The sequence below is a fragment of the Mytilus galloprovincialis genome, chromosome 11 (assembly GCF_965363235.1).
Source record: "Mytilus galloprovincialis chromosome 11, xbMytGall1.hap1.1, whole genome shotgun sequence".
Taxonomy (NCBI): Eukaryota; Metazoa; Mollusca; class Bivalvia; order Mytilida; family Mytilidae; genus Mytilus; species Mytilus galloprovincialis.
This window is the reverse complement of record NC_134848.1, coordinates 85,618,781-85,762,959: the sequence shown is the minus strand read 5'-3', so window position 1 is coordinate 85,762,959 and position 144,179 is coordinate 85,618,781. Positions and strand designations below refer to the sequence as shown.

The window sequence follows — 144,179 nt, the reverse complement described above, 5'->3', positions numbered from 1 at the left end:
TTTTTTACTTATATCTCGAATTTTCCATCTGCTATCACTTCTTTTGATTCTGCTTGTCCCATTTCTGCAAAAATGTGTGAAATATATCGAAATAAAAAAACGCACTGTGGTACTACACATTGTTTCCGTATATTAGAACGAGTTGTTCATTTTTGCACAAGAAATATAAATCAGAGAAACAACAGGTACGGTTTTCTCCTGTCGTTTTTAACTTAAACCTCGAATTTGACATACGTGGTCATTGGGTTACACACTGTGGTACTACACATTTTTGTCGGTATATTAGGATGGGTTGTTTATTTTTGCACCAAAGTTTAAAGGTATTTTTGTAGTATTGAAGTTCTCGCTGTGATATGTAAAGCAGGATCTGTTTCTACATCCGGAGCACCTTGAATCACCCCTAATTTTTTATGGAGTCCCTATTTGTGACATTTTGTTCACGCATCATTGTCCATACAATTGAAATTAATGCGACTGTCGTACAAGTTAGAGGTTTAGCGCTATAAAACCAGGTTTAATCCACCATTTTCTACATTTGAAAATGCCTGTACCAAGTCAGGAATTTGACAGTTGTTGTCCATTTGTTTGATGTGTTTTATTATTTGATTTTGCCACTTGATTAGGGACTTTCCGTTGTGAATTTTCCTCGGAGTTCAGTATTTTTGTGATTTTACTTTTTTCCACCATAAATATAAATTAAAGAAACAGCAGATACGGCTTTCTCCTCTCATTTTTTTTTACATAAACCTCGAATTTGACATACGTGGTCATTGGGTTACACACTGTGGTACTACACATTTGTGTCCGTATATTACGATGGGTTGTTCATTTCTGCACCAAAGTTTAAAGGTATTTTCCATTAGAACTATAAATTTAAGAAACAACAGATACGGCTTTCTCCTTTTTTTTACTTATATCTCGAATTTTCCATCTGCTATCACTTCTTTTGATTCTGCTTGTCCCATTTCTGCAAAAATGTGTGAAATATATCGAAATAAAAAAACGCACTGTGGTACTACACATTGTTTCCGTATATTAGAACGAGTTGTTCATTTTTGCACAAGAAATATAAATCAGAGAAACAACAGGTACGGTTTTCTCCTGTCGTTTTTAACTTAAACCTCGAATTTGACATACGTGGTCATTGGGTTACACACTGTGGTACTACACATTTTTGTCGGTATATTAGGATGGGTTGTTTATTTTTGCACCAAAGTTTAAAGGTATTTTTGTAGTATTGAAGTTCTCGCTGTGATATGTAAAGCAGGATCTGTTTCTACATCCGGAGCACCTTGAATCACCCCTAATTTTTTATGGAGTCCCTATTTGTGACATTTTGTTCACGCATCATTGTCCATACAATTGAAATTAATGCGACTGTCGTACAAGTTAGAGGTTTAGCGCTATAAAACCAGGTTTAATCCACCATTTTCTACATTTGAAAATGCCTGTACCAAGTCAGGAATTTGACAGTTGTTGTCCATTTGTTTGATGTGTTTTATTATTTGATTTTGCCACTTGATTAGGGACTTTCCGTTGTGAATTTTCCTCGGAGTTCAGTATTTTTGTGATTTTACTTTTTTCCACCATAAATATAAATTAAAGAAATAGCAGATACGGCTTTCTCCTCTCATTTTTTTTTACATAAACCTCGAATTTGACATACGTGGTCATTGGGTTACACACTGTGGTACTACACATTTGTGTCCGTATATTACGATGGGTTGTTCATTTCTGCACCAAAGTTTAAAGGTATTTTCCATTAGAACTATAAATTTAAGAAACAACAGATACGGCTTTCTCCTTTTTTTTACTTATATCTCGAATTTGACATACGTGGTCATTTCAATACCTGAATCTATTATAAACGAGACTACTTTAATTTCGAAATTATATATTTCCGCCACATTACCAGCAACATACCAACTTCAACTGCATATGTAACATACATTTCCCAATTCATTCGGTATTCAGTAGCTTGAGGATTCTACCTCAGGAATATATTACCTTAGCTGTATTTGGCAAAACTTTTAGGAATTTTTGGTCCTCAATGCTTTTCAACTTCGTACTCTATTTGGCCTTTTAAACATGTTTGATTCGAGCGTCACTGATGAATCTTTTGTAGACGACACGCGCGTCTGGCGTAAATATAAAATTTTAATCCTGGTATCATGATAGTTTATTTGCTACATAGACTTTATAAATAGTCACCAGTTTCTGATCAGAACATTGATGAACTAGGGTTATGTCAAAGAACGTCTCGTCCTTTCTCTAAACAAATCTTCGGCAGATACCAAACCCTTGTTGATATATATTCCGTATCGATTTAACAAATGATACATGATGCCCCGTTTCCGTTCTTAATTTCATGATGGTCCTGAATTTAAGATTTCGGTACTGACGTTGTTGATCATCTGAATTCAGTGCTATACTGTTCTTTTTGTTTGTCTTTGTATATTCGTAACCTTTACTGTTTATAGATATAAAAAGATAACTGACAATGCCATTGCAAAAATTAAATGTTTTAATCAGGGGACAACTTTGAAATCAATTATATATTACAAAACAATTGTCTTTACAATTAGTAACTAAAAGTAACTTTTATAATAATTTTCCTGCAGTGTTACATGTTTCAACGAGTTTTAATTCATGATACTAATAACCCAGATGTCCTTCTGTCAAAAGATAATTCATCTTCAAAAGTTAAAAGAATATATATATTTTGTAGTTTATTGAATTTATTGAAATAACAAAAATAATTAGTCACAAATAGTCACATCGAGTGCCAACTAATAGCTCTCTTTTCACTAAAATCCGAATATATGTTTATATATTGCTTAAATATTATGGAGATAATTGGCTTCTTCCGAACTACAACAATCATTAGTTTTTCGAAAAATTCAAAGTTTTGTTAACAGGAAATTTATAACTAGAGGCTCTAAAGAGCCTGTGTCGCTCACCTGTATTTACTGATGCTTTGGAAATCATGTAAAATTAGGTTAAAATCATAATTTATAGTATAAGATATCATTAGATACTATAATAATATCTAGGATAATAGCAAAAAACTGCAAAATTTCCATAAAATAACTAACTCAGGGGCAGCAACCCAACAACTGGTTGTCGATTTTGTCTGAAATTTCAGGGCAGTTATATCTAAATCTGATAAACATATTTGCCACCAGTCAGATTTGCTCTAAATGCTTCAGTTTCAGAGATATAAACCAAAAATTGCATTTTACCCTATGTACTATTTTTTCTGCCGACTTGGTTTACTTGCGTCAGGGTCATCGGACACATTTTTTAAACAAGAAACTCTTATGATGATTGTGGACAAGTTTGGTCACATTTTGTCTCATTAGTTTCAGAGGATAAGATTTTTGTAAAAGATTACAAAAATTTAAGAAAAATTGGTAAAATTGACTATAAAGGGCAATAACTCCTGAAGGGGTTAACTGACCATTTTGGTCGTTTGACTTATTTGTAGATCTTACTTTACTGAACATTATTGCTGTTTACACTTTATCTCTATCTATAATAATATTAAAGATAATAAACAAAAACGGCAAAATTTCCTTAAAATTACCAATTAAGGGGCAGCAACCCAACAACAGGTTGTCTGATTCATCTGAAAATTTCAGGGCAGATAGATCTTGACTTGATAAACAATTTTACCCCATGTCAGATTTGCTTTGGTTTCAGAGTTATTAGCCAAAATCTATATTTTACCCCTATGTTCTATTTTTAGCCATGGCGGCCATCTTGGTTGGCTGGCCGGGTCAACGGAAACATTTTTTTTGAACAACATACCCTAATGATGATTGTGGACAAATTTGGTTAAATTTGCATTAGTACTTTTCAGAGGAGAAGAGTTTTGTAAAAGATTACAAAACTTTACGAAAAATTGTTAAAAATTGACTATAAAGGGCAATAATTCCTAAAGGGGGCAATTGATCATTTTGATCATGTTGACTTATTTGTAGATCTTACTTTGATGAACATTATTGCTGTTCACAGTTTACCTCTTTCTATAATAATATTCAAGATAGTAACCGAAAACTGCAAAATTTCCTTAAAATTACCAATTTAGGGGCAGCAACCCAACAACGGGTTGACCGATTTGTCTGAAAATTTCAGGGCAGATAGATCGTAACCTGATAGACAACTTTACCCTGTCAGATTTGCTCTAAATGCTTTGGTTTCAGAGATATAAGCAAAAAATCTCTATTTTACCCCTATGTTCTATTTTTAGCCATGTCGGCCATCTTGGTTGGTTGACCGGGTCACCGGACACTTTTTTTAAACTAGATACCCCAATGATGATTGTGGACAAGACATTACGAATCCAAAGTACACCGGCAGTGTTGATCTTAGTTTTGACTAATATTCTGCGGTATTTTTTATGATATAGTTCAAATGTTTTATATGTACATATTTGGCATCATTTATTCATTTTTCATTCAGACGTCATCATTCTTCAACAACATCCCTAGTAGTTGGGTTTTTCATGCTTATTATAATCAATTTACATGTCTTTTACGTAATGTAGACAAAAGGTTAATAAATATTCATATGTCGAAATAAAACAATGGTAAAAACGAATTTTCAAAACGACGAAAAGAAAAATAATATTTTACGCATTATAGAACACAAATCTCAATGAGTGGAACATATTATATTTTTTGTAAGGCTTACCTTGTTTGCCACGAATACTGGGAAAAGTGCGTCGTTTGGTTAAAATCAATTTATGTAAGGTTCACAATATGTTATCTTCGAATCATTGATTACAGTATAAAGTAATTTTTGGTTCGCCGTCAACATGTTCAAATATTATCTGTTTGCCTGCACATGTTATTTAATTTGTCTTTTGCATAAAATGTTACAATTGTGTATACTTAGATTGAATTTTCAAAAAAATAATTACAAAACGTAAAACCTATATGATTTGCTCATTAAAGTCATAATTAAGAAACCTCAAAAAAAATAAAAAAAATAATGCATATGTGTTTTTTTATAACTCAATGGATAGTTTTCATTATAAAACTTATGTACATATACTTTTTTCTGATTTTTTTTTTGAATTTGTTCATATTTAGAAGAAGTTTACTTTATTTTCATTGCTTCCTTCCAGGAAGCAATTCCCCAACATATTTTCCGTATGCAAAGTGACCTCAGTGTGACCCATCTCGTAAAAATTCGGTGATCGCAATACGCATAGATGTCCTTAAAATAAACTATTATCTGATTGTGCATGTTAAACACGTGCTCAATATCCATGCTTTTTGTTGATTGTTGACAAACAGGTAACAATCGTTAAACTTCGGCTTCATAACACGAACTTTAATTACCTGCCATATTTTCACAACAACACTGATCGATTGAAAAACAAATTGACGATTATACGAAATGTATGCGAAAAAAAATGATAAAATCCTGCACAGAAGACTAAGTTTATGAAGTTTGTATGCATTGGTTCAAAAATTGGATTAACATTATTTTTTACCGGTCACTCGTTTATTATGACTTTAAGCTATGAAAAATTAATACAAATCTTTTTTAAATAAAAAAATTTAATCACATATTTAAAGTTTGCTTTCTGATATATACAGCAATCTCTTTCACTTATGTACGTACTCTTCATTTGTATATCTTCACACTGAACCCTTGGCAACCAACAATATATTAATCAATCTATCTATCTCCATGTGTTTAGATAGTTTATCAATGAAAATACCCTAGCATTTATTTCCGCTGTACATTTAATATCATTTCAACAAATATGTATATGTAGCATTTACTAGATTAAGTTATGAGGGTCGGTCGAGAACAAAAATTCCGTAACATTTTCTCTTGAACAATATTCAAACAGCAGCTGTACAATGTATTTGAAATGACATTCGATCTTGCGTAAACTATAATGATTTTATGTCGACGCAGATCAAGTTTCAAGTTTCAAGTTTTTATTAAATCAGGAAAATCAATACAAATTATAGTGATGTTTCCCCCTACATTAACACGATATTACATCAGATAAATAAATATATATTAAGTATGACAAAATATCAAATAAAGGTTAAATGAATAAAATTACAAAGATTCAAAGCATAATTGAATGTAATGGCATATATTTTTTGTATCCTCAATATTTTGTGAGTTAAGTAAACTAATAATGGTTTTCATAACTTTTGAGGCCCTTGCGAATTAATATTTAGTTTATTAAATAGTTGTTTTCTAAAATTGTTTTTTGGTTGTTTTTGTTGCAAAAAAAAGTAAATAAGGAAATGTTTGTCATCCTCTATTTGATTGCAGTTCAAGCATATTCTGTTTTCTCTCTTAATTTTTGGTCTGAAATATTAACCCTCAGATCATATATTTATCATTCTGGATCACCGTTATATTTCACTCCCGGTTTTGTACGGCATTCGTGTTGCTCAGTTTTGTGTGAAGTGTTTGAGACTGGAATGGGTCATGTCGTCCTTTTTCCTTTAGGTTAAGCGCTTTCTGTTTAAAGCGACTTATGAGAAAGATTTTTGTTGGGAATCGGAACCATTATTATTCATTCAAAATAAAAGAGTATTATCCAAGTCTTTTGTCGTGATGGTTCCTCTTTTCGTCAACAATATACATAACGTTTTGTCGGAATGATGATCGACCACCAATTCTTCGGAGCAAACGCAATAAATAAACTGTTGGGAAATTTCACTGAAGTTAGTTATCGGGTTCATTTGCTCAACTGGGATTTTAGGGCGACGAGTTTCATAATTATTTTATCATTGTGAAAATCATTTTGTCTTACGTAACTGAAGTCGGTAAATCATTGTTGAAGAATTGCTCATTATAAAGTTAAATTGGATCATAAATATGAAATAAAAACTTTATCTTTCGACAAAGTCTCGATATTCTGTATAGTTTTAAATTTTAATGATGAAGTTATAGGGCTTAAGTAGGTAATGGTCAACGCCTGAGGTTTACAAATGTATTAATACACCTCACAAGAGACTGCAGATACCAAAAGGACATTCGTTAACGTTGGAATGGTGTGCATAGAAGAAGGGGAAATACCATGCGTGAACGTTAAAACATTTTACTTTTTTCTCATTCTTGAAGATCGTATGTTTGCCTCTAATTACGGGAAAGAAAAAAAGACATTTGTAAACGTTTGATAGTGTTTAAAAAAAAGGGGACGATAGCAAAATTAATATTTTTAAAAAAGATTTAAATAGTGCGCCAAAAAAAGTGGGAGGAAGATCTAAACAAACAGAGAAATCAAAAACTATAAAACGAAAAATACCGATAACATCATACTTAAATAAATGTTATAAACAACAACGTCACCTACTCCACAAAAACATTTCGTGATTCCGATAATACAATTCTTAACTCGTGCGACTCATTTATGTAACATCTATCTACCGTCACATTATTGCGCTAATGAATGTAATGAAGTCAAAACCTGCGTCTAGCTAGAGTACCAAAATGGAAGCCTTATTTTTATTTTTTATTTTATGTAGATGTGGACGAAACAAAATGGAATTTTAAACCGAAAAAAGCGATGACAAAATGGCTATGTAATAGCAAAAATCGACAAAAAAACCGCACTAATACCATATATAAAACACAACATACAAAACAAAAGGCTGAGAAGTATGAACCTCACCAAAAACTAGGAGGGATTGTGGATGCTCAGGAAGGAAAGGCAGATCCTTCTGCACATGTTAAAAAATTCAATGCAGACACATTAATCTTAAAAATTAGTTTTTTCATCAACATAAAATGTCTAAAATGACAAAAGCATCATTAACAATTTAAATTTTAGATACCGAAGTGACTAGAATATTAATAAGAAGAAGTGTAAGAAAAGTAAAACGTGAAAAAGACAATCGCTAGTAGAAAAACACTACTGTACATATAGGTAAAATTATGACTGAGTAACGCAAAACCAACTAAAAGTTATACCCATGGGATATCTTATATGCTCCGGATGGTTAAGTAGATTCTGCAACAAATCTGGCACTTGTCATCCTTTTGGACATTACAACATACTTTCCCATTTAATCTCGATCAACGGATCAAACTAAAACTCCCATCTTTACCCTTTACGGTCGATCAACGGATCAAACTAGAACTATAAACTCTTCTCTTTATCCTCTATCTATAACACTAAACTCTCTCCTTTATTCTCAAAGAACGGATCAAACTAACACTTTCTACTATCTCTTTTATTTTCCATCAACAGATCTACCTAGAATTCTAAACTCTCCCCTGTATTGTCGCTCAACTGGACAAAATACAATTATAATCGCTTCTCTTTATTCTCGATCAAGGGATTGAACTATGACTTTTAAATATCCCCTTTATTCTCGATCAACGGATCAAACTAGAACAAACAACTTTCCCATCTTTTCTCGATCAACGGATCAAACTAGAACTTCAAACTCTCCCCTTTATTCTCAACCAACGGTTCAAACTAGAACTTCCGACTTTCCCGTCTATTCTCGATCATTGGATCAAACAACTTTCCCTTCTATTCCCGATCAACGGATCAGACCAGAACTTAAAACTCTCCCCTTTATTCTCGATCAACGGATCAAACTAGAACTTCCAACTCTCCTCTTTATTCTCGATCAACGGATCAAAATAGAACTTCCAACTTTCCCTTCTATTCTCGATTAACGGATCAAACTAAAACTTCCAACTTTACCTTCTATTCTCGACCAACGGATCCAACTAGAACTTAAAACTATCCCCTTTATTCTCGATCAACGGATCAAACTAGAACAAACATCTTTCCCTTCTATTTTCGATCAACAGATCAAACTAGAACAATTCCAACTTCCCCTTCTATTGTCGATCATTGGTTCAAACCAGAACCTCCAACTTTCCCTTTAATTCTCGATCAACGGATCGGACTATAACTTCAAACGCTGCCCTTTATTTTCAATCAACGGATCAAACTAGAACTTCTACCTTTCCCTTCTATTCTCGATCAACGGATCAAACTAGAACAATTCCAACTTTACCTTCTATTCTCGATCATTGGATCAAACATCTTTCCCTTCTATTCTCGATCAACTGATCAAACCAGAACTTCCAGCTCTCTCTTCTATTCTCGACCAACGGATTCAACTAGAACATCAAACTCTCCCCTGTATTCTTCATCAACGGATCAAAATAGAACTTCCAACTTTCCCTTCTATTCTCGATTAACGGATCAAACTAGAACAATTCCAACTTTCCCATCTATTGTCGATCATTAGATTAAACCAGAACTTCTAACTTTCCCTTTAATTCTCGATCAACGGATCGGACTATAACTTCTAACTCTGCCCTTTATTTGCAATCAACGAATCAAACTAGAACTTCTACCTTTCTCTTCTATTCTCGACCAAAGGATCAAACTAGAACAAACAACTTTCCCTTTTTCAAACAACGGATCAAACCTGAAGTTCTAACTCTTCCTTCTATTCTCGATTAATGGATCAAACAAGAACTTCCTACTCTATCCTTTATTTTTCATCAACAGATCAAACAAATTATATCAACCTTCTCTTTAATCTCGATCGGCGGATGAATCTAGAACTCTTATATCTCCCTTTTTTTATCCATCAGTAGATAAAGCATGTCATATAAGTACTCTTAAATCTCCCTTTTTTCTTGATTAACGGATTAAACTAGATCTGTTAACTATCTCTTTTATTATTGATGAACGATCAAATAAACAATCTCAACTGTCCCCTTTATTCCCGATCAACAGATAAACTTTGTTCTCGATCAAGACTCTTCATTGTTTGTTCTTTTATTCTCGATCAACGGATTAACAAAAATGTACGTAAAAACTAAAACTATGCATGTATGAAAGACTGTGGCTGTCAATTTCAGGTAACAAAATTTGGATCAATGTCGAAAATTAATTTTTTGTTTAGTTTTCTTCCCAGAAACACTCTTTGTATGAGGCTTCTCGTACTTCCTTGTAAATTCCGGCTGTGTCACCGACACCATGCTGAACTCTTGTGAACTTAGTATAGGGGCATTGTACGTATGGAACCATCGTGTCCAAATTTCTGACTTTTTCAGTGTTTCACTGTTCCCAACAACAATCAAACCGAACCTCGCTCTGGTTAAAAGTACATTAAGTCTACTTCTGTCGTTAGAAAACCCCAGTGTTCCTTGTTTGTTTGATCGAACGGTTGATACTACTATGACGTCATTTTCACAACCCTGGTAACCATCGACGGTATTCACTCTTACACCGCGAGTTTTCAATTTGTCCTTGATACATTTAACCTGCCCTTGGTAAAACGTCAATATAGTGATTTGCTTTATTGACAATGCCTCTATTCGTCCTTCATATGTTTTTGAAAACCCATCCACATCTTTGTCACTGACACGAAGTAATGTTTCTATGACGTTGTTTACAACTATTGCTTCGTCGTCGTTATTGTATGAAGACCCAATTGCTTTTTCGTAACCGGTTGAGTTAATGAAACATATCGGTTTCGTCCAATCTGGCCATTTAAAAACAAAATGAGGGAAACATTTAACTGACTCGTGTGACAATAACTGGTTGTCATAGAACTCACGAGACGGAAATTTTAGAAGTTCTGGATGCATTCTATACTGTGTATCTAGAGTAATACTCGGTACTCCATTACATCTGTTCAATCTGTGGAAAAGTGTATTAGACAAATATGATACATCCGGTAAGTCTCTAGATTCTTCAGTTATATAACCATGTGATTGTGTCACGAATGGCGAAAGCTGCATTGAATCTCCAATCATAACTAAATGTTTACATCCATGAACTATACTGCATAGAAGTGTCGTCTCCTTAGTAACGGAAGCTTCGTCGACAAGAACAATATCAAATCTGAGCTTCGCTAGCAGTCTGTCACCAACAGAAGCACAAGTTGCGAGTATGACAGTTGATTTTTCTAAAACTTCCAAATATAATTCTGTATAACGTTGTTCTTTTCCAGTTTTATCTTTGATTGTCATACTTCTTTCATCCGTTGTAGCTATTCTATTTACTTGTCCTTCTAATGAAATATCGTACAAATCTCGTGCTATTCCTTCTTGTGTTCCTACCCTCACGATGAATTCTTTATTTCGTAATGTTCGTGCTATATTATCAATAGCTAGGTTTGTTTCTGCTATAATGAGTAAGTGTTTGTACCTTTTGAGCCTGACCAGCTTCTCAATGATACTACAGGCAACTGTGGTTTTCCCCGTACCTGGAGGTCCCGTAATACAGCACACAGTTTCCTTAAGTGCGGTTTCTATGGCAAGTTTTTGTTTGTCGATGCACTCTGAGGACCATTCGACACTTCCTATATCCCTTTGATAAAGTAACGCATTGGAATATCTCAATGCAGGTGATATTTCATCCTTACAAACCAGTTCATTGTGAAGTGGTGATGTTTCAGGATGAAATCCAGGAAACGTTAAAAGCGAGAAGAGAGGTACATTCACATTCGTTTCAATGTCTTTCACCATAATTTGAAAAGCTTTAATAATACGCTGGTATGTAATAATATTAGAAATTACATCAATCTTCCACAATTGAAGTCGTTCAGCTTCGAGAGATTGTTGAACTGTATCTGGGAGTCTACCAAATATTTTCACCTCAACGAAAAATGGCGCCTGTGTAACTTTTATAACTTGTCCAATCAATGCGTACGATGTACATTTAAGATTTTTATCTGTATCACGATGTCTCAATAATGTTACAAACTGTCCTTCATAAATCTTTGGAATGTAACTGAGGGCATTTGATCGATATAATGTTACAACTTCGTCGTGTTCAGAACTTCCTTCTAGGTTGAAGCCCTTATGTTTGTCGAGTTTCAAGTTACACACACCTTCAGCGAGTCCGGTATCTCCTTCTAGGTTGTAGCCTTGGTGTTTGTCAAGTTTCAGGTTACTCACACCGCTAGGGTTCAAACTATTCAAAGGATTCTGTTCTAATAGTTTTTGTAATTTGTTTAAAGAGTGGATAAGTTCTAGACAGTGAAGTCTGCTGTTGTGTACGATATACCTCAGTTTCAGACTTTGATCGTTTGACAGTGTCGATGTCAAATTGTGATGTAAGGCGATTTTAGTTAATCCGTCTATAAACTGCAAAGCAATATCCATACCAACGTACCAAAAGAGTTGCCAGTGATTTAATATTTCAAGAAATCTCTGGACTGTTATTTCATTTTCCTCGATATATAAAAACTGTCCTGCCACACTTTGAAGATTCAGTCTACAAAGCAATTCAGCAATATAAAGTCTTTTCATCGTGTCTTTTGCAATTTGATTAATAGACGCAGAAAACTGAAGACTTTCATTAATTTTCATAGGTACATTTCGTCCAGTTGTCTTGTGAATGAAATTAATCAACAGTAAAACAAACAGATCAACAATAGTATTGGTAGTTTCCTGATCCTCGAAATTCATTTTGGAAAGAAGAAGATCGAAGTCATACATATTGCACCGATCTGCTGCCAGCTTAAGATGAACTAGGATCTCTTCTGTGGTAACGTGATCTTGAATACTTGTATTTGATTGGTCTAACAATGAATCCAGGTCAAAGTATTGTTCCTTATCATCAAGATCTTCTACATCTGTTTGCTCTTCATAGGGGAAGTCTCCGGATGCATCTATGACGTCATAATACGCTGGATCATCAGGATCATCATTTCGAACAAAAGCCTCAACTGTAGTCAGAAGAGTTTTATTTAGTAACGGATGCGGACGTTCGTTACTGTAAATATTCCGGTAAAATCGAGATAAGTCTACACTCAATGCGTTTCTATTCTCCTCACAACACATGCTTCCTCCAATTTTTCTAAGATCTGCCGCCTTGAGGAAAACAAATGTTTGGTTACGTTCTCTGTTGCGATATATCTGTAGCGTATCGTCAGTCAAATCCATGTAATAACCTTCACCAACTGTATACCTGTATTTATATCCAAAGTTCTTTGAAAAGAACACTACAGAAAGAGAACCAGGGGATATATATTGTTCCATTCCTTGCTGCGGCTTATACAGAAATTGTAAAACAATAACAATGTTATCGGGCAGCCCTAACATAACGCATGAATTGTCAAAACTGGTAATGGCTTTCACTAAATGGTGCCAGTTCAATTCGGAATTCTCTTTTTCGTAATAAAATGTCCATGGAGTTCTTGAGGAGTGCATGTTAAACCATTCTAAATCATCTTTTTTCAACAACTTAGACCTTCTCATAGAATTTTGAATTATATCCTTTGGTACCCCTAGATTTGATGCATATATCTTCTCTTCCAATGAGAACTGTGAAAAGTCAATGTATTGTACATACTTATTGACGAATGAATCACAAATGTCTCCGTCCGAATCATTCACATTTTCTGCTTGAATCCATGCAAAACGGAATTTGTCGAATTCTTTAATCTTAGACTGATGTTCGTCTAATATTTCCTCTACTAAATCATCAGGAAGATTTGGCAAATTATGTTTCAAGTTAGAACTCTCATCCTGGTTTTCGGTTGAATCAAGGTGTGACATGACGTCAGACACAAAACCATGTCTGAAGGCTTCCCTGAACTTTTCACTATTTGCCTCCATTGTTTGCCATATAAACTTCCGTTTCGATGAGTTATCATCTGGTGGTTGCAATGCTTTTGGGATCCCAATCGGCGCTCCCGTTTTTGCTGCATCAATCACTCTTGAAAACATCATCCCGAGCTGTGCACATTTGTTTGACACCATACCTTCTCTATCTGACCATGATCGGATATATTTTGCGACTTTATTAGTCATGATTTGTGCTTCATTTTGCTGAGAGAAGTATGCAATCGCTCTTTCTATTGTAACACGACCTTCTGGTTTTGACTGAGCTGCCGGATAATCGTACGGCTGGCGTATTACGGGAGGAATCAAATGTTCGTCCCAACAAACAAAAAACATGTCACCATCTAAATCTGATCCTGCCGTCTCATTTGGGTGGGGTCGTGCGCCTCGTATTGGAAAAACAATACAATCTACAAGATGACTTAATTTTGATAACTCCGGTTTATCCATGTCTGAAACTGCTTTTAATACACGGATGTCACCAAGGAGATAACAAGGTGACTTACAAACAACAACTTGGCCGCTTACGTTCTTTACATGACCGCTTGTAGTTGCAGTTACTCGAACATAGCATTCTCCATATTCAAGTATGCCATATGGGTCGCACACACCAAAAATGTATCTTGATTTCGGTACAACAATTTTAATTTTCTTTGACTTTTTACTGATGGAAAGCTGTGCTTGCAGTTTCTTAAGTTCTTTCATTTCTTCAGACGGGACCAAATTCATCTTCCCAAGGTCAATAACAATTCTTGCTAAGTCTGATTTCTTTTGCCACTGAAGAATGCAAATGGTAGCCTCTATATTAACAGTCATCCCCCGCAAACGTTCAAACTGTGCAGTCTGAAAATCTGTAAAAATCTCATCTGGAACACCAAGCCCAGACAAAAGGGCAATGTATTGCTGATTTAAATGTCCAAATGTGAATGGCTTTGAATACTCACAAATACCAAGCCGAGGATGTGCTGAAGTTTTGAATTTTATCATGGATGGCCTGATTTTTATACTGTGTCCCTTTATTTCTTTACACAGTGTCAAAACACCTTTATAACCTTGCAAGCGTATTTTGAATACAGACGGGGGTATTTCTAAATCCGTGTTATCTATTCGGTTTATTTCGTCGGTCACACTCTGTGCTATTTCCAAACCTATCGATCCACACCCATCAGTAAAGTTATATCGTTTACAATCACTTACAATGTCATCTTCGAGTATGATTTGATCGCTTTGAATCTCCATGCGTGTCATCATCACTTCCGAAAAAAGAAGCCCAAATCTCGCCATTCTTTTAGAAACGACATTTTGATCGAAGTCACCATTTTGTTGAATAATCGACGTCACTTCCTGTTGTGTTCCCTGCCACATAAAACATTTCCTTTGCTTAAGTCCTTCGCTACTGCAACCAAGAAATACATAATTTATACCGTTAACAGTAACCGTGCCCATAAGCATTTTCTTGACAATTTCAGTCCGAACGCTAACATTAAAATATAGCTGAACCATTTTTTCCCTTGCGTATGGATATCTTGTAATAAATCTGTTTGTACGTCCTTCTTGAATGATGACCCAGTCGTTTGTATACGTGTCTTCTTTAATGTTAATAGTTCGTATAGCAATTCTTTCGTCGTTCTTTCTTATTGGTTTAACAAACAGGAAGTTTGTTGTCACGTGATCACTGTCTTCGGTAGTTCTATGTCTGATAAGCTTCTTCTTGTCCTTCTTCCGAAAACGTGAAGTGTCAAGAGAGAAAATGTATTTTTTTACAGCATATTTAATAAGCTCAATCCTTGATTCATTAGTATTGGTCTTATTTAACGAGTTGTCTTCTTTGAACTGTTCATGTGCACTTGTTTCACAATAACCGAGTTTTAGATAAGGTATCGAGTACATTGTTATGATTGTGTGGTATTTCTCAGTCTGGTCATCTTGTTGACTTCCTGTTGCTTTCGGACGATTATTTCTTTGGATTTGATCTTGGTTGGTTCTTGCTCGGCCGATACTACGTATTTCTTGTTGGTAAGGTAACAGAAACACAAAAGAAGACTGACATTGTTGAACTAACTGACCCACTTTACTGCCTCTATCTAGGAGATTCTGAAAACTATCTCCATCAAGGGAGACTACCGCGTCAGCTAAGATATCAATGATCCCATACATTACTACATAATCTTTGGTATCGTTACCATGGCATTGTCGAAGCTTTAAAAGAAAACAGAAATCAAATGTTTTACAATAACCTTTTTGTATTATGCTCTACCAATAATACATAAATTAATTTATTTAACACATTAATATGCGAATAAAATACACATAAAAGTGTTTCTAAAAATACCTCCTCCCCTATATTACCATAAATAACTTTATAAACGTTAGTTGGGTCATTAAACTGTTGAATTTATAATTTTAAATACCATTATCATATACTTAGCATTGCTATGATAGCTTTTGCATATGTGTAATGAGCGGAAGTACACAAGCCATAATTTCCCACCCGGGCTGATAACCCATATCATGTGCATCTCGTGCACAAAACCCATAATAGTGTCTCTCGTGCACAAAACCCATAATAGTGCCTCTCGTGCAAGTTACTTCCGGTGCTTCCGGTATCGGTTGTTTACTTTTCCATTGTGACGTCAAAATTTACGGGAACTTTTATGGGGATAGTTTAGTACTTGCTAACAAATGCCATTGACAATTATGAATCATTTTATAGTACAACAAACATGGATTAGTAATGATCATAAAACTTTTCCAAATTTTCAATGTTTCAAAATGCCTCTATAGGAAATGTTACCATACATATATAAGGAGGTTGTGATGCTGTTGTTGGACAATTATAGTATATTTGATTCATAATTTATTTTCTTTATAAAGTTTTTGACTGTTTTAGTTATTGCATTTGTACATAAAACTATTGTCGGAAGTATATGATAAAGTGATTAATACATGGCCTTTTCCATATCAGCCTGGGTATCATCCCGAGACCCCCATATCAGCCTGAGACGGAGTCGAGGTGCTGATATGGGTCGAGGGATGATACCCAGGCTGATATGGAAAAGGCCATGTATTAATCTCTATTTATACCGGTATGTATGGAAGCTTTTTATTTTCAGACTATTGTTATGTTTTGTTTTGTTTTGTGCACTACTGTGTTTGTGGTGGTCGTTTGGGTTGTATGTCTGTTCATATTTGTTTTAACAAAAATGATGATTTTTTTTGTCGTGACTGCAACACTTATGTCGCTGAATGAGCTGACACATCAATAATGTCTTCATATTTTTGAAAACAGTAAATTTATTAAATAACTATATAATAGATAAACATTATACTAGTAGCACCGAAGTGGTGTGACTTACTACAGAATAAAAACGAATACATAAAACAACATCTGTGCCAATATTGAGGAAAAGATCAAGGTATGAAGCAATCCTTCTAGTATCAGTAGTATCATTCATTTCAAGTTCACTGGGGAAAAGGAAAGTTAAATATTTGCTGAAATATGAGTTATTCAATGATAGGACATCATCAATATATCGGAAAGTAAAATTAAAGAATTCGCCGCATAGTGGTTTTTCTTTATGTCCTTTAGAAGGTTCTGAATGAATTTTGCTAAATACGAGTACAAAAACAAATCCACCAGTATGGGTGCACACTTAGTACCCGTTTAAATACCGACTGTCGGTTGAAATATAAATCCTTCAAACTCAACAAATATATTGTTGATCAAAAAGTCCAGCATTTTGATAATATCATCTTCAGTATACATGGTATATTTTCTGGTAGATTCAGTGTGGTTCTTCACAAAATATGAATTATTGTTACCCAAAATAAGAAATTTGTATCTACGATTCTCATTTTTATAGAAAAGGCTCTATTTAATGCGAGAGTAACCAGGACAAACTTTCGAGATAAAAAAAAACGTTTTTGATTTTCAGTGTTTTAGTAATAAATGGACTTAAATTGGCAGTCATCAAATTAAGATACTCTTTAAAGTTTCAGTTTTAAGGCCATCATGAATTAACTTTATAAAACCTCTGTCCGTACATTGTTACAACAATTTTCTCTTAAACGCCCGACCACTACGCTTATATCCTACTTCTTAACATTAAGGGGAAAATATCAAAAGGATTCAGTGGCATTTACACCGATAAGTCCAGGTAAATTCGGCAACAACGCTTACCAAAAAAAGAAAAACGGCAAACGACAGACAACAATCATCAGTCAACAAAACACAAATATTGAGTAACACGAAATCCACTAAAACTATGGATGAACTTAGGTGATCACCACGGTTAACAGATCCTGCTCCACCAATGACATCTGTTGAGTTGTGAATGGCAAGTAAAAATTCGGAGACGATTAATAAGTGTCATAACCTACATATAAATACCTGTTGATGGTGTTGTTCAATGATGTTTTCCCAGTACTGAACGGTTTTGTCATGTCCTCCATTGCTTCTTTCCTGTCTGTTATGTACTTCCGGTATAAGATCTGGCTTCCTCTTCGTTGCTTTTTTGAAATCCTTCAATAAATGCGTCTTCTCTTCCTGGTTATCTCCACAGAAATAAACTAGCACCATGTTCTATAGAAAAAAAAATTAATACATTGTCAATAGACAATAGAATTATTTAAAACTGCTGTAACGTGTACACAGGGTAAGCGTGTCTATTTCTATCTAGAATGTGTTCGTTACCAGTTTGATACTGGATCCAAAATTGTTCTTTTTACAAAATATACAACAAACAATCTTTATTTATAAATTAACATCAAAGAACCAAAATATGTACAACTGCTCTTTGCAATCTTTAATAAACTAGCTATAAACAATTCTACTTTAATATAAATATACAACTGGTACAAATTTGTCCTAGGTCAGGAACAACTTGTCCTCCTGGTACAATAATGTACCCTACAAGTTTACACACTTGTCTCTGTTCTGTTGGTACAATTATGTACTTTACAAGGTGGTCACACAGACTCACACTTGTCCTACACGGTACAATACGGTTCAGCTAGTAAACGTACAAGTCTGTATTTATTACAGGCACCAACCTGTTCTTTATAACATTTAGTAATATTAACACAACATATAATATATAAGAGACAGCGATCTCGAATATCTACGTACCGTACTTCAGGTCTTCGTCTTCAAACGTATGACAATCGACCCTGAGCTAGGATTCTCTCCTGCTTATATACCCCGAAGGGAGCTGTACCATTCTTGATGGAGGGGTGTTCTGACAAAGTGTCTCATTACTCGTATTGACAGTTTCCTTTGGAACACCCCTTCACGTTTGACCTGACCCAAAGTTTACCCGCGAAACATCTTACTCTTTTCTATGTTTTATTAAAGTATATACACAATGCATGAAATAAGGCTTCTACCGAACTGTAACCAATGTAAACAATCTAGCCTTAGATACCAAATCATCACACTGCTATGAATACTTCCGGAAGAACATACGTACACAACTGTCCCAGGCTAGCATAGTTTGGAGGATGGGTGGGATCCCGCGGATATGCTTAACCCCGCCATATTCTGTATGTATGTGTCTGTCCTGGGATCCCGCTGATATGCTTAACCCCGCCATATTCTGTATGTATGTGTCTGTCCCGGGATCCCGCGGATATGCTTAACCCCGCCATAGTTTGTATGTATGTGTCTGTCCCAAGTCAATGTCCTGTTTTTCAGTGGTTGCTGTGTTACATATTTGTTTTTCGTTCATTTCTTTAACCTTTATTAGTCCGTTAGTTTTCTCGTTAAAGGAAACAAAAAAATACCTATTCATTTTCATTATAATATGTACAGTCACATTCTTGAGTCAGTTGAAAATGCAAAATTAATATCTGGGCATAACTATACCATCAAATAAACTCATCATAGATACCTGGACTAAATTTAATATATACGGCAGACGCGCGTTTCGTCTACAAAAGACCCATCAGTGACGCTCGAATCCAAAAAAGTTAAAAAGGCCAAATAAAGTACGAAGTTGAAGAGCATTGAGAACCAAAATTCATTTCAGTTAAAATGGAACAAACACAATCTGAACACACATCAAAAGCAAATAAGACCCTTGCATTCATCAGAAGAAATCTTAAAATAAACTTAGTAACCACCAAAGACCGAACATACCAAGCCCTTATTGGACCGAAACTAGAATACTGCTGCACTGTCTGAGACCCTTACACAACAGAGAACATTAACTCCATCCAAAAAGTCCAAAGACGTGCAGCGAGATACGTATACTCTAAATACTAATATAGTATTGAAAGTGTAACAAACATGCTTCACACACTTTACTGGCCAACATTCCAAGAAAGAAGACCCAAAAGCCGTTTTGATATGTTCCATAGAATTACAAACAACAACATTGCCATACCACATACTGACATACTATTTAAAAGCAAATCAAACACCAGGTCTAGCCACTAACACCAGGTCTAGCCACTAACAAACACCAGGTCTAGCCACTAACACCAGGTCTAGCCACTCAAACCAGGTCTAGCCACTAACACCCGGTCTAGCCACGAGCAAACATACCGACAAATCGATGCAGCAAAAAGTAAAATCACAAAAATACTGAACTCAGAGGAAAAATTCATGACAGAAATTCCTTAATCAAATAGCAAAATCAAAGGATAAAACACATTAAACGAATGGACGACAACTTTTCAGTTTTTAAATTAGAGTAATTAGTATGGACTCTGAACTCAATATCGAAAATCATATCAGTGAAAAGGTGAATATTAAAAAGGCAAATTTGCAATTCTGAGAAGGACATTCCAATATTCAGATACATATTTGTTAGTACCACTTTACACGACACTGTTAGGCATAGCTTTCCTTAGCCGTATATGGCACAACTTTTTGGAATTTTGGATCCTCAATGCTCTTCAACTTTGTAATTGTTTGGCTTTATAAATATTTTGATATGAGCGTCACTGATGAGTCTTATGTAGACGAAACGCGCGTACTAAATTATAATCCTGGTACCTTTGATAACTATTAGAACACATCTAGAGTTTACAAGCTCAGTATGGCATCCATCCACTGCTCTAAGAACAACTTGCCCTGTATAAACCACAAAATAAGAAAACTCTTCAAAAAGAAACAACGGCTATACCAACAAGCTAAGAAAACTAAAAAGTGGACAAACTACAGACAGTTCCAAAAAGAAGTAAAGCGGCAAGTCAGGAAAGCAGAATACTCGTACATCAATGATACTATCATCAAAGGCCTAGAAACAAACAATACAAAGCCATTCTGGAAGTACATCAAATCCAGGAAAACAGACAACATTGGTGTATCACCTTTAAAAGACAAGGGGAAATTAGTCAGCGACAGCAAAAAAGGCAGAAATTTTAATCCAACAGTTTAGATCCGTATTCACAATTGACAAAACAACATCAATTCCAAAAAACAACAAAATACATACTGGAAACAATACCCAATCTAATTATTACCACAAAAGGACTAGAAAAACTACTCAAAGATGTAAACCCATCGAAAGCATCTGGACCAGATGGTATACCAAACAAAATACTTAAAGAATGTGCTACAGAAATAGCACCAGGACTTACTGCCATCTTCCAAACATCAATAGACACTGGCATTCTACCCGAAGACTGTCTAAACGCAAACATCTCGCGTGTATTCAAAAAAGGAGACAAACACGCTGCAGAAAACTATAGACCAGTCTCATTAACATCGGTACCATGCAAACTATTTGAACATATCATATGCAAACACATCCTCAAACATCTTGATAAACACAGAGTCTTAACATCACTTAATCATGGATTACGATCTGTTACTCATGTGAAACACAATTATTAGTCACCTTACATGACTTTATGAAAGCATTTGACGCCGGGCTAAAAACTGACATCGCAATTCTGGACTTTTCAAAAGCCTTTGATACAGTACCACACAACAAATTATTATCAAAAATGGGAGAATACGGAATTCGAGGACAACTAAACAACTGGCTAAATATGTTTCTGACACAGAGAAAGATGAAAGTAGTAGTAGAGGGAAAACAGTCGGAAGAAGTCAAAGTGGACTCACATCGAACAGTTCTAGGACCATTACTGTTCTTATGTCATATAAATGACCTCCCGGAGACTGTCAAATCATCAGTACGGCTGTTCGTCGATTAAGAAAACCTAGCTAGCAGTCTAGAAGATTGGGAAAATAAATGGAGTATGCGATTTGACGCAAAGAAATGCTACATACTAAGCATAAAGAACAAAAGCTAGAGATTCTATACACTCAACGGCCACATACTCCAACAAGTTCAGAGCAACCCATACCTAGGAGTGCAGATATCAGAAGACCTGAAGTGGAGCACGCATATAACAAACGTTGCCAAAAAGGAAAACTCAACCCTAGGCTTCCTCAGAAGAAATTTACGATACTGCCCACAGGAATGTAAGAAAACTGCTTACATTTCCTTAGTAAGATCTACAATGGAATATGCAGCAACAGTATGGGACCCCTACAGTCTTGCAGACCCAAACAAGCTAGAACGAATACAAAGACAAGCAACACGCTTTATAACAGGCGATTACAGAACTAGAGAAGATGGCTGCATAACAAACATGCTTACAAAATTAGAGCTACAGAAACTACAATTGAGACGCACGAGCCAAAAGCTTATATTTGTGTACAAGGTGGTTGAGGGGCTGCATGGTGCCTGCTATTGATCCAGACGACTTCCTCAAATCAGCAAGACCAATCACAGCTAAAAAATTTGACAACTATCAAGCCACAAACATTGTTAAAAAACAAGTGAGGAACAATACCAGGTGTTTTGACATTCCTACTAGTAAAACACCGCAACATTCAAATACATTCTTTGTGTCCACAATAGTAAATTGGAACCATCTAGAAGACACTATTGTTCACAAGTGTAGAGAGCTTTAAATCTGCTCTCGCGAAACGTCAATAAATCGACGGCGCCTTCACTTCCATTGTATAAAAGCCAGAATTGGTAGCTAGCCTACGACGTATCCATACAGATACAGTTACAGATAGATCATGTCCATATAAAATTATATATATATATTGACATATGGCACCGCGGGGCAACGATAGAACTACAAGCATTAAAGAACGTAATGTACTCAGAAAGATAACCATATCAAAAACAGCTCCGAAATAGTACCTCTAGAAGGTCGACATCGCCTATATTAAAAGTATTGACGGATTTACGTCATAAAAGGTTCAGATTCAGTAAAAAGTAATTAAAATGATCAGCTTTCATATCAACATATTTCATTTTGAAGACATGTAATGTCACTTACTCTCGATCGAAATATGTTACAACATTGTCAGTGTAAATAAACCTTCTATCCATCCATCTTAGCACAACTTGGCAGTTTCTTTTCAAAATCGTGATTTTCTGAAATCAGGCTAAGTCGGTGAAAGTGAAAGTAGGATGTGTAACATGAAACAGAAAGTAGACCCCGTATTTTTCATTATGAACGAGACGAACTGAAGGACTGGTATCTCTGATTTGATGATAAATTAGTGGCAATAAATATTTTCTGTTCATATAATTTCAGATCTGTTTAGAAAAAAAAAAAAAAAAAATAGCACACAAATACAGATTCATATCCTTTCCGTCTTCGAATCGATGTTTACCTGTACATATTACAACTTCCGGTTTATCGGCGCTATGTTTTGATTTAGAAATGGACAGAAATGACATTGGATATGAAAAACAACGTATTCTGGTCAAATTTTGGTAAATGTTCATTCTAATAACGAAAAATTTTAAGTTCAAAGGAAAAACGCACATAAGGATTGCATTGTTGAATTTTAGATTAGATGTAAAAGTCCAAGTTAAAAAAATGTTCATGTCACAACATGTTTCCACAGTGAGTAGTGTCGTTTTTGGTACCTACAACAACTTAATTTGAGAATACTTCTATAAGACTATATCCTTTCTATTTTGTTTTGACAAATCCTTTCATTCCTGTGATGTGGGTCATTCTCTAAATGCACTGAATTATGCAGATGATACTGACATGGCTATTAATAAAATTTTAAAAATGTAGCATGATACAGCTCAGTACAAGCACAGGTTTCAAGGGATACCCGAAGCTCTACTGTGATAGTCAAGATAAGCATACTTATACACTGATATTGTTAAGATTTTAAACTTTGTGGTGCATGTCAAATAAGGACCTGTAGAAAAAGTCAAATCGGCACCTACATTTGTACCATGCCTACTTAAACATTTGTTATATCAGCATTTGTCAAATCAGCACCTATTTGAAGTCAATTTGGCATCAGATTAAAATTTGATTAAATTAAATAATTCTAAAATTTATGTATACAGTGGAGTCTCTGGTGTCCGCGTGGACATTTATAGCACATCAACAAAGTAACACAAATGAAATCGTTCTTGTTATTGTTTTAGCTTTCTGAACATGCTGAAGGGATAAAAAAAGAATAAAATTGTATATAATTGTATATTTATTGTTGTAGATATGGACAGTAGTGGGGAATCAGCAGATGCCTACATACCAGGTAATGTATATTTTTATGCCTCCGCCGTAGCTGAGGGGGCATTAAGTTTTATTCTTCTCTGCCTGTACATATGCATTAAGTCCATACATCCCCAAATTGTTTCCGTTCCCTTACTTCAGTTTTCCTTAAATAAATTTTATGAAACTTATACACAATGCTTATTATTGCAAAACAACTTCAAAATCTGTTAAAAAAGAAAAGGAAATACTGTAACGTTTCTGATTTTGGTTCTGTTGTTAGGGATTTTAGTTGTGATGTTATTTAAGTTATGACATCATATTCAATGAAAACAAAGAAACGATTTCATCGGGTAATGTTTTTTCATATCAAAGAATAATTAAAAATGAAATTGTTTTTTTGTCCTTCCTCATGTTCCTATATTTTACTAGAGTGATAATTACATGAATTATATATTTTACTCAAAGTCTCATAACAATGAGACCAGAAAGAGGTAGAAAATAAGAAAGTCTGAAAAAAAAGTTTTATGATTTTGAGTACAAAAGCAGAATAATTTTTTTTTACGGATTTTTTTTCTTCTAAAGTAACAGGAGACTTACAATATCATGAGTATGTTTTATTTTTTTTAGGTCTTTCTAAAAAAGGAAATCGCCGTCCTCGTATTCGATGTAAGAAGACATTAGAAATAAAACCAAAGATTCCTGTAAAGCAGCCTCAGGTTGAGACTTACACTCCAAGGATGAAACAGATGGTAATTTATTAAAATCCTTGAAGTAAACCACTGTTAATGCTTCAAATACTGTAGAAAAAAAAACATTATTTTTCAAAAAGTCTATTACAGAGCTTTATTACCATGATAACGTATGCAATTAAACAATCAAAAACAAAATTCATTTGTCCAGTTCAAAAACCCAAAACGCTGAAAGCAGAAGCAAATGGCATATCAGCATGATCAGTAATGTTCATCCTTGATTCTTCTACCAGTTATCTAGCTCATGATTTATCCTATTTTATAAAATGTTATCGTGTAATAACATGAGCAATTTGACGGGTGCCACATGTGGAGCAGGATCTGCTTACCCTTCGGAGCACCTGAGATCACCATCAGTTTTTTGTGGGATTTGTGTTTCTTATTCTTTAGTTTTCTATGTTATGTCATGTGTACTATTGTTTGTCTGTTTGTCTTTTTCATTTTTATCCATGGCGTTGTCAGTTTATTTTTCGATTTATGAGATTGACTGTCCCTCTGGTATCTTTTGTTTTGTAGTTTTTGAAATCATCTTTTGTTCTTTAAACACAACACCTTAAAATTAAAAGTGACAAAAATTTAAATGTACAGTAAAGCAACTATTTTCAGCTTGCAATTTATTTTATTGCCTTTTGTTAGTACAACAATTCATACAAAAATAACATGAATATAAATCTAGAATTAGTAAAAATACAGATCTTCCTTATATCAATACTTCAAGAATTTAACAAAATCTTATAAATTAATCACTGGGAAGTCAGCGAGAAATTTTGTAGCACAAAATCAAGTATCAGGGAAAATAAGTTTGTTCACACAAAACTGTTCAGCTGCATAGAGTTTATGTTAAAATATTATTACAAATAGAAATAACAAGATGTGGTATGATTGCCAATAATACAATTCTCTGTCCAAGTCACAATGAGTAAGTAAAAAATTAAATATTAAAGTATGGTCTTCAACACAGAATCTTGGTTTGCACTGAATACAGTGAATAGCAAGCAATAAAGGGCCTTTACACCATCAAACGGAAAAACCAAGGGTCTATTAATTATCTATATAAAAGTAAGAAACAAGAAACACTTCTGAACTAAATCAACAAGCTTCAACCACTGAACAACAGCTTCCTGACTAAGGACAGGTGAAAACAAATGCAGCTGTTTTGAATGTTTTAACAGGTGCCAACCTTCATCCTAACCTAAAATGTATGATTTTGTCTATTGTAGTCTTCCTGTAGTTCAGATGACACCTTGGAGAGTAGAATGAACAAGGAAAACAAAAGACAGACAAATAGAGTTTCTCTGAAAGATCTGTGTGCTGAAGATAAAAAGAGAGTTGCCAATCTGATTAAGGAGCTTGCAAGGTAATGTGAAGATAGAGTATTTCTGACAGAGGTGTACTGAAATAAAGAGATGGACCAAAGTAAATAATATGTTTTTCACACCCATACACCATTGTACACATGCAATTTAAACTTTTTTTATTTCCTTTTTTAAATTTTAGTTATTTTTTTGGAAAGATTAGATCTAAATCTTTACTTAGGCACCGGCCTCCATAACAACAGGACAGGTCAGCTACTGTTACTAAATGTATTCACACTGAAATATAGTTCCCTATGGTTATCATGTATGAGCACATAAAACACATATAAACTGAAAAAAAACTGGGTATATTATTGGAGCAGTTCATTCAAGAATGTATGTCATTAAGGTGTGTTGATGTGCAGGCTTTTTAAAAACATTTTGATAAGGTAACTGGGTATTGATTCAACTAGAAGTATGATTGACAACTGTCATTATCACTAAAGAATCAGAAACAAGGTGGACCTTTAATTACAATGCCCCACCTCCTAAACTGCCAATCAAATTGACCACATTACCTATCAACCTCAGTCTTACATAATTATACAGACCACTAAATATACATATAATTTTTAATACACAAGTATTTGACCTCATAATTGAATCCACAAATGTGTATATTAGATGTTTGATATTTATAAGGATGATAGATTTATTTATTGCCAATTACTTTTGATCTACATTACATATAATATCTGAAAGACAAATTATTAATGGATTAACAAGATCTTAAAAAAAAATGAAATATGAATATAAATATGAATAGATGAATAGATAAAAGGTATTCAAATAAGGCCTATAATTTACTTGATAAATTTCTAATAATCATCTGTAATTAATCAACAATTAAATTAGTACACTTTTTTTTACCAGGAATTGGCTTGAAACAGTTTAAAAATTTTAAAACTTTTAATTATAACAAACCATTGTTTATTAGTTTATTCCCATCAATCAGTATGTCTATTTTAGTCATTTGAATTTTTATTAGAAGTGAATATATATTTTTACAATCGAGAAAGAATCCACATTTCAATAAGATAAGTTTTTCAATTGGTTAACGTTGAAAAGGTACATTTTCAATGCCCTGTGTTGAAAAATACTTTAAAAAATGATCAAAAGGCACTCTAAAACTTTTAATCTTCAATGCCATATAACCTCTGTTTCAACTTACAAAATGCCCCAAAACAACTTTTTTCAATTTTTTTTGTTGACACTTGAAAGTTTTAAGATGTTGGTCCAGATTTATGTCTTACAAGGATAGTTGGTAACATTTACTAGAAAATTTTTTGCATTTTTTTGTTTTTTTGAAACATGTTCAGAACCTGCAACATAATTTCGATAAGATATAAACTGCAGTTTAAATAAAATTGTGCAAATTAAGAGACCCATATTATTTAATTTGAGCTTGTTTTATCCTCATACTGGAAAAGCAAGTTTCCTTCTAAAGACCTGCTTTAAATGCAATTTTCAGTACAAGTGCTTTATAAATGTTCATTTTTCCCCACCATACCTTAATATGAAATAATTCAAACTACTCTTCTAATCTTTCCATGAGTGATTTCCATCACTTTGATTGTTTCTCACCTTTATGAAGTGGAACAAGCGAGATTTAGGTTTGCTGTTTCTCTTGCAGGGACGTCAACACCTAATATCCACACGTGCCAACATCAATCTGAATTCTGATGGCAAAAAATCTTTTTGGAAGACTCCATAATTAACGGGTCTATTTTGACAACTATCGTCTTAAATGCTAAAATTATGCTGATTTCAATGACATTGTCTGAATGTATTATGCTAGTATCTAATAGAAATGAGAATGGAAATGGGGAATTAGTCAAAGAGACAACAATCGTACCAATGGGCAGAAAACAGCTGAATGCCACCAATCATGCCAATGGGTCTTCAATGTAGCAAGAAAATCCTGTACCATGAGGCATGCTTCAGCTGGCCCCTAAACAAAAAGTATTTCAGTAGTAATGAAGTCATACTAATCTCCGAAATATATACAAGAATCTAAAATTAAAAATCCTACAAGACGTGCAAATGCCAGAGGTGCAAAAATGTGGTGGGGTTATAAATTACCTAATGCATGCGCATTGTATTGTAAATGATAAAATTGAGAAAGGAAATGGGGAATGTGTCAAAGCGACAACAACCCAACCATAGAGCAGACAACAGATGAACATATTTATGGAACAAAAGTACAGTGTTACCTTCTTTAATCCGACACCTGAGTACTGTGAATTCATTATTATTCGTTGGATACCAATTTTCGTGGATTACGTGGGTAAAGGGGGACCACCAAATTAAATGTTCAACGAATGACAAATTTCCTTAGGCTTGTATCCAAACTTCGGCAAAACCACGAAATTAGATATCCACTAATATGTAAGTTGTCCTTAATCCATGAAAATAAGTGAATCCACCATATTCCAACATCCTGCTTTAACCGCCACATTTTCATGGTCCCAAAATAGGCCTATCCTTGCAGAAAAACCTGAGTATTCCTACACCCTGCTTAAGTCTACGTTTGAACACAATTTGTAAAATTTCTAAATTATGAGCCAAAATGGGGTCTTACTGGGCCTCTGCCATTGCATAATTCTTATATGCAGAGTAGTATTTTAAAAAATGGTCAGGAGTGGCATTGAAAATTCACAAAATTACCCTCCAAAATAAATTAGTATACGTAAGCTCCACAAGGTTTTGGTCATAACTTGTGTTTTTTGTTGTATTTAGGGTTGGAGATGAAAAAGAGAAATATCTTGGACAATTAAAAGAAGAGAGAGAAAACTTTGAGGTGCAGGTTTTAAACTTGGTTCAGCAACAGGAACAAGCACTGAAGGAACGGGAGGGTATGTATGTGTTAAGGGAACACCACATGATATGTAATTGTCATACTTTTGAAAATTGATCCCATTCTTTCCCTTATATATAACAAAATTTCAAATATTCAAGCAGTAAGACATTTAAGAACTAAGCTATCTTTTTATAATGCTTTAAAATATATCTGGAATGATAAAAAAATGTTTGAACATTTTTGATAGAAGGGTGATATGCTTAGCATGACAACACATGCAACTGCTTGTTGGTATTTATGTAAACATTTAAATGCATGGAGTCGAAAAATCAAAAACAAAGAATCAAGATGAAGTTAAATAAGGAACCGAAAAAACATTCTTTACAAAAAAATTATGTTTAACTTTTACAGAAGTACAAGAAAGATTATTTCAATGTCACGAACTGTTATCTAAATATCAGGAGCAGATCCTAGAAAAGGAAGAGAAACTGAATGAATCACTCAGGGAACAAGAGGTTAGTCACATGATTTAATCACATGACTTAATGAATCACTCAGGGAACAAGAGGTAAGTCACATGATTTAATCACATGACTTAATGAATCACTCATGGAACAAGAGGTTAGTCACATGATTTAATCACATGACTTAATGAATCACTCATGGAACAAGAGGTTAGTCACATGATTTAATCACATGACTTAATGAATCACTCAGGGAACAAGAGGTTAGTCACATGATTTAATGAATCACTCATGGAACAAGAAGTTAGTCACATGATTTAATCACATGACTTAATGAATCACTCATGGAACAAGAGGTTAGTCACATGATTTAATCACATGACTTAATGAATCACTCAGGGAACAAGAGGTTAGTCACATGATTTAATCACATGACTTAATGAATCACTCAGGGAACAAGAGGTTAGTCACATGATTTAAACACATGAATTAATAAAAGACTTGGTGAACAAGAGGTTAGTCACATGATTTAATCACATGACTTAATGAATCACTCAGGGAACAAGAGGTTAGTCCTATGATTTCATCTCATGACTTAATGAATCACTCAGGGAACAAGGGGTTAGTCACATGATTTAATCAAATGACTTAATGAATCACTCAGGGAACAAGAGGTTAGTCACATGATTTAATCACATGACTTAATGAATCACTCAGGGAACAAGGGGTTGGTCACATGATTTAATCACATGACTTAATGAATCACTCAGGGAACAAGAGGTTAGTCACATGATTTAATCACATGACTTTATGAATCACTTAGGGAACAAGAGGTTAGTCACATGATTTAATCACATGACTTAATGAATCACTCAGGGAACAAAAGATTAGTCCTATGATTTAATCACATGACTTAATAAATCACTTTATTATTTACATGTACAAATTATTTAGATGTTTCTTCAGGAGACATGACCTAATACATGATAGGGGTTTGATAAAGCCTTTGTAACCTCTTTAAGATATCATCACAGCTAACTAATATAACAAGCATGATTGTCATTCATTGTATTACACATGTTATTTACTTGTATCTACAACTAAGTATTTATAAATCATTTTATTTTACTTTAGCTCTCACCTGGTTTGACTCAGCATCCATTCCGACTCATAAAGAATGGTCAAAGTTCTCCATTCAGTCAGAGGTCATTGTCTCCTGCCTCCTACCAAGGGAGATCACCCAGGACTCAACCGATGGAGCGTAGATTCAGTCGGGAGGAAGTCAAAGCAAGGGTAGAAAGGCCAGTCACGTCCATGATAGATAAAGAAATAGCCATGCACAAATCTTATGAGGTCCCTAGTACTATCATAGGAGAACCAACCAATCATCGAAGAGAACCGTTAAAATCCACACTTCCCAGAAACTTCAGGGACCCTATTATGTCCAGTACGCACAAAAGCATGGAAATTCATCCATACATCACTGAATCACAAGATTTAATTCCCCTTATACCAGATACAAGTCCAAGGTCATCTAGAAGTCAAACACCAAGAAGTTCAAGGCTGGATGCACAACAGAAAAATAAGGTACAAAAAACTGCAAGGAAATAATAAAATGATAAAAGAGTTATGCCCTTGGAAACATTAAATTTGTTGAAATTGGCCTTGTTAGCTCTCTTACAGGAACAATTCTTGAAAGATTTTTTAAAAACTTATACTTTATCAGCAATATCTCAGACAATTTTTATAATGATGGACTATCAAATTTTTCTTAAAGAGTTATACCCCTTGGAAATTTATATAAAATGTGTCACCTTGGGGATATTGGAACTCTGTTCTGTTATTAATTTTAGAAAACAAACCCTTTTATAAGACACAGTGACCAACACTGAGGAAAATCATGCTTTAAATTCAGGAGAATATGTGACACTTTTGATTTTTTTTCATGAATTTCAATTCAGATCTATGTATAAAGATTCTTTTTTATTAGAGATATAGTACTGCCATTATTTTTTTTATATAAAGCAACATAAACACCTATCGTAGCAAATTTTGAGGTATTAAACCATTAAATTTATCAAATATTTCACTGACCTTATATCAAATACATTAAAAGTTAAATAACAGTTGAACAAAATTTAAAGTTGGATAGTTTTTGTTACTGAAAAGCTGTGTTGATGTTAACTTCCCATTTTTTTTCAGCGAAAATTTGTACTTTATTTTGCCTTTTTAACATTTTTTACTAGAGTTTCACTGATAAGTCTTTTGTAAACAAACATCTGGCTAACAAAATCTTAAGTCTGGTATTTAGGATGATTTTGTAATAAACATCTGGCGTACAAAATCTTAAGTCTGGTATTTAGGATGATTTTATGATAAACATCAGGGGTGGTGTTCTCGAAGCTATTCTAAGTCGTGTTCTCGAATCTCTCTTGACTTAGGATATATCACATTGTCTTAACTTTAGAACACCTAATTAGGTGTCTTAAGATCATCATGTCTTCATCCTAACATTGTGCATGCTTTTTTCTCATTTTTTTCCTTGAAGATGAACATGACATGAAACGCTTCATCGGTTATTTACCCCGTATAAAGAAATTATATGCATGATTTTAAAATTAAATTCTGTGTTTTACGATTAAACAATGACACTACAAATTAAATATTCTCATTTCAAATCAAATTGTTTTTGCAATCCTTTTTTATTTTCATTATAAATAAATTTGAAATCATACATTTTATTAAATACATGTAATTATAAAAAAAAATTATTAATTGGTTTCATCTTTAATAAATGTTTTATCAAAAAACTACTTTAACTATTTAAATTTTGCAAATAGGATATGTTTAGGAAGTCCTTACATAAGATGCGTCTGAGATAGCTTCGAGACACAACTTAAGGATGTACTTAGGTGAGGTTTTGGAATTTGTGACAAATGTTCGGACTCCTTGGTGTTTTTCCATACAATACAATGTAAAATATTTTCCCCCATAACACCCATTTATTTTTTCATATAAGACTAAATAGCTCATGAAAGGTCATTTACCCAAATTTTAGAAGATTCTTAATTTTCTTTCTTTTGTTTTGAGACCCAATAATACCAATGCAAATATAAGGTAAAAGTCCGAGTCAGCCTTTTCCCACCATATTTCAATTCTCAAATATATCGAAAAGGAGGTCCATGACCTATCAATATTTTTAACTTATGTTTGTCCTTAACGAATGCTCTACCAGATTATAGTATCAATTTTAATTTCTTGATTTATTAATTTTCACCTAAACTCACCTAAGTACATCCTTAAGAGTGTCCTAAGTTGATCCCTTAGTCAAACCTAAAATTGATCTTATCAATGATTTAGAAAGAATCTAAGGATACTTTCAAGAACACCATCCATGGCGTACAAAATCTTAAGTCTGATATTTAGGATGATTTTGTAATAAACATCTGATTTTGCTCCTAAAATATAATTTGTTTCTATAAGTAAAATGCATTGCTTTTAAATATTATAATTATTTTTTGTTTAATAGCCTCGATCAGTTGTTATGATTTCTGAAAATCATGGAGTACAGGTAATATTGTTGTCATGGCAATTTTTGTACTAGAATTTCATCAATGGTCTTATTTTGCAACATTCAGGAAAATTTCCTATTTAATCATAATCATTTAAATCCTTTACAAATGCCAAATACTGCAAATTTACTTTATAATTCAGTACTATTTCAGCCCAAGAAATCTTTAACTATGGTTGGCAATGAATTTTGGGGGAAATGTTTATGTTATTTGTGAATTGCTTGGTCCAAGAAATTCTCCATTTAGATTTTGGTCACAGTCCATTTTACTTTAATATCTATGTTTATAATCATTGAGTATGTATGAAATATCTGCCACTTGACATTAAGCAAAAGACAATCATTCATGTGCTCCCTTACAATTTTTTTGAGGAAATTTTAGCAAGGAAAATGAAGATTACATATTCTTTATTTCATTTAATTTTTAAAGTGGTTGGAATTTGTTTTTGTAAAGAGTAAAAAGTAAATAAGTAAGGTAAAAACAGTTATAGAAGCCATGACAATCTGCATGTTACAATGTATACACGTTATAGAAGCCATGAAAATCTGCATGTTACAATGTATACACAGTAGTTTTGGTGTTGGAGGCAGTAAATGAGAATGCTGTGAGGTTAAAGCTATACTTTAGGGATTATTTGGGACTTTTTCTTGACACCTTTTGTGTGGTTTAACTTTGTTTGCTTGAAGGTATTATATAGAAAAAAAGGAGATGTGGTATGATTGCCAATTTGCCAATGAGACATCTACGTGAACTATCTACCAAAGTTCAAATGAAGGTGATGTAAGCAATTATAGACATCCATAAAACCTTCAACAAAGAGAAAACCCATACCATGTGGTTGGCTTCAATAGACCCAGACATGAAAAATATAAAACTATTCAATTGAGAAAACTAATGGCCTAATAATGGACATGAGCCTATGAACACCACTGAACTACTGAGTCCTGACTTGTGACACACATAAAGAATGGAAGGGTTAAACATGTTTTAGTCAGTCTATAGTTATTATAAGAAAGTGTTTGTTCTAGAAACTATGTGTTGGCAGTAGATAGGAATTGAGTTATTTCATTTTTGACTGATGGCTGTTTTACACAATGCCAGGACATAACAGGTTATATCACATCAAACACTAATTTTAATGGATAAGCTGACCATCCATTGAAAAAAATACGAGAGAATCTAGTAAATTTACCTTGATTGGATAATGAATAAATTGTAGATTTTACTGCAAATTATTTTGTTAGGTAATAAATTTTCACTCATGAACAATAAATTTGTACTAATATTTTTCTTTCTGAAAACAAGTCACAACGGTGATTCTTATCGTTGATCATCTCAATGAGATTGATTTTCTCGCTTGAGTTGGTACGGCTAAAGTGAGAAAAGCAATCGAGTTGAGATGACCAATTATAATCTGTTTCATTGCTATTTTACCTATGACCATGTTGTTAATTTCATGCATCCTCAGTTTCATATCACTGAGAAAGACAATTATTAGTCGGCAAGATCAATGGAAAATTTTGTAAAACACTTAATAGCGATACTTTTGCATATTTGACAAAAAAACAAAGAAATAAATAAGATTTTGTTAATGAAAAGATAAAGTTTCCTTAATGACCAAGGTATTTATTATAACACTTGAAAACTGAAAAAAATACATTTGTAGGATTTTAAGACTGCAGTGTAAGTTGGGGAAGTTATATACATATAAATATAAACCACAATTCTGAACACCATGAATTTAATGTAGTTTATACACTGGGTATTCATCACATTGTTTTTGGCTGGTTGCAGATTGATTTGTAATTCACTTCCACATTGTTTAGATTGTTACATGATTCTTTTGATATGTTAGAGCAAAAATAGAACCTAGAAGGTAGATATACAAATGGAATTATTACAAAATATAAAAAAGAAGATGTGGTATAATTGCCAATGAGACAACAGTCTTTTAATTTAAAGATTTCTGCATGCTTCACTTCACAATGCTTCAGTCCACATGAATTTTTACTTTTTTCACCTGCTCATTGTCACGGGTAGACAACTCATGTCCATTTTAATTTAACATGAGATTCAATTAACCATGGAATACAATAATTTTTCTTATTTTTCCAAGTTATATATGTCATGTATATAGTATAATCTATTGACAATATTCACTTTTTAGGTTGGTTTCAAAGACAAGTTGGAATCGGATGAGAATTTACAGTATTCCCCCAATCTCCACCAGAGTCATATAGGGGACAGAGAGTACATGAAATACTACAAAAAACTCAAACCAGGTCAACGGAAACGGGAACTACTGAGTCAAAGAGAAAAACTCATGGAGGAACAAAACAGGTTACAGGACGTGCTCCGTGAACAGGAGAGACAATTACAAGACAGACAAAAACAGTTGATTGAAAAACGAAAAATGCAGCATGAGAGGATAAATTCATTGGAAGAAAAAATAGCACTAGGCCAACAGGAGGACGGCAGTGTGTTTAATGGAAGGGTAGATAAGTTAGACTTTGACAAGCCTCTGAGTGAAGTAGATGAGGATGATATACCCAATGAAGCAGCTGACATGGTAGAACAAGGTAAATGCATGATCAGGGCTACTTCCTGTATTACATCAGGAAGCAGCTGACATGGTAGAATAAGGTATAAGCATGATCAGGGCTTCTTCCTGTATAACATCAGGATAGTAAAAATATTAAGGATCACTGCACACAGTCAGGTCTTACGACTAAAAATTAGATTTATTTCTCAACCTGCCTGTCTGTACATCACTACTCCTATGAAATGATATAAAGATGTGGTTTGATTGACAATGAGACTGTTATCCAGAAGAGACCAAATGAAACAAAGCAGGGAACATATTTAATAAGAACAGGACAAAGGGTGGTTCCAACTATATGTCCCCATTCAAATGCATTGATCATCCAAAAAAGGGGAGGTTCCAACCCCTGGAACCCTCTCCCATGATCTGCCACTGAAGGATTTCATCTCCCGTTTTATACATTTAGATTGCTCATTATTTTTACATCTAAATTGATTTGTTTTAAAAAGGTTTAAGAAAAAAACTTGTGTTTAGGATTCTCATAATTGTTTTTTACAGACGAGAAGGCAATGAAGGGAGATAACTCTCTAGTAATTCTGATCAGCAACGGGAAAATTATCACAATCAATAAGTAACATTCTTAATATTTTGTATGTTTTCCAGGGAGAATTTCACGTCATTCCATCGCCACTTCACCCCTTCCTCATACCCTACCTCGTACCCCACCTACAGCAGAAAAAGGTACCAGTATATCTAGAATGGAATGTTCCGTCCAAGCTAACATTCCTATCACCCCTCCTAGAGTTGATATTGGAACCAGCATCAGTAGAATGGAATATCCTAACCTAGCAGATGACATCCTACACACCCCTTCTAGATATGATGTTGGTACCAGTATTTCTAGAGTGTTACAGCCCAGTAACTATGATGATCAGCTAACGCCTACTAAAAGGGATGTAAACAAATTTATAGATAAGATGACAGAAGTCACATCAAATCTGGCTGCCATGAGTCCAGGGTAGGCATTAAACATTTCAAATGTTTTCTTAAGGTGGTACCTAACACTTTCGCTAAAATTAATTTGACTCGTTTAATTTTCATAAAATTTTGACAAAGTATTTACTTTGATCCTTAAACAAAAATATAAAAAGAATCAAAAATTTTGAACCAACCGGTTTGTCAGAAAAATTACACTGGTTATATAGCAGTTTAATATACACCATTTTTGATCATTGAGAAGCTTAATATTCCCTTTACAACACAACGTAATTAAAACGTTTAGCTGATTTTACAGGGTTATCTCCCTGTAGTGTTAGGTACCACCTTAAACTGTCATGGATTTTGATTGAATAGAAAACCACTTTATGACCCCCTGATCTTGAGATCATAAAAATGAGGTATATAATTATCAGACACATTCATGTTTATCTTGTTCCAACTTTGGTTTCCTGAATGTTTTATGCAATACAATAATGGTGAAAATAATATTTCCCCTTTCTTGTTTGAAGTATTTTAAAATCATGTCATATGTTTACTAAGCTGTGATGGATTTTGACAGGAAAACCTCTTTATGACCACCTAGTCTTGTAGTCATAAAAATATTGAAGTATAATTATCATATTTCGACATATCAGGATCAACCAATCAAAATATTGACTAGTTTTATGTTTTTATGATAGAAAGCACTGTGCCCCTTTTAAAAAGATAATATGTACTATCCTTTCATTTATTTTAAGAAATGATCAGAAAAAGTTTGACATCTATCTCCGAAAATTACTATTTTACATCAGTTTTTTATATGCTTGTTGAATACAGAATGTATAACGATATACCAATATTCCTCCGTCTGTCCACACTTAGTATGATAACTCTAAGGAATAAATTGATGAACGGTTGAAATTGGCCCTAAAAAAATGATTTTTTTTTCTACTAAAAAAGATCAATACCACTAGTTAAACAACAGTATACAAAACATAACATAGAAAACTTAGAGACTGAGCAATTCAAACCAAAAACCAAGGGTGTTCTCATGTGCTTCAGAAAGGTAAGCAGATCCTGCTCCATATGTGGCACCCGTTATGTTACTTATATATGTATATGTTCAAACAGAGCTGTATAAAGTCTGATAAAGTTAGACTGTTGACCCTAGAATAAAATTTTCAGCAATCTATGATTTCAAGTTGTCTTTATCTTGGTCTAACTTTGTGAGTTCCTGAATGTGTTATTCAGTATAATAATTGGGTAAAGCAAGGTGTAACATGTCCCCTTTCTTGTTTGTAGTATTGTTAAATGATTTGGAATTTGTTTTACAGACAAGTCACAGATGAAATATAACATAATTGATGTGATTTTTCCCCATATTCTAACTTTACTTCATTAAACTCCAAAATATATATATATTTTTTACAGGTCTCCTGGTGTTAGTAGACAGGGTAATTTGCCCTTACCTGCCAATAGAGGACGAAGTAATTTATCCCCTGCTGTAAAATTTCCGGGGTAAGAGATTGTAGATCTTTAGATTTACTTGTTCATAGATTATGGGAAGCATGTTCATAGATTATTGGAGAAATGTTCATAGATTATGGGAAGCATGTTTTATCAAGGATACTTACATTTTGAATTTTTCTCAACATACAATAAATTTGAGAATAGAAATGGAGACTGTGTCAAAGAGACAACCCGACTCAAATACAGCCCAAAACCACCAATGGGATTCCATCACATCTATTAGAATTGGAAAAATTATCAAATTAATCAATAAACATTTTCAGTAGTCAATATTCCGTCCTTCCGAGAATTATTCAGTCATGTCAGTGGACCATTAAGAACACCATTTTCAAGAATATACATGTTCTGTTAAACATAAAAAATATGAAGATTTGGTATGATTTCTATTGAGACAACTTCCTGCAAGAGATAAAAATGACACAGAAATGAACAATGAACAAAGCCCATACTACTCAGCCAGCTACTATAGGCCTCCAAAATGGCTACTATAGGCCCCAAAATGACAAATGAAAAACGATTCAAAAGAGAAAACTAACGACCTGATTTATATACAAAATAATGAAAGAAAAAAAGATAAGATTTACTGCAACAAACTGTAACCATGTAATGCCACATTTTGCATGTTTTGTATCGTATATATATTTTATACAACATACTTATTTTTCAGGGACAAAACATTATCAGTAGTTGACATAGTTAACTCCCTTGATGAAGATCTGTCCAGTCCTCTCCTGTCTGGGAGCTACCACAGCCCTAACCTTAAATCTGTCAGCAAGGTAACCAGTCTAGAAGGAAGACTGAAAACCAGTCCTAGAATCCCTAGCTCATTAACTCGTAAATCTGTCCGTGACCAGAACTTGTATGACGATGAGAGCACTATAGAAGAGCAAGAAGAAAGTCATATCTTAGAGGATATTTTCTTCTTAAAATAATCTGACAAAGATATTCCATGATTAACTTTTGTCAAGAATTATATAGACTGTTATAATTCATCTTTACTAGAGTTTAAACCTTAAAAAATAGGATATTGCTTTACAATGTTCTACCTGCACATTATATGCAAAATTTTGAGACAAAAATTTTGAGACAAAATCTGTCCTGTCCTCATATTAAAATATAAATTTATTGTCTTCATATTAAAATATTTTTTGTCCTCATATTCATGGAGGAGAAAATATTATTCAATATAAGTTTGTTATGCTTCATTGATCATTTGGTGTCATCCCTAATTGAAAAAATGATTCTAAAGGCAAAAAACAATTGAATAAGGCCTAAACTTGGAATAAAACCTGTTACATCCCATTGAAATGACTAAAAATTTATTTTTAGAAATCAAACTATTCTTAACATTGGTATCACTATTCAGTCTGTTAAAATAGTTACATTTGGAACAGTAATCACTGTGTAGAGATTACATAAATCTATAGACATTATATGATATTCTGTAGTTGTTAGGAGGTGATGAAAAAACATACTGTAAATTCAGAAATTATTGCGATGTTTTTAGTATTGCAAAAAAGGTGTCAGATTATAATGGCCATAATTTAAACTTGCATTTGAAATTTTTATATGAATTAAACAGGATTTTTCTCAATATCACAAAAATCTGAAATCGCATTTTTATCCAAAATGACAATATCAAAATAATAGATACACCCGATAAATTCTGAATTTACATTAATCATTCATTATCTGTATTAAATAGTTCTATATATATACTTGTTGATTAAATATTGTTTAAATTTATTAGTGTTTTTTGATAAGCCAATTTTTTTATGACCCATCTAGGGGCATTATGATTTTCAGTCTGTCTGTCTGTTCGCCCATCCCATAAAAGTTTTGGTAAAGGTAGTTTTTGTCAAGCCTGCGACTTTTGTCACAGAAAGCTCGACATAGGGATAGTGATCTGGCCGCGGCGTTAGCTACCTTCTTAAAAGCTTTTATATTTTAGAAGGTGGAAGATCTGGATGCTCCATACTTTAAATATAGATGCCTCATGTTACAAAGTTTCCATCAGTCACATGTCTAATGTCCTTGACCTCATTTTCATGGTTCAGTGAAAAAAGTTGAGATTTTTTGTAATGTTTAATTCTCTCTTATTATAAGTAATAGGATAACTGTATTTGGTATGTGCGTACCTTGCAAGGTCTTCATTCCTGTCAGACAGTTTTTACTTGACCTCAACCTCATTTCATAGATCAATGAACAAGGTTAAGTTTTGTGGTCAACTATAAGCAATAGGTCTAGTATAGTATATTCAGTGTATGGAAGGACTTTAAGATGTACATGTCCAACTGGCAGGTGTCATCTGACCTTGACCTCATTTTCATGGTTCAGTGGTTATAGTTAAGTTTTTGTGTTTTGGTCTGTTTTTCTTATACTGTATGCAATAGGTCTACTATATTTGGTGTATTGAATATTTGTAAGTTGTTAAGGTGTACATGTATAGCTGGCAGTTGTCATCTAACCATGACCTCATTTTCATGGTTAAGTGGTCGAAGTTAAGGTAGCACAATACAAAGATTTGTTTACTTCCAATCACTAACCTTTGAAATGCTGTAACTTTCTTATGAATGCATAGAAAATAATAAAAGAGGTGTATATAGATAAAAATCTGTTAATCTTTTAAATGGATGCATTATTTTTATTATGCAATCATTATGTAATCAATTATTATGCAATTAGTGGCAAAATCTGGGTAAGTTCACTTGAATTAATTTAGCTCTATCATCTCTTTATCTATACGGAAAATTTTAACGAAATCTTAATCAACACATCATGGGCTTCAAAAGGGTGTTTCAGATTGTCTCTATTGTATTCCATTCTCTCATAAATCTCTAATTAGTGTAAACATCCTGACCACATAAAAGAAGTAAATGTTTAATTAGGTGTAAAATTTGTTCTATACATTCTATCTTAAATCTGAGACACCCTTTTGAAGATAATGGCCATATGCATAACATATAATAAAATCAATCCTATAGGGATACCTATGCAGAAGCTAATTTCATTTGAAAGTGGAAATTTGGTGAAAAATATTTTAGACACAGTTAACATTATAATTGGTTACATAATTGTTGCATAATACTAAAATTGCATCAGTTTGAAAGAGTAATCTGTTAGCTATCCAAAACTACCACTTTTATAAATTTTCAAGCATTATTAAGAAAGTTACAGCATTTTAAAACTTGGGAGTTAGAGTTATAAAATCTTTGTATTGTGCTACCTTAAGTTTTTGAGTTTTAGTCTTTTTAGCTCACCTGGCCCGAAGGGCTAAGTGAGCTTATGCCATCACTTGGCGTCCGTCGTCTGTCGTCGTCGTAAACTATATCAAAAATCTTCTCCTCTCAAACTACTAGGCCAAATACTTCCAAACTTTAACTGAAACAATCCATTGTTTGGTTGCTGCCACTTAATTGGTAATTTTAAGGAAATTTTGCAGTTTTTGGTCATTATCTTGAATACTATATTAGATAAAGATAAACTGTAAACAGCAAAAACGATCAGCAAAATACGATCTACAAATAAGTTGATATGACCAAAATTGTCAATTGACCCCTTTAGGTTTTATTGCCCTTTTGTTATATATTTAGATATATATGTTTTATATATGTGTAATTCAGTTTTATATGTTTTACGGAATTGTACAAGTGATGTCCGGAAACGCCTTTTTGTTTTACTCTCTCTTTTATTAAATGTCGTCAACGTAAGACGTGTTTTATTGCTTGAGCTAGTCCCAACCCAAAACCTATAATTACGACGAGGCGATATCGTTACATGGTGGAGTGACCCTAAAAAAGAATATATAGAGACGTTTTACTGAGTTTTAAAGAACATTTATGCAGTTTTCGACACATATTTAATTATTTTCTGAAAATGTGACGTCCGTGTATATCATACATGTAGACCCCACACACGAGGACGACACACGTGGTTTGTTCGGCAATGTGGTCAGGCAAGTAAAATTGAAAGATTCCTAGCCAGCACTGAACATTAGCAATGTAAATATATCTAATATTACTAATATAGCTGGTGAACCAGCCCAACACGCTATGTGGCTTCAAGAACATCAGCTTGGACCGAAAGCCAAGGCCAAATTAAAATCTCGACCTCCGCCAAAAATTTAAACATTTTTATTGTCATAACATCATCTTTATTTAATTAGCGTCCACATTTATATACTCGTTAGATTTATCTCATGAGTACATGCGCGAAACAACTCACGGTAAATATATAATATATATTCACAAGTAGACTATTTGTCTGTGAGAGTTCTCATGACTACATGCGCAATATAAATGTATATATTCACAAGTTACTATTTGTCTGTGAGATTTATCTCATGACAATTTAATTAAGTAGCTATGTACAACGTAACATTTATCGAAATTTGGAACATCGACTCGTGATATTCATAATTCGTCAAGGATCTGTGTGATATTTTTAGTGCCGTCTGTATTTTATTCTACCGCAAACTTACTTGTGAGATTTATCTCATAGTAAGATATCCGTTTACGGGATATCCGTAAATGAAGACCAAGAGGCAAAAGAGAAAGATTAATATGAACATTTATTGCATGTTCCCTATTGTATTTTGTATTTTTATGCATTGATGTGTTTATTATATATGATTCCGGCATCACTTACATTTTTGCTACTTAAATATGATTATTGAAATATCGTATTTTGTATTCATTATTGATAACATGAATAATATTGTTTGATTGATTAACATGTTTTTGTTTTGTATTGAAGCTTTTATTAGACTTTAAGGGCAGTTAGCCTGAATCACTTTTGAAAGGCAAATTCATTGACTTTAGAACATGTAGCTAGAAGATTTACTTGTTGTTTTTCACTCTCCGTTTTGAATTTAGAATTATGACTATCGTATTTGTATGTAATTTTATAAGTTCGAAAGTTGCAAGGATTAGTTAAAGACTTAATCGAGTTGTCAAAACTTTATAAAGGAAACTACACTTTATTTTATGAAATGAACATTGTTTTTTTCTGTAGTGCTGATTGTTAATGAAATAAGTTTAATAACCCCAAAACATGGAAATTGGAATAGTAAGGCATAGATAACCAAATGAGATTGTATGAATATCTGTCAATGACTTTTATTATGTTAATCACGAATAACCTGAGTAGTATTTCTGTGAGTAGTATGGTTCACGAGAAATTCAGAGTGCATGAGAGTTTTATGAGCTGTTGGTCGTGAATTGTATTTTTTGTGTGAGACTCTTTGAAAGTGTGCATATTTTATCACGTTTAGCATCTATCTACAAAATAAGAGTAAGGACTCTGGTGATTTCATAGTATTTTATATCATATGATATTTAACTGTCACGTTTATGACGAGGAAGATATTTTTATACATGTAGTACTCCGCAATGTGTTACAAGATGCTTATTCCACCAAGTTATCCATACCAGTTACTTGTTCGTAAAGATATATTTTGAAAGATAGAGAATTTTAAATATTTTGAAAGTTAGAAAGATAGTGTTGTAATATTGATCATGTATTTTTATTTGATTGTGAATCTGAATTCCATATATGCAAAAATTCATTGGGAATTTTCTTTCTGCCGGGGGATGTTATATATTTAGATATATATGTTTTATATATATGTAATTCAGTTTTATATGTTTTACGGAATTGTACAAGTGATGTCCGGAAACGCCTTTTTGTTTTACTCTCTCTTTTATTAAATGTCGTCAACGTAAGACGTGTTTTATTGCTTGAGCTAGTCCCAACCCAAAACCTATAATTACGACGAGGCGATATCGTTACACTTTATAGTCCATTTTTAACCATTTTTTGTTAATCTTAATTAACTTTTACAAAAATCTTCTCCTCTGAGACTACCAGGCCAAATACTTCCAAACTTAAACTGAATGTTCCTTAGGGTATCTTGTTTATAAATTGTATCTGAAGTTTTGATCTATCAACAAACATGGTCGCCATTGCTAAAAATAGAACATAGGGGTCAAATGCAGTTTTTGGCTTATATCTCAAAAACGAAAGCATTTAGAGCAAATCTGATAGGGATAAAAATGTTCATTAAGTCAAGATCTATCAGCCCTGAAATTTTCAGATGAATCAAACAAACCATTGTTGGGTTGCTGCCACTTAATTGGTAATTTTATGGAAATTTTGCAGTTTTTGGTCATTATCTTGAATATTATTATAGATAAAGATAAACTGTAAACAGCAAAAATGATCAGCAAAGTAAGATCTACAAATAAGTTAATATGACCAAAATTGTCAATTGATTCCTTAAGGCCCTTAAGGGGTTATTGTCCTTTAATGACAATTTTTCACAATTTGTTCATCATATTTGCTAACTTTAAAAAATCTTCTCCTCTAAAACTGCTCAACCAAATTCAACTAAACTTTAACTGAATGATCAGTAGGGTGTATAAAATAAAGTTTGTGTTTTATTTTCTATTTCGAAAAAAAACATTGCCGTCATGGCTAAAAATAGAACACAGGATAAAATGCAGTTTTTGGCTTATATCTCAAAAACTCCAGCATTTAGAGCAAATAAGACAAGATTAAGAAGTTAAGTATTTATTAGGTCAAGGTCATCCTGTCCTGAAATTTTCAGCCGAATTGGGTAACTGGTTTTTCAGGTATAATGCCCCTGAATTGATGATTTTAAAGAAATTTTGCAGTTTTTGGTTATTATCTTGAATATTATTATAGATACAGATAAACTGTTAATAGCAAAAATGTTAAGCAAAGTAAGATCTACAAGTAAGTCAATTTGACCAAAATTGTCAATTGACCCCTTAAGGAGTAATTGCCCTTTAAAGATTTTTTTCACAATTTGTTCATCATGTTGACTTACTTTAAAAAATCTAATCTCCTTTGAAACTGCTGTATCAATTTCAGCCAGACTTAGGCTAAATGAGTTTCAGAGTATCTAGTATAAATTTTATTTCCTTGTATGTCAAGAAACATAGCTCCTATGGCTAAAATAGAACATAGGAGAATTTTTTTTTTTTTTTCGCTTTTGAAGAAAATAGGACGATTTAAAGAACATTTAAATAAATTGAAAAGCCAAAACAATCATTGATGAGAGATTTAACCAAAAAAAATAAGGTGAGCGATTCAGGCTCTTGAGAGCCTCTTGTTTTGTAATACTATATGCAATAGGTCAACTATATTTGGTGTATGGAAGTATTTAATGATCTATATGTCAGTCGCACAGGTTGTAATTGACCTCGACCTCATTTTCACTGTTCAGTGGTCAATGTTTATATTTAGGACTTTCAACATAATATCAATGATCAGTAAAGAAGGTGAGACATTTCAGCGTGTGCACTCTTGTTAATGAAGTAGAAGTCCAATCAACTTTAAACTTAGTACACATGTTCCCTATGGTATGATCTTTCTGATTTTAATGCCAAATACGTATATTTTTGACCCAAATTTCATGGTCCTATGACTAGTGTGAGTTGGGCATCCATGTTCTATAAATACATTCTTGTTTTATTTTAAAACTTCAGCCCCAGCCAGGTAAAACTTAAGAAATAAAAGTCAACAGAAATAGGAAAAAAAGAATACTTTAATAGCTGGTTTTACTTTTTGTCCATGAAGTTGTGAATGGACTTGGGGTACTATTTCCGGGAGGAACATTAACAAGGTATCAGTCTGTGATTAGATCGATATTTAAGGTGGCTCGGACTATTTGACTGCGCATAATTTTACGCATAAATTACAAAAGTATTTGTCGTAAATTCGATATATTTAAAAAAAAAATATTTTGATTGATTAGAAATGTTAAATCATGTAGTTTTGTGACTAATAGAATATTTTCGTTATTATCGGTATTTTTTAAAGGGTCAAAATGACATTTCGCGTATTTTCACCATTTTCCCGCCAAAATTTGGGTTTTAAGGAAAATATTTTTTTCGCTATCAGTGACCTATGTTTTTTATTGGCTCATTCTTTGAAGCTATATTCCAGCTTTTCATATTACAGTTTTGGACCAATTGTCATAGAACGTTTTTTTGATATTCCGAAAAAGATATGTCAACACCTCTATTTCCCCTATCATTTCATTGAAAAATGGTACCTGTTTGAAAGAAAAATTTTGAGCTTTAATGGTCCGTGACCCCTATTTTTTCGACCAATTTGATTTATTTTCTTTCAAGAATAAAATAACCAAAAATACGACACTTCTGATAGAAACTTCGAATGCATCCGAGCCACCTTAAGAAGAACCTCTATAGTGGTAGATCAATAATATTTGGCATGCAGCTGTTTAAGCATTGATACATCTCTTTTCCATAGGGTTTATTTAATCAAGAATAATGGACCAATACTATAGAATGATGGGCCAAATGCTACAAGTTCATTGACAAAAAATACATGGGCACCAAACAAATATAGAACAAGAAAAAAATATTTAGTTCTTGTTTTTATGCTCTATTTATGGGCATTATGTTTTCTGGTCTGTGCGTCCTTCCGTCTGTTCGTCTGTCCGTTCGTCCCACTTCAGGTTAAAGTTTTTGGTCACGGTCGTTTTTGATGAATTTAAAGTCCAATCAATTTGAAACTTAGTAAACATGTTCCCTATGATATGATCTTTCTAATTTTAATGCCAAATTAGAGATTTTATCCCATTTTCATGGTCAATGAACATGGAAAATGATAGTGCAGATGGGGCATACGTGTACTTGGGACACATTCTTGTTTCTCAGTCTTTTGTAAAGATTAAGGTGCACATGTAGGACTCATTCTTCTTTAGAAACATATAAAAAGACCTTGCATCTAAGACGTTCTACCCCTGAAAAGAAAAGGTAAAAAAAGCACAGAAAAAACATTCAAATTTCCTGTATTCTCTATCATGTTTTAAAGATCGGAGTTATTTCCCTTTCACAGCTCAAATCTTTTTTGACAGTTCATGCTCATATGCATCATATTGAACATTAAAAATCATTTCTGCCATTTGAACAAATACATAAAAGCTGAGACTACTATAACACACATTTTGATTTATTTGTTATGAATAGATATGTTAAACTCCAAAAAGCAATTGTAAATTTTAGAATTATTTTTCCATTACAATGATTTTGTAGTACATAAATTTTGTTTTTAAAGGAAGACTACTTATCAAATAATAAATGTCAAATGTTAAGTGTTCAAACACATTCACTTTTATTTAGGGGGATAATTTCTCATGAATTGAGGTGCTTCTGTACTGGAGAAAGATTCTCAAAACAGTAGGATACAGAAAGAACGAAAACTGTTCTGTCTCTCCCCTTTATCATGTATTCTCATTTTTGACCGCGAAAGTTGACCTACAAATCAAAGCATTGATGTTTCAATTATCTACAGCAAACATAATATAGTAGGTTAAAATAAACAAATACCTATTTTTACTTTGTACTCGATTTTAGTGAAGGGTTTTAATAATGAATAAAGGATATGGTTCTAACGATCACGTCATTACTAGGTTTGAGATGTTTAGAATATTTCGTAATACTGATTTTTCCGGATTGAAAAAGAAACGTTCAATAGTGTGAAGGAGCGCTCAAGATACGATAATTACGAGAGAAACAGAAGGGAAATGTGTAAAAAAGTGTTTAAAGTCAATCTTTTCATTTGTGTGTCTCCTCGTCAATTTCAGAATGAAATTTTGGGGAGTTTTCCCAACTTGAACTATAAAAACAAAATGATTGACGTGAGAGGCTTGGAAGTCCGGCCAACCTTTGAGGGAATGGACGACTTGAAGCCGTCTTTCCCCCAAAAAAGAACTTTAATTGAAAATTATACAAGAATTACAAAGGCTTAAATTATACAAGAATTACAAAGGCTTAAGGTTCCTGACTTTGGAAACAACTGTCAACTTATTGTATTAGCTCATTGATAGAAAATTAATAACACATATTATTTAAGTGTAACAAAAAATTGACTCAACAAATTGAAATAATAAGATTAAGGTAAGCCTGTGTATAATTTACATTGCACTACACAAATTGAATTAGAATAAAAATGAGAATCAGGAAATAGAAGGCAAACAACGATCCTCCAGTCATTCATAAAAAATGTATATATATCATTGATATTTTTATGATAAGATCTAGGCTATGATACCAGGTGACTTACAAGATCTAATACAGATAGATATGATAAATATTGTGAAATGACACCTTGTAATTGATAACGAACATGATTGACAAGTGACGTTTTCTCAATCAAACCGGAAGTTAGACATGGTCAATCCCGTTCAACATTTAACGTTTATTTACACTCCACCGTATGTGTGTGTACATGACTAGTTACTTCGAAGATTATCAAATTCTTATTTCAGATTTAAGTTTCGATGTGTTCAATAAAAATGATAATTGTATATGATGGTTATTGAATTTAAGAACACTATTTTTTTTAAATAGACCATATGCATTGCATTATTTCTGGCTTTAAATGAAAATAAAATGAATCAAAATCTTGAGATAATTTCATTATTCCAAATGAACGATCTATAAGAAAAGAATAAATTAGTGAAATTCAAATTATCTTTATCTAACTGGTATTCGCAAGAACATGCATATTCGAGGTATTCTTTTACGTCTTTGTTTTTTTGACTTCTGTGCTCAAGTGACATGAATATCAATAATGTGGTCATTTTTTAAATTTTCCGTTTACAAAACTTTGAATTTTTGAAAAACTAAGGATTTTCTTATCCCAGGTATAGATTACCTTAGCAGTATTTGGCACAACTTTTTGGAATTATGGATCCTCAATGCTCTTCAACTTTATACTTGTTTGGCTTTATAAATATTTTGATTTGAGCGTCACTGATGAGTCTTATGTAGACGAAACGCGTGTCTGGCGTTCTAAATTATAATCCTGGTACTTTTAATAACTATTTTTACATTAAAAACATGTTAAAAAAAATGCTACATACTTGGGGTCAAATAGGGCATACTTCGGGTCAAATAGGGCAACCTTGTCGCAATAACTTGATAATATTTTAAGCAAAAATAAAATAGACACCTTGGATACAACTAATACACACTATTAGTATAAATTTAATATCGTAACTGTATATGTCTTATTTTTCACTGGTACGAATTTAGTTACGAAATTTTAACAAGTAATCAAAGATATTTAAATAGTTTTGTATCAGGAAAAAGAAATATGGATTATATAATAAAAACCTTATATCTTGGTACCATATTCATTTAATGGCGGACATCGTCTCATTTATGTTATGGATTTTGATATAATTAGGACATAATTTCCAGAGCTGACGAATTTGGAATTGGATATTTTTTTGTATTACAAAATGCATGTATGTGTAGAATCAAAAACCATAAATCATGCATCAATGAGTAAAAAGAACATATACTTCAAATAGGACAAGTTATCTTACCACAAGCCATAAAAGAAAGGAATGATTTTGTTATAAGAAAAATAGGTACGGATTATATATCCAAAATTGTATGTCAAAGCTTAATATTCCATTAGACCATCACCCATGGCCATTTAAGATTCAGCTGAGTTCTTGAGTTGAAGAATTTTTAACTGATTTTTTTCTTTATTATCATGTAAAAATAAAATACACGAATATTCTTATACGCTAAACAAAGTACACAAATCAATGAAACGAAAGGAAGAGACCATACCAGGACGTACTATTTAGTCACATGACACCAGGACGTAGAATCTAGTCACATGACGATAGCACATCCATCCATCAATATATTAACCCCCTCCGGGCTAAATACACATGTTGTGGTGTTAGTGTAATGATATTTATGTAATATTAACATCTCTTCTTAATGTTGAAAAAAAAGTGTTTTATTATTTTGTAATTTTCGTGAATTATTAGACTAAAATAGAATGTGATTACATTGGAGAACATAGTGAATAATTGTAATTGTTTGTGAACATTATTGTGAATTATTGTAATAGTTTGTGTATATTATTGTGACATTAATTTAATCATAATTCGACATACAACTATAAGTAAGTATATATAGATAGATATAAGTGACACGGTGACCCGCTAAAATTATTTTTTTTCAACTTTCATAATTTTGTTTATCATTATTATTATAATGCAATGTTGTTTAATGTTCGTGCATAGATGTTTGCAATGACAGTCGTTCGGAATTAATTTAAGGTTACAAACAAGTAGCATAATACAGAATATATAGGAAGTGGGAAGCAAATATAGGGAAAAACCCATGTTTTTTTTAAAAGAGGACGAAAAAGAAAGAACCTGAATAAACACTGATATTTTTTTACCAATCGGCATAGGGATTTAACTATGTGTTCTAAGTCGGATACTGATTTAACCCAATAATTTCATTTTAATTTTGGACATTTATTTAAACATTCTGCGGATGCTGGAACGCAGTTTAAAATGTTAAAATGCTCTCATAGGTTAAGCATCATTCCGTCGTCACTGTTTTTTAGTTCTCGACCCATGATATTCGTCAGTTTAGAAGATAAATCAGTTTGAACATAAAATGTACAACAGCCATAAAAATGTTACGAAACCAGACAACATTAATGTTCCTAAAACTAGATATGTATATGGTGAAACCTGCATACTGACATAAGATAATTTAATTAACCAATGAAGGTGCCAAAAATTTGAGCTAGACAATCAAATGAATTACAAAATTAAATACAGTAATGATAAGAACAAATAAGGTACAAAAAAACATGAATACACAGTATGCGAAAAAGAGCATGAAATACAAATACATTTAATATCTTCCTCGAATATAACATCTTTTAAGGATAGCTAGCTCAGCCTTAAAATGATTTAATGGGTGCAACGGGCCTGTCAACATGATTAACAGCCAGAGAACATGATTTGCTCAAAGAGGAACGAAAGATACCAAAGGGACAGTCAAACTCATAAATCTCAAACAAACTGACAACGCCATGACAGTGGACGTTTTAATATTTTACGAGGAGTATATTTTATTATTTAATTCTAAGGTTTCAGCTGTAGCGTGGATGGAGAATACCACTCTCTTTATGTTGTATTAATTTGGCGTCTCCATTCTGACGGCGTTCCACCAAAGCTATTATATATTACTGATTAAAGAGAGACGAAAGATACCAAAGGGACAGTCAAACTCATAAATCGCGTGAGATATTGCTCCACATGTGGCGCGCGGTAAATAGTCTAATTCGATAGTTCACATTCATAAAAGTGAGAGGATTGCATTTACGACGTAAGGAACATATCCGATATCATTTGTGAAAATGCATATAAAATATCAGCAACTCGATCTTTTCCCAAAAACATTAAGAGAAAAATTTATACACATTGCTATATAACTTACGGTCCAGACATTTTACTCGTCTTTTTATGAAAAGATCCACTTTATTGTATTGCAATGTCAGAAACCGATTTCCGTATAATTAATTTCCTTCTGTAATAACTTTCGTCAGGTGCTCACATACCATTGGTTTTGTTATACTAAATAATAAAACAATAAAAGTGGGCGTGATTACAAATTGTTTTATAGCAATACACATTGTAAACCAGGAAAAAAAATTGTAAATTTGCATAAGTTGAAAAGGATACAGATTTTTAACTAAGATTGAAAAGAAATAATAGAACTCTGGATTGATTGATAGGTTATGACGTCCAGTGGCTAATATTTCATGGATTATCACTGAACGATTTAATTCTGGAGGAAAGACCTTAAGGATGACTGTACTTAGGTGAAATGGAACAAATCAAGAATTTTAAATTGATACTTTTAATAAGAAGAGCATTAATTAAGGATAAAAATAAGCTAAAAATATTGATAGGTCATGTAGCTCCTTTTCGGGATATTTGATTTTTTAAATATGGCGGGAAAAAGCTGACTCGGACTTTTACCTTATAAATGCATTGGTATTATTTGGGTCTCAAATCAAAAGAAAGAAATCAAGAATCTGCTAAAAGTTTGTTAATTGACCTTTCATAAGCTATTAAATGTTATGTGAAAAAATAAATGGGTGTTATGGGGCAAGATATTTTACATTGTATCGTATGAAAAAACACCAAGGAGTTCGAACATGTGACACAAATTCCAAAACCTCACTTAAGTACATCCTTAAATAAATGAAAACTATTCGGCATCGATACTAACATGATTTATTTTGAAATAAGAAGATAAGATATGAGTCCTAATGAGACAACTCTCCATCCAAGCCACAACTTGTAAAATTTAACCATTATAGGTCAAGGTACGATCTTCAACACGGAGCCTTGGCTCACACCGAATAGTAAGCTATAAAAGTCCCCCAAAATTACTAGTGTAAAACATAAATTTCTAGACCTGCCAAATATCCTGATTTATTTGGAATATCCCCCTCCCCCCATGAGAGGTGTTGACCTGAATTTTGAAATTCTTTATTATATAAACTGAACTCTTCAATACAGATCTGTACATTCAAATGAGTTAAAAGGGTATTTCGGCACATATATACATCACATATATGGTCAAATATAATCATTCAAACAGTATAGTTGTTAATGTCTGTGTCATTTTTGTCTCTTGTGGACAGTTGTCTCATTGGCAATCATACCACATCTTCTTTTTATAGTTGTAGATTAAGAACACTTATACCAATAACAGAGCTAGAAGCATTAGGTGTTCTTGCACTTAAAACAGATGATCTTGGAGATTATGATAAGGGAGCTACCATTTGATTTTTATGGGGGGGAGGGGGGCTAGGATGAAATTTGAAAAAAATAGGCAGGACAGGAGTTTTGAGTAAAAAAAAAAGGCAGGATGAGACACTTGCAAAAAAAAACAAAGTCAGGACGACAATTTAGGTAAAAAAAAGTCAGGATAAACTAAAAAAAAGGCAGGACCGAACAGAGTGAAAAATAAAAAGGCAGGACAGAGATTACAGCTTAAAAAAAAATGCAGGACAAAATTTTTCATCCTAGCCCCCCCCCCCCCATAAAAATCAAATGGTAGCTCCCTAAGTTGGCAGGATCAGGATTTTTCTAAATAGACTCTGTCTATTCTTTTATGTACCTTTAGGTCTGTACATCTCACATTTATGCATCGTTGGCTTTCATGTTTTAGTGTTTGAGTGTTCCTGATGATGGTCACTCCAAAAAAAGCACGTCGGACGCAAGAATAAGAATAAGAATATTTTATTTCCAATTAAAGGGCCCTATACAGAGCTTTCATGACATCACATACAAATACGTAAGATTAGACATAAATTAGAGACATATAATAAGAAAACAACATTGTTTAATACTATTAAAAATACTATAAAAGGCCATGACAGAACCAGATAATACAATTTACATCTTTAAAATATACCATTTAAAATCATATACCACTCAAAATATGTATATTTGTGGCTAATTTGCATTTATTATTTTTGAACTTCTCCTTACCTCTAGATTTTTAGATAAATACTTTCCTAAACATTTATGTACACATTTAAATTTTCTTGTGTAAATAGCCATAAAAACTTTGAAAAATTGTCTAAAGATTGAAAATTATTACAATTTAGAGAAATTTCAGTAAAAAACTCATTTCTGTTATCAATATATAGTGGACATTCAGTTACAAAGTGTATCTCATCTTCAAATTTATTTAAAGTACAGAATAAACATTTTCTCAGTGTCCTATTCACATAAAGTTTGGCATATCTATTATTTATCGGTGTTATTTTCATTTACAATCAGCGTATAACATTTTCTAGGCATAGGTTTGTAGTTGACGAATACCACAGTAATAATATATAAAAGAGAATATCAAAAATGTGTAAAAGCAGTACGATCACAGAACAACAACAAAAATTTCTGCCCTTTGGTCGGGTTGTTGTCTCTTTGACACAGTCATCATTTCCAGCTCACAACAACCAACAACACACAATAACCGATAACACACCACCAACAACACACAACAACCGACAGCATACAACCAACAACACACAAAAATCGACAACACACAACCAACAACACACAACAACCAACAACACACAACAACCGACAATACACAACAACCAACAACACACAATCATCAACACACAATAACCGACAACATACAAACAACAACACACAATAACCGACAACACATGCTTAAGATAGACCTACATGGTTACAGACGCAGAAAGTGTTTTAGTTAAATAAGTTTTACGTGCGCATACCATGCACGATTTAGTATGAAACATAGTGGTATATGCATATAAGAAAATTTATATGAATAATCGTGAACAGGGGCGGATGCAGGAATTTTCGAAAGGGGGGGGGGGTGCTAACCCAGGGCACCCAGGGCAAAGGGGGGGGTGCAAAACATATGTCCCGATACAAATGCATTGATCGGCAAAAATAAAGGGGGGGGGGGTGCGCACCCCCGGAACCCCCCCCCTCTGGATCCGCCACTGGTGAATAGTACTTACGGAAATTTCCCCCCTTCATTTCATTTCAAATATTCATTAGTTTCAGTGGGAATACGAGTTAATGAAATAAAGAGGGGCAATAAAGGAGTCCGAGGTAGATTTAAGGGGCCCCCTTTTAGTAAAAAAAAAATATATAGGGAATCACTGAGAATCGCTTAGGAATGACTGGAGCGTGCCCCCTCTTATGCAGTCAGTGCCCCCCCCCCCCTTTTCTATGAAACTTTCTGGATCCATCACTCGGAGTCAAATATGAGTACTAATAATAAGTATAAACGGACATATAATCATATAATCATCGTCCTAGGTCAATGTATCGGGAATGACATTAAAAATCAAAATAAACATATTCCGCTTGAGGGCAATATTTCGTAAGTCAAGTTATAAACTACTTTATTATTTTACAATGTTATCCCGACTTCTGAACGATAAAACACGAATCATTATGATTAGTTTAAACATATTTATTTATAGTGGATTGGGAAACAAGTTTTTAATTTTGCAACTTATATTAATCCCTTTCCACTTTGCGGGTGCGAGTGCTGCCTTGTAGCGGCATTAGCCTACTCTTTTTCGAAATCTACAAGGGTGTTTTTAACGTGCAAGAGATATGACTCTCTCTTAACACGGGTCAGGCATTTATCGTCCCCTTCCGACGGACTATCATCGTTTCCTCAAGACCATACTCGCCAATGGTGTCAAGGGAGAGCCGAAAATCAGTCCCTGAAATTTTCATCTCGGAACGGGAATCGAACCAGGAACCTTTGTGTTAGTAGCCCAATGCACTAACCACTACACCACTATGATTAGAACACTATCACCAGGGGCAGATCCACCCATTTTAAAAGGGGGTCCCTCACCCAGGAGAAATAGAGGGATCCAACTGTATGTCCCCATTCAAATGCATTGATCGTCCAACCCACCCCACCACCAAACCTGGATCCGCCACTGAGCACATGAATACAAGAACAGTTACAGCAGTCCTAGATTTTGCTCATCTAACTTGTATCAACTATTATTTAACATACTAGTTAGTTTAAATATCAGAAGCTTTTCATATTTTCCCATTGTATTCTAAAACGAAATGACATGTTCATTTTAAAGGGTTCAGGCGCTATATTTTTTGCCAAGGCTCCATGTTGAAAGTCGTAGTTCAGGCGCGGATCCAGAGGGGGGGGGGTTCCGGGGGTTGGAACCCCCCTTTTTTTTGGACGATCAATGCATTTATTTGTATATATTTGTTTAGGGGCCAGCTGAAGGACGCCTCCGGGTGCGGGAATTTCTCGCTACATTGAAGACCTGTTGGTGACCCTCTGCTGTTGTTTTTTATTTGGGCGGGTTGTTGTCTCTTTGACACATTCCCCATTTTCATTCTCAATTTTATTTGAATGGGGACATGTAATTGGAACCCCCCCTTTTTGTCCTGGGTTAGGAACCCCCCCTTTTTAAAATGGCTGGATCCGCCCCTGTACTTTGACCTATATATAATGGTTTAGTTTTTCAAATTATGACTTGGATGGAGAGTTTTCTCAATTGAACTCATACTAAATCTTTTAATATCTAGTACGTTAAGATATAAGTAGCTTTTTGTATTTTCCAGTGGCGGATCCAGGGAAAGGGGGGGGGGGGGTCCGGGGGTTGGAACACCCCTTTTTTTTTTACGATCAATGCATTTGAATGGGAGCATGTAGTTGAAACCCCCCCTTTTTACTCCTGGTTGGTAACCCCCCTTTTAAAATGTTTTCCCCGTTTTCCCACAATATATGCTGTAGTCGAATCTAACAAAATGACATGTCCATTTTAAAGGGTTCCAACAGGACAGCCGTGATTGAAACATGGCGCAAACGGTCTCGCTCCGCAAACGGTGTCGCCCCGCAAACGGTGTCGCCACGCTACTAAAAAATGTAATAAAGGTAAATACCCCGTTAAATGGGAGGAAATGACAAAATTCACATAAATTTACCGATTATGTCTGTTTGTTTTGTTCACACATTGTTGTCAATTTAATGGAATATGATGCGACTGTCATACAAGTGAGAGGTTTAACTAGCTTTAAAACCAGGTGAAATCCACCATTTTCTTCATAAGAAAATGCCTGTAACGTGTGGAAAGTCAGGAATATGACAGTTATTATCTATTCGTTTAATGTGTTTGAGTTTTTGATTTTGCCATTTGATTGAGGACTTTCCTTTTTGAATTGTCCTCGGAGTTCAGTATTTTTGTGATTTTAATATTTTGTTTTTATCTCCAGCATAGCATGACAATGTATCTGGCAACCAGTTTTGTGGGATTACTCTATCTGGTATGCGGTGTACATGGATTAACTAAAGGAGGAGCCAACGTCTGTGAGAAAAATGTTGCGTAAGTACCTCAATGCAAAAATAGAATAACATTTTATATGATACTGCTATTACACATGTTACAGATGGAATTGTGTTGCCAGAAATGATGAACAGCTTTGAATGAAAACAGTCTGGTCAATTTAAATCAAATACAATTTTACATTCAAAGGCTCTCGTGTTAAGGTCAAGTTACATCTGGGCTATGTCAGCCTACTCACATAATTTCCTTAAATTGGCCTCCATTGAACTGTATCGGAGAATCGAAAGACTAATGCAGTGATCTTTTTTTCTGAAATAATATTGATATAATTCTTACAAAATAGGTGCTCATTTGCTTTTAGTGTACCATTTTTGTGCTGTGAAATTTATTGCATGTGTATTATGTGTTGTATTGTTATAAATGTTGTATTGTTAAAAATGTCTCATATGTCGGATAAAAGCTCATTAGAGCTTATGTTTGTCTATGTTTGTATACCTTGCCGACTCTAAATAAAACTTCTTTATTATTAATTTATTAAAGCACATAAAAGCGTAGACAAACGTTCTCTGATTTTCTCTCAATTTGTTTTTAAATTATTCATCAAACCAATTTTTACCATAGAATGCAATCAGTAATATTTTAGAAAATAAAGACAGATATTATTTTTTTCGATTTTTCAGATATTATTCAATGAGCCCAAGTTATATGCAAAATTATATCAAAACCTGTGACATAGCCAAATTACTATTCCTTGGTCTTACAGTACCGGAGATTTTCTTCCAATTTACAAGTAGAAAGCAACGATTTTAATGTCAACTTTTTATTATTTTTTTTTTATGAATTCTTCTCAATCTGATTTGTTATTTGATCTCTCTCTCTCTTTCTTTTTCTCTCTTAGGGGGTGTCGGTAGTTGGTCCATCAATATCCCACTTCCATACCCCAACTGTTAATTTACCCCAAGTCGAAAAGTTCCGGAAAATAGTCCGAATCCGATTATGTTTTTACATTTTTGGCGGGAAATCTGAATTGTTTCCCCTTTATAAAATAAAAAAAGTTTTGCCTAAGGTTTGTAGCACAGGACTAAACTCGACTACCACAAGACAGCTTCTCGGTTCTCCCTACTGTAAAAGTTAATTTTGGTACATTTATAAAATTTACAATTTCACTCATTATTTAATCTAGTCTATAAAATTCACAATCTTCAGTGACTTCACGTTTAAAACCACAAGTCATACAGCCATGGCTTGTAAAAAAATGTCTAGTGCTATGTTTGTGTCAATTTAGTGTATCTGCATTCTATCAAATTCATGCCTTTTATATTGAATAAATAAATAAATATATATTATTGAAATGATAAGATTTCGACGGCCGGCGTTTTTACAACTACAGCATGTATAAGTATTTGTATCATGTGTATAGTAAATCTTTTGTTTGTAGTCTCTAGCAGTAGCATGCAGTTCGGTTCTCTATCAATCACTTAAAGGCAAACATTCTCCTAGAGGCAATAGTTAACAACATGTGATAAAGATGTGTGTCATAAGAGCTGTATATAAGAGGGGGATAGGACCTTTATCAGGACTCAGGGATCGGGTGTTTTTAAGTTCAGGATTTCGGGATTGACCCTTTCGGGAACAGGGAATTCTTTATTCAAATTTCGGGACCTCAGGATTTGGTGTTTTAAGCCCGGGATTTCCATGCGTTTGTTTGTCCTGTTTCAGGTTAAAGTTTGTGGTCAAGGTAGTTTTTAATGAAGCTGAAGTCCAATCAACTTGAAACTTTGTACACTTGTTGCTTATGATATGATCTTTCTAATTTTAAAGCCAAATTTGACTTTTGACCCCAATTTCACGGTCCACTAAACATAGAAAATGAAAGTGGGAGTTACAGGTTAAAGTTTTTGGTCAAGGTAGATCAAGGTAGTTTTTGATAAAATTGAAGTCCAATCAGCATGATCAACCTGAAACTTAGTACATATATTCCCTATAGTATAATCTTTCTAATTTTAATGCCAAATTAGATTTTTATCCAATTTTACGGTCCATGGAACATGGAAAATGATAGTGCAAGTGGGGCATCAGTGTACTTTGGACACAATCTTGTTTAACATTTTTTTACAGTGAGTATTATCATTTAACAGTACTTAAAAATGGTCAAAAAAGCTTTAACAATGTTTAGTGTAGGGGATGAAAATAAGCAGTCAGGGGACTTACTTAAATGAGTGATTTTCTAAATCACTGATTCAAGTAATATTATTTCCATAAAGGTTGAAAGTAAAGAGTTGTCTTTCTTTAATAATCAACTATTTAAGTAGTACAAATTTATCACTAGAAGAAGTGATTTAATTTTATTGTAGTTTTAAATATAGAATACTAATGATCCAAGGACTAATTATGTTTCTAAAGCTATCAGAACCAACATCTGTGTTGTCTATGATGACCAGGTCATTTCAGGTGATGACCTTGTACTGAATCTAGGATAATGACATATAAATCACTTGTTTAAGTATCATACCTCAAATTCCTTCCAAAAAATCACTTCTTTAAGTATCATTATTCTAATAACCCCCACTAATTTCAACACCCCCGAACAGTGAAATTTTTATCGCGAACAGTAGAAGTTTGTTACATAATCTGAAAGATGAAACCTTGAATTTTACAGGAAAAATAATCCCACTGCTAGGAAAAATCTGTTGAGAAAGTATCAGTTCATTATGTAAAGCCATTGTTATAGCATTTTTTCAATTAAAATAGAATTTGCAGCTAAATGATAGCATCAAAGGCATAAACCTTGATACTTAAAAGAAGCAAAAAATTCATTTTTTTTCAATTTTACTAATGAAAAGATATTTTTCAAACCTATATGTTTAAAATTTTGGTAAAACTAAAAAATCACAATTTGTGACAAAACTTCGAATTTGCTACTCAAATAAATGATTTAAAAATCACTTATTTCAGTAAGTCCCCTGACTGATAAGGGTAGGACATGTAGGAAGGGGTACAGAAAACTCGAAGTCACATACTATTGTGTTCGGTCTGATACATTTTGTATTTGATTTTGGTTATAATTTTCATAATTTACCCATTTATTAAAATCCTCCACAATAAAATATGTCAACTAATTTCTTTTACAGAACAATAAAAACTTCATTGAAATATGTGGCTACACCATACGAGACTTGCCAGAGAACATGGTGTCTTAGTTTACTGGATTTATTTAGATGTGATAAATGCATGTAAGTACATAGCCACACCATATGTGTCAAGTAAGACAGAATATGGAAAGGGCTTTGCTCATTGTTGAAGGCTGCAATTTCTGTGTCATTTGGTCACTTGTGAAGAGTTGTCTCATTGGCAATTATACCACATATTCTTTTTTATCATGTTTATAACCCAATTTTATACCTTTCTTTGTTTGTTTTTATTCAACAACTCTGTACTGTAGTATAAAGTTTAAAAAGAAAAGAGCAACATAGTTCTGTTTTCCAAAAGGTTTGTTTAAGAAATTATTTTTTCATGCCATGGTCTATGCTCATTTTAACATGGGTAGGCAATATATTTCCAAAGCATATTAGAATTTAGATTTTTGAGCATGTGAAATAAAGCTCAGCAGTGAACTACAAAATCTTAGTTCTTCCATAACATGCTTTAAATATTTTATATGTATTGTATATTTTAGAACACGGTATAAAGCTGAACAGAAAACTGAAGAATCTAAGATTTACACCACAGAATATGTTTGTTGTTCAGGGTACATACTCAAAAGAGACAAATGCAGGCGTAAGTTTTAAATCATAACCACTTTTCTACCAATGTAATTCAGATAGAGTTATTCCCCTTTTTGTGTGGGAACATGCTAAAAAGAGACAAATGCAGACTTAATTAAGTTCTAAATCATAACAACTAATAAAGATAGTTTACCTAAGATGTAATTAAGATAAGAGTTATTTCCCCTTTGATTACTCTTTTGTGTACATACTTATAAATACCTTAACATAAGGGGAAAAAATTCTGATCAAGACAACTGCCTGTGCATCATCCCTACCTTCCATTGTTGAGCTAGTGGTTGAAAAAGTATGATGTTATATTGTCTATTTATTCTGCAAATTGACAAAGACTCTTGATAAAAAAGTAGAGGCCGGGATACAGGAGTTCCCCCCTTTCTGTAAAATGACCTCATTAAGATGCTCATAATGGATGAAAATGTTTTCGTTGAAGTACATCACTCTAAAGTGATTTATTGGCTACTAGTACTATACTATTCAATGTCTTCCTGTTTTTTCAGCTGTTTGCAGTAGTGGTTGTGACCATGGAGAGTGTGTGTCACCTAACGAGTGTAAATGTCACCCTGGCTGGAGGGGACATTCATGTTCTAGTAGTAAGTAACCATAGAAACATGGTGAATAGGTGTCACCTAACGAGTGTAAATGTCAACCTGGCTGGAGGGGACATTCATGTTCTAGTAGTAAGTAACCATAGTAACATGGAGAGTGTGTCACCTAACGAGTGTAAATGTCACCCTGGCTGGTGGGGACATTCATGTTCTAGTAGTAAGTAACCATAGTAACATGGTGAGTGTGTGTCACCTAATGAGTGTAAATGTCACCCTGGCTGGTGGGGACATTCATGTTCTAGTAGTAAGTAACCATAGTAACATGGAGAGTGTGTGTCACCTAACGAGTGTAAATGTCACCCTGGCTGGAGGGGACATTCATGTTCTAGTAGTAAGTAACCATAGTAACATGGTGAGTGTGTGTCATCTAACGAGTGTAAATGTCACCCTGGCTGGAGGGGAAATTCATGTTCTAGTAGTAAGTAACCGTAGTAACATGGAGAGTGTGTGTCACCTAACAAGTGTAAATGTCACCCTGGCTGGAGGGGAAATTCATGTTCTAGTAGTAAGTAACCATAGTATCAAGGAGAGTGTGTGTCACCTAACAAGTGTAAATGTCATCCTGGCTGGAGGGGACATTCATGTTCTAGTAGTAAGTAACCGTAGTAACATGGAGAGTGTGTGTCACCTAACAAGTGTAAATGTCACCCTGGCTGGAGGGGAAATTCATGTTCTAGTAGTAAGTAACCATAGTATCAAGGAGAGTGTGTGTCACCTAACAAGTGTAAATGTCACCCTGGCTGGAGGGGAAATTCATGTTCTAGTAGTAAGTAACCATAGTAACATGGTGAGTGTGTGTCACCTAACAAGTGTAAATGTCACCCTGGCTGGAGGGGACATTCATGTTCTAGTAGTAAGTAACCATAGTATCAAGGAGAGTGTGTGTCACCTAACAAGTGTAAATGTCACCCTGGCTGGAGGGGACATTCATGTTCTAGTAGTAAGTAACCATAGTATCAAGGAGAGTGTGTGTCACCTAACGAGTGTAAATGTCATCCTGGCTGGAGGGGACATTCATGTTCTAGTAGTAAGTAACCGTAGTAACATGGAGAGTGTGTGTCACCTAACGAGTGTAAATGTCAACCTGGCTGGAGGGGAAATTCATGTTCTAGTAGTAAGTAACCATAGTATCAAGGAGAGTGTGTGTCACCTAACGAGTGTAAATGTCATCCTGGCTGGAGGGGACATTCATGTTCTAGTAGTAAGTAACCATAGTATCAAGGAGAGTGTGTGTCACCTAACGAGTGTAAATGTCACCCTGGCTGGAGTGGACATTCATGTTCTAGTAGTAAGTAACCATAGTAACATGGAGAGTGTGTCACCTAACGAGTGTAAATGTCACCCTGGCTGGAGGGGAAATTCATGTTCTAGTAGTAAGTAACCATAGTATCAAGGAGAGTGTGTGTCACCTAACGAGTGTAAATGTCATCCTGGCTGGAGGGGACATTCATGTTCTAGTAGTAAGTAACCATAGTATCAAGGAGAGTGTGTGTCACCTAACGAGTGTAAATGTCATCCTGGCTGGAGGGGACATTCATGTTCTAGTAGTAAGTAACCGTAGTAACATGGAGAGTGTGTGTCACCTAACGAGTGTAAATGTCAACCTGGCTGGAGGGGACATTCATGTTCTAGTAGTAAGTAACCGTAGTAACATGGAGAGTGTGTGTCACCTAACGAGTGTAAATGTCAACCTGGCTGGAGGGGACATTCATGTTCTAGTAGTAAGTAACCGTAGTAACATGGAGAGTGTGTGTCACCTAACAAGTGTAAATGTCACCCTGGGGCCTAAATTAAAATATTGTTTGTTTGCCCTTTTCCGACCCTATGTTTTGAAACAGGGTAGGTAGGTAGGTAAAATATTTTATTTTTTTTCCCAAAAAAATAACTTGGCTCGGTATATTATTTGTCATGGGTAGGCAGGTAGGTATAATATTTTATTTTATAGATACAAACTCTGCATAATGTCATTTGTGTCCGTTTTGTTTTTGCAAATAAGTTTTCAGGGACTATCAGTTTTAAAAAAAATATCACGTAGAATGTGAAGCTAATTCATATGCACAGTACTATTTTGTTTTCAAAATATCAAAATATAGTGCTGTGCCGCATATCTTCAACGTTTATATGCCTGGAACTTTGAAGAGTTTGAACTTGCACTTATATTCTGTACTACGTACCTTGTATGTTTACTTAAGATTTTCTGTAAAAGATAACTTTGTACTGATTAGATCTATGTCCGGGCAGACATACATTACTGGTAGAAAAAGTCCCTAAGAGTGTTAAAAACATCGTGTGTCTTTGTTTCCAAATAAAATGCTACAAGACTTAAAACTCTGAAAATTGTCACGTATTTTACATCGCCTTTATAAATGATCTGAATGGACAACTTGGCGATTTTACTGCCAGATATTCTCCACTTTACAGGGTTTTGTCACTTCATATCAGATATAAATAATATAGCGGCATCGTTAACATTATCATCCTGATCTGCGGATCACAAAAGGCCATCCCTACATAGAATAAAACGTCCGTTTACAAATTAGTTTGTACACACGTTGATAATTTTGTATCAAACCAACTTATTTGTAAATGAGTAGCGTACGTGATTTCAGTAAGCATTCACATGCTGAACATCGATTTCAAACAAATGCTTTGAAACTTCAAATGCAAGTGTTAATGTCAAACGCTCAGGTGATACCAAACGGACTGGACCTTATACTTTAAAGATAAAACCCGAGAATTCCGGATAAAATTGTTTTGAGCGGGAAATACAAATATAAGATTTTTGGTAGGAACGAAAAAATAAATTAAAATAAAATCTTGCTGGAAAATACAAATAAAAGATTTTCAGGCGCAACGAATTTATAGGGTCGGTCGGTAAAGGGCAAACAATCAATATTTTAATTTAAGCCTGGCTGGAGGGGACATTCATGTTCTAGTAGTAAGTAACCATAGTAACATGGAGAGTGTGTCACCTAACGAGTGTAAATGTCACCCTGGCTGGTGGGGACATTCATGTTCTAGTAGTAAGTAACCATAGTAACATGGAGAGTGTGTGTCACCTAACGAGTGTAAATGTCACCCTGGCTGGCGGGGACATTCATGTTCTAGTAGTAAGTAACCATAGTAATGGATTTAAACTTTAATTGTTACAGATGGGTAAACTGACTGAGAGGGGGTAAGAGGGTCCTGATCCCGAAATCGGGGGGCCTAAAAGCACGAAATCCCAGGGTCCTGAATTTGAATAAATTTAAATCCTGAGTCCATAAATTTGGAAAAAGAATTCCCGGATCCCGAAAGGGTCAATCCCGAAATCCTGAGCTTGAAAACACCAGATCCCAGAGTCCTGATAAAGGGTCTATCCCCCTCCTTAATGTCTGGACAGGCAGTAAACAACGTCTGTTTTGTTTGATTGTGTAATATCAACTCAATAAAGTAATAAATTGAGAATGGAAATGGGGAATGTGTCAAAGAGACAACAAAAAGACCATAGAACAGACAACAGCAGAAGGTTACCAATAGGTCTTCTATGCAGCAAGTACATTACAACAGAACAATGTTAACAAAATATATAGTGACGTAAACTATGGATAAATGAAAACGGCGTTAAAAGTAGTGTTTAAGTTTGATGCTTAAGTTGAACTGTCTCTAAATTGCCAACATTAATAACATCTAGACCATTCTTCTTGAGTTATCAGTTTTGTATAAAAAAGAAGATGTGGTATGATTGCCAATGAGACAACTGTCCACAAGAGACCAAAATGACACAGACATTAACAACTATAGATCACCGTACGGCCTTCAACAATGAGCAAAGCCCATACCGCATAGTCAGCTATAAAAGGCCCCGATATGACAATGTAAAACAATTCAAACGAGAAAACTAACGGCCTATATGTATAAAAAATTACCGCAATAATAACATCTTCTTCTTGTTTTATCAGTTTTGACATGTTAACAATCTATTATTAGGTTGTAGTGATGATGAATGGGGAGGTAACTGTAAATTGAGATGTAATTGTAACGGACACGGATCATGTGACCCACAGACAGGACATTGTATATGTGCCGCAGGATGGACAGGAGAGAGATGTCAAACCCCCTGCATTGAAGGAACCTACGGACCAAACTGTCGTTTAATGTGTCATTGTCGCAATGGAGCTACATGTGATAGGACAAATGGAGCGTGCTATTGTTCAACAGGGTTTAAAGGGTCATTGTAAGTGTCATGTGACAAGACAAAAAAGCTAATTCTATTGAAAAATGGTTTGCATCCCTTTTTAAGGCCTTTCAGATTATGTCCCTTTCCAAAAAGAAAAATTTAGGATTTCTAAATTTTACATTTCTGTTCACTAAGGGAGGACATCAAAAGATCGATGTAGGATAACAAACTTAAATCAAATCGTTTTTTTGGGGGGGGGGGGTAAAATTCTGCAAGTTTTGTATATCTAAAATCGATTTTTACATATATCCCTATTGGTAAATCAATTTTTCCCAAATTAAGTTAAGATTCAGTGAAAAAACTTTGTGAATTAAGTTTTTTATCCTACATTGAACTTTTGATGTCGTCCCGAACTTTAGTTTGCCTCAACCAAACGTTATGAGACTTTTCCCTAATGCTAATTACCATAAAACATACACTACAAGTTCAAATTTTGATGACATCACTTTTACAGTTATATCTTGTTCTGTCCCTTTATAACTTTATATCAGTGTATACAAGCAGGAGCCTCTTCTGTGTCCTATTGACATATTCTCCATGTATTATTATTTATTTCAGTTGTGAAGTAAACTGTCCTGACGGTACTCATGGATCAAAATGTCAGTCAAAATGTTTATGTCAGAATGGTGCGACATGTGATTCAGCTGGGAAATGTAAATGTCCAAGAGGCTGGACTGTAAGTATTTACTATTATGAATATTCATAGCATGCAAAATAAAATTCAGAATGGAAATGTGGAATGTGTCAAGGAGACAACAACCCGACCATAGAACAGACAACAGCAGAAGGTCACTTATAGGTCTTCAATGCAGCGAGAAACTTCTGCACACCCAGAGGTGTCCTTCAGCTGGCACCTAAAGAAATATCTATACTAGTTCAGTGATAATGGATTATAAAACAATGAATTATGTATATACATATCCCTCTTGTACAAAATTATGAATATTCATGTCCTATCAACAATGAATTCTGAATTTCTATTTCCTTCTGAAAATTATGAAAATCTAATACATGAACAATGAATAATGACTATGCACATCTTCATGATCCTACTTTGTATGAATTGTGAATATTCATATCCTACACACAAATGAATTGTGAATATTCATATCCTACACACAAATGAATTGTGAATATTCATGTCCTACACACAATTGAATTGTGAATATTCATGTCCTACACACAAATGAATTATGAATATTCAAGTCCTACACACACATGAATTACAATTATTCATGTCCTACACACAAATGAATTATGAATATTCTTGTCCTTCACATAAACGATTTATTCATTGTCTACTTATTGAAAATTATGAATCTAGTCATATAATACAGACAATAATCATGTCAATACTTATATCAAAGGTGAAATGTAAGTATTGTCTGCTCTATGTCGGGTTGTTGTCGCTTTGACACATTCCCCATTTCCTTTCTCAATTTTACAATCATGAATATTCATGTTTTTACCTTCTATGAATATTAAATATATGTAGGTCTTTATATCAAAAGAAATTGAAGATGGATGGTCAGAATTCACCTCTATGGACACTTAATGATTAAAGAATAAAACAAACACATTGAGAACTTTATCAAACTAAGTAGATGTGTTATGATTACCAATGAGACAACTATTCACCAAAGTTTAAATAAAATGGATGTAAGCAATTATAGGCATCTGTTCATGAAAAATATGAAACAACACAATTGAGAATGCTAAGGACCAATTTATAACAACAATTTATGAAGAACAAATATGACTGACATGAACCAACAACAACCACTGATCAACCAACAGACTCCTCAGTTGTAAAAGGCTTAACTCATAAGATGGATACAAATAGAAATATATCTAACAAAACTAAAGTGTGGACTTGGAAGAATACATCCCAACATCAAAAGACCCTTAGTACAGATCTGAGATGTTAACAAGTTACTTTCAAAGTTTTTGAAATACTTTTCTCATAAAAGAGGTTAAAAAATACCTTTGAATATTTTTAGGGATCGATTTGTTCTGAGCCGTGCCCGGGAGGTATGTGGGGTGGAAACTGTAAGGCTCAGTGTAGATGTTACAATGGAGCAACATGTGACAGAATCACAGGACAGTGTACATGTGCTCCAGGATATAAAGGAGAAAGGTAAATATAACAGATAGAACTACTATAAGTGTACATGTGCTCCAGGATCATGGGGATATGAAGGTATATTTATATCTATGTAAAATAAATTCTGAGACGAGTGCCTGTGAATACATACATCCGTTTTTTACAGTTTATATAAGTTGTGAGAAAATACAAAACTGGTTGAAGGTTTGAAATGGGACACAAATTCAACCTACAAATGCTAGTCAGTGAATGAACCAAATACAACAGCTATAGCACCTATACAAAGAAAGAGAAACATAGGCTAAGATGGAAAAACATCTGGAATTGATATTGCCTAAATATTAAATATTGTGTTGATGAAAAACCCAATACATTAAGGAGCTTGGTGGTGAAAAACCCAATTTGATATTAATTTGAGGGGTGAATTGGAATTGATAATGCAATTAAAAAACTGTATCACCCAATTACAAAAGAAAATGGTGGGTAAAAACCCCAATTTGTGAATTCTTATCTGGAGCTCTGCATGTGTTCCGGGATATAAATGTGCTCCAGGATATAAAGGAGGAAGGTTAATATAACAGATAGAACAACTAGTAGTGTACATGTGCTCCGGGATATAAATGTGCTCCAGGATATAAAGGAGAAAGGTAAATATAACAGATAGAACTACTAGAAGTGTACATGTGCTCCCGGATATAAATGTGCTCCAGGATATAAAGGAGGAAGGTAAATATAACAGATAGAACAACTAGTAGTGTACATGTGCTCCGGGATATAAAGGAGAAAGGTTAATATAACAGATAGAACTACTAGAAGTGTACATGTGCTCCAGGATATAAATGTGCTCCAGGATATAAAGGAGAAAGGTAAATATAACAGATAGAACTACTAGAAGTGTACATGTGCTCCCGGATATAAATGTGCTCCAGGATATAAAGGAGAAAGGTAAATATAACAGATAGAACTACTAGAAGTGTACATGTGCTCCCGGATATAAATGTGCTCCAGGATATAAAGGAGGAAGGTAAATATAACAGATAGAACAACTAGTAGTGTACATGTGCTCCGGGATATAAAGGAGGAAGGTTAATATAACAGATAGAACTACTAGAAGTGTACATGTGCTCCAGGATATAAAGGAGAAAGGTAAATATAACAGATAGAACTACTAGAAGTGTACATGTGCTCCAGGATATAAAGGAGGAAGGTAAATACAACATATAAAACTACTAGAAGTGTACATGTGCTCCGGGATATAAAGAAGAAAGGTTAATATAACAGATAGAACTACTAGTAGTGTACATGTGCTCCCGGATATAAAGGAGAAAGGTAAATACAACAGATAAAACTACTAGAGTGTGTACATGTGCACCCGGATATAAAGGAGAAAGGTAAATATAACAGATAGAACTACTATAAGTGTACATGTGCTCCAGGATATAAAGGAGAAAGGTAAATATAACAGATAGAACTACTAGTAGTGTACATGTGCTCCAGGATATAAAGGAGAAAGGTAAATATAACAGATAGAACTACTAGAAGTGTACATGTACTCCCGGATATAAAGGAGAAAGGTTAATATAACAGATAGAACTACTAGTAGTGTACATGTGCTCCCGGATATAAAGGAGAAAGGTAAATATAACAGATAGAACAACTAGAAGTGTACATGTGCTCCAGGATATAAAGGAGAAAGGTAAATATAACAGATAGAACTACTAGAAGTGTACATGTGCTCCCGGATATAAATGTGCTCCAGGATATAAAGGAGAAAGGTAAATATAACAGATAGAACTACTAGAAGTGTACATGTGCTCCCGGATATAAATGTGCTCCAGGATATAAAGGAGGAAGGTAAATATAACAGATAGAACAACTAGAAGTGTACATGTGTTCCGGGATATAAAGGAGAAAGGTTAATATAACAGATAGAACTACTAGTAGTGTACATGTGCTCCGGGATATAAAGGAGGAAGGTAAATACAACATATAAAACTACTAGAAGTGTACATGTGCTCCGGGATATAAAGGAGGAAGGTTAATATAACAGATAGAACTACTAGAAGTGTACATGTGCTCCAGGATATAAAGGAGGAAGGTTAATATAACAGATAGAACTACTAGAAGTGTACATGTGCTCCAGGATATAAAGGAGGAAGGTAAATACAACATATAAAACTACTAGAAGTGTACATGTGCTCCGGGATATAAAGGAGGAAGGTTAATATAACAGATAGAACTACTAGAAGTGTACATGTGCTCCAGGATATAAAGGAGGAAGGTTAATATAACAGATAGAACTACTAGAAGTGTACATGTGCTCCCGGATATAAAGGAGAAAGGTAAATACAACATATAAAACTACTAGAAGTGTACATGTGCTCCGGGATATAAAGGAGGAAGGTTAATATAACAGATAGAACTACTAGAAGTGTACATGTGCTCCAGGATATAAAGGAGGAAGGTTAATATAACAGATAGAACTACTAGAAGTGTACATGTGCTCCAGGATATAAAGGAGGAAGGTTAATATAACAGATAGAACTACTAGTAGTGTACATGTGCTCCCGGATATAAAGGAGAAAGGTAAATATAACAGATAGAACTACTAGAAGTGTACATGTGCTCCAGGATATAAAGAAGAAAGGTTAATATAACAGATAGAACTACTAGAAGTGTACATGTGCTCCAGGATATAAAGGAGGAAGGTAAATACAACATATAAAACTACTAGAAGTGTACATGTGCTCCGGGATATAAATGTGCTCCAGGATATAAAGGAGGAAGGTAAATATAACAGATAGAACTACTAGTAGTGTACATGTGCTCCGGGATATAAATGTGCTCCAGGATATAAAGGAGGAAGGTTAATATAACAGATAAAACTACTAGAAGTGTACATGTGCTCCAGGATATAAAGGAGAAAGGTTAATATAACAGATAGAACTACTAGTAGTGTACATGTGCTCCGGGATATAAATGTGCTCCAGGATATAAAGGAGAAAGGTAAATATAACAGATAGAACTACTAGAAGTGTACATGTGCTCCCGGATATAAATGTGCTCCAGGATATAAAGGAGGAAGGTAAATATAACAGATAGAACAACTAGTAGTGTACATGTGCTCCGGGATATAAAGGAGAAAGGTAAATATAACAGATAGAACAACTAGAAGTGTACATGTGCTCCAGGATATAAAGGAGAAAGGTAAATATAACAGATAGAACTACTAGAAGTGTACATGTGCTCCCGGATATAAAGGAGGAAGGTTAATATAACAGATAGAACTACTAGTAGTGTACATGTGCTCCGGGATATAAAGGAGAAAGGTAAATACAACAGATAAAACTACTAGAAGTGTACATGTGCTCCGGGATATAAAGGAGGAAGGTTAATATAACAGATAGAACTACTAGAAGTGTACATGTGCTCCGGGATATAAAGGAGGAAGGTAAATATAACAGATAGAACTATTAGTAGTGTACATGTGCTCCGGGATATAAAGGAGGAAGGTAAATATAACAGATAGAACTACTAGAAGTGTACATGTGCTCCCGGATATAAAGGAGAAAGGTAAATACAACAGATAGAACTACTAGAAGTGTACATGTACTCCCGGATATAAAGGAGAAAGGTAAATACAACAGATAAAACTACTAGAAGTGTACATGTGCTCCCGGATATAAAGGAGAAAGGTAAGTATAACACTGTCAGATAAAACTACTAGAAGTGTACATGTACTCCCAGATATAAAGGAGAAAGGTAAATACAACAGATAGAACTACTAGAAGTGTACATGTGCTCCCGGATATAAAGGAGAAAGGTAAATACAACAGATAGAACTACTAGAAGTGTACATGTGCTCCCGGATATAAAGGAGAAAGGTAAATACAACAGATAGAACTACTAGAAGTGTACATGTGCTCCCGGATATAAAGGAGAAAGGTAAATACAACAGATAGAACTACTAGAAGTGTACATGTGCTCCTGGATATAAAGGAGAAAGGTAAATACAACAGATAAAACTACTAGAAGTGTACATGTGCTCCAGGATATAAAGGAGAAAGGTAAATACAACAGATAGAACTACTAGAAGTGTACATGTGCTCCAGGATATAAAGGAGAAAGGTAAATACAACAGATAGAACTACTAGAAGTGTACATGTGCTCCCTGATATAAAGGAGAAAGGTAAATACAACAGATAAAACTACTAGAAGTGTACATGTGCTCCCAGATATAAAGGAGAAAGGTAAATTATAACAGATAGAACTACTAGAAGTGTACATGTGCTCCCGGATATAAAGAAGAAAGGTAAATACAACAGATAGAACTACTAGAAGTGTACATGTGCTCCCGGATATAAAGGAGAAAGGTAAATACAACAGATAAAACTACTAGAAGTGTACATGTGCTCCCGGATATAAAGGAGAAAGGTAAATACAACAGATAAAACTACTAGAAGTGTACATGTGCTCCGGGATATAAAGGAGAAAGGTAAATATAACAGATAGAACTACTGGAAGTGTACATGTGCTCCCAGATTTAAAGGAGAAAGGTAAATACAACAGATAGAACTACTAGAAGTGTACATGTGCTCCGGGATATAAAGGAGAAAGGTAAATATAACAGATAGAACTACTGGAAGTGTACATGTGCTCCCAGATTTAAAGAAGAAAGGTAAATACAACAGATAGAACTACTAGAAGTGTACATGTGCTCCCAGATATAAAGGAGAAAGGTAAATTATAACAGATAGAACTACTAGAAGTGTACATGTGCTCCCGGATATAAAGGAGAAAGGTAAATATAACAGATAAAACTACTAGAAGTGTACATGTGCTCCCGGATATAAAGGAGAAAGGTAAATACAACAGATAAAACTACTAGAAGTGTACATGTGCTCCCGGATATAAAGGAGAAAGGTAAATACAACAGATAGAACTACTAGAAGTGTACATGTGCTCCCGGATATAAAGGAGAAAGGTAAATACAACAGATAAAACTGCTAGAAGTGTACATGTGCTCCCGGATATAAAGGAGAAAGGTAAATATATGACAGAGAAGTAGTACAGGCTTTATTCCTGATTTTGACTTTAAATATTCCAATTTCTTGGTGAAGTTTAAAAACAAATTAAATTGAAGAACTCTTAAAAAATGGTTTCTCCCTGAACCACACAAGTTGATTCCAAATGATTGAAAATAAATGAATTATAACTATGATTAATTCTATTCTAAATCAAATGGTGCCTGTTAGTTTCTAGACAAGAGGAAAATTCATTTAGTCGGTGTTATTAAAACAGGATTTTTCCTCACACAAATATATAGATCATTGTTACGAAAACATATTTCAAATTTCTGTTTATATTTTTTTCAGTTGTACTATTCAGTGCCCTGAAGGAACATTTGGACCATACTGTTCTCAGACGTGTTCCTGTAAAAATGGAGGAACATGTGAAGCAGTAAAAGGAACATGTATCTGTCCTGTGGGTTATACTGGGATAGACTGTACTGAAAGTAGTAAGTATCATGTGACTGTCATGTGGGTTATACTGAGACAGACTGTACTGAAAGTAGTAAGTATCATGTGACTGTTATGTGGGTTATACTGGGACAGACTGTACTGAAAGTAGTAAGTATCATGTGACTGTCATGTGATGGTCCTTTGGGTTATACTGGGACAGACTGTACTGAAAGTAGTAAGTATCATGTGACTGTTATGTGGGTTATACTGAGACAGACTGTACTGAAAGTAGTAAGTATCATGTGACTGTTATGTGGGTTATACTGGGACAGACTGTACTGAAAGTAGTAAGTATCATGTGACTGTCATGTGATGGTCCTTTGGGTTATACTGGGACAGACTGTACTGAAAGTAGTAAGTATCATGTGACTGTTATGTGGGTTATACTGGGACAGACTGTACTGAAAGTAGTAAGTATCATGTGACTGTTATGTGGGTTATACTGGGACAGACTGTACTGAAAGTAGTAAGTATCATGTGACTGTCATGTGATGGTCCTTTGGGTTATACTGGGACAGACTGTACTGAAAGTAGTAAGTATCATGTGACTGTTATGTGGGTTATACTGGGACAGACTGTACTGAAAGTAGTAAGTATCATGTGACTGTCATGTGATGGTCCTTTGGGTTATACTGGGACAGACTGTACTGAAAGTAGTAAGTATCATGTGACTGTTATGTGGGTTATACTGGGACAGACTGTACTGAAAGTAGTAAGTATCATGTGACTGCCATGTGGGTTATACTGGGACAGACTGAAGTGAAAGTAGTAAGTATCATGTGACAGCCATGTGAGGTATACTGGGACAGACTGTACTGAAAGTAGTAAGTATCATGTGACAGCCATGTGAGGTATACTGGGACAAAATGTACTGAAAGTAGTAAGTATCATGTGACTGTCATGTGGGTTATACTGGGACAGACTGTACTGAAAGTAGTAAGTATCATGTGACTGTCATGTGGGTTATACTGGGACAGACTGTACTGAAAGTAGTAAGTATCATGTGACTGTTCTGTGGGTTATACTAGGACAGACTGTACTGAAAGTAGTAAGTATCATGTGACTGTCATGTGACTGTTATTGGCAGATATATATACCCTCACTCTAAGATAGGGACTAATTGATATCACATCTGTTTGTATTTAAGGCTTCTTCATATATCAATTCTTTCAACTATTATTTTGTCACACTATACAGAAATGTTATCATACTATTGTTCTGTTTTCAGATTGTCCATCTTTTAAGTACGGAGAGAAGTGTCAAAAGGATTGTAAATGTAACAGAAAAACTACAGATCAGTAAGTAGTCTCCCTTTGTTATACACTTGTTTACAGGATGTGTTATGGTATCCTGCTGTCTGTCTGTCCGTCTATTTTCCACATGTCAGACAATAACTTAAAAATTATTCAAGCGTGATTGATGAGTCTTTTGTCGTCACGACTCGTGTCTGTTGTAAATATAAAATTTCAATCCTGGTGTCTATGATGAGTTATTTACCTGTTCTTTTATCAGTTGTTCGACCAAATCGTTGGATCTCTTCACGATTCTGTTTTAATGAATATCACAATCGACCTACAAATAGAAATAAGCTTGAAAATATTTATAGAACAAAGATTTTACTCCATTTTCATGGTCCGCTGAACATATAAAATTATAGTGAGGATAGGGCATATTCATGCATACTAGGGACACATTATTGTTACATCTACTATACCTAAATTTATTTTCTATATTTGATAAACTTGGTCAGGTAATTGTGATGTCATCCAGACATTATTATTTGTTTTATAGGTGTGACCCAGGGAATGGGAAGTGTAGTCAATGTTCCAGTGGATGGACTGGTCCCCTGTGTAATGAGACTTGCCCAGCTCCATACTATGGTGATGGATGTCAGAAGATCTGTTACTGTAAGAATGGCGGACTTTGTAATCATAAAACTGGAGTTTGTCAATGTCAAGCTGGTTACACAGGACAATAGTATGTTTAATAGACTTTCAGATAGATTTAGCCAATCATATAGTATGTATCATAGACTTTGAGATAGTTTTAGCCAATCATATAGTATGTATCATAGACTTTGAGATAGTTTTAGCCAATCATATAGTATGTATCATACACTTTCAGATAGTTTTAGCCAATCATATAGTATGTATCATAGACTTTGAGATAGTATTAGCCAATCATATAGTATGTATCATAGACTTTGAGATAGTATTAGCCAATCATATAGTATGTATCATAGACTTTGAGATAGTTTTAGCCAATCATATAGTATGTATCATACACTTTCAGATAGTTTTAGCCAATCATATAGTATGTATCATAAACTTTGAGATAGTATTAGCCAATCATATAGTATGTATCATAGACTTTGAGATAGTTGAGCCAATCATATAGTATGTATCATACAATTTGAGATAGTTTTAGCCAATCATATAATATGTAAATTACACTTTGAGATAGTTTTAGCCAATCATATAGTACTGTGAAAGTACTTTAATTCATGGGTATATATAACCCAAATAATTCAGTCGTTATATTCCGCTGATCTACGAAGGCTACATTAACGCCTGAACATCTTCCTCGATCAAGACCGTCAACTGGAAAATTCACACCGCTATGCAATACGGGAATTTTGATTTAAATTGGCAGCTAAGGAAGGAGGAGTTCCAAATGTTTATTGATGTTAATTAATTAATTATTATCAGATTTGTGTTAATTGAACACACGTGTCTGGCATGTCTGGTAAGACAATTACTAGACAGTTGCGCAGACTCATTATCCTGATCGCCGCCGATTGGCTCTCTCTCACAGAGAGCAGGCGACGCGGCCAATGATCATAAGGAGTTCAAGCCCTCGTGTGGGAGAAAATTGGACACAGAAAGGGTTTGAATTATTCGGGTTAGGTACATGGTACTGTGAAAGTACTTTAATTCGTGGGTATAAAAAACCACGAAAATCTGTACCCCACAAATAAAAAGTACTTTCACAGTATGTATCATAGACTTTCAGATAGTTTTAGCCAATTGTATGTAATTATACTGTGGAATCATTTATTTTCGTGGGTATCAATTTTTCCTATGGCCTCCAACAGTGAGAAAACCCCATACCAACTAGACGGCTTTAAAAGGCCCCATTGTGACTTGGATGGAGAATTGTTTCATTGTCACTCATTCTGTATCTTTCTATCTTCTTAAATCTCTAACAGAAATGAACCTAATTGTAGACTATTATTTAGGAGAGAACAATATTGTATTTTAAGCTCCGACAGCATGAATTGGGGATTTTATGGTCGCAAATTATTTTTTTGGCGACGCGTTAGCGGAGACAGTAAACAGGTATTTGCGACCATCAAATCCCAAATTGATGCCATCAGAGCTTAAAATACAATATTGTTATCTCCATTCTAATGAAACTGACAGAAAACAATGTTAAAACATGTATTTAAAATTTGTCATATGCCGTCTTGGGCTTGGGTGTGCTTCCATAACATCAATTCTCAATTGATGCCAGGTAAGAAGTGACGTTATCCAATCAAAATGAACGTTACCAACGTTGTTGCATTAAAATGTTTATTTTACAGTTGTGGAACTAAATGTACGAAGGGAAAGTTTGGTTTAGGATGTCAACAGACTTGTCTTTGTCAGAATAACGCTGAGTGTGTACCTGAGAATGGATTCTGTATTTGTTCACCAGGTGAGAGAGTGATAGTTTAACCAATCATGTAGTATGTATCATACAGTTTGTGATAGTTTAACCAATCATGTAGTATGTTTCATAGAGACTGATAGTTTAACCAATCATGTAGTATGTATCATACAGTTTGTGATAGTTTAACCAATCATGTAGTATGTATCATACAGTTTGTGATAGTTTAACCAATCATATAGTATGTATCATACAATTTGTGATAGTTTAACCAATCATGTAGTATATTTCATACAGTTTGTGATAGTTTAACAATCATGTAGTATGTTTCATAGAGTTTGTGATAGTTTAACCAATCATGTAGTATGTATCATACAGTTTGTGATAGTTTAACCAATCATGTAGTATGTATCATACAGTTTGTGATAGTTTAACCAATCATGTTGTATGTTATATACAGTGTGTGATAGTTTAACCAATCATGTAGTATGTATCATACAGTTTGTGATAGTTTAACCAATCATGTAATATGTATCATACAGTTTGTGATAGTTTAACCAATCATGTAGTATGTATCATACAGTTTGTGATAGTTTAACCAATCATGTAGTATGTTTCATACAATTTGTGATAGTTTAACCAATCATGTAGTATATTTCATACAGTTTGTGATAGTTTAACCAATCATGTAGTATGTTTCATACAGTTTGTGATAGTTTAACAATCATGTAGTATGTTTCATACAGTTTGTGATAGTTTAACCAATCATGTAGTATGTTTCATACAGTTTGTGATAGTTTAACAATCATGTAGTATGTTTCATACAGTTTGTGATAGTTTAACCAATCATGTAGTATGTTTCATACAGTTTGTGATAGTTTAACAATCATGTAGTATATTTCATACAGTTTGTGATAGTTTAACCAATCATGTAGTATGTTTCATACAGTTTGTGATAGTTTAACAATCATGTAGTATGTTTCATACAGTTTGTGATAGTTTAACCAATCATGTAGTATGTTTCATACAGTTTGTGATAGTTTAACCAATCATGTAGTATGTTTCATACAGTTTGTGATAGTTTAACCAATCATATAGTATGTATCATACAGTTTGTGATAGTTTAACCAATCATGTAGTATGTATCATACAATTTGTGATAGTTTAACCAATCATGTAGTATATTTCATACAGTTTGTGATAGTTTAACCAATCATGTAGTATGTATCATACAGTTTGTGATAGTTTAACCAATCATGTAGTATGTATCATACAGTTTGTGATAGTTTAACCAATCATGTAGTTTGTTTCATACAGTTTGTGATAGTTTAACAATCATGTAGTATGTTTCATACAGTTTGTGATAGTTTAACCAATCATGTAGTATGTATCATACAGTTTGTGATAGTTTAACCAATCATGTAGTATGTATCATACAGTTTGTGATAGTTTAACCAATCATGTAGTATGTTTCATACAGTTTGTGATAGTTTAACCAATCATGTAGTATGTATCATACAGTTTGTGATAGTTTAACCAATCATGTAGTATGTTTCATACAGTTTGTGATAGTTTAACCAATCATGTAGTATGTATCATACAGTTTGTGATAGTTTAACCAATCATGTAGTATGTATCATACAATTTGTGATAGTTTAACCAATCATGTAGTATGTATCATACAGTTTGTGATAGTTTAACCAATCATGTAGTATGTATCATACAGTTTGTGATAGTTTAACCAATCATGATGTATGTTATATACAGTGTGTGATAGTTTAACCAATCATGTAGTATGTATCATACAGTGTGTGATAGTTTAACCAATCATGTAGTATGTATCATACAGTTTGTGATAGTTTAACCAATCATGTAGTGTGTATCATACAGTTTGTGATAGTTTAACCAATCATGTAGTATGTATCATACAGTTTGTGATAGTTTAACCAATCATGTAATATGTTATATACAGTTTGTGATAGTTTAACCAATCATGTAGTATGTTTCATAGAGTTTGTGATAGTTTAACCAATCATGTAGTATGTTTCATACAGTTTGTGATAGTTTAACCAATCATGTAGTATGTATCATACAGTTTGTGATAGTTTAACCAATCATGTAGTATATTTCATACAGTTTGTGATAGTTTAACCAATCATGTAGTGTGTATCATACAGTTTGTGATAGTTTAACCAATCATGTAGTATGTATCATACAGTTTGTGATAGTTTAACCAATCATGTAGTATATTTCATACAGTTTGTGATAGTTTAACAATCATGTAGTATGTTTCATAGAGTTTGTGATAGTTTAACCAATCATGTAGTATGTATCATACAGTTTGTGATAGTTTAACCAATCATGTAGTATGTATCATACAGTTTGTGATAGTTTAACCAATCATGTAGTATGTATCATACAGTTTGTGATAGTTTAACCAATCATGTTGTATGTTATATACAGTGTGTGATAGTTTAACCAATCATGTAGTATGTATCATACAGTTTGTGATAGTTTAACCAATCATGTAGTATGTTTCATAGAGACTGATAGTTTAACCAATCATGTAGTATGTTTCATAGAGACTGATAGTTTAAGCAATCATGTAGTATGTATCATAGAGTGTGTGATAGTTTAACCAATCATGTAGTATGTATCATACAATTTGTGATAGTTTAACCAATCATGTAGTATGTTTCATAGAGAGTGATAATTTAACCAATCATGTAGTATGTTTCATAGAGACTGATAGTTTAACAATCATGTAGTATGTTTCATAGAGACTGATAGTTTAACCAATCATGTAGTATGTTTCATACAGTTTGTGATAGTTTAACCAATCATGTAGTATGTTTCATACAGTTTGTGATAGTTTAACCAATCATGTAGTATGTATCATACAGTTTGTGATAGTTTAACCAATCATGTAGTATGTATCATACAGTTTGTGATAGTTTAACCAATCATGTAGTATGTTTCATACAGTTTGTGATAGTTTAACCAATCATGTAGTATGTATCATACAGTTTGTGATAGTTTAACCAATCATGTAGTATGTATCATACAGTTTGTGATAGTTTAACCAATCATGTAGTATGTATCATACAGTTTGTGATAGTTTAACCAATCATGTAGTATGTATCATACAGTTTGTGATAGTTTAACCAATCATGTAGTATATTTCATACAGTTTGTGATAGTTTAACCAATCATGTAGTGTGTATCATACAGTTTGTGATAGTTTAACCAATCATGTAGTATGTATCATACAGTTTGTGATAGTTTAACCAATCATGTAGTATATTTCATACAGTTTGTGATAGTTTAACAATCATGTAGTATGTTTCATAGAGTTTGTGATAGTTTAACCAATCATGTAGTATGTATCATACAGTTTGTGATAGTTTAACCAATCATGTAGTATGTATCATACAGTTTGTGATAGTTTAACCAATCATGTAGTATGTATCATACAGTTTGTGATAGTTTAACCAATCATGTTGTATGTTATATACAGTGTGTGATAGTTTAACCAATCATGTAGTATGTATCATACAGTTTGTGATAGTTTAACCAATCATGTAGTATGTTTCATAGAGACTGATAGTTTAACCAATCATGTAGTATGTTTCATAGAGACTGATAGTTTAAGCAATCATGTAGTATGTATCATAGAGTGTGTGATAGTTTAACCAATCATGTAGTATGTATCATACAATTTGTGATAGTTTAACCAATCATGTAGTATGTTTCATAGAGAGTGATAATTTAACCAATCATGTAGTATGTTTCATAGAGACTGATAGTTTAACAATCATGTAGTATGTTTCATAGAGACTGATAGTTTAACCAATCATGTAGTATGTTTCATACAGTTTGTGATAGTTTAACCAATCATGTAGTATGTTTCATACAGTTTGTGATAGTTTAACCAATCATGTAGTATGTTTCATACAGTTTGTGATAGTTTAACCAATCATGTAGTATGTATCATACAGTTTGTGATAGTTTAACCAATCATGTAGTATGTATCATACAGTTTGTGATAGTTTAACCAATCATGTAGTATGTTTCATACAGTTTGTGATAGTTTAACCAATCATGTAGTATGTTTCATACAGTTTGTGATAGTTTAACCAATCATGTAGTATGTATCATACAGTTTGTGATAGTTTAACCAATCATGTAGTATGTATCATACAGTTTGTGATAGTTTAACCAATCATGTAGTATGTATCATACAGTTTGTGATAGTTTAACCAATCATGTAGTATGTTTCATAGAGACTGATAGTTTAACCAATCATGTAGTATGTTTCATACAGTTTGTGATAGTTTAACCAATCATGTAGTATGTTTCATAGAGACTGATAGTTTAACCAATCATGTAGTATGTTTCATACAGTTTGTGATAGTTTAACCAATCATGTAGTATGTATCATAGAGTGTGTGATAGTTTAACAATCATGTAGTATGTATCATACAGTTTGTGATAGTTTAACCAATCATGTAGTATGTATCATGCAGTTTGTGATAGTTTAACCAATCATGTAGTATATTTCATACAGTTTGTGATAGTTTAACCAATCATGTAGTATGTATCATACAGTTTGTGATAGTTTAACCAATCATGTAGTATGTATCATACAGTTTGTGATAGTTTAAACAATCATGTTGTATGTTATATACAGTGTGTGATAGTTTAACCAATCATGTAATATGTTATATACAGTTTGTGATAGTTTAACCAATCATGTAATATGTTATATACAGTTTGTGATAGTTTAACCAATCATGTAGTATGTATCATACAGTGTGTGATAGTTTAACCAATCATGTAATATGTTATATACAGTTTGTGATAGTTTAACCAATCATGTAGTATGTATCATACAGTTTGTGATAGTTTAACCAATCATGTAGTATGTATCATACACTTTGTGATAGTTTAACCAATCATGTAGTATGTATCATACAGTTTGTGATAGTTTAACCAATCATGTAGTATGTATCATACAGTTTGTGATAGTTTAACCAATCATGTAGTATGTATCATACAGTTTGTGATAGTTTAACCAATCATGTAGTATGTTTCATACAGTTTGTGATAGTTAACCAATCATGTAGTATGTTTCATACAGTTTGTGATAGTTTAACCAATCATGTAGTATGTTTCATACAGTTTGTGATAGTTTAACCAATCATGTAGTATGTTTCATACAGTTTGTGATAGTTTAACCAATCATGTAGTATGTTTCATACAGTTTGTGATAGTTTAACCAATCATGTAGTATGTTTCATACAGTTTGTGATAGTTTAACGTTTCATACAGTTTGTGATAGTTTAACCAATCATGTAGTATGTTTCATACACTTTGTGATAGTTAAACCAATCATGTAGTAGGTTTCATACACTTTGTGATAGTTTAACCAATCATGTAGTATGTTTCATACAGTTTGTGATAGTTTAACCAATCATGTAGTATGTTTCATACAGTTTGTGATAGTTTAACCAATCATGTAGTATGTTTCATAGAGTTTGTGATAGTTTTAGCTAATCATAAAGTGTGTATCATAGAGTTTATGGTGCACTTGCATGTGTGATACAGAGCGGAGCCAGTAAAATTAATATTTGTGATGGCCAAAACCTAATTTGACAGTGGCAACTCAAAAAATACAATATAATTCCTATTGTGGCAACTCATAAAATACAATATTATTCCTGTTGTGGCAACTCATAAAATACAATATTATTCCTGTTGTGGCAACTCATAAATTACAATATTATTTCCGTTGTGGCAACTCATAAAATACAATATTATTCCTGTTGTTGCAACTCATTAATTACAATATTATTCCTATTTTTATGCAATACTCTTACCAAGATCAAAATTATATATTTTTAATATGCCAACAATGTTACCAATGACCTTTAACCATGGAATATTGGCAATCATCCAAATGAAATTGGTACTACATGACTTGAAGCATTTGTACTTAACTAATTTATTACCAAAATATTTTTTCTGATATTTGTTTGATGAGGTCTTCCATTTAAGAACATAGAAATATTCAAGCATATCATTTCTCCAGCTTTTTTTGTCTCTGTGAATACAAGGCATCATACTACCTGTGATTCGAATGTGAAATTTAAGTTATGAAAGTTTGACATGTAAATAATACTGACCACTTGAATGTAAAAACAAAATTTATATTTTTAGGCTGGAAAGGATTGACCTGTGAATCCCAATGTCCAAAGGGTTTATATGGTAAAGATTGTCAGTCTAAATGTAAATGTCAAAATGGTGGATATTGTTACCCAGCAACAGGTCACTGCACATGTCCTCCTGGTTTCTATGGTGATTCCTGTGAAAAAAACTGCCCTGTAAGTATTTCTTTGACTGTGCTATCTCTTGTTGTTAGTCAAGGTCGTTAAACAATCCCTAGTAGTACTTTAACTATGTTTTCTAAAACATGATACAAAAACCTTGAAGAAAAACATACAAAATTAAGGCAAATAAACTCCCCTATTTAAAGACTGACAACAGTCTACACGTCTATACAAAATAAAGGAATAGAGGCCCTAACAAAAACATGGAGGGGTGATTCAGGTGCTCATGAAGGTGAACAGTAAGAAGTGGAGTTAGTAGGGTGATTTGGGACTCAAGAAGGTGAACAGTAAGAAGTGGAGTTAGAAGGGGGATTCAGGTGCTCTAGAAGGTGAACAGTAAGAAGTGGAGTTAGTAGGGGGATTCAGGTGCTCTAGAAGGTGAACAGTAAGAAGTGGAGTTAGTAGGGGGATTCAGGTGCTCTAGAAGGTGAACAGTAAGAAGTAGAGTTAGTAGGGGGATTCAGGTGCTCTAGAAGGTGAACAGTAAGAAGTGGAGTTAGTAGGGGGATTCAGGTGCTCTAGAAGGTGAACAGTAAGAAGTGGAGTTAGTAGGGGGATTCAGGTGCTCTAGAAGGTGAACAGTAAGAAGTGGAGTTAGTAGGGGGATTCAGGTGCTCTAGAAGGTGAACAGTAAGAAGTGGAGTTAGTAGGGGGATTCAGGTGCTCTAGAAGGTGAACAGTAAGAAGTGGAGTTAGTAGGGGGATTCAGGTGCTCTAGAAGGTGAACAGTAAGAAGTGGAGTTAGTAGGGGGATTCAGGTGCTCTAGAAGGTGAACAGTAAGAAGTGGAGTTAGTAGGGGGATTCAGGTGCTCTAGAAGGTGAACAGTAAGAAGTGGAGTTAGTAGGGGGATTCAGGTGCTCTAGAAGGTGAACAGTAAGAAGTGGAGTTAGTAGGGGGATTTGGGACTCAAGAAGGTGAACAGGAAGAAGTGGAGTTAGAAGGGGGATTCAGGTGCTCTAGAAGGTGAACAGTAAGAAGTGGAGTTAGTAGGGGGATTCAGGTGCTCTAGAAGGTGAACAGTAAGAAGTGTAGTTAGTAGGGGATTTGGGGCTCTATAAGGTGAACAGTAAGAGGTGGAGTTACTAGGGGGGATTTGGGGCTCTGGAAGGTTTTACATTTAGCATTTGTAGTAATTCCTGTTCAAAATCAATGAAAATTAACAAGTGTTCTCATTTTATGTAATTTTAATTATTGTATTTAACTTTTGTAGCAATGGATGTTTGGTTATAATTATTGTATTTAACCTTTGTAGCAATGGATGTTTGGTTTTAATTATTGTATTTAACCTTTTTAGCAATGGATGTTTGGTTTTAATTATTGTATTTAACCTTTTTAGCAATGGATGTTTGGTTATAATTATTGTATTTAACCTTTTTAGCAATGGATGTTTGGTTATAATTATTGTATTTAACCTTTTTAGCAATGGATGTTTGGTTATAATTATTGTATTTAACCTTTTTAGCAATGGATGTTTGGTTATAATTATTGTATTTAACCTTTTTAGCAATGGATGTTTAGTTATAATTATTGTATTTAACCTTTTTAGCAATGGATGTTTGGTTTTAATTATTGTATTTAACCTTTTTAGCAATGGATGTTTGGTTATAATTATTGTATTTAACCTTTTTAGCAATGGATGTTTGGTTATAATTATTGTATTTAACCTTTTTAGCAATGGATGTTTGGTTATAATTATTGTATTTAACCTTTTTAGCAATGGATGTTTGGTTATAATTATTGTATTTAACCTTTTTAGCAATGGATGTTTAGTTATAATTATTGTATTTAACCTTTTTAGCAATGGATGTTTGGTTTTAATTATTGTATTTAACCTTTTAAGCAATGGATGTTTGGTTATAATTATTGTATTTAACCTTTTTAGCAATGGATGTTTGGTTATGTTTGTGGACAGAAATGTTCCTGTGAGAAACAGAACTCTTTGTCATGTGAAGCAGGAACTGGACGATGTGTTTGTAAATCAGGGTGGCACGGTAGGTGGTAATGTTAGACAAACTAGATTATTGTCATGTGAGGCAGGAACTGGACGATGTGTTTGTAAATCTGGGTGGCACGGTAGGTGGTAATGATAGACAAACTTGATTATTGTCATGTGAGGCAGGAACTGGACGATGTGTTTGTAAATCAGGGTGGCACGGTAGGTGGTAATGTTAGACAAACTAGATTATTGTCATGTGAGGCAGGAACTGGACGATGTGTTTGTAAATCAGGGTGGCACGGTAGGTGGTAATGTTAGACAAACTAGATTATTGTCATGTGAGGCAGGAACTGGACGATGTGTTTGTAAATCAGGGTGGCACGGTAGGTGGTAATGATAGACAAACTTGATTATTGTCATGTGAGGCAGGAACTGGACGATGTGTTTGTAAATCAGGGTGGCATGGTAGGTGGTAATGTTAGACAAACTAGATTATTGTCATGTGAGGCAGGAACTGGACGATGTGTTTGTAAATCAGGGTGGCACGGTAGGTGGTAATGATAGACAAACTTGATTATTGTCATGTGAGGCAGGAACTGGACGATGTGTTTGTAAATCAGGGTGGCACGGTAGGTGGTAATGTTAGACAAACTAGATTATTGTCATGTGAAGCAGGCACTGGACGATGTGTTTGTAAATCTGGGTGGCACGGTAGGTGGTAATGATAGACAAACTTGATTATTGTCATGTGAGGCAGGAACTGGACGATGTGTTTGTAAATCAGGGTGGCACGGTAGGTGGTAATGTTAGACAAACTAGATTATTGTCATTTGAAGCAGGAACTGGACGATGTGTTTGTAAATCAGGGTGGCACGGTAGGTGGTAATGTTAGACAAACTAGATTATTGTCATGTGAAGCAGGAACTGGACGATGTGTTTGTAAATCAGGGTGGCACGGTAGGTGGTAATGATGGACACACTAGATTATTGTCATGTGAAGCAGGCACTGGACGATGTGTTTGTAAATCAGGGTGGCACGGTAGGTGGTAATGTTAGACAAACTAGATTATTGTCATGTGAGGCAGGAACTGGACGATGTGTTTGTAAATCAGGGTGGCACGGTAGGTGGTAATGATGGACACACTTGATTATTGTCATGTGAAGCAGGCACTGGACGATGTGTTTGTAAATCAGGGTGGCACGGTAGGTGGTAATGATGGACACACTTGATTATTGTCATGTGAAGCAGGCACTGGACGATGTGTTTGTAAATCAGGGTGGCACGGTAGGTGGTAATGATGGACACACTAGATTATTGTCATGTGAAGCAGGCACTGGACGATGTGTTTGTAAATCAGGGTGGCACGGTAGGTGGTAATGTTAGTCAAACTAGATTATTGTCATTTGAAGCAGGCACTGGACGATGTGTTTGTAAATCAGGGTGGCATGGTAGGTGGTAATGTTAGACAAACTAGATTATTGTCATGTGAAGCAGGCACTGGACGATGTGTTTGTAAATCAGGGTGGCACGGTAGGTGGTAATGTTAGACAAACTAGATTATTGTCATGTGAGGCAGGAACTGGACGATGTGTTTGTAAATCAGGGTGGCACGGTAGGTGGTAATGTTAGACAAACTAGATTATTGTCATGTGAAGCAGGAACTGGACGATGTGTTTGTAAATCAGGGTGGCACGGTAGGTGGTAATGTTAGACAAACTAGATTATTGTCATGTGAGGCAGGAACTGGACGATGTGTTTGTAAATCAGGGTGGCACGGTAGGTGGTAATGTTAGACAAACTAGATTATTGTCATGTGAAGCAGGAACTGGACGATGTGTTTGTAAATCAGGGTGGCACGGTAGGTGGTAATGTTAGACAAACTAGATTATTGTCATGTGAAGCAGGAACTGGACGATGTGTTTGTAAATCAGGGTGGCACGGTAGGTGGTAATGTTAGACAAACTAGATTATTGTCATGTGAAGCAGGAACTGGACGATGTGTTTGTAAATCAGGGTGGCACGGTAGGTGGTAATGTTAGACAAACTAGATTATTGTCATGTGAAGCAGGAACTGGACGATGTGTTTGTAAATCAGGGTGGCACGGTAGGTGGTAATGTTAGACAAACTAGATTATTGTCATGTGAAGCAGGAACTGGACGATGTGTTTGTAAATCAGGGTGGCACGGTAGGTGGTAATGTTAGACAAACTAGATTATTGTCATGTGAAGCAGGAACTGGACGATGTGTTTGTAAATCAGGGTGGCACGGTAGGTGGTAATGTTAGACACACTAGATTATTGTCATGTGAAGCAGGAACTGGACGATGTGTTTGTAAATCAGGGTGGCACGGTAGGTGGTATTGTTAGACACACTAGATTTTTGTCATGTGAGGCAGGAACTGGACGATGTGTTTGTAAATCAGGGTGGCACGGTAGGTGGTATTGTTAGACACACTAGATTATTGTCATGTGAAGCAGGAACTGGACGATGTGTTTGTAAATCAGGGTGGCACGGTAGGTGGTAATGTTAGACAAACTAGATTATTGTCATGTGAAGCAGGAACTGGACGATGTGTTTGTAAATCAGGGTGGCACGGTAGGTGGTAATGTTAGACAAACTAGATTATTGTCATGTGAAGCAGGAACTGGACGATGTGTTTGTAAATCAGGGTGGCACGGTAGGTGGTAATGATGGACACACTAGATTATTGTCATGTGAAGCAGGCACTGGACGATGTGTTTGTAAATCAGGGTGGCACGGTAGGTGGTAATGTTAGACAAACTAGATTATTGTCATGTGAAGCAGGAACTGGACGATGTGTTTGTAAATCAGGGTGGCACGGTAGGTGGTAATGATGGACACACTAGATTATTGTCATGTGAAGCAGGCACTGGACGATGTGTTTGTAAATCAGGGTGGCACGGTAGGTGGTAATGTTAGACAAACTAGATTATTGTCATGTGAAGCAGGAACTGGACGATGTGTTTGTAAATCAGGGTGGCACGGTAGGTGGTAATGATGGACACACTAGATTATTGTCATGTGAAGCAGGAACTGGACGATGTGTTTGTAAATCAGGGTGGCACGGTAGGTGGTAATGTTAGACAAACTTGATTATTGTCATGTGAAGCAGGAACTGGACGATGTGTTTGTAAATCAGGGTGGCACAGTAGGTGGTAATGTTAGACAAACTAGATTATTGTCATGTGAAGCAGGAACTGGACGATGTGTTTGTAAATCAGGGTGGCACGGTAGGTGGTAATGTTAGACAAACTAGATTATTGTCATGTGAAGCAGGAACTGGATGATGTGTTTGTAAATCAGGGTGGCACGGTAGGTGGTAATGTTAGACAAACTAGATTATTGTCATGTGAAGCAGGAACTGGACGATGTGTTTGTAAATCAGGGTGGCACGGTAGGTGGTAATGTTAGACAAACTAGATTATTGTCATGTGAAGCAGGAACTGGACGATGTGTTTGTAAATCAGGGTGGCACGGTAGGTGGTAATATTAGACAAACTTGATTATTGTCATGTGAAGCAGGAACTGGACGATGTGTTTGTAAATCAGGGTGGCACGGTAGGTGGTAATGATGGACACACTAGATTATTGTCATGTGAAGCAGGCACTGGACGATGTGTTTGTAAATCTGGGTGGCACGGTAGGTGGAAATGATAGACAAACTAGATTATTGTCATGTGAGGCAGGCACTGGACGATGTGTTTGTAAATCAGGGTGGCACGGTAGGTGGTAATGTTAGACAAACTAGATTATTGTCATGTGAAGCAGGCACTGGACGATGTGTTTGTAAATCAGGGTGGCACGGTAGGTGGTAATGTTAGACAAACTTGTTTATTGTCATGTGAAGCAGGAACTGGACGATGTGTTTGTAAATCAGGGTGGCACGGTAGGTGGTAATATTAGACAAACTTGATAAATGTCATGTGAAGCAGGAACTGGACGATGTGTTTGTAAATCAGGGTGGCACGGTAGGTGGTAATGTTAGACAAACTTGTTTATTGTCATGTGAAGCAGGAACTGGACGATGTGTTTGTAAATCAGGGTGGCACGGTAGGTGGTATTGTTAGACAAACTTGTTTATTGTCATGTGAAGCAGGAACTGGACGATGTGTTTGTAAATCAGGGTGGCACGGTAGGTGGTAATGTTAGACAAACTAGATTATTGTCATGTGAAGCAGGAACTGGACGATGTGTTTGTAAATCAGGGTGGCACGGTAGGTGGTAATGTTAGACAAACTTGTTTATTGTCATGTGAAGCAGGAACTGGACGATGTGTTTGTAAATCAGGGTGGCACGGTAGGTGGTATTGTTAGACAAACTTGTTTATTGTCATGTGAAGCAGGAACTGGACGATGTGTTTGTAAATCTGGGTGGCACGGTAGGTGGTAATGTTAGACAAACTAGATTATTGTCATGTGAAGCAGGAACTGGACGATGTGTTTGTAAATCAGGGTGGCACGGTAGGTGGTAATGTTAGACAAACTTGTTTATTGTCATGTGAAGCAGGAACTGGACGATGTGTTTGTAAATCAGGTTGGCATGGTAGGTGGTAATGTTAGACAAACTTGTTTATTGTCATGTGAAGCAGGAACTGGACGATGTGTTTGTAAATCAGGGTGGCACGGTAGGTGGTAATGTTAGACAAACTAGATTATTGTCATGTGAAGCAGGAACTGGACGATGTGTTTATAAATCAGGGTGGCACGGTAGGTGGTAATGTTAGACAAACTAGATTATTGTCATGTGAGGCAGGAACTGGACGATGTGTTTGTAAATCAGGGTGGCACGGTAGGTGGTAATGTTAGACAAACTTGATTATTGTCATGTGAAGCAGGAACTGGACGATGTGTTTGTAAATCAGGGTGGCACGGTAGGTGGTAATGTTAGACAAACTAGATTATTGTCATGTGAAGCAGGAACTGGACGATGTGTTTGTAAATCAGGGTGGCACGGTAGGTGGTAATGTTAGACAAACTAGATTATTGTCATGTGAAGCAGGAACTGGACGATGTGTTTGTAAATCAGGGTGGCACGGTAGGTGGTAATGTTAGACAAACTAGATTATTGTCATGTGAAGCAGGAACTGGACGATGTGTTTGTAAATCAGGGTGGCACGGTAGGTGGTAATGTTAGACAAACTAGATTATTGTCATGTGAAGCAGGAACTGGACGATGTGTTTGTAAATCAGGGTGGCACGGTAGGTGGTAATATTAGACAAACTTGATTATTGTCATGTGAAGCAGGAACTGGACGATGTGTTTGTAAATCAGGGTGGCACGGTAGGTGGTAATATTAGACAAACTTGATAAATGTCATGTGAAGCAGGAACTGGACGATGTGTTTGTAAATCAGGGTGGCACGGTAGGTGGTAATGTTAGACAAACTTGTTTATTGTCATGTGAAGCAGGAACTGGACTATGTGTTTGTAAATCAGGGTGGCACGGTAGGTGGTAATGTTAGACAAACTAGATTATTGTCATGTGAGGCAGGCACTGGACGATGTGTTTGTAAATCAGGGTGGCACGGTAGGTGGGAATGTTAGACAAACTAGATTATTTTCATGTGAGGCAGGAACTGGACGATGTGTTTGTAAATCAGGGTGGCACGGTAGGTGGTAATGTTAGACAAACTAGATTATTGTCATGTGAGGCAGGAACTGGACGATGTGTTTGTAAATCAGGGTGGCACGGTAGGTGGTATTGTTAGACAAACTTGTTTATTGTCATGTGAAGCAGGAACTGGACGATGTGTTTGTAAATCAGGGTGGCACGGTAGGTGGTAATGTTAGACAAACTAGATTATTGTCATGTGAGGCAGGCACTGGACGATGTGTTTGTAAATCAGGGTGGCACGGTAGGTGGGAATGTTAGACAAACTAGATTATTGTCATGTGAGGCAGGAACTGGACGATGTGTTTGTAAATCAGGGTGGCACGGTAGGTGGTAATGTTAGACAAACTAGATTATTGTCATGTGAGGCAGGCACTGGACGATGTGTTTGTAAATCAGGGTGGCACGGTAGGTGGTATTGTTAGACAAACTTGATTATTGTCATGTGAAGCAGGCACTGGACGATGTGTTTGTAAATCAGGGTGACATGGTAGGTGGTAATGATAGAATTAGATACCTTGGGGAGGAAACGACCTCAACCTATTCTCAAACTTTAAATGTGTATTAACCAAACCAAGCAGACTGACAATTAAAAATTGCGCTATAAAAAGTTGAAATACATCTGGTAAAAGGTAGACAATTTTTTGTCCAATCTGGTAAAGGGGAACAACTCCTTGTCCAATCTGGTAAAGGGGAGACAACTCCTTGTCCAATCTGGTAAAGGGGAGACAATTCCTTGTCCAATCTGGTAAAGGGGAGACAACTCCATGTCTAATCTGGTAAAAAGGTAGACAATTCTTTGTCCAATCTGGTAAAGGGGAACAACTCCTTGTCCAATCTGGTAAAGGGGAGACAACTCCTTGTCCAATCTGGTAAAGGGGAGACAACTCCTTGTCCAATCTGGTAAAAGGTAGACAATTATTTGTCCAATCTGGTAAAGGGGAACAACTCCTTGTCCAATCTGGTAAAGGGGAAAGAGCTCCTTGTCCAATCTGGTAAAGGGGAGACAACTCCTTGTCCAATCTGGTAAAAGGTAGACAATTCCTTGTTCAATCTGGTAAAGGGGAAATAACTTCTTGTCCATCTGGTGAAGGGGAAACACGTCCTTTTCCAATCTGGTAAAGGGGAAACAACTCCTTGTCCAATCTGGTAAAAGGGAAACAACTCCTTGTCCAATCTGGTAAAGGGGAAACAGTTCCTTGTCCAATCTGGTAAAAGGGAGACAACTCCTTGTCCATCTGGCAGAGCTCCAGATAAGCTGCGTATTTGCGTGATTACGCAATAAAAATAATTAAAAACCCAATGCAATTGCCCATTGCAGGGTTCAATAACCCAATTAATTCAAAGGAAAACCCAATTATATGCCAAAACTATGAGTTCTTAACGCTTTTACTCGCTATCGTTTGCGTTTTTTACCCTAAACTGATTACAGTCGTGGCGTAAATCTATTTTATAATATTTATAATTGGAAATGTCCTATCGTTCTAAAAATAGAGCCCTGCATCAAGTAGTTGAAATGGGTCCCTGTTGGCATTTTCCGTTGCTCAACAGGTACACATGAATATAAAAACATTTCGATCTTCTCGGCGTTTATCCAATTAGCGTGTGTCATGCTGTCATATTTTTTTCGAATTGCTCGGGACATAACATACAATGATTATAAACGAAAGTAAATGTCCGCATGTTTTCATCTTCTTTTTGATAGCTTAGGGAAAGTTATGATAATAACAAAACTCAGCTAGTGTTTTTATAAAGCATCCATCAAACGCATGTGCGTGTTTGCATACCTTAACGAGAACATTGCTAGAAAGATAAACACAGGGTTACGTCAAAAACAAAATCAGTTGGAAAAAGTGAAAGGTATATCTCAAATCTGGGAATCAGTGGCGGATCCAGAACTTTTCCTAAGGGGGGGGGGGGGCGCTGACTGACCTAAGAGGAAGCCCACTCCAGACATGCTTCAGTGATTCCCTATATAATCAACCAAATTTTTCCCACGGAAAGGGGGGGCGTGCCCCCCAGGGCCCCCTGGATCCGCCTATGCGGAAACTACTTATTATTTTTTTTTTAAGTAGGTCTGGCAAATAGGTGAAAGTACTAGCAAAACTTTCTTACAGCACCTAAATTTCACATACAAATCTAAACTAAACTGTAGGGTGATCATATAAGATCTAGAAAGGTAATTAATTACTGCCCAACTAGTGACACCAGCTGCAGTTTATATAAGTTGTAAAAAAATAAAAAACTGGAAGAACGTTTAAAACGGGACATTAATAAAATGTACAATTGCTCGTCAGTGAATAAACTAAATAAAACAGCTAGCACATATTTAAGATGGAAAAACATCTGAGGTTGATATAATGTGATTATAATATGTCTGAATATTCAATAGTGTGTTGATGAAAAAACCCAATACATAAAGGAGCTAAGTGGTTAAAAACCCAATTTGATATTTGCTTGAGGGGTGAACTGAAATTGATAATGCAATTAAAAATCTTTATCACCCAATTACGTAAAAATTGGTGGGTAAAAACCCCAATTTGTGAATTCTTATCTGGAGCTCTGATCTGGTGAAGGGAAACAACTCTTTGTCCAATCTGGTAAAGGGGAAACAACTCCTTGTACAATCTGGTAACAGGGAGACAACTTCTTGTTCAATCTGGTAAAGGGGAAACAACTCCTTGTCCAATCTGGTAAAGAGGAGACAACTCCTTGTCCAATCTGGTAAAGGGGAAATAACTCCTTGTCCAATCTGGTAAAGGGGAGACAACTCCTTGACAATGTGGTAAAGGGGAGACAACTCCTTGTCCAATCGTGTAAAGGGGAAATAACTCCTTGTCCAATGTGGTAAAGGGGAGACAACTACTTGTCCAATCTGATGACCTTTTGTTTTTTTTAAACCATATTGAAACAATTTGAAAAAATACTATTATATAATTTTCAGGCATATAACATTGGTTGGTGGAAAATCCTGTATGTGGTAAGCTTAAGACCCAAAGTTTGGAAACACAAAACATGAACGGGTATAAGAACTAAAACAGCCTAAAAATAAAAATATTAATATAAATATAACTGGTGGGATTTTAAACTTTTCTTTATTGTAATGTTAAGCAATCAACAATCAATTAATCTTAATCCGAAGTAAATGATTTTATGCAAATATTGATTAATTAATTGTAAGTTTTCTTATGTTGTAGGAGTCCATTGTGACAGTAAATGTCCACAGAGCAGATGGGGTGAAAGTTGTCAGAAGTTTTGTGATTGTGGAATAGATGGGTCATGTGACCCAGTGACTGGAAAATGTCATTGTCAACCTGGCTATACAGGATCTCATTGTTCTAAAGGTACATAGATTTTTAGCTCACCTGGACCAAAGAGCCAAATGACCTTTTCTTGGCGTCCATCGTCTGTCGTCTTCGTTAACTTTTACAAAAATCTTCTTCTCTGAAACAACTGGGTCAAATTCAACCAAACTTGGCCACAATCATTATTGGGGTATCTCATTTAAAAAATGTGTTCGGTGATCCAGCCAACCAACCAAGATGGCTGACACTGCTGAATATAGAACATAGGGGTAAAATCTAGATTTAAAACCAAAGCATTAAGAGCAAATCTGCCTGGGATAAATTTTTCTCATTTCAGATTTCGAAAATTAAAAAGTATTTTTCTTCAAATATTTTTTTTTGAGTGGATAAACATTTAACAGCATATTTTATTGCTCAAAAGCAAAAACAAATTTTAAGTTCATTAGACCACAATCATTCTGTGTCAACCTTTGCTGTGTCAACTATTTAGTCAGAATCCAAATTCAGAGCTGTATCAAGCTTGAATGTTGTGTCAATACTTGCCCTAACTGTTCAGGGTTTGACCTCTGCTGTCGTATAAAGCTGTACTCTGCATAGCATGCGGTTTTTGATAATAATTGAAGGATAAAGCTGATAAAGAGAATACAGAAGTTCACTATTTAATGTAGTAATTAAGTAGTTACAAACACAGCTTTACAGACAGAAACATCACTGTTTATCCTTTTGGAAGTAATATGTCTTCTGATTGGCTGACGTTATTTTGTTATCAGCCCATAGACATAATTAAGTCATGTGACCATGACGTCATCAATGATTTTTCATGGTTTACTATGGTTTAAAATGTAATTTAGAATTAAATGAAATAACATATTGTTCAATAAACATTGGATTTTTTTATTTAAGAAATGACTTATATTTTTTCTGTCTATTCGAAATAACATAAAAAAATGTGGTGCACACTGTTAAATAACCCGCTACACTCGTTATTCACTGTGCACCACATTTTTTATGTTATTTCGAATAGACAGAAAAAATATAAGTCATTTCTTAAATAAAAAAATCCAATGTTTATTGAACAATATGGTAAATGTTTTAATAGAAAAAAAAATGCAGTATGATTGCCAATGAGAAAACTCTCCACAAGAGACAAAAATGACACAGAAACTAACAACTATATTGCCTTCAACAATGAGCAAAGTCCATACTGCATAGTCAGCTATAAAAGGCCTCGAAATGACAATGTAAAAGAATTCAAACGAGAAAACTAACGGCCTTATATATGTGATTTTATTTTAGTTTGTCCGGCTGGAACCTTTGGTAACTTATGTTTATGTTATTTTATTTTAGTTTGTCCGGCTGGAACCTTTGGTAACTTATGTTTATGTTATTTTATTTTAGTTTGTCCGGCTGGAACCTTTGGTAACTTATGTTTATGTTATTTTATTTTAGTTTGTCCGGCAGTAACCTTTGGTAACTTATGTTTATGTTATTTTATTTTAGTTTGTCCGGCTGGAACCTTTGGTAACTTATGTGAACAAAAATGTACATGGTGTGATGAAGGACAATTCTGTGACCATATCACTGGTCAGTGTCTGGCCATTACCTGTCCACCTGGTTATACTGGACATACCTGTCAGAAGGGTAAGTGGTCACTTGTAAAATAACATTAAAAACAAGTAACAGACTCTATTTTAAAAGAGTAAAATCCATTTTATTCCTTTTTATAATCTTTTTCAATGTTTACTATAAATGAATGCAGATTTCATAAAACAAACACACATTTTTTACAACATTCCATGTTTTTATTCTTATAATTTATAAAATTTACATTTATTATTCCGGAAATTTCCCAAAATATATGAAAGTTTCAAAATATTGGTGATAAAAATGTATCTATGACAACTATTTATTCGGGAAATGTCCCGAAATCATTTTCAACATTAAATTTTATGACATATATATTGGCAAAGTGTTTGAACAAACAGATCTGAAACACATTTCGGGAAATATCCCGACAAAAATAAACTAATTACAAAATGTATAACACAGATGTCTTTAAATATTTTCGGGATTTATCCCGAAAAAATCAAATGTATATGCTAGGTCTCATGACTAATAATTTCTTTCAACATTTTGGGAAAAATCCCGAAATCATTTTCAACATTAAATTTTATGACATATATGTTGGCAAAGCGTTTGAACAAACAGATCTGAAACACATTTCGGGAAATATCCTGACAAAAATAAACTAATTACAAAATGCATAACACAGATGTCTTCAAATATTTTCGGGATTTATCCCGAAAAATCAAATGTATATGCTAGGTCTCATGACTAATAATTTCTTTCACATTTCTGGAAAAATCCCGAAATATAAATCTAATGTCAGGCACACACTTGGTGCATAGATTTTTTTTTACCCATTTCGGAAAAAATCCCAAAATAAAATCAACAAGCAAAAATTAAGCATTTTGATTTATTAAACATATTGAGAAAAATCCTGAAAAAAAAAATCTTTGGAGATTTTACAACACAGAATTTTAATACATAAGAAATTTTTTATGTAAACTTGTTTCTAACATTTATTGAAATATTCATAAAACATATGTCTCACTTAAAAAAATTTTTTTGGATATTATGTATAACCATACTTTTCATTACAGTTCAGAAAAAGCATTTTCTAAGAAATATAAAGGTTGCTCTCTATTGCATCACATTTGCAACATGCTAAATTTGACAAAGTGCATATAACAGGTTAAACATACAAAATAAAATTCCATTAGTCTGATTAGAATAACTTGTTTTAAAAATTATTTCTGAATTAAAAAGACTAAGATTGCATACATATGCAATTACTATGCTCTAGTTTATAACTAATAAGCTCATATATAGAACAACAATCATGACAATGTTTACTAAATAGTGGTTGCATTTAAGGAGCTAAAAGGCACCAACAAGATTTACAGGATGTATACCTATACAAATAAAATGATATTGCAATATTACATTTATACCATGTATACCAAAAGAACAGTTTGAAAGATATCAGGAAGTCTGCAGTCCTTTAAACTATGTTTGTCATTCTTTTTCTTTCATTTATCTTCAAATCTGTGTTTTTTAAGACTCGCACCAATTTGTCCTCCAAGATTTCTTTGTATCCTACAAAGAAAAGTTAATTCAAGTTCAATATTCTAAAGTCCTTCAGGCATATTAATATTCATGATTCCCCCCCCCCCCCCCCCCGACATATTTTGTTCTGTCTTATAATCATGATAATAAATGAATTTGTTATCACAGGTCCTTTCATAGCTTACTGTATGTCATTTGTTTTCTTCAATAATTGAAGCCTAAATACTCTGATGATGTTTAAATTTTGTTCTTATAATTATTATGGCAGTTGTTTCCTTAGCAATCATACTGCATCTTTTTTTTCTAATCTGGTGTTTTCATTTTTTGATATATATATGTGTGTGTGTTACTTTACCAATTTTTACCTACAAACAAATGGGGCATTAATCGGCTCTGACAACCAAACAATTAAAAAATTGATGTTTAACAAAAAATTAAATGGGGAATGTATCAATGGATCACAGATGATGCCCACGCTTGCATATCATATAAAGTTATAAAAGGACATAACTGAAGAACAGTAAAAGTGACTCTACCGAAAACACTTGATCTGATTTAGTGGTAATAGGTATTGTGTATAAGTTTCATAAAATTTAGTTTATGCAAACTTAATTTAGAGAAAGGAAACACAAATCCAGCAATTTTTCCATTTTCAAAGGGACATAAATCTAAAGAATTTAGTGACAACCTCAAAAGTCAAACTTGATCTGTATTTTGTGGTAATAAATATTGTGTACAATTATTCATACATGACATAGCATTTGGTTGTGGTAAGCTTATTAAAGTAAGTGAATGGAAATTAAAATTTCAGCAATCATTCAATTTGTGAAGGGGCATAATTCTAGAACGGTTAAAGTGACCCCCTTAAAATTCAAACTTGATCTGTATTTTGTGGTAACAAGCATTGTGTATAAGTTTAATTGCATTTAGTTGAGGCAAGTCAAAGTTAGAGAACGGAAACTATAAATATAAGCATATTTTTCATTTTTAAAGGGGCATAACTACAGAACAGTTAAGTGACACCACCCCTTTAATACATACTTGATCTGTATTTTGTGGTAATAAGCATTGCTGTGTATTGATTTCATAGCATTTAGTTCAGAGGCAAACTTATAAAAGTAAGAAAATGGAAACAAAATTCAGCACTTTTGTTTGTTTGTAAAGGGGCATTACTCTAGAACAGTTAAAGTACATGGTGCCACCAAATCATCCCATTATTGCACAAATGTAGTTATTTGTGAACATGGATGCTAATAAACAATTGGCCAGCTAATGAGTGATTGCAATACGTATATAATATATATATATAAATGCAACATTTAAATGTTATATAAAAAAGATGTGGTATAATTCATTATTGCCAATGAGACATTTACTCTCCACAAGAGCCCAAATGACACATAAATTAACAACTAACCCTGCTTTACTTATGATTGAAAATTTGCCGCTTTTTTTTTTTAATAATATCACATAAACTTGATCCATGAAAATGAAGGCACGGTCAGTTTAACCAGTCAAGCAAATACAGCTTACAATCATTTCATATACCAATATAGTGGCCTTATTGCTACATAAGTGTCTAAGAGACAGAGGATTTTATTTGTGAAACAGCACATTTTGTTAAAAATAACATATTTTTGCACAATTACAAACTTTCAAACTTACCGTTCACATCTTCCCATTATAATTTAGACTAAAAAAGACCTTGAACTTCACAGAGAACTCAAAATCAAAGACCTTTCTCTTCCTATTTGTCTAGGCTAACTGCATGTCCTACAGATATGCCAATCTGAAATAAGAACAGAATGTTATAAACCTTCGATCATGCTGAAAATGTTCAATGTGGATTCATTATTATTCATGGGATACCAATTTTCGTGGTTTTCATTGAAACAGCTGAATCACGAATTTAAATGTTAAACAAATTATAAATTTGCCATCGGGTTGTATACAGACTATGAAAAAACCAAACAAAACAAATACAAAATTTCTATAATCCACGATAATTGATACATGTGACCACAAAATTTAAATGAATCCACAGCATTATCCTTAGCATTTTTTTTTTTACACATGAACTACTTGAAGGCACATTTATTTAATTTAAAATTGTGATATGCACTAATGGATAGATAGATATTAGACTAATTTCTATGAAATTCTGTCTATGAAATCAGGACAGAGTTAGGATTTTCACCTAAATAGGCGGATATTGGATCAATTTCTATGAATTTATGTCTAGAAAAAGAACAAAGTTGAAAATAGATAAAATATATCATTCATTACGAATAATCAATCGAATTCTTAAGCAGAAAACTTCAAACAATATTCAGGAAATACTGGAATCTTATCAAAATAGATTCTACAATAGGTGAAAAATTCAATAAAAAACTATCAATAGGATTCAAAAGAAATAGAAACATTGGTGAATTAGTTAAACAGCTATAAAAGAATTTATGTGAACTAAAGAGTTCCTTCTAACATTTAACTGTGCAGAACTAATTAATGAAATTAATGTAAACAACACATGTAAACTGTTATTCTGATGAAGACACTTCTTTACTATGAAAAACTTAAATTAGCAGGGGCCCAATCGCCAATGGCCCCTATAATTGGTGTAAGCTACTTAAATTTCTGCTTTTCTATATTCGACCATTGGAAGAAAAATGAAATATAATACTTCCATCATGTCCATAAAAAAAAAATCAAAAATCAAAAAACCGAAGAAAAAAATATTTGGTAATATATTCTTTCAAGGGCAATAACAGCTTTGAAGGATCAATTGGCAATTTAAATAATACAAGTCCTATTCCCAGATCTTACTTTGCTGAACATATTTATCACTTAAAAAAAAATTAAAATTCCTTCTTTCCATTATTATCTGCAAAAAAACATAACTTTTGGTAAAATAATTTCTTAAGGACAAAAAATCCTATAAAGGATCAATTAGCTATTTTGGTCATAATGTAAGCTTATTCGCAGATCTTAAACTTAGCTGAACATAAATAAATGTCTCTACATCTATCATACTTCCTGCATGAAACTTGAAATTCTGCTAAAATTTTGTCTTTCAAGGGCAATAACTCATATAAGGATCCACACTACTATTTTGCTGTTTTAAATTTATCTTTATGATATCTATAATTGTTTTCAATATGACAATCATTGTTAACAAGAACATATATATATAACATGTATAAATTGTGGGAACTTGCTATTTCAGGAGCAATAACTTCAAATAGCCAAGGGTTTTCAAGATTGGTCTTAATTTTAAAGGCAGATTACTTTTGAAATGCTACGTTAAATATTAAAGTTATTGTTTTTTTTACCAAACTATGCAGTGTTTCTTAATTAAAGGATAAGATAACAAGAGGCTCTCAAGAGCCTGAATCGCTCATCTGTATTTCAGAGAAGATTTTTAAATGTTATATATAATTAGCAAACTTGATCAACAAATTGTGTAAAATTGACTTTAAAGGGCAATAACTCCTTAAGGGGCCAATTAACAAACCTGCATTTGACCAGTATGTTCTATTTTTAGCCATGGCGTCCATGTTTGTCAATGGATCAAAACTTCGGATACAATTTATAAACTAGATACCCTTAGGAACATTTAGTTAAAGTTTGAAGGTACATGTATTTGGCCTAGTAGTTTCAGAGGAGAAGATTTTTTAAATAGTTTACGACGACAGACGACATAGGACGCCAAGTGATGGCATAAGCTCACATCTGGCCCTTCGGGCCTCACTGAGCTAAAAATTACAAAATATATACTAGATACCCTATTAGGATCATTTAGCCAAAGTTTGGTTAAAATTAATTAATTACAGTAGTTTCAGAAGAGAAGATCTATGAAAAAGTGTACACCAGACATTAATGGATGATTCAACAATTAATGCCAAGGGATGGCAAAAGCTCACATGGCCTCTTAGGTCATGTGAGCTAAATAGAAAATAAAACTTTTGACAAGCAAACAAAACATCATAAGTCAGGGGCATTATTTAAACAAGTAACATTTAAAACTGCCTATATAAGTTATGTTGAAAACCAGGCTATTTTCAATACTACTTATATATTAGGTAACTTTTCTAAATATTATTTTTATAGGTGTCCAAAAATGCAGATTTTACTAGCTTTAACAAATTTTCACAGTCATCTGGTTATTTTCCCCATGAAATATAAATTTCTTCTGAAACACTAATTAACTTCTTGATGCACTTAATTATCACTTATCTTTCATATGGATACTAATCTGGGTAAATTTAGATTGGTCTCTTCAGGGACTATTAAATTATCATTTTCCTCCAAAATCTTGAAGGTAGGCTGGTATAAATAGAAAGTTAACATACTTGTGAATTAATTAAGATTTCAAGTTATTTATAAAGTTCTGCTAACCCAAATCAACTACATGTGTTTCTTAAATAAGTGTTATTACTAAAAAACTAGAGGCTCTCAAGAGCCTGTGTCGCTCACCTGTTACTGTATTTACTGATGTCGGCCATCTTGGTTGGTAGGTGGGGTCATTAAACACTTTTTTTTAAATAGATACCCTAGTAATGATTGTGGCCAAGTTTGGTTAAATTTGGCTCATAGTTTTAGAAAAGAAGATTTTTGTACAAGTTACAAAAATGACGAAAAGTTGTTCAATATTGACTATAAAGGGCAATAACTCCTTAAGGGGTCCTCTAACAATTTTGATCATGCATTGACTTATTTGTAGATCTTACTTTGCTGAACATTGTTGCTGTTTACAGTTTATCTCTATCTATAATAGTATTCAAGATAATAACAAAAACTGCAAAATTTCCTTAAAATTCCCAATTTTAGGGCAGCAACCCAACAACGGGTTGTCGGATTCATCTGAAAATTTGTGAGGAGATAGATCTGATTCTGATGGACATTTAAATCTTGAAAGATTTGCCCTAAATGTCTTAGTTTCAAACATATAAAGCAAAAACTGCATTTTACCACTATATTCTAATTTTAGCCATGTCGGCCATTTTGTTCGGTAGGCGGGGTCATCGGACACATTTTTTAAACTATATACCACAATGATAATTGTGGCAAAGTTTGGTTAAATTTGGCTAAGTAGTTTCAGAGAATAAGATTTTTGTACAAGTTACAAAAAATGACGAAAAGTTGTTAAAAATTGACTATAAAGGGCAATTACTCCTTAAGGGGTTGACTGACAATTTTGGTGATGTTGACTTATTTGTAGGTCTTACATTGCTGAACATTATTGATGTTTACAGTTTATTTCTATCTATAATAGTATCCAAGATAATAACCAAAAACTGCAAAATTTCCTTAAAATAACCAATTCAGGGGCAGCAACCCAGCAACAGGTTGTCCGATTCGTCTGAAAATTTCAGGGCAGATAGATCTTGACTTGATCAACAAATTTACCCCATGTCAGATTTGCTCTAAATGCTCTGGTTTCAAAGATATAAGCCAAAATATACATTTTACCCCTGTGTTCTATTTTTAGCCATGGCGGCCATCTTGGTTGAATGGCCAGGTCATCGGACACATTTTTTAAACTAGATACCCCAAGGATGATTGTGGCAAAGTTTGGTTAGATTTAGCACAGTCGTTTCAGAGGAGAAGATTTTTGTAAAAGTTTACAGACGACGGACGATGGACGACGGACGACGGACGCCAAGTGATGAGAAAAACTCACTTGACCTTTCAGGTCATGTGAGCTAAAAAAAAAATGTATAAAATAACTTATTCAAGTAATGTTTTTGTCATTATAAACCTTTATCTCCATACTCTCCAATCTAATAAATTCTTTATTGTATCATATAAAATTATATAAAAACTCATTCAAACTACATTTAATCTATGTTTCTATTCAAATTTAAAATAACTCTATTAACATGATTAAGTAATCTTATTATTTTCAAAAACAAAAATTACTTATACAGGGGCGAATCCAGGATTTTGGATTAGGGGGAGCGCAAACTTTTATATTCGCCGAGCGGAGCGAGGTGAAAATATTTTGAGGTAACATTATTGAAATATTCTTTTAAAGGGGTGGAATCTAGGTATTTTGGACTATTGTGAGATAAAATAAGCGAGAAATTAAAATTTCAAGAAGAAACCACCTAAATCCACTCTGACAACAATCTACAATCACTAGTGACTGACTGACAGATTGACGGAGAGAGGTGAAACAATATGTTTCTGTTCCGCGAAGAACCTTCGAGTTATGATGACAAGGTCTCCTACAAATTAGAACCAGATGCTCCGCAGGGCGCAGCTTTATACGACCGCAGAGGTTGAACCCTGAACGGTTGGGGCAAGTATGGACACAACATTCAAGCTGGATTCAGCTCTAAATTTGGATTGTGATTAAATAGTTGACACAGCATAGGTTTCTGACACAGAATGAATGTGGTCTAATGAACTTAAAATTTTTGTTTTGCCTTTGAGCAATTCACTATGCTGTTGAATATTAATCCTCTCAAAAAAATGTTTGAATAAATTTTCTTTTTATTTATGAAATCTGAAATGAAAAAAATTGACCCCCCAATTTTTTTTTCACATCCCCCTTTCCCTTATTTCAAAACTGATCTCAATTCAAATTTCTAATGAAGTTTGCAACAATAACTACTCATTTAAATACATCATAAAATATTAAAATGTAAAAAAAGTGCTTGTTATTACTGAATGGTAAAGATTGTTTTAATCTATCAGTTGGTAGTAAAAGTGAATATACATTGTATATTGTATAAAACAATGATTTAAGTTGATTCAACTACTATTCTGGACAAAGAAAGATAACTCCAATTGAAATCCAATTGGAATTTCTTGCTATTGCGCAATATTGTGCAATTAGATATTTCTTGCTATTGTGCAATACTGTGCAATTGAAAATATTTGCTATTGCACAATACTGTGCAATTGAAGATTTCTTGCTATTGCACAATACTGTGCAATTGAAGATTTCTTGCTATTGCTGAATACTGTGCAATTGATAATTTCTTGCTATTGCACAATACTTAATATAATAATTTTGGATCCTGATATGGACCAACTTGAAAACTGGGCCCATAATCAAAAATCTAAGTACATGTTTAGATTCAGCATATCAAAGAGGCCCAAGAATTTAATTTTTGTTAAAATCAAACTTAGTTTAATTTTGGACCCTTTGGACTTTAATGTAGACCAATTTTAAAACGTGACCAAAAATTAAGAATCTACATACACAGTTAGATTTGGCATATCAAAGAACCCCAATTATTCAATTTTTGATGAAATCAAACAAAGTTTAATTTTGGACCCCGATTTGGACCAACTTGAAAACTGGGCAAATAATAAAAAATCTAAGTACATTTTTAGATTCAGCAAATCAAAGAACCCCAAGGATTCAATTTTTGTTAAAATCAAACTTAAGTTTAATTTTGGACCCTTTGGACCTTAATGTAGACCAATTTGAAAACGGGACAAAAAATTAAGAATCTACATACACAGTTAGATTCGGCATATCAAAGAACCCCAATTATTCAATTTTTGATGAATTCAAACAAAGTTTAATTTTGGACCCTTTGGGCCCTTTATTCCTAAACTGTTGGGACCAAAACTCCCAAAATCAATACCAACCTTCCTTTTATGGTCATAAACCTTGTGTTTAAATTTTATAGATTTCTATTCACTTATACTAAAGTTATGGTGCGAAAACCAAGAAAAATGCTTATTTGGGTCCCTTTTTGGCCCCTAATTCCTAAACTGTTGGGACCTAAACTCCCAAAATCAATACCAACCTTCCTTTTGTGGTCATAAACATTGTGTTTAAATTTCATTGATTTCTATTTACTTAAACTAAAGTTATTGTGCGAAAACAAAGAATAATGCTTATTTGGGCCCTTTTTTGGCCCCTAATTCATAAACTGTTGGAACCAAAACTCCCAAAATCAATCCCAACCTTTCTTTTGTGGTGATAAACCTTGTGTCAAAATTTCATAGATTTCTATTAACTTAAACTAAAGTTATAGTGCGAAAACCAAGAAAATGCTTATTTGGGCCCTTTTTGGCCCCTAATTCCTAAAATGTTGGGACCAAAACTCCCAAAATCAATCCCAACCTTCCTTTTGTGGTCATAAACCTTGTGTTAAAATTTCATAGATTTCTATTCACTTTTACTAAAGTTAGAGTGCGAAAACTAAAAGTATTCGGACGACGACGACGACGACGACGCAGACGACGACGCCAACGTGATAGCAATATACGACGAAAATTTTTTCAAATTTTGCGGTCGTATAAAAATCTACAACAATCTCCTAACACCCCTAACTTATGCACTAAGAGATTCATATTGCATATATATTTGTTTATAACGCTGCAGCCCAAAAACAGAAGCTGAAGACAATTTTATTTTGATTCTTTGTTCCTATGCAAACCAATCTACAATCAAGACATGCACCAGCACTTGTTGTAAAATGATCTATAGAGCAATATCAGGTAATACATATCTCAACCAATCCTTGAAAGACATGGTGCTAGTAGTTGTGACAAAAAGAAATACAGAAACATAGCACAAATAAATAACCCTTGTATGCAGATCGTCAATGTGTCTATTTAAGCCAATTTTACATGGTTTCGATAATGTGAAATGAAACGGTTCACTTAAGAATGACTTTAACACTCCATAACACCAGCCCCAACAAACTTGGTTAAGACGATGGAAATGTGAAGAGTTGACAGATAGACGGGCGGACCGACGGAAGCAAAGTGAGACGACACAGATCACAACAGCTCACCTGACCAATAGTAGTATTAGATTTTGCAAACGAAGATTTCTACTTTCCGCCGTGATTTTTAATTGTCCTTTCCATACTATTTGTTTTTACTTGTTTTGATTTTCGGTGGTCGTGCCAGAATTAATATACATGTGTTTGCCACAAACCACTAAAATCAGAATGAGATGCATTTGCGAAGTTGTGTTTATTTTCTGGGGTTCCCATGGATGTAATACGGTACATAACTCGGCAAAATTTTCAGGTTGCAAGTAAGAAATATATAAAGACACAGAGATTCAAATTATAAACTAACCTTTCACTTGAAACAGTATTTCTATCTTTCATTAAGGACATTAAGAAAGCATCTCGTCTGGACTGTTTTCTTGACCGTGCCATAATGGAATTGTGAAAGGGAGTAAGGGCTAGGGATGTTTTAGAACTTCGATTATCAAAGAAATTGATTACAAAAACTCTGTTAAACTGACTGTTTTATATACTTTGAATGGTAAAAAAGATTGAATGGTCTCTTCTGATACTCAAACAAGTTGAAGAAAACCCATGCTTTACAAATTTTAGGGGGGGGGGGGGGGGGCGCACGCCCGCCACGCCCCCGCCTAAATCCGCCCCTGTTATATAAGTAACGTGAAAAAACCACTTGTTTAAGTAACGCCCCTGACTGTTTATAATTTTCCAATTTCAGGTTCTAAGTTTTGTATTTTATGTCATGGAATCATAGATATATGCATGTCTTTCTCAGTTTTTCTCTTGATTATCAAAGTTTTTAATTTTGTAAATTATTTGGCCTTTCATTTTTTTTTTTGGAGATCGAGTTACTTATGAATCTTTTGCAGACAAACTCCTGTCTGACCTTATCACAATTATCAGAGTATTTGTCATTTATGTTTATATGGCTTGATTTATTAAGGTCTAGATAGGGGTTCTGTATACATGTATCTTTATTCTTTAAGACATGTATATATATTAAATTGTTTTTCTTTGATCTCTATTTTTATATTTTTATATTTCATTTCAGCACCCTGTTAAATTTTCTAATATTTATTTAGTTTTAGTTTTCTTTCTTTTCCCTATTTTTTTTTAACCTTAATTCTGTACATTTTGCCTGATAATTCTCTAATTTGTAAACCCCATCTAAACTCTCATCCATGTCAAATATACTTTCAAGTGGTACATACTTGTACAAAATTCTTGAATTTTAAATTGTATAGGGAATTATAAAATTTTATCAAAAAGGGAATGCCCGGGCCCATTTGCCCCATCCCCCTTAATCCTCCTCAAAATAAAACTTTAAGGAGACCATACACAAAACAAAAAAAATATACAATTATCATAATTATAATTCGCATTATTATTGTATGAAATTATTACTTACAATAAAATTTTCAAAATTCTATTCCTGTATGTCATCATGGTCATTGTGAAATACAATACTAACATCCTTCTAATTATTTCACTTTTATTTACACTAATAGACCTATTCCCATTATACTTAATTAAGTCCATTGAATCAGTGACATTGAATGCGGTGAGAGTATATATACATGATATATATGTATAACATTTACTGGTGTTTTTATATTTAAGTACAATACACACAACATGTACAAGTAAATGTGGCCTGTTTTTATCCAAAGATCTAGGAAGACATAAAATGAATTTCTCTTTTATTTCATTGGTTACTATATGGATTCATATTGATGTCATGACCTCATTACTTGGACATCATAAAATGTGTAGAGCAAAATAAAATGTAGTTTGAAATTCATCAAGAATACACATCTTATAAATATCTTCAATTTATTACAATATTGTTTTTGTGGTGATTTTGTGAAGAACCATGCAGTGAAAGAAAACAGTTCAAAGAAGAAAATGGCAAGTTATTTTAAAAATTACACTTTGAAGTTTAGATACAGTAATATAATATAAAAAGATAATGTCAACAATTCTCTTAATCAAATATTTCTTTAAAAGTTCAACAACAGTGGGTTTGAAGTTTAACAGTAACACATCATTCTCTAATTGGAAGATTAGTTTATTGTAACTAACTGAGTTTACCCTCTTTAAATAAAGAATTTATAAATTAATGCATATTATGACTATATACAAATGTAAATTAATGTCTTGAAATAACTGGCTCAGGATAGTTTGAAGTGAATATTTTGACATATATATGTACATGTACAAATCTTAATTAAAAACTATGTTCAAACCTATGATTGCATTGGATTAAAACAGCAAATTATACGTGTGCATGTAAAACAAATTTCGTTGAAGAAGGGTCTAAATACAGCACAAACAACGTTTTCCAAAAGACCAAAAAAGTGAAAAAGTATATTTTAACAAAACGCATTTGACTAATAGGTCGTATATATATATACATTCCATGTTCATGCCTTATATATCGTACTGTATTACAACGTTAAATAAAAACTCAGGAGGAAAGGTAACAGGGAGACCCGGCCACCGAAAGCTTCATTTTTGTGAAGCCCAGATGGTCAAGTGATGTAGCCCGTCCGATAAAGTGCAGACGATTTGGTGTTACAATATCTCAGTAGCATGAGTTTGAATTTCTCTGAGAGCTAAAAAAAACAATTTGCGAAAGCAAATTAACAGATCTAACATTGTTGGGTTGATGTTTAGAAAAGTTTATATATATACATGTGCTTGATTTATATATATATATATATATATACATGTGCATGCATGATTTAAATTATATTGTGTATGTTTTTTTAATACATCGTGTTCTTTACTAAAAAAAAAATTGTATCGTACGTAACTATATTGCTGATCAATGAAGTCTGTTTAGTTTCTCTCTATCTTTATGATCTTTATAATTTAGCTCTTGCTTCAAGTTCACACACAAAAGAGTATTTTTCTGGTCATTTTTGCATTTCAAAGTTTCTCTCTATCTATTATTATAGTTTTCAAGATAAAAAGCAAAATTGGACGAAAAAAAATGACCTTTATTGCCCCTACTCCTTTGAATCTATTTCATATATTTTCCATGTACATATATTTGGACCAGTAGTTTCAGATTACAAAAATTTACGAAAAATTCTTTAAATAAAATATAACTCCTTCAGGGGTCAATTGACCATTTTGGTCATGTTGCCCTACTTGTAGATCTTACTTTGCTGAACCTTATTGCTGTTTATAATTTATCTCAATCCATAATAATATTCAAGGTAATCAATGTTATTTTAGTAAATCAGCTGATTATGTGCTTACCAGCTGCACATGGTCAATCAATTAAAAGCAATAAATTTCTTCAGTTTAAGTGACCACAAATAATTGCTCCCAATCAAGCATTAAATTTCTCTGACCCTAAAATGTTGTGGAACAGTATCATTATATTAATCACAGCTTTATTCTGTTAAGCTCCTGTACATTTAGCATGTCAGTTAATACACCAGATTGAATTATGCCGGCTGAAATTGAAGTTATCAGAATAAACATAATGTTGGAAGAAAATATTTTAGAATATTTAGGAACTTTTCTACAAAATCTCCACAGATCGATACATGACAAAAACTATAAAAAAAATCCCTTGAAAACACATAGAGAAAATATAATAAAAATGTATCAAAAACTAGTGCAAAGAATAAATAAGGTAGCTTTGTTACTCTAATAATAGTTGTTTCCAGATTATTAGGGTTGGTGATATGATGATATATTTCACTCATTTAATTTTCATAATATTAATATTATGAAAATTAAATGAGTGAAATATATGTTTGTATATGTCAATAACAGATTTTGATAAATGTTTGTCAAAAATTAACCCCTAGGGTCGAAATACATATAGGGGCCAGTTAGTCCTAACTAGACTGTATTGAGTATACTCATATATATATATTGGTCGGACCGTACACATATGGTCCCACCACACGAATATAGGTGTAGTTCAAATACTCATATGGTCTGGAATATATACAAGAGAGTTTGGATGGGGTTAAATGATTAAAGAATAATGCCCTTAAAAAATTAAGATTAGAGAATAAAGGGCAAAAAAAATGAAAATTAGAGAAAAAAGGGGTTAATTTTTTGAAGATTAGAGAAAAAAGGGGTGAAAATTAAATGTTTACAGAATAACAGACCCCCCATCCAGACCCTCATACAATATGAAGTTTTTGATATAGACTGAGGTTTTAGTATTAATAACATTATGCAACTACATGCAGACTATAATATGAAAAAATCAGGATGAAATTTGAAAAAGGCCAGGACAGGAGTTTGGAGAATTAAAAAAATGATTAAAATAGGGGATGAGACACTTTGCCAAAAGAAAGGCAGGATGACTATTAAGATCTATTTATATGTATGTAAAAAAGGGCAGGATAAACTAATGAACTAGATAGTTCACTAGTACACTCTTCTGGTAGGGTTGCTGTCTTTTTTACACATTCCCCATTTCCATTCTAAATTTTAATAAAAAAAAAGGCAGAGTGAAAAATACAACTTATAGAATGCAGGACAAAATTTTTCATCCTACCCCACTTTCCCACCCTTAAAAACCAAATGGTAGGTCCGTTATCTATACCTTTCACCTTGCAACCTGTGTTTTTATTTTACTTTCAACATGTTTTAACTTTTTAATTTGACGATCAGCGGTGGCGAATCTAGAAATTTTCATAAGAGGGGGCCCACTGTCTGCCTATTTAGGGGGGGGATTCCGTCACGCTTCAGTGATTCCATATAGCTATATAACCAACCAAATATTTTCTGAAAAAGGGGGGGGCCTGGGCACCCTGCCCCCCCCCCCCCTAAATCCGCCTCTGTTCAGTCTTACAAGACTCAGCTGCCTCGTGCAATGTATTCTGCTAATTTAAATTGATGTGCATCGTGATTTTCAAATGCTTATTTTGCGAGCTCAGTATTTTTCAAATAAAATTCAAACACTTAAATTGGCAGGGATCGTCAAGAAATACTTTTTTAAAAGCTGTAAACCAATTATATCATAAATGTGTATACTAAATCGGAAATATCAAGTACACAATGTAAAACATAAAGTTAATATATACAAGAAGCAGGGGCGGATCCAGCCATTTTGAAAAGGGGGGGGGGGGGGGGGTCCCAACACAGGACATAGGTGGGAGGATGTTCCAACTATATGTCCCCATTCAAATGCATTGATCGACAAAAAAAATGGGGGTTCCAACCCCTGGAATAGGATCCGCCAATCAGAGAAGACTGTGACTCAGTCAGAAAAAGGTTCACAACAAAGTATTTATTTTTTGTGCAACGTTCATGAAATAATGTCTTATTTCACATTGTTTACGTGCAAGCACCCCCCTTACCACCCACTGCACACTTGGTGACCAACCCTAGAATCCTAGTCCAAATAATTATGACGTCTTGAAAGGCTAAATAATTTTTTTTCTTCGACGCCTTACTAAGGCGTCAAAGAAAAACATTATGATAGCCTTTCAGTAAGACTTCAAAGAAAAAAAGTATAATAGCCTTTCACGACGTCATAATTATTTGGACTACCCTTATCTTATCCCATCCCATCCCATCCCCCCCCCCCCCCCACCAAAAAAAACAAAGAAAAGGACAAAATGAAACACCCAGTCCTTCTTTAAACGTAAATAATGCTCTCACACTTGTTTTAACTAAGTGTTTACCATATAGGACCATATATATTGAAATCACTTCAACAACAGGCTGCTGTCGTACCGACAATCAAAGCTCTGCATCTTCAAGTTCAAGGTCTTACCTGAACTGGTTCCCAGATTGCATAGCTACATTGGATAACAGACGTTCTTCTGTCTGGACTACTTTACCAGTTTGAAGGTGAGGATGTTTGTTCTATCCACAGACCTGTTACCCGTCATTTATTCTGTAAATTCCACCTTTTTCAGACGAACCACTTCGGTTTTGGGAATCCTCAGGTTACCTGACAGTGACAGGTATGGGGAAAATCTGAATTCATCATTCAGAATATTTTTTTGTCATTTGTTTGACCACAATAATGTCAACTGGTCAATGCTTATTAGATAGAGCAATTATTTATCTTACACAGTTTAAAAAAAAATTAAAATTCAGAAATAAAGTTATTCATTTATAAATCAATCTACCAAATACATGAAATATATAGACCCATTCAAGTGCACCTTTGGCTTTGGGTCCAGGGTGTTCTTGACTTTTGATTGTATTCAAATTAAAGTGCAGGACTCTTTGTAAACAACAAATGATTATGCTGGCATCAGCATATCATACTTGTATTAGTGACTTAATCACAATGAAAATCTGTAATAGATCAAACTAAGTAAAAGTCTATTTTTTTTTACATAAATCTAAGCTTTACTTGCATACAATCCCTATTTTCTATTCGTCCAGATCAGGCCATTCAAAAATGATTGTTGGTTTCCCCTATCCCTGCCTGGAATGAAGATGTTACAAAAAGGAAGAATTGTCATAGGACTAAATTTAAAGAAGACATTATCTGATTATTGTTTAATAAACTGAATGTGACTTTTTTCCTTTGTAATACTGGTTATTTCAAGCATTTCTGTTAAGTTTTGTCATAACCAGAGTTCAATAGTTTGAGAAAAATCTAGCATAATGAAAGACGACATCTACAGCGATTCGAGCAAAATTTCTTCGACAAATCCAAACCAAGCCACATCAAGATAAAATATAGTGTGGACCAATAAATGATCAAATATTTATCTTATCTGCCTACAAACAGTTGAATATGATACTTAAGATGATTTTAGGAAGATAAATACCACTTATGGACCTCATTGTCTCCTTTATAAGGTCTCTTTTGGTCAATTTATAGCTCTAATTTCCTTAAAATTTTAACTTTTCATGTCAATAAGTAAAAATAATGGGGTAACTTTCGCTCATTTATGATAGAAATGTTATCAGAAATGAGTAACTGAAGTATTTAAGCAGAATGAACAATCCATATAAGTTAACTGTCTCCAAGGAGGTTTCAATAAGTCCTTACGTCTAAATTAAATTTACGCAGCATTCCAGAGAGGGACATAAAAGGCTTCTCTTTTAAAGAATAATTTGTCGTTACAGCATTAAAAATAATTTCATTAACTTATAAACATATATTTATTTAAGTATTTCCTAGGAAAATGTTCTATCATAGCAGAATATAAGAAATAAGGAGAAAAAGCACCCCCCTCCAGCCCCCCCCCCCCCAAAAAAAAAAAAAAACAACAAACAAAAAACAAAATCAATTTCAAGTAAAATAATTCTCATAAAATGTGTTTTGGAGACTCAATCCACTCAGATGTTTCATTTTTTGTTATGCTGATATCTATAATACTTATTATAAAAATAACGAGGTCCAATTTGTCAGCCGGCATGGGATAAAAACGACAAATCAAAGAATTCAACTTTATATATAGCTAATATAGGACAATGGTGTTGATTAAAAGTTACACCACTCCAGACCCTTTTGTTTTCCACATAATTAATATTGTAAATAATTAACAAGTTCCAATACCAATACCAATAGTATATTCACCTTTTACCTATACCTTATCTGTACGTTCTGCATCTGACAGGCACACCACCAAACGGTGTATTAAGGATTTGCTATATATACAAGGGTCATAATCACAAGGTTGACAATACTAAATTCTATCACATTGTTTCCTATTGTAGTATTTTAATCAGTATGACTTTAAAAGATGATAATATGAATACTAAAAATCTAGACTTAAAATAAGGCGTATAGGTTCAGTTTACAATTTGTTAGCCGGCATGACGCTAAACAGCAAAACCAAGAATTCGACTTTATTTATAATTAATATTGGACAATGCTGTTGATAAAAATTACTCCATTCCAGGCTCTTTTGTTTTTCAAATAGTTAATATTACCAATAATTGATAAGTTCCAGGTCGACGGTTTCTAACAGAAAGATTTTGAAAGTAGAGAAAACTGTGCATCTTATAATCAGCATGACTTTATCAGATAACTAAATATCCAGGCTAAAATAAGGCTTACACATAGTTATATACTTTATTTTAGTCAGGGACCAGCGATTTCACGGGTGTGTTCTAGTCTTATGTAAAATTTAACACAAATGGACACAAAAGATACTACACTATATTTGACCTTCGTTCTAATAAAAATAATCAAATATAGATTTTGATCTCGACTTTCTGCATTTTCACCGATCTGCATATCATTTTTTTATTATTTCACATGCGTATTTGTCTTGTATTTGTGCCAATCGGCATTTCTTTTTTTATCTTTCACTTGCGTAGATTTTGTCTTTCATTTTCTCCAATTGTGTACATGTTAATTAGATAGGTGAAAGTTCTTTTTCAGCACCATTTATGAACATAATGTTTTCTGGTCTGTGCGTCCGTTCCTCCGTCTGTCCCGCTTTAGGTTGAAGTTTTTGGTCAAGGCAGTTTTTTATGAAATTGAAGTCCTATCAACTTAAAACTTAATACACAATGTTCCTTATGATATGATCCTTCTAATTTTATGTCACAATTTTCAAAAATTGAGTTTTCAGATAAACAATTATTCCTAGATGTTTTGACATACTGGCAACGTATGCATGGAACTAATGTTTGAATGATTCTCGTAAAATAATGTCGCATCTTGCAATGAAGTTAAAATTTATTTATACTGCTTATTTCACAAAATCTTATAGTAAAAATAAAATTATGACAAAGGGTCATTGTCGTTTGTCATTTGTTTCATTTCAAATTGTCTAAAGGAGAAATGACAAACATTTCCCCTGATCTCACTGAAGCTAATTACCTAATTTATGTATATCAACACTTTGGTTAGCTTGCTTTCTTTGTTTGTATATTTTGTCTAATTATTTTTTGATAATGTCCAATTGAATTTAAATATCATATATATACAGGTTTACATACCTATATATGAAGATGTCAATCTTAATTACAAAGCTTGAATAAACATTTAAACAAACAAAGCAAGGAGGCCAACCAAAGTTTTACCCTACATGCATTAGGAAATTAGCTGTAAGGCAAAACATAATAATGAAATTAATACTCAGCGAATGTGAAATAAAATCAAAATTGTCAGTGGTAAAAACTAAATAGTTATAAATTCAACTTAAGACAAAAAGAATTGCTCCAAGAATAATATCCAACATTAAATCTCTCCCTTTCATTTAGCTTCAACTATGACCAGAAAGATTGAAAACAAATTTTGATTTTTAATACCTGCAACAACCTTTGTTTAAATTTCCAAAATGAGCAATTTAGATTTATAATATTTTATCCTGTTGGAGAAATCTTACTTTGTAGTTTTCAACGGAAAATTATTTCTAAAATAATTTTTGAATTAAAAACTTTTTTGTATTTTATATTTACTGTCTCGTTTATTCAAAACACTTGAGATAGTAATAACAGGGATTGTATTTTATGATAGATTTATAACATTTTAGAATAAAAAACTTTAATTCATATATTATACTATAATTTGAATTTCCTTATATCTTAAACAGTCAGGGGACTAAATACTGAAATAAGTGATTTTTAAATCACTTATTTGAGTAGCAAATTTGAAGTTTTGTCACAAATTGTGATTTTGAAGTTTTACCAAAATTTTAAACTGTGACATAGGTTTAAATAATATCATTTCATTAATAAACTTGGAAAAAATGAACTTTTTGCTTCTTTCATGTAGCAAGGTTATGCCTTTGATGCTATCATTTATCTGCAAATTCTATTTTAGTTGAAAAAATGCTATAATATTGTCTTTACATAATGAACTGATACTTTCTTAACAGATTTTTCCCAGCAATGGGAGTATTTTTTCTGTGAAGTTAGGGGACAGTTGAAATTAGTGGGGGTTATTAAAATAATGATACTTAAATAAGTGATTTTTGGGAAGGAAATTGAGGTATGATACTTAAACAAGTGATCTTAATGTCATTATCCTAGATTCAGTACAAGGTCATCACCTGAAATGACCTGGTCATCCTAGACAAAACAGATGTTGGTTCTGATAATTTTAGAAACATGATTAGTCCCTGGATCATTAGTATTCTATATTTAAAGCTATAATAAAATTAAATCACTTCTTTTAGTGATTAATTTGTACTACTTAAATAGGTGATTATTAAAGAAAGACAACTCTTACTTCCAATCTTTATGGAAATAGTATTACTTTAATCAGTGATTTAGAAAATCACTCATTTAAGTAAGTCCCCTGACTGTTAAATATTCAGAAATAATGAATCACAAACTTGATGCAATAATTAAGTTTGTCTGAGTCAGGAAAAATAATGGTATAAAGATGTTCGTTCATGATTTTGTGTGTCCGTCTGTCAACAGTAGCGAATAAGTTCATTATGGCAGACTTCTAAAATTGACACGAAAAAAAAACACACTTCTAGTCTGATATAGTCAAATACTCTGTAAGTTAGCCAGTGCCATCTTTCATTTTTTGTATTTTCAATAATTATGCTAATGAGGGACAGAGGACAAAAACAGATTTTCATAACAAAAGTGGCGTGAAAGGTTATTTCAAACAATTTTTCGTTCCAACAGATGGTGTTTCTGAAGGTAAATATTATGCGGCAACAGCATCATAAGATCTGATACTGATACATGCATTTAATCTCTTGTATTACCGGATGATAAAGTACTAGGTGAATATAATTTGCTATTCTTGGAAATTTAAATGTGAGTTTCAAAAGTCCAATTTGCGATTTTTTTCAAATAGTGGGCCAGCAAGAAAAGTTTGTACTATGACGTCAGATGCAATGTTCTAAAGAAAGACAACTCTTTTCTTCAAAACAAACGAAAAAAAAAATACATGAAAATTACTCATAACTTTTTTGAAAGGTCAGTGACACACACTTTTTTTTGCTTTATTTTGAAGATTACATACACATGGCACTTTCCTTCTTGAAATTTTGTATGGATAAATCACTGGCAGAAATTTTTTAATACTGGAAACGTTTTTCATTTTTCATTTTTATTTTTGGCGGGGATGAAATAAATCATATTTTTAAAGATCAAAACAATACGAGTTTTAAATTTTTGAACCTGTTTTGATAGATACAAATCTACTGTTTAACGTGAAACAAGAACTATGCTTGTAGGTTTGATATAAAGGATTTTTTTGAGAGTTTAGATAACAAGCAAATATTATGTTAATATTCAGGAAACGCGAAACTGAGGTTGCTATAGTGACAAAAATAAGTCGGTGACCCGGCCCCAATTTGTTTCATCACATTTTGTTCCTCAAATCATGAAATACCTTCACACAAAATTTTAAGGAAAAATCACTGGTAGAAATGAATAGGTTGTTTGGTCTTTAAGTAACAATACCTAATTTGTTTACTATCAACCACCTTGACACTTTTTTACAGAAAATGTAAATATTTTAATTTGTCAGATGCTGTGAAAAAGTGTCCCTAAATTGGACATTCTTTTATGAAAAAGTACTATTAAATTCTGTCCTACAAGGTTGACATTCAATAAGAGGACTTTTTCACAGTGAAAGCTAAGTGTCCTTTAAAGGGAGATAATAAAAAAGTCACTTATCTTTAATTCTGCTAAGTTTTTTTTTACCTATTCTGCAGCAAGCAAATGAAAGATCTAGTCGATGAATCATGACTTATTGGGAGCTGTCAACAAGCACCAAATCTAAAGAAACTTCTGACACGAGCAAAATTCAGTACACAGAACAAAGGTGGCAGAAATACAAAAATGGGGGGATCCCAGATGTGGAACATGCTAAATGCTAGAAGTAAAACTCTGAAATCAGGCACAGCAATTAAACTGAAAAATATTATTTATTGTGCATCCTGTCCCACTTGTAATCAAAACTACATAGGTCAAACCATTTGATAGACGAAGAGTTCACAAACAGCTGTCTGGACAAAGGTCCCTTCAATTAGAAACTCTCCATGTTCTGAACACTTTGACCAATGTGGAAAGGGAAAATTTAAACTATATCCCTTTCAGGTCAGGTGAGCTTTTCTTATCACTTGGCGTCCATTGTCCATTGTCGTGCTGCCCCTGAATTGGAAATTTTAGCGAAATTTTGCCGTTTTTGGTTATTATCTTCAATATTATTATGGAAATAGATAAACTGTAAACAGCAATAATGTTCAGCATAGTAGGATCTACAAAAAAGTCAACATGACCAAAATGGTCAGTTGACCCCTTAATGAGTTATTGCCCTTTATAGTCAATTTTTGTCAATTTTTTTTTTACAAAAATCTTCTCTGAAACTACTAAGACAAATTTAACCAAACTTGTCCTCGATTATCATTAGGGTATCTAGTTTAAAAAATGTGTTAAATGATGCTATCCGGCGAACCAAGATGGCCAACATGGCAAAAAATTGTAACTAGGGTAAAATGCAGTTTTTTGCTAAAATCTCAGAAACCAAAGTATTTTAAGCAAATCTGACGCAGTTAAATTTGTTTCGTTAGGTCTAGGTCTATCTGCCCCGAAATTTCCGTAACAAACATGCAAAATGTTGTTGGGTTGCTGCCCCTGAATTGGTAATTTTAAGGAAATGTTGCAGCTTTTGGTTATTATCTTGAATATTATTATAAATAGAGATAAACTGTAAACAGCAATAATGTAGAGCTAAGTTAGACCTACAAATAAGTCAACATGATGAAAATGGTCAATCAACCCCCTTAAGGAGTTATTGCCCTTTATAGTCAATTTTTAACAATTTTCATAAATTTTGTAAATTTTACAAAATAGTTTAACTACTGGGATAGATTCATAGGTTCATTAGATAGAGATACTTGTAAGCACTAAGAATGTTCAGTAAAGTAAGATCTACAAACACATCACCAGCATCAAAACACAATTTTGTCATGAATCCATCACTCTGCTGTGTCCTTTGTTTATGATATGCACATAGACCAAGGTGAGCAACACAGGCTCTTTAGAGCCTCTAGTTTCAGATGTGGACCTAAGATAAAATTCCACTTGAAGCCAAGGAACGCTATTTTATTTAACTGTATAAGCCGACTTTTAATACTATAGGAAGTGAAATTCGGTCTGTGAATAAGATTCCGTAATATATACAAACTACCACATGGTAACATCACAAGTTGTTACTAGTAACGATAACAATTCTGTCTGATGAACTGCAAGGGATGCAGTGAAAGCGCTAACAGAAACAGTGTTCGATTTATAATGTGATTTTTTTTTGTGTTTTTTATTTTTATGTTCTATGAAAATTTCTTCATATATTGTTGGTCATCAAAAATGTGTGTCATTAATATTTACATGTACTTTGGACCTTTTGAATGTTCAAAACTGTTCTATTTTCTTAAAAGTAATCTGAAGCAATTTCTAGGCAAGCTTCGATCATCAGGGTAAAAAGCCTTGTGACCTAAATATTGATTAATCAGTTAAGCTAATTCTTTTTTTTTTCATTAATAAAAAAATTCTACAGATGATTAAGTATATATAACTTATATTTATTTCAAGCATTAACTATAAGAATGTTTATAAAATTTAAAAAAATCACAGAATCTTAATAAAAAAAAAATTTGCATTATTTGTTAAACATGTTAAAGGGACAGTATGGACTCAGTTCATCATTATGATTGGAGCACATGTCATGTGCATGCTGTGTATATTGTATAATAGAGTTATTATGTCTTGTCTATCTTAAGTTTGGTTAAACTGCCTACTGGGAAAACATTATCACATGTTTACATTCCCAATTACTACTATAAGTCAAATATGTGTGAAAAATTTCAATTTCATGGGTTTTAATCTCTGTTTTAATCCCCCAGGATGTGAAACATTAGAATTTGTGTATATAAATGAAGAGATATGAAAATTTTATCCTCAGTACTGTACGTCCCAGTTACTTAATTAAAGACAATAGAAATATTAAATTAGGGTAATAAATATCCCCCCCCCCAAAAAAAATGAACATTGAGAAGTTCTCACTCTGATACATATTTCAATGATCAATTTAATCATCTTTTATAAATTAGATGTGGACATGCATGGATAGTTTTAAAACTCTTTCTTAACTTGGAAAAAGCACACAACATTTCAGGGGGAGGATGCAGAGCCTTTATATATTTACTCTTCTCCTGGATACTGATTTGTGAACATGTAAAAATAAGGCAGCTAATGCACTCATGTAACCTAAACAGCGAAAATGACAAATGTATAATTTTATTTACTTTTTTCAATTTCTCATTGATGTGTTGTAAATTTTCTGTTAGAAACTCACAAGACTCTCTATCTAAACTAGTGTGACAGGAACACAAGACTGTTTTATCTTAATTTTGCATATTTTTTTTTCTAGGTGTACAACTGTGCAAGTATTGAACATCAGCTTGAAATGCAATGTGACCTAAAAGACAGTATAATAATGGACAGATGTAAGTAATGATAAAATAGTCAATGATATGGGAAATGTAGGAAATTGTAAGAAAAAGTTGACAGGCATATTGTTTTACACCTGTCCCTCCGTCGGTCAGTTAACTATATATATAGGTCAAAGTACAGCCTTCAGCAATGATCATACTGCATAGTCATATATAAAAAAGGCCCTGAAATTACAATTGTAAAATAATTCCAAACTAATGACCTTAATATTAATATACAAATAAAATAACTAAAAACAAATATGCAACACAGCAACAAACAACAACCACTGATTGTCCAGGTTCCTGACTTGGGACAGGCACAGAAGATAGCAGGATTAAACATGTTAGTGGGATCCAAGCCCTAATAAAATCATATTTTAGTTATTCTCCTCAAGAAAATCTAATATAATGTAATTAACATCAACCATTGTCAACACTTTTAAATGTTGTACTTAACTTTATATATAAAGAAGATGTGGTATGATTGTCAATGAGACAACTTTCCACAAGAGACCAAATGACACAGAAATTAAAAACTAAAGGTCACTGTACCCTCTTCAACAATGAGCAAAGCCCATACTGCATAGTCAGCTATAAAAGGCCCCAAAATGACATGTAAAACAAGAAAACTAACGGCCTAATTTATGTACAAAAAAATGAAGAAAAAAAATATGTAACACTTCAACAAATGACAACCACTGCATTACAGGCTCCTGACTTGGAACAGGCACATACATTACATTGTAGCTTAATATTTTAATTCGCATATTGGTATACAATCTATTGTATGTTTTTTTCTTTTTTTCTTTAAAAAGTTATATGCAAGTGGGGACATAATCTGTGTCCCATGGACCTAATCATGACATTTATTTATTCAGAGAATTTTGAAAGGAATAAATAATGAATAATTTTTCATAATTTTTTTTCATCTTTTAGAAAAGTCGTCTCCTGAAACAACTGAGACAAATCTACCTAAATTTGGCCACACTCATCATTAGGGTATGTATATATAGTTTTAAATGTGTTTGATGACCCTGCCAACCTACATGGCAGACATGGCTAAAAATAGAAAATAGGAGGAAAATGCAGTGTTTACTTATATCTCTGAAACTAAAGCAAAAGTATAACAGTTGCATTATTTCATGCATCAATTGTAAATGAGAATATCAGGTGAGCGATAAAGGCCCATTGGAGCCTCAACTTTCTATAGCCATTATTGTTATAGCTGGTCAGTGGTCATAAACCTATGAAAATAAGTCAATTATTTAACCTCAGAGCACTACCAACAGATTCTTATCCAGTGTATTTGATCATGTTGATGAATAAATTTTATTACAACTCGTTAACAGAGCAAGATATGGAAATTTATTTTTCTTCTGGTTTTATAATATTAAGAAAAAACAAAGGAAAATGATATTTTGATAAACATTAAACATGTTGTTGTCGTGGTTTTGTGCTCTCTTGAACCATCAGATTATTACTGTACTGCAATAAAAAAAAACATTAAAGAATATCAGGGATTTACGGGAACTTGAAGTAATTGAAAACTTGTTCAAATACCAAACTGCACTTTAACTTTACTTTGCATCAACCATTAAGTGTTGTGAAATGTTTACACAATGCTTGTTAACACCAAACACTGATCAAGTCACTTTCGTCATTCTCATATTATCATGAATATGTTACTTTTTTAATAGGAAAAAGGATATATATTAGAGATATATTTACAAGCAGGGACATCTGTGTCCCATGGACACATTCTTGTTTTATTTATTACATATTTTAGTGTATTAAAGTAATTATACTGCTTCCACCTTTCAATATTCTAACAAAGCTCTATCTCATTAATGGATAAATAAATGATACTAGTCAAGACCTCAACAGATAATTTTTTTTCAGGTTCTCTGGTCGTAAGAACCTGTTGGCCACACACATAAAGATTTTCATTGATCCTACTTTTAGCTAAATATCAGAAAAATTAAGAACAAAGGAAAATATGCTGAAACTGTACAGTCACCGGTCAGGATTATTTCAGAAGTGAAATTATAATACAATTTATTTTACTGGTTAATTCCTTTGATTTGTAATTTTAAACAACACACAGAGGCTTTGCATTATTGTTTTACAAGAGAGACACCAAAAGATGCGGTCAACATTTATCATTTTTATCAAAATACGCCCAGGACAAACCATGGATACACTTAACTTGAAATATGGTGCTTTCATACCAAAATTGCCTAGAAGTAAAAGAAATAAAGAACCATTCATGTCAGCAATCAGGGGATAAGATGAAAGAATGCAGAATAAGGTACTGTAATATTCAGTCTTAATAAGAGTCCTGCTTCTCTATATACATATGCTTTTTGTTATGCCTCGTCGTAGCGGAGGGGGCATTAAGTTTTATCCTTGTATGTTTGTACATAATATTAGATAAAGGAAGATGTGGTATGACTTCCAATGAGACAACTCTCCATCCAAGTCACAATTTGTAAAAGAAAAACAATTATAGGTCAAAGTACAGTCTTCAACACAGAGCCTTGGATCACACCAAGCAGTAAGCTATTATTAATTTAAGGACCCAAAAAATTACTATTGTGAAACCAGCTGTCAAACATGAAAACCAACGTTCTAATCTATATAAAAAAAAAGAGAAAAGACAAACACTTATAGTGCATGATTTTCTCACTGTGTTGAAGACCCATTGGTGGACCTCGGTTGTTGTCTGCACTTTGGTCAGGTTGTTGACATATTTCCCCCAATTCCATTCTCATTTTATGAAGAAGTTATTGAACTTTATTCTTGAAAAAGAGACAGGGGTATCATGTTCACATGGCGCATCTGTTTATTTGTTTTAGTTAACTATAAACTTAAGTTTGCTTAACCAAATGTACTGAAACTTAAACGCAATGCTTATTACCACAAAAATCAGATCAAGTACTCATTTGGGTACTGTGTGTCACTTTTACCATTCTTGATTTATGACCCTTTAAAATGTTATATGCAAGCAGGGGCATAATCTGTGTCCCATGGACCCATTCATCATTTATTTATTCAGAAAACTCTAAAAGGAATAAATAATCCATAATGTTCATACAGATAAAACATATTGTTTTAAGGATTTTAATCTGTTTATTAAGTCACATGCAAACTCAATATTGCTCCCCTTTTAAATCTCGATCAGTGTTTGTAAAAAGAAAAAAGTAACATAAAAGAATGCAGGTTGCCAGGAACATTCAAATTGGAGAAAGGGAAAAGAACACAACTCTACGCTAAAGAAGTTTTATTATAAATGTCAAATGGTTATAGTCTCAACCTATCAACATAATCAAAATTGTTGATTTCACAGTTAATATTTACTTTTAGCGTGTTCAGCAGAATAGAACGTTTTTGTTATATTTTATTAAATGTTAATTTACTTTGGTCTTATAGGCAGGAGTGAAAGGAAGAGAAAGCTAGGCATCAGTAAAGAAACAGATCAATTTATAATATGTAATAATTCCATCTGAATATAACAAACATTGCACATGCTATGAAGATTTATTCACATGTATACTATGATTTGTAGTTATATTTTATTGTATGTATTTGAAATATTAAAAGTACATGTATTTTACTTTAGAACAGTATTTTAATTTTTATATTTTGCTGTGGAGAATATCAAAAATAATTAAAGATAGTTTCTTCCATATTTTCTGTGACAAAAAAAAATGTGCAAATTACGAAAATTAAATGAGGCTACATTAGTGAATATTTTTGAGTTTGAGTTTTTTTTCATTCCTATTTTAAAATTTCATTGGCATTTGAAATAATGAGTTGAAACTAGTTTTTATCAATTATTTTGTTTTCAAGATGTACAACAGTAGAGAAGGTTAAGGTTTTGTGTACAATAGTTTACTATGATGTAATGGTCAAATAAACTTGAAACTTTGTACTTTCAAGTGTTCATTTAAGTCAGTGTTTTTTAAACAATTACAAATAAGTTACTGAACATTGAAATCTGATTGTGGAAGCAGAGTATAATGTGTTATGGACACATATATATATATATATCTCAATCACATAGAGCATCGCCCTCCTCACCAGCCTCTCAGTAATGGCATATTGACTTTGAAAATTTCCTTTGTTTACACTGAAATATTTGTGATAAGTCCACATTTAAGGAGAACCACTAAAAGTAGGTCAGGGATAATTTATATGCAGTTGAATATGCTTTTGGACAATGCATGTGCTTAGGGATTTTAATAATCCTGAACCCTAAATCATGGTTTTATAACTTACAATCTTTTGCAGTTTTCTGTTTATATGTTAAAGTTTATGCTTAGGCCAGTTTAATATCGACCACTTATAAATAGGATTTATAGGATGTATAGGCCCCCCTTTTTGTGGGACAAATTTGGTTGATATTATATTTAGGGAATTACTGAAGCATGACAAAAGGGATGCAGTATAGAGTAACCTTATTATTTCTAAGAAATTACTTTTTTTTTTAAAAGAAATGAAAAGTATGGTTATAAACATATTTTTTATGAATTAAAATTTGAACAAATGATGGAAACAAATTTTTGTAAAAACTTTTTTTAATTATTTTTTCTTGTAGATTTTATTTCGGGATTTTTCCTGAAATGGGTAAAAAAAATCTATGTAACAAAAAAATTAAGTGTGTGTCTGATATTAGATTTATATTTTCGGGATTTTTCCCGAAATGTGAAAAGAAATTATTAGTCATGAGGTCTAGCATATACATTTGAATTTTCGGGATAAATCCCGAAATATTTGAAGACATCTGTGTTATACATGTTGTACTTAGTTTATTTTTGTCGGGATATTTCCCGAAATGCGTTTCAGATCTGTTTGCAATTGTTAAAATGCTCTGCCAACATATATGTAATAAATAATAATGTTGAGAATGATTTCGGGACATTTCCCGAATAAATAGTTGTCATAGATACATTTTTACCACCAATATTTTGAAATTTCATATATTTTGGGAAATTTCCCGAACAATAAATGTAAATTTTATCAATTATAAGAATAAAAACATGGAATGTTGTAAAAAATGTGTGTTTCTTTATGAAATCGGCATTCATTTATAGTAAACATTGAAAAAGATTATAAAAAGGAATAAAATGGATTTTACTCTTTTAAAATAGAGTCTGTTATTAGTATAAATGAAAGGTGACTTCAATAAGACATCAACCCAATGACACACAAAAACTTTGGGTAATTTACTATCCTGGTCACATATAAAATAACATTAAAAAACATGAGGTGAATAAAAGGTGACTTCAATAAGACAGCAACCCAGTGACATACTGTAATTTGTATATTTTTCCTTTGATCTTACTGCCTGATATTTTCGAGTATCAACGTACTGGCTGTATCACTGAAAATATTAGGTAATACATTGCGTGACGTCATAACATTGTGTGACGTCATAATTACCAATAAACAGAATAATAGGTAGTTTCATTTTTGATATTGACCATATCATATGGAATATCTTAACTCGCCCTAACAGGCTCGTCTAGATACTGTAAATTCAGAAATTATTGCGTGCATTTATTATTGCGATTTTGTCATTTTAGACTTAAATGCGATTTTTATTTATACGATTTTGAGAAAAATCCTGTTAAATTCATATAAAATATTTCAAAATACGAGTTTAAATTATTGCGTTTACAACTCAGTCGCATTTTTCGCAATAATAAAAACCTCGCATTAATTTCTGAATTTACAGTATTCCACATGATATAGACGGTATTAAAAAGGAAACTACCTATTATTCTATATATCATGGTCACATATAAAATAACATTAAAAATAGGGGGTGAATAAAGGGTGACTTCAATAAGACATCAACCCAGTGACACACAAAAACTTTGGGTAATATACTTTCCTGAAAACTTCAGATTCATTCTTTGAGAAATGCATATTTCAACCTCTCAATATATTCTGGAAACGGGATTTATCGTTTCTAAGTGTCAATCTAAATAAATACAGGTTGAAATATTATTTTTATTATCTATCCTTTCATGGAGAATTGTCCTATACTGTTTATTTGTAAAGAAAATGATTACTTCCATTTTTGCTCATGAAATAGAACAAATGAAAGAAATCCAAATATCAAAATGCACTGTTCAACCTCTAAAGATAATCTGGAAATGTGATTAATCATTTCTAGGTGTGAATCTAATTAATTCCAGCTTGAAATATTATTTGTACAAAAGTTATATCTTGTGATTATTGAGATATGCTCTAATATCAATTCATCTTTTCAGAATCTAATGCATTCTAGGTAATAAATTAATAAGCGTACACCAAAACGTTGTGATTGGTTAAAAACATTTTAAACGATTGAAATTCAACCGATGACGTTACATTATTTAAATTTGGTGTACGAACAATGAGATTACCCATAGTCCTTTAGTTTCTGAAAAGGTGAATTGTAAAAGCTGTACCTCGCACTGTACCTTGTTGTTTGCAGGTAAAGACTTTAAACAATTTTTTTTATATTTATTTCTTTTGATTTGTACCTTTATTTTGTTGTAAGAGTACAATAGAATTTCCTAACTGCTCTCATATTCACTTTCAGTTTGAACTCAATGTACAATATAAGGGCTATTCCGAAACAATGTACGTGGGAGGGTAGGAATGGGCTTAAAAATATCCCTATAGCCATGAACCATTTTTTTTTTAGATAATTTTGCGTACTGAAAAAACCCATTCAATTATTAAAACTTCCCTTTCTAACCTCCTACAAACATTTAATTGGAATAGCTCTGATAGACTATACAAATGTCCTAACTACTTTCATTTTCTACTTTCAGTTTGTCCCAGAGGAACATCAGGAGTAGACTGTTTAGACAAATGTCCTAACTACTTTCATTTTCTACTTTCAGTTTGTCCCAAAGGAACATCAGGAGTAGATTGTTTAGACAAATCTAACTACTTTCATTTTCTACTTTCAGTTTGTCCTAAAGGAACATCGGGAGTAGATTGTTTAGACAAATCTAACTACTTTCATTTTCTACTTTAAGTTTGTCCCAAAAGAACATCAGGAGTAGACTGTTTAGACAAATGTCCTAACTACGTTCATTTTCTGCTTTCAGTTTGTCCCAAAGGAACATCGGGAGTAGACTGTTTAGACAAATGTCCTAAGTGTGACAATGGAGGGTTATGTGATTATAGATCAGGGACGTGTATCTGTTTACCTGGCTTTAGAGGAGATTTCTGTCAAGCTGGTAATTAATTATGCAGTTTCTATTTTATTTTTGAAAATGACAGATTGATATTTAAATGAAATTAACTGTATTATTTTCAATAAATAATGTTGATTTAGAAAACATGTTTAATACAACATTTAATTTATAAAGATACTTTAATATTACATGTTAACTTGTAAGCCGTACCTTGACCTATATGTTAACTTGTAAGCCGTACCTTGACCTATAATGGTTTACTTTTATAAATTGTTACTTGGATGGAAAGTATTGTCTCATTGGCACTCATACCACATCTTCCTATATCTATATAGACAGATTGGATGAAAATTGTCCATTACTTGACATAAGATTGGAAACAGTCTACCAGTCACATTACATAAAAATGACAACAATATGCCAGTCACATGACATAAAAGTGACAACAATCTACCAGTCACATTACATAAAAAGGACAACAATTTGCCAGTCAGATGACATAAAAGTTACAACAAAGTCACATGACATAAAAGTGACAACAATCTACCAGTCAGATGACATAAAAAGGACAACAATTTGCCAGTCAGATGACATAAAAGTTACAACAAAGTCACATGACATAAAAGTGACAACAATCTACCAGTCAGATGACATAAAAAGGACAACAATTTGCCAGTCAGATGACATAAAAGTTACAACAAAGTCACATGACATAAAAGTGACAACAATCTACCAGTCAGATGACATAAAAAGGACAACAATTTGCCAGTCAGATGACATAAAAGTTACAACAAAGTCACATGACATAAAAGTGACAACAATCTACCAGTCAGATGACATAAAAAGGACAACAATTTGCCAGTCAGATGACATAAAAGTTACAACAAAGTCACATGACATAAAAGTGACAACAATCTACCAGTCAGATGACATAAAAAGGACAACAATTTGCCAGTCAGATGACATAAAAGTTACAACAAAGTCACATGACATAAAAGTGACAACAATCTACCAGTCAGATGACATAAAAAGGACAACAATTTGCCAGTCACATGACATAAAAGTTACAACAAATTCACATGACATAAAAGTAACAACAATCTACCAGTCAGATGACATAAAAAGGACAACAATTTGCCAGTCACATGACATAAAAGTTACAACAAAGTCACATGACATAAAAGTGACAACAATCTACCAGTCAGATGACATAAAAAGGACAACAATTTGCCAGTCACATGACATAAAAGTTACAACAAAGTCACATGACATAAAAGTGACAACAATCTACCAGTCAGATGACATAAAAAGGACAACAATTTGCCAGTCACATGACAAAAAAGTTACAACAAAGTCACATGACATAAAAGTGACATCAATCTACCAGTCACATGACATAAAAGTGACAATAATCTACCAGTCACATGACATAAAAGTGACAACCATGTGGCAGTCACATGACATAAAAATGACAATAATCTACCAGTCACATGACATAAAAGTGACAACCATATGGCAGTCACATCACATAAACATGACAATAATCCAGTCACATGCATAAAAGTGACAACCGTATGCTAGTCACATGACATAAAGTGACAACCATATGTCAGTCACATGACATAAAAATGACAACCATATGCCAGTCACATGGCATAAAAGTGACAACCATTTGCCAGTCACATGACATAGGAATGACAATAATCTAGTCATATGCATAAAAGTCAATAACTAATCATTGATTGGGAAAAAATACTGTAAACCAACTTATTTTCACGGATACTTTATTTAGCGTTCAGCCCTTTCTAGCCCACTTCGTGGCGATTTATTTTCGCGATTTTCTAATCCAATGTATGTAGTAAGATAAGGAAATCATTTTTTGCGACAATTTATATTCGCGTTATTTATCTACTCGCAAAAGTCGCCAAATTAAATCGCTCGCGAAAATTAGTTGGTTTACAGTACTTAAATATTTTGAGAACCCAGGATGACATTGCCTCCCCCTTCAATAATCAGCTGAGTAGATAATAAACATTGTTAAAGTAAATTTAAACAAAACACTACTTATTAATTTTCAATCATTATTTTATCAAACAGAATGTCCAAAGTCCAAGTATGGTATAGGATGTAAAACCACATGTAACTGTGAGAACCAAGCATACTGTCGACCAAGTGATGGCTTCTGTAAATGTTTACCTGGCTACATGGGAGTCACATGTTCTCAAAGTAAGTCACATGATCTCAGAGTAAGTCACATGGTCTCAGAGTAAGTCACATGGTCTAAGAGTAAGTAAAATGATATCAGAGTGAATCACATGGTCTCAGAGTAAGTCACATGATCTTAGAGTAAGTCAAATGATCTCAGAGTAAATCACATGGTCTCAGAGTAAGTCACATGGTCTAAGAGTAAGTAAAATGATCTCAGAGTAAATCACATGGTCTCAGAGTAAGTCACATGGTCTAAGAGTAAGTCAAATGATCTCAGAGTAAATCACATGGTCTCAGAGTAAGTCACATGGTCTAAGAGTAAGTAAAATGATCTCAGAGTAAGTCACATGGTCTCAGAGTGAATCAACAGTCTCAGAGTAAGTCACATGGTCTTATAGTTAGTCACATGATTTCAGAGTAAGTCATATGGTCTTAGAGTAAACCAAATGATCTCAGAGTAAGTCACATGGTCTAAGAGTAAGTCACATGGTCTTAGAGTAAGTCACATGTTCTCAAAGTAAGTCACATGGTCTAAGAGTAAGTCATATGATCTCAGAGTAAGTCACATGGTCTCAGAGTAAGTCACATGGTCTTAGAGTAAGTCAAATGATCTCAGAGTAAGTCACATGTTGTCAGTGTAAGTCACATAATCTCAAAAGTAAGTCACATGGTGTCAGAGTAAGTCACATGGTCTTAGAGTAAGTCAAATGATCTCAGAGTAAGTCACATGTTGTCAGTGTAAGTCACATAATCTCAAATGTAAGTCACATGATCTCAGAGTAAGTCACATGGTCTTAGAGTAAGTCAAATGATCTCAGAGTATGTCACATGTTGTCAGGGTAAGTCACATAATCTCAAAAGTAAGTCACATGGTGTCAGAGTAAGTCACCTGGTCTCAGAGTAAGTCACATGATATCAGATGAAATCTATTATTATGTCCCTTGCCATTTTTACCCTTGTCTTTCTGTATGTTTGGGCTGTAGGTACAGCCCAAAATGGTTTCCATTCTCTAAATTAAGTTTTCTTCAACCAAATATCAAGAAACTTATGCAAAACCTTTTTATTTTAAAACTCAGATCAAGTTTGGAATTTTGATTGCATCACTTTTATTGTTCTAGAGTTATGTCCCTTTATTATGGTATATGTTCTTGAGTTATGTCCCTTTATTATGGTTTATGTTCTTGAGTTATATTCCTTTATTATGGTATATGTTCTTGAGTTATGTCCCTTTATAATGGTATATATGTTCTTGAGTTATGTCCCTTTATTATGGTATATGTTCTTGAGTTATGTCCCTTTATTATGGTATATGTTCTTGAGTTATGTCCCTTTATTATGGTATATGTTCTTGAGTTATGTTCCTTTATTATGGTATATGTTCTTGAGTTATGTCCCTTTATTATGATATATGTTCTTTAGTTATGTCTCTTTATTATGGTATATATGTTCTTGAGTTTATGAGATTGTGGGCATCATCTGTATCCCTGCTCTATTAAAAGTTTCATTCACTTTCATATTCACCGTTCTGTAGGGTAGTATAGAAATAATTGATGGAAGTCACATGACAAATTCAACTAAAAACCACATCCCTGAACTGACATTTAGATAGTTGTCTGTACAATTTGAATATAAATTTTTGTTTCTAGTGAAATTTGATTCACATTATGAAATATATTTAATGTTTTTTTTTGTTGTGTTTTCAGCCTGCACTACTGGGTATTACGGAGAAAACTGTGCTAAACAATGTCAGTGTACAGACAAACAGGAATGTAACCCGGTGTACGGGTGTATAGGTATGTAACCCTTATCTACAATGCTATGTTGATAAAGTGTAGAGACAAACAGGAATGTAACCCGGTGTACGGGTGTATAGGTATGTAACCCTTATCTACAATGCTATGTTGATAAAGTGTAGAGACAAACAGGAATGTAACCCGGTGTACGGGTGTATAGGTATGTAACCCTTATCTACAATGCTATGTTGATAAAGTGTAGAGACAAACAGGAATGTAACCCGGTGTACGGGTGTATAGGTATGTAACCCTTATCTACAATGCTATGTTGATAAAGTGTAGAAACAAACAGGAATGTAACCCGGTGTACGGGTGTATAGGTATGTAACCCTTATCTACAATGCTATGTTGATAAAGTGTAGAGACAAACAGGAATGTAACCCGGTGTACGGGTGTATAGGTATGTAACCCTTATCTACAATGCTATGTTGATAAAGTGTAGAGACAAACAGGAATGTAACCCGGTGTACGGGTGTATAGGGATGTAACCCTTATCTACAATGCTATGTTGATAAAGTGTAGAGACAAACAGGAATGTAACCTGGTGTACGGGTGTATAGGTATGTAACCCTTATCTACAATGCTATGTTGATAAAGTGTAGAGACAAACAGGAATGTAACCCGGTGTACGGGTGTATAGGTATGTAACCCTTATCTACAATGCTATGTTGATAAAGTGTAGAGACAAACAGGAATGTAATCCGGTGTATGGGTGTATAGGTATGTAACCCTTATCTACAATGCTATGTTGATAAAGTGTAGAGAGTAGAACTGTCATCTGAAGTACAGTGTAATGTGTGAAATCAGAGATACAGGGGACAAGAAAAAAATGTCAGATTAAGGAGGGTGTTGGAATACTCCAGGTTTTTCTGCAAGGAAAGACTTATTTTGGGACCATGAAAATGTGTCGATTAAAGCAGCTTGTTGGAAACTCAGGTGTCGCATTAGGCAGGTTACAAATGTATTAATGAAAATAATAAAATCTTTTCATACTTTTCCAAAAGTAATATGTATTGAGTATATTCAAAAATATAATAAAACAGATAAGTTACCAAGCTTGTTTTCAAGCTACAGATACTGAAAAAAATACAGAAAGCATTAAAAGGTGAATAGGAGGTAGTCTAAAATGATTATGAGAAGATAGTTCTTTTGAAATACTTTCAGAATATTGAAATGAAAAATTGGGGTTATAACATGTAATAGTAAATATTCCTGTAGATTCCTTTATTAATTTTACAATTATTTTCATATAAGTAAATATCATTCCTGCTTTTAAATTTTTTGACTTGATTGAAAATCTAATGGTATTGTGTTCTAGCCTATTTGACAATTCAAGATGGTGGAAGACCAACCTTAATACTGGGTAAAACAGTCTGATTTTTCAGGGTAGTACAACTGAAATGTATAAAAAAGATGTAAACATTTATGTCAATCAGACAGCAACCCAACTTCATATAATTAGACTTTTTCTTCTTTCAGGTCGAGATGCAGTAGGACATATCATTTCACCTTCTGAGACGGCCCCTCAAGAATCAGATCCAGCTGTTGCCATAGTGACAGTAATGATTGTGTTGTTTCTATTGGTCGTATTGTTTGTAGGAGTTTACATGTACAGGAGAATGAGCAGGTTGAAAAAAGAGAATGAAATCCTCAACTCTGTTCACTTCTCTAGTTCACAATCTGGTGAGTACTTATTTTAAAATTGATTGGTGTTTCAATGCCACTTTTAAGCGCCACTTTTGGGCTATTTTGTGGCAACCATTTTTTATTGGTGGAGGAAGCCGGAGAGTGTCCAGAGAAGGACACTGACCTTTTATAGAGAATCTGACAAACCTGGTCAATTAAGATTGGACTCTAGTGAACCTTGAACTCACATCCTCAGTGTTGACTGGCTATAGTGATGACAGTTGTGACTACTTAAATTACTCGGCTTCTTATGCCCCTACTTCATTTGACACACCAACATCACATGATCATTGAAAGAGAAGGATCAGGATTTCTACAAATCATAAAAGAGGCAATTTCAACCTTTTGATCTGGCGTGCTGTAAAAGATCTCCACCTCAACAGTTAGATTTTGAGTATTTGAATTACCAAGTCTTACAATAAAATATTAAAATGCTAGGTCTACTCACAAAAGGTTGAGTAGTTAATTAAGACTCGTAGGAAAAAAATGATTAACCAAACATGCTTACATTAACATTAGTATTCATTTGATAGATAGGTGTTTCATTGGCAATATTACCACCTCACCTCATATTTTTTAATTAAAATAAACATAAGGTTGACTGTGCTTAAAAAATTGTTCATTTTCTGGGATACCTATTTTTGTGGAGTAAGGAAAACTTGCATTTTCAAGAATATTTATTTCAGTGGATTAACTGAAGTCTGCTTATCAGCCTATTGAACATTTGTTATTCATTCAACATTTAATTTCATGGTTCACATGCATCAATGAAAGTTGGTATCCAATGAGTAATAATGAATCCACATATAATTCAAGATGGTGGAAGACCAACCTTAATACTGGGTAAAACAGTCTGATTTTTCAGGGTAGTACAACTGAAATGTATAAAAAAGATGTAAACATTTATGTCAATCAGACAGCAATATATGTTGAAAAGGAATATATAATACTCAGTATAAATGAAATACTTATAAATAAAATATTTAAACCTCAGTTCTCAGTCTCAGTAGATATGACATACTTATAGATAAAATATATAAACCTCAGTGTTCAGCCTCAGTAGATATGACATACTTATAAAATGTTCTCTTCGTTTGCAGAGATATCAGGAATAAATAATCCAAACTTCACAACATCAGCGTCAACAGACGGTTGCCATAACAACTGTACAGATAGACCCACTTCCTGTACGTCTGTTGCTGAAGGAGTTGACGATCGGTATACCACCATTAAAAATATCAATGCTGATTTTGGAAATCCAAACCTTTCTAATGGTAGGTTGAATAAATGTTAAAATGAGAATGGATGTATCATTTATCATTTATCATTTTACCACTAATACTCAAAATTTCAAAAACAATTACTGTTTGAAGACTTTCTATTAATTTAAATTTTTAATAATACTTTTTAATATCATGCTACTTGCTTGAGATGGGAAAATGCTAGAAACTCAGTAGGCATGTGGCGTTGCTAATAAAATTGATTTGAATTTTACAACGACGTCATAGGTAAAGTAAAAATAAACAGATTATTATTGGTCATCTCAACTTATTGCTTTTCTCCCTTTCGCCTTATCAATTCAAGCAAGAAATCAATCTCGTTGAAATGATCAACGATAATCTATAGATATTTGTTGATAGTAATTATATCTATATCTGCTTAAATAATAAATATATGTATGATTTTTGTTTATGATTAATAGTTGCCGTGGTTGCAGAAGACAATGGTTATGAAGAATTTGTTCCCAGTAAAAAAGATTTTCTGTTTAAAGAGAAGTTGAACGTAAACTTGAACAACTTGAGTCCCGATAAATCTGACACTGGACACGATTATGACAATGTCTCTGTTGGTATGTACGATGATAAATATTTTTAGTCAATAATTTGCTGATTCATAAATATCTAAGTAGCCCAGATCGCATACTTAGCGGCCCCTATATTTAAAAAAAAATAAATTTGGATGCATCCAAAGAGCTGTTTTTCATCAAGAACGCTTAAAGCCAAACATTTGAAATCCGTATTTGAAAGTTCCAAAACTATTCAAAGTCTTATGCATGTACATATACAGTGTAACCTGTCTATTCCATCACCTCTATATTCCATCATTCTGTCTTAACAGACACATTTTCATGGTTCCATATGTGTCTTTCCCTGCAGAAGTAACCTGACTATGTGGTCCCTTAGTTAGTTGAATAAGATAAGTTATATGGTTCGCTACTGACCCCCTACGGATCAAAAGAGGGTAAGTAAAATCCATAGGTGGTGAGGCTGGAGGCCGAATCCCCTATGAATTTTATTCACCCTCTATGGATCTGAAGGGGGTCAGTGTTAACCGTATAACAAATTTATCAGACGCTTGACTTTTTCTGCTGCGTTTTGTTGAAAAATAAACAATAAAACACAACAACATTAATAGATGACGTCACCATTAATGCGTCATGAACCCCCTGTGAAACTTACTAATGCCCTACAGTCTCATAGGGGGTCACCACGTGACAGCGTTTAACCAATCACAACGTGATAATTTATCTGTGGTCTGATAACACAGGTTACACTGTATATGTGCATTTTATTAAATTTCTGTGCGACCCAGCTTACATTTTGACAATTTATATGTTTTTCTCACCAGATTCCATAGATTCCATAGAAGAAGAAAAGAAAAGAAACAATATGAAGTGATATGTCAGGTGTGTATACAATATGAAGTGATATGTCAGGTGTGTATACAATATGAAGTGATGTGTCAGGTGTGTATACAATATGAAGTGATATGTCAGGTGTGTATACAATATGAATTGATATGTCAGGTGTGTATACCATGTAAAATGATATATTAATCAGGTGTGTATACAATATGAAGTGATATGTCAGGTGTGTATACAATATGAAGTGATATGTCAGGTGTGTAAACACTATGAAGTGATATGTCAGGTGTGTATACACTATGAAGTGATATGTCAGGTGTGTATACACTATGAAGTGATATGTCAGGTGTGTAAACACTATGAAGTGATATGTCAGGTGTGTAAACACTATGAAGTGATATGTCAGGTGTGTATACAATATGAAGTGATATGTCAGGTGTGTATACAATATGAAGTGATATGTCAGGTGTGTATACAATATGAAGTGATATGTCAGGTGTGTAAACACTATGAAGTGATATGTCAGGTGTGTATACAATATGAAGTGATATGTCAGGTGTGTAAACAATATGAAGTGATATGTCAGGTGTGTAAACAATATGAAGTGATATGTCAGGTGTGTAAACAATATGAAGTGATATGTCAGGTGTGTATACAATATGAAGTGATATGTCAGGTGTGTAAACAATATGAAGTGATATGTCAGGTGTGTAAACAATATGAAGTGATATGTCAGGTGTGTAAACAATATGAAGTGATATGTCAGGTGTGTATACAATATGAAGTGATATGTCAGGTGTGTAAACAATATGAAGTGATATGTCAGGTGTGTATACAATATGAAGTGATATGTCAGGTGTGTAAACAATATGAAGTGATATGTCAGGTGTATACAATATGAAGTGATATGTCAGGTGTGTATACAATATGAAGTGATATGTCAGGTGTGTAAACACTATGAAGTGATATGTCAGGTGTGTATACACTATGAAGTGATATGTCAGGTGTGTATACAATATGAGGTGATATGTCAGGTGTGTATACAATATGAAGTGATATGTCAGGTGTGTAAACACTATGAAGTGATATGTCAGGTGTGTATACACTATGAAGTGATATGTCAGGTGTGTATACACTATGAAGTGATATGTCAGGTGTGTAAACACTATGAAGTGATATGTCAGGTGTGTATACACTATGAAGTGATATGTCAGGTGTGTATACAATATGAAGTGATATGTCAGGTGTGTATACACTATGAAGTGATATGTCAGGTGTGTAAACACTATGAAGTGATATGTCAGGTGTGTATACAATATGAAGAGATATGTCAGGTGTGTATACACTATGAAGTGATATGTCAGGTGTGTAAACACTATGAAGTGATATGTCAGGTGTGTAAACACTATGAAGTGATATGTCAGGTGTGTATACAATATGAAGTGATATGTCAGGTGTGTAAACAATATGAAGTGATATGTCAGGTGTGTATACAATATGAAGTGATATGTCAGGTGTGTATACAATATGAGGTGATATGTCAGGTGTGTATACAATATGAAGTGATATGTCAGGTGTGTAAACAATATGAAGTGATATGTCAGGTGTATACAATATGAAGTGATATGTCAGGTGTGTATACACTATGAAGTGATATGTCAGGTGTGTAAACAATATGAAGTGATATGTCAGGTGTGTATACAATATGAAGTGATATGTCAGGTGTGTAAACAATGTGAAGTGATATGTCAGGTGTGTATACAATATGAAGTGATATGTCAGGTGTGTAAACAATATGAAGTGATATGTCAGGTGTGTAAACAATATGAAGAGATATGTCAGGTGTGTATACAATATGAAGTGATATGTCAGGTGTGTAAACAATATGAAGTGATATGTCAGGTGTGTATACAATATGAAGTGATATGTCAGGTGTGTATACAATATGAAGTGATATGTCAGGTGTGTATACACTATGAAATGATATGTCAGGTGTGTAAACACTATGAAGTGATATGTCAGGTGTGTATACAATATGAACAGTCAGGGGCGTTACTTAAACAAGTTATTTTTTTTAATTACTTATATAAGTAAGTTTTTATTTTAAAAATAATAAAATTACTTAATAGAGTTATTTTAATTTTCAATAGTAACATAGACTAAATGTAGTTTTCATGATTTTAAACATCATTCTATATCATAAAATAAAGAATTTATCAGATTTGAGAGGAGTATAGAGATAAAGGGTTACTTTGAGAAAAATGACAAAAATATTACTTGAATAAGTTATTTCAAATATTTTTGAAAAAAATAGCAATTACACTTATCTAAGGCACATATGTAATTGATTTAGGTTACAAATTATATATAACTTCAGGTCTTAATAAATTCACAAGTATCTATCTATTTATATCAGTCTACCTTCAAGATTTTAGAGGAACATGATAATTTATTACTCCCAAGAGACCAATCTTTGACCCAGAAACGTCGGTATGAAAGATGAGTGCGTCGGAAAGTTAATTAGTGTTTCTGAAGAATTAGTTTTTATATATCAAGGGAAAAATAACCAGATAACTGTGAAAAATATTTAAAGCTAGTAAAATCTGTATTCTTGGACACCTATAAAATAATATTCAGAAAAATAACTTATATAAGTTATATTCAAATTAGCCTCGTTTTCAACATTACTTATATAAGTTATATTCAAATTAGCCTCATTTTCAACATTACTTGTATAGGTAATTTTAATTGTTACTTGTTTAAGTAATGCCCCTGACTGATGAAGTGATATGTCAGGTGTGTATACACTATGAAGTGATATGTCAGGTGTGTAAACACTATGAAGTGATATGTCAGGTGTGTATACACTATGAAGTGATATGTCAGGTGTGTAAACAATATGAAGTGATATGTCAGGTGTGTATACAATATGAAGTGATATATCAGGTGTGTATACAATATGAAGTGATATATCAGGTGTGTATACAATATCAAGTGATATATCAGGTGTGTATACAATATGAAGTGATATGTCAGGTGTGTATACAATATGAAGTGATATGTCAGGTGTGTATACAATATGAAGTGATATGTCAGGTGTGTATACAATATGAAGTGATATGTTAGGTGTGTATACAATGTAAAGTGATATGTCAGGTGTGTATACAATATGAAGTGATATGTCAGGTGTGTATACACTATGAAGTGATATGTCAGGTGTGTATACACTATGAAGTGATATGTCAGGTGTGTATACACTATGAAGTGATATGTCAGGTGTGTATACAATATGAAGTGATATGTCAGGTGTGTATACACTATGAAGTGATATGTCAGGTGTATATACACTATGAAGTGATATGTCAGGTGTGTATACACTATGAAGTGATATATCAGGTGTGTATACAATATCAAGTGATATATCAGGTGTGTATACAATATCAAGTGATATATCAGGTGTGTATACAATATGAAGTGATATATTAGGTGTTTATACAATATGAAGTGATATATCAGGTGTGTATACTAAATACAGGATTTCATAGCTTTTAGTATTGTAAACGGGTCATATATAATGAAAGAGGAGATTGCTTTGAGAGATACAATTGCCATTGTTTTCATTTATACACGTATTAGTATTATTTTCAAAAATAATTCAACTGCAATCTTAAAATGTAATTTATGTAAACTGAATAGTTATTCAACTTTAAAAATAGCCAATCCCGGATACAAGTGTATGAACAATGTACTTATTGTGTTTTATTTTTGCACTATCAATTCCATTAGTCACTGAGACTGAGAGAAGGTATTTCACTTCGTAACTTATCACCTATTTTCCTACGAGAATTATAGGTGGAACCCCATTCATAAGTCTTTAAATATTTAATTACCTTTGGGTCAGTGGGTATGACTCCTTTCCATACACATTCCTCTGTTAAAATTGTGATCGGTTTTAATATAATATTATGTTCCTTGATGTTTAGAATAATACGAATGACGTTTGAGTATGGTCCTGAGTCAATTGTATAAGTCTACAGATTGCTTAAAAGCAATCGTATCCCAAAAAAGCAGATGTGGTCATGATTGCCAATGATATTACTCTCCACATGAGGCCTAATGAAACAGAAATTAACAACTATATAGGTCAACAATATAAATTGACAAATGTAAAACAATTGGAACAAGAAAACTAAAGGCTTATTTATATACAAAAAAAATCAACAACAAAAAAATAATTATATAACACAAACAACAACCACTGAATTACAGACTCCTGACTTGGGACAGGCATATATAGGTTATTTTTTATTATTTTGCAGTCAAAAACATATCCCCTATAAGTGCCTGGTTTGTAGAAGTTATGATAATTGATGTGAAATGTAAACTTTATTTTGATAGGCACTTTGACTGTATATTGTAGCGGAGCATACCTGCTAACTTTTCAAAGTGCCCATGGGGGTTTTGCGTGCAAGATGGCTGTCATAGTCCTAAAAAACCTTCACGGGGGCCTGCAAATACATTTTAATGTTGTTTTTTTTTGGCTTCTTCATACTTTTATAGGCCTAAATTCATTGGAAAATTAATTGTTTTGTTTAATTTATATTGTGGACAAAATTGCTCTTACAAAATTTCAATTTGTGAGTCTCCATGGGGAAAAACCCCCGCAAATAGTGACAGTTGGCAGGTATTGTGGAGACAACTCTTATTGGCGAATTTCTGAGATAGAAGCCATTTCAAAGTGATGGTTAAATTTTAAAAAGTACCAAGGGAATTTTTTCTAGACATAGTTTGAGTGACTTACATTTTTAAAAGCTTTTTGTATTCAAACTAAAAATTCATGTGTTTTGATAATATATAAAAGAATAAAAGTCTAAAAGATGACAAGTTGTCATTAATGAATTGACTCAAATTTAGTTTTACTAGCGACTCTAAAACACAAAATAAAAAAGCCATCACAGTCATGCCACCAACAGGATGACAACTAACTTGCATCACATAATTTAGAAGGCAAATTATTTTTAATTTACCATGTTTAATCAACATTATAATTTAGTAATTTATTGTATGTTTTTTTTTAGATTTGTTTGTTGATGGGTACCAGACCAGTATAAGTGCTATATAAACCAGTCTTCCATGTGGATGTTCTGTCTCATTGTTAATCATTGTATGCATTAACAATGACCTTTTTATTTTTCAACTTGTTAATTTGCTATTTTATGTATGATTATAATAGCTGACAGATATTGTTAACTGAAGAAGGCCAATGGCCGAAACGTCTTAAAAAATTGGTTTATTTATACAATTAGATATTGTTAAGATTTGTTATGAAGTTTTGTTTGTTTGTTTTTAATGTTTTATAGATCTTCATGACATATGTGCAAATGTTTATCAATTTAAAAAAAGTTTAATGAAAGCCTACTGGAATTTTAAAACAAACAGAAAGATTACTGTTAATTCAGAAATTATTGTGTGTGCATTTATTATTGCAATTTTGTAATTTTTGAGCAAAATGCTATTTAAATTTTTGGAATATTGAGAAAAATCCTGTTTTATTCATTTAAAAAAAATTCAGAATACAAGTTTAAATTATTGCGGTTATAACCTTGTTGCATTTTTGGCATTAATAAAAACATCCCAAAAATTTCTGAATTTACACTATATCTTTTTCATGTAATCACTTTAAGGGCATACAATACATTTAAAGGGGAGGTAATGATTGTTGCTAATGTAAAATGTTATTTTTGCGACGTCAAACTGTGACATATCGGGAAAAGATGCAGTTTTCAACTGATTTTGATCATTCAAACTGATTTAATTTGAAAACGAGTGCATTGACCCCTATTTTTAAAATGACATTTTGTTTCATTTTGCAGGGAGATAATGTGGACCAAATTTTATTAAACTGTAAATAGTGCAATGTTTTTAATTTTGATAAATAGACAGCAAAAAATGATGTTTTTTTCTAAATTCATGACCATTTGACAAATATGAGTTATTTCTGAAAAAAAATGCATTCATTTTTAAGATATTTATAAAATTACAAATTATTTAACAAAAAACAATTTGTGTTTATCTTTTAAAACAAAAAAGCTATGACTTTCTTTCGAAAGGAAAAATACGGCCACAAGTAGCACATGAAGGTATATTTTTATGCCCCACCTACCATAGTAGAGGGGCATTATGTTTTCTGATCTGTGGCTCCATTCGTTTGTCTGTCTGTCTGTGCGTCCGTCCGTCCCACTTCAGGTTAAAGTTTTTGGTCAAGGTAGTTTTTGATGAAGCTGAAGTCCAATCAACTTGAAACTTAGTACACATGTTCCTTATGATATGATCTTTCTAATTTTAAAGCAGAATTTAACTTTTGTCCCCAATTTCACGGTCCACTGAACATAGAAGATGAAAGTGCGAGTTTCAGGTTTAAGTTTTTGGTCAAGGTAGTTTTTGATGAAATTGAAGTCCAATCAACTTGAAACTTAGTACACATGTTCCCTATAGTATAATCTATCTAATTTTAATGCTAAATTACATTTTTACCCAATTTTACGGTCCATGGAACATGGAAAATGGTAGTGCCAGTGGGGCATCCGTGTACTTTGGACACATTCTTGTTTATTACATATTTGATGTAATCAGGCAAAAAATAGTCCATATGGAAAATTTCATCGAACTAAATACAGAATCAAAACTGTATCGTATGCCCTTATATACCACTGAAGTGAAATTTCAATACACTGAAAACCTATTGTATTTGATTTTTTCAATGTAAATATATAACTTTGCCATTTATTTTTTGAGTCTATGTTAAGAAACGTGATATTCTAGAAAATGACAATTTATAATTTATAATGATTTTATTGTTTGCTACCTTCAGTATTATTTAGATAAATTCAACCTCATTAAAAAGTTTATAATTTGAAGTCCCAACATTTTGTCTCGCTCAGTAAATTAAAAATTATCATAGTCCATTTTACTATTTTATCGTAAACTTCATTAAAAAGTTTATATTTTGAAGTCCGATGCAACATGTTGTCTCACTTATATTTTATTTAATAAGGAAATCAAACTTTATCATAGTTTGATTTACTATTTTATCTTTAATAGACTTCATTAAAAAGTTTATATTTTGCAGTCCCATACAACAGTCTGTCTCACTAAATAAATCAGAATTATCATTGGCCGTTTTACTATTTTATCTTAGTCCATCTTATTTTTACTGTTATGGTCAACCTTTATAGCAGTTCATTTTTGCATATCCCTATTTTTGCTTGTGTACAATCATCATTGCTTATTTTGAAGTGTAGGAAAAAACATGTAATATCTTTAATTTTTTGTTTGTTTGCAGTCTTATTATTTTGTGATTGATTTTCTTGCTTGAGACAGTTTTTAGTCCTTTTTGGACCATTTTTAAGAAGAATTATTAGTAAATATTCCTTTACATAAATTTTTTTATATACTATTGATCAAAAAACAGATTTGTCAATAAAAAGAAATCAATGAGATAGTGAGAATTTTTTTCACTACAAGGGTTATCTCTCCTTAAATGGCTAAGTTTAAAAATTGATTTTATTCGATAGTTGTAAAAACAGTTATAGACTGCAATTAATCAAATATTTTTCCTTATATAAATTAAATCTTTCACATAAATTGCTGAAATTTTTACCTACATTCTGTATATCTATAAATTTGATCAACTGTTCAATTTATAAAATATTGTAATATGAGAAAAGTATGTAAATTTATCAAAGTTATAAATGTGAAAGTCAGCCCTCCTAGTTAATTTCATTGTAGTGTTCACACATGCTTGTAATAATTGTACCTTATAGTTATATTTATGTATGTTCTCTATATCAATAATCAGAGGCAGATTTAGTGGGTCGCCCTGGCCCCCCTTTTGAGAAACAAATTTTGATTGATTATATAAGGAATCACTGAAGCATGACCGGAGCAGGCTCCCTCTTAGGCAGCCAATGGGCCCCCACTTAGGAAAATTTCTAGATCCGCCACTGATAATTGTAGTTTTATGAGAAATAAAGTATATTCATCTCAAAATTTGCAAATTTTGGGAAGGAACTAGGCTGTTTGCAATTGTGTTCTGCTATTTCACAATCCAAAATGGAGGTATACAATTAATCTACCTTAAATAATAGCTGCTTTCTATATATGTTTAGAGTGTGGGATAGTAAAATTTGTATGGGAGGAAATGTATCGGTACTGCATAAAACAAATCTGTCAGTTTTATTTGTGTTTAGTTATCCAATATCATGTGATATTTCTGTTGTAAAAACATATTGATATGCGATATTTATTTGAAAATAAAGTTAAGTAAAAAAATCATGTCATTTTTATAAGCCCGTAAAATTTTTGACAGGACGTATTATGGTATACAAATGTCCAGTGTCTGTCCATCTGTCCGCCGTAAACATGTCGCACTGTAACTTGAGAACGACTTATCCAAATTTCATGAAATTTAACATAGTTGTTTC

The 144,179-nt window shown here is 33.5% G+C and overlaps 4 protein-coding genes and 2 long non-coding RNA genes across 9 annotated transcripts in view; 3 read left to right on the top strand and 3 right to left on the bottom strand.

Annotated features, from left to right (window-relative positions):
• LOC143051459 (interferon-gamma-inducible GTPase 10-like) overlaps positions 1-4,789 on the bottom strand; it is a 9,236-nt gene extending 4,447 nt beyond the window's left edge. The window contains exon 1 of the mRNA XM_076224345.1: positions 4,696-4,789. The gene's annotated coding sequence lies outside the window, so the exon portion shown is untranslated. The remainder of the gene's footprint in view (positions 1-4,695) is intronic.
• A 4,887-nt stretch (positions 4,790-9,676) lies between these two features.
• LOC143052957 (uncharacterized) lies at positions 9,677-23,052 on the bottom strand. The gene is made up of 3 exons (XM_076226134.1): positions 22,906-23,052; positions 17,987-18,178; positions 9,677-15,795 (listed from the first exon to the last, which is right to left on the bottom strand). Exons 2-3 carry the CDS (start codon positions 18,173-18,175, stop codon positions 9,895-9,897), a joined length of 6,090 nt encoding a protein of 2,029 aa, XP_076082249.1. The 5' UTR covers positions 18,176-18,178; positions 22,906-23,052; the 3' UTR covers positions 9,677-9,894.
• A 195-nt stretch (positions 23,053-23,247) lies between these two features.
• On the top strand, positions 23,248-39,121 carry LOC143052956 (uncharacterized). Its single transcript, XM_076226133.1, has 11 exons — positions 23,248-23,348; positions 24,095-24,136; positions 24,724-24,845; positions 26,066-26,202; positions 28,940-29,055; positions 29,412-29,515; positions 30,599-31,051; positions 35,204-35,615; positions 36,242-36,596; positions 37,988-38,074; positions 38,754-39,121. The coding sequence occupies exons 1-11, from the start codon at positions 23,306-23,308 to the stop codon at positions 39,016-39,018; spliced, it is 2,136 nt and encodes a 711-aa protein (XP_076082248.1). The 5' UTR covers positions 23,248-23,305; the 3' UTR covers positions 39,019-39,121.
• Positions 39,122-49,931: 10,810 nt separating this feature from the next.
• On the top strand, positions 49,932-141,118 carry LOC143052951 (uncharacterized). Its single transcript, XM_076226131.1, has 24 exons — positions 49,932-50,068; positions 56,733-56,842; positions 59,935-60,036; positions 60,480-60,580; positions 61,086-61,178; positions 65,163-65,409; positions 65,971-66,088; positions 67,413-67,549; positions 72,892-73,034; positions 74,267-74,336; positions 74,830-75,015; positions 76,622-76,734; positions 82,906-83,069; positions 84,960-85,068; positions 93,844-93,990; positions 95,452-95,592; positions 127,276-127,407; positions 129,463-129,591; positions 131,277-131,366; positions 132,846-133,049; positions 134,153-134,326; positions 134,755-134,901; positions 135,681-135,738; positions 140,775-141,118. The coding sequence occupies exons 2-23, from the start codon at positions 56,739-56,741 to the stop codon at positions 135,728-135,730; spliced, it is 2,901 nt and encodes a 966-aa protein (XP_076082246.1). The 5' UTR covers positions 49,932-50,068; positions 56,733-56,738; the 3' UTR covers positions 135,731-135,738; positions 140,775-141,118.
• On the bottom strand, positions 95,670-111,537 carry LOC143052955 (uncharacterized). 2 transcript variants are annotated; one of them, XR_012971308.1, is made up of 3 exons: positions 111,467-111,537; positions 98,746-98,869; positions 95,670-97,110 (listed from the first exon to the last, which is right to left on the bottom strand). It is a non-coding gene; the product is annotated as an uncharacterized LOC143052955 (long non-coding RNA). The 2 variants fall into 2 exon arrangements; XR_012971309.1 differs by lacking the exon at positions 111,467-111,537 and adding an exon at positions 107,212-107,228 and having other exon boundaries at positions 95,772-97,110.
• Positions 107,690-125,006, top strand: LOC143052952 (uncharacterized). 3 transcript variants are annotated; one of them, XR_012971303.1, is made up of 5 exons: positions 107,690-107,711; positions 120,103-120,178; positions 121,103-121,165; positions 122,066-122,474; positions 123,596-125,006. It is a non-coding gene; the product is annotated as an uncharacterized LOC143052952 (long non-coding RNA). The 3 variants fall into 3 exon arrangements; XR_012971304.1 differs by lacking the exon at positions 107,690-107,711 and adding an exon at positions 111,587-111,635; XR_012971305.1 differs by lacking the exon at positions 107,690-107,711 and adding an exon at positions 111,619-111,751.
• Positions 141,119-144,179: the final 3,061 nt, after the last annotated feature.

What these genes read in the sequence shown, in the direction of transcription:
- LOC143052957 (XM_076226134.1), bottom strand. Translation starts at nt 18,175, where the DNA reads ATGGTGCTAGTTTATTTCTGTGGAGATAACCAGGAAGAGAAGACGCAT. An exon ending in TTGAACAACACCATCAACAG is followed by an intron (nt 15,796 to 17,986) that starts GTATTTATATGT and finishes TTTCTTTTAAAG; the next exon opens with CTTCGACAATGCCATGGTAA.
- LOC143052956 (XM_076226133.1), top strand. Translation starts at nt 23,306, where the DNA reads ATGACATTGGATATGAAAAACAACGTATTCTGGTCAAATTTTG. An exon ending in AATCACTCAGGGAACAAGAG is followed by an intron (nt 29,516 to 30,598) that starts GTTAGTCACATG and finishes ATTTTACTTTAG; the next exon opens with CTCTCACCTGGTTTGACTCA. An exon ending in AGCTGACATGGTAGAACAAG is followed by an intron (nt 35,616 to 36,241) that starts GTAAATGCATGA and finishes TATGTTTTCCAG; the next exon opens with GGAGAATTTCACGTCATTCC.
- LOC143052951 (XM_076226131.1), top strand. Translation starts at nt 56,739, where the DNA reads ATGACAATGTATCTGGCAACCAGTTTTGTGGGATTACTCTATCTGGTA. An exon ending in CCAGGATATAAAGGAGAAAG is followed by an intron (nt 67,550 to 72,891) that starts GTAAATATAACA and finishes TATTTTTTTCAG; the next exon opens with TTGTACTATTCAGTGCCCTG. An exon ending in CCTGTGAAAAAAACTGCCCT is followed by an intron (nt 83,070 to 84,959) that starts GTAAGTATTTCT and finishes TAACCTTTTTAG; the next exon opens with CAATGGATGTTTGGTTATGT.